This window comes from Elgaria multicarinata, chromosome 9 (assembly GCF_023053635.1).
Source record: "Elgaria multicarinata webbii isolate HBS135686 ecotype San Diego chromosome 9, rElgMul1.1.pri, whole genome shotgun sequence".
Taxonomy (NCBI): Eukaryota; Metazoa; Chordata; class Lepidosauria; order Squamata; family Anguidae; genus Elgaria; species Elgaria multicarinata.
Genome location: NC_086179.1, coordinates 67,131,774 through 67,275,952, shown reverse-complemented (window position 1 = coordinate 67,275,952; position 144,179 = coordinate 67,131,774). Strand labels below are relative to the sequence as shown.

Here is a 144,179-nt window from a genome sequence, read left to right as displayed (position 1 = left end):
TGAAAGTGGTTCCCATGTTGTAGGTTCGGAGCCCAAGGAGGGGTCTCAAATCTGGACCAGTTGAAAAGGTCCACAAGTCTGCTGAATCTGTGCAACCTGGGAAAAACTGCACCGCTGTGAAATCAGTGGGTCGGATTCATAGAAATCCAAACTCATTCGATTCCATTGCAGATTTCTCCAACAACCCGAGTCTCAATTCAGATCCTTAGGAGACCCCACCATTTATATCCCTCCATTGTAAGAACTGACCACTTATTCCTATCCTCTGCTTTTTGTTCTTAAACCAGTTACAATCCATAAGAGGACCTCGCCTCTTATCCCACAACTGCTAAGTTTGCTCTGGATTCTGCCCTTCTATATGCTTGATATTTTATTTTTGTTAATGGTTTCACCAATTTATGTAGAACAGACATTAAACTATCCACCCTGAAATTTCCTGAATCCCCATCCCTGGACCGCTTTTTAAAAAATAACATTAGTACAATGATAAAGAAACTTAAAATTAATGAAACATCTATTTGCATGGCTACTGACAAAAAGGCGACAGGAGAACAGACAAGGTACAAAGCTACCGAACAAATCATATAATACATTAATGTTGATTGAAATCAATTAACAGAACCATAGAAGTATCAATATACTGAAATTGTTTGGGGTGTTTTCTTTTGACATCTCAGTGTATCCCAGGTGTTGCCAGGAGAGCAAAAGTCTATTGTCATTATGTGTGTTCCTTAACTGAGGTTTCCTGGCTGAGGCTTCTTGGCTGCACAGGGCAAACCAAGGTGGATTCAAAATACACCAGAAATGTTCTATTGACCTGGGCAAGAGAGTTGACAAGGCTTCCCATCTGAGGGCCACTCAACTCCCTCCCCCAAGAGAATAAGAGCATCATCAGATGGGGGGAGTCACATTTCCTTATCATCACTTTCCCCCTGCTTCTGTTGCACAATACTTCCTCTTCCTTTACATGGGGGAAGAAAGAGGAAGTAAACAATGACCACATGGCTCATTCAGTGGACATTTTTATCCCATCTGCTTCTCCTGCACACAGCCGGAAATAGCAGAACATTTCGCTACAGCTAAAAAAGTCAGATTTACCGGGCGAAAGGAAAATGAGCAGAAGGGGTGGGAGACATGCGGGAGGCAGACAGTGTTGTCAAAAGGACCCGCAGAAAACCGTGAGTGGCCAGGAACAAGCATACAATTAAATGCTCATCTGATGATGCACTAAAGATGCAATTACTGTCATCTGAAGAAGATTGAGGGGAGAATGTGAGGTGGGGGGAAAAAGGTTTAAATATGCCTTCCCCTCCCTTTGCACTTTTCTGCCAGTTAAGTAGCTACTTTAGTTGGTTTTTGTTTTTGAAAAGCTTTGGGAAAAGAAGACAAAATGTTCTATGTATTTATACGCAAAGAGGCTGGAAAACTGCAGTGTACAGATGAGAAACAAACAACTAGATTTCTTCTCTCATCTTTGCAATTCTGGTAGGTTTGAGAGAAAAACAGAAGTAAACATTTACCTAAACGTTTAAGCAATAACTATTTGGTTTCAGGTTTGTACCAAATAAGCCAGTTATTGGCTTCTTCTTTATTTTATGATAGCCTTAAAAATTTCAATAGTTTCTCATTACACAAATGGACGTAAGATGGTGCACAGCGAGAGGCATAATGAAAATGGTTACTATCCAAAACACATTTAAACAATTAATAATTGAAGTGAATTATACAAAAGTGAACACTTAGCATTAACTTTCTTCCAGCTAGCAAATCACATATTGCAATTCTTTAGCTGTTTACACATCCACATATTGCAAATATTGTTGCTACTGGACTATCTGCCAAAGGGTGTTATCTGCTGGCAGATCATGTTCTACTCCACATGAATTAATAATGTTTAATTAATAATGTTTAATTAGCTAAGAATCCAATCCTATACGTGTCTATGCAGAAGTAAGTCCCATTGAGTAGGGCTTACTCCCAAGTAAATGTGTATAGGATTGCAGCCTAAAAGTCCTACATCAACCTTTGAGTCATTTGATTGCTTGTGAATATTCAGTTTTGACATGAGCATGCTAAGCATGGCATTAAAAAAAATTAAGAACCAACCACAGATTGCATGCTTCGGCGCAATAGGCTCTCAATCTTGACCTACAAAGCTTTTCACTGTCTAGCTCCTTCCTATCTCTCCTCTCTCATCTCACACTATTGCCCCGCTCGTGCTCTTCGCTCCTCTGATGCCATGTTTCTCGCCTGCCCAAGGGTCTCTACTTCCCTTGCTCGGCTTCATCCATTTTCTTCTGCTGCCCCTTATGCCTGGAACGCTCTTCCAGAACATTTGAGAACTACAAGTTCAACCGCAGCTTTTAAAGCTCAGCTAAAAACTTTTCTTTTTCCTAAAGCTTTTAAAACTTGATTTTGTTCTGACTTTATACTGTTAGTTTTACCCTACCCAGTGCCTGTTTACCCTACCCTGTGCCTATTTGCATTCTCTTCCCCTCCTTATTGTTTTATTATGATTTTATTAGAATGTAAGCCTATGCGGCAGGGTCTTGCTATTTATAGTTTTACTCTGTACAGCACCATGTACATTGATGGTGCTATATAAATAATAATAATAATAATAATAATAATAATAATAATAATAATAATTTTGCCTGACCTTATCTTCTTTGAAACAAGACTTTGCAAATTTGAAATCTATAAGTCTATGTTAGATTATTTAAAATAAATACAGGTGTAAAATGACCAAGTAAGTATTTCTTTTTATATGACAGGGTTATTGCAGCTGCTATACAGGCAGCTTCAAACTTCAGGCTTTGAAAGAGTCAGGATGGAGGCCTCCTTGGAATAAAATAGGGTGACCGTATGAAAAGGAGGACAGGGCTCCTGTATCTTTAACAGTTGTATTGAAAGGAAATTTCAGCAAGTGTCATTTGTATATATGGGGAACCTGGTGAAATTCCCTCTTCATCACAACAGTTAAAGATGCAGGAGCTATACTAGAGTGACCAGATTTAAAAGAGGGCAGGGCACCTGCAGCTTTAACGGTTGTGATGAAGAGGAAATTTCACCAGGTTCCCCATATATACAAATGACACCTTCTGAAATTCCCTTTTCTATGCAACTGTTAAAGATACAGGAGTTCTGTCCTCCTTTTCATATGGTCACCCTAAATAAAAGAGCTGGGGGAAAGGTAATAATGGCCAGGAAAGGCAACGGCAAACCACCCCGCTATAAGGCCTGCCAAGAAAATGTCAGCGAAAGCTGGTGTCCCTCCAAGAGTCAGTAATGACTCAGTGCTTGCACGAAAGGTTCCTTTCCTTCCAGGCTGTAATCCTATGCCAGTTTAGACAGAGAAATTCCTTCAACTCTCAGCATCCCCCAGCTAGCGTGGCTCGCTGGGGCATGCTGGGAATTGTAGGACTTTTTCCCCTTCAGAACATACATGGGATCGCTCCCTTACTAGCTCCTTGACTTACTTCATCTAGTAGAAAGCTGTGGCCCATTCAATGCATTACAGTTCCCACAATGTTTTTTTCCAGACAATGCCATGATTGATTGCCATCATTCACTGATGCATGTGTAGTCATTTGTAGATGCCCATACATGTTACATGGTAAAAAGAAAAATAACCATTGTATGTGACATCCCAGTAATTAGAGTTTTTATTTGAGAGAGAGAATTAAGGTAATTAGCATTTACATTACAGTGTGTGTGTGTGTGTGTGTGTGTGTGTGTGTTCTAAATTCTGATAAAAAAAAGAAGAAGGCACAAGCAAGCAATTTAAATGCCTCAATCTAGAGAAAGTGATTCATATATCACTTACTGGAAAAAGAAGCATAGACTGAAAATGGATGCACGTTGGATGTACATCGGAATGCACACCAGAGTGCAGAAGTTGTCTGTTTACAGTGGATGAATCTGTATCCCCAACCACATTCTTCCACAACGAGGCATATGTAAATATCATTTTTACATGTGACTAGAGCTGGACTAGGACATAAATGGCTGTGTAGTCTAAAAAGTATATTCCTCTCATTCACGGAGCAGAAGAGCAATTGACATTGTCAGTGGTTGGGGGAGAGGGGGTGTTCCCAGAGGACCAGAATGGGACTTCTTGCAAGCCGTATTTGGCCTCTGGACCTGAGGTTCTTAACCTATAGACTACAGTCACTGAAACACTGCACTATCCACACCAGCTGCTCTTGAGGGCACATGATATGGCCAGAGCTATGTCCAGATGACTTTAAGGTTCTTGCTCTCCCCCAACTTCCATAATCAGGGTTACATCTGTTCATAAGCCATGAAGCCGTTTCCTTTCTATTCTGAAAGAGTGCAGTTAAAGACCTCCAAACTTTCTAATTTTGCAGAGCTATGAGGAATTTTCTACTGACAAGGAGACATTTCTCTTCTGCAGTAGCTGACCCAGCTAACATAAAATAAGGTTTCACTTTTTTAGGTTGCTCACCTGGGTTCCTAGTTATTGCATGTTTTTAATGGACCTTATGGTATTAACATGAATGTCAGAATTTCAGGACATTTCTTAAAGCCTAATAATATGACAATACTACCAGTCTTTCCTAGCTGTATATGTTAAGAACTTATACAATCAGTTCCATTGGGAAAGTATCAATGTGAGGGGACAATTTTCTGTCCTCTTCACAGTACCCAGTGTGGTGTAGTGGCTAAGGTGTTGGACTGGGAGTCAGGAGATCTGGGTTCTAGTCCCCACTCAGCCATGGAAACCCAATGGGTAACCTTGGACCAGTCACATACTCTCAGCCCAACCCACCTCACAGGGTTGTTGTTGTGAGGATAACATGGAGAGGAGGAGGATTATGTATGCCACCTTGGGTTGCTTGGAGGGAAAAAGGAGGGATATAAATGTAATAAATAAATAAATAAATATTTGTTCTTATGAAGATGCCATGGGTTTATCCATATATCCCATGGATAGGGTCATTTTGACATATAACTTATGAATCCCCCAGACAGCATTGACTATTGGGTGATATAGAAATGTAATAAATAAATAAGCAAATGCGATATTATTATATTATATTATATTATAATTTATGTGGCTGCAAATGCATGCCATCAGCTCATTTACAATCTTTAGTATCTATGGAAGAATAAATGTCATTATTATTATTATTATTATTATTATTATTATTATTTATTGCATTTTTATACCGCCCAACAGCTGAAGCTCCCTGGGCGGTTCACATTTTAGTGGCATTCCTCAATCAAAGCCTGGCTGTTTAAAATCCCACCTTTTCCTCAAAATATACCTTATATTTGTGCTTTCCTGGTGTTGAACAATCTGAGAGTTCCATAATGAGAATTCTCCATGAATGACTCAAGCCATTGCAGTTTTATCATGCTTTAATATCATTTTGAAGGACTGATCCCTGGCATGAGAGCCTTTGTTCTAATCTGGATGCTATACTTCTTATATCTAATACGAACAAGCCTGTGTGATGCAGTTCCAGCAGAATTCAATATATGTGGATTCTACTTTGTCAAAGTGAAGTGCTCATTACTATAGTGAAGTTAGTGATTCGTATTCTCAACAAAGACATTATAAATCCTCAGATAATGCCAAATCTTAAAGGTTACCCAGGGTCCCTGTGAGGAAACAATTCATATCCTCACAGCCAACATCAGAGTTTAATTTCTAAGAATAATCCTTTAGGCACCAGAGCCTATGATGAAAAAACAACCCAATAAACAGATTCCAAGTGACATGCAGAAAAAAGCACTCAGAAAAGCATATGAAACATTGCAATCATCCACTTTTGTATGGCAGGAACCCCATAGAGCTATTATGTGTAATAGCATTTATTTTAAAGATGCAGCAAAGTTTCCCCCAAGAGAGAAAATATCCATCATATCTATAGTCACCATATTCAAAAAGTTCTTAAAGGGAGAGAGTGAAAAGACAGCCTTATGCCCCAGCCAGTGGAGGCTGGTGGCTCTGATTTTGTTGGGAATCCATTCTGGGTTTTAGTCAGAACCAGCCAGAAATCTAAAGATGCTAGCAAGGTTCTGAGCCATATCCCCAAAATGGGTTTAGCACATCCCCACCAAAATTGGAGCTACCAGCCTTCACAGTTCCCAGCAGTGAGATTGTTGTGTTGGTTCCAAGGAGAAGCCCACAGAGTTCAGTGCAGTCCTCTCTCAGACCTCTCCCGCTTCCTTCCAAAGTGGACAACCTGAAAAGGGAGGTCTCTGGCCTAGAGCCTAACACTCCTTTGTCTCTCCAAGAGTTCATGCCAGGCGGGCTGCTTAGGTCAGCACACAGATTCCTCGGGTTGTGGAGCTCTTGGAGGTGTGCGGGGGGCATTGCCAGAACTGGGCTTGGGAAATGCAGTTTTTGGTCTAAGTTCAAGGGTCTCTGGCTCAGGGGTCTCCAGCATCCCAGGCTTGGAGGTTCTGTGATGGTGCTCAGGCCTTGTGCCTCTGCCATTGGCACACAAGTTTTCTCAAACTGTGTCCATGTCCGGGTCACTGCTGGGCTCTGGAGTCTTGACAGAGAGTTATGCTGAGCAAGATCTAAATGGAATAACGGGCTGTCTCATTTATTTCAAAAGAGCGGCCAGTGGGTGGGTGGGGGAACCAAATTGTTCAACAAAATACAGGAAAGTATGAAAACATAAAAGCTCTCCTGAAAATAGGAACATCTGTGTAGTACTGAGTTTGGGAAATGTTATGCCTCCACTGAGGCCACATATTGAACACTTATAGCTTCCAGAACTAATTGAAAGGTTTATCTTCACACAAAGAACTTAGGCAGTCTTCACTGTGTGACACAGTAGTAGACTTCTAGCCATTTTCTCCTCTATTTATTTAACCCAGGAATTGCCTGGGGTGAGTGGAAAGTGTGAGCCATTTTTTATTTCAAATAACACTGGGTTCCTGGGTTACTTCGTGATCTCCCAACCCAGGAACTCTGAGTTGTTTATGGATTAAATAACAACAAGCCATGGACAACAAGCCAGGTATTGCCACTGTGATGTGAGAACTATATCAGTGAATGAGGGTTCCTGAAGGGCAGGGTCAAAGTGACAAAAAAAGAGCCTATGTAAAATGTTAGTGGTTACTATGAGGAACAAATCTAGTTTTCAAAAAACAACTTATCCAAGAGTTCAGCACTGGAAGTTACAGAAATGGTTAAATAATTATCCATACATTCCTTTCAGAGATGGCATTGTCTTCACACAGAGAATATAACCACCATAATTTTGCAGGGAGAGGCATATGTCCAAAGCTATACCCCATGTGAAGACAAAAGTTTAGTTTTTTCAAGATTGGAAGACTATGAGGGCTGACAGAAGACATTTTGCTGCCTGATGGCACTCACACAAACTCAGTGATCAGAGTATCCAAGGCTGACCAAGCTTTCTTTTGCACCTAAGGCAGAAAATTATTTTATTTATTTATTTATTTATTTATTTATTACATTTTTATACCGCCCAATAGCTGAAGCTCTCTGGGCAGTTCACAAAAATTAAAACCATAATAAAACAACCAACAGGTTAAAAGCACAAATACAAAATACAGTATAAAAAGCACAACCAGGATAAAACCACACAGCAAAATTGATATAAGATTAAAATACAGAGTTGGAATAGTAAATTTAAATTAAGTTAAAATTAAGTGTTAAAATACTGAGAGAATAAAAAGGTCTTCAGCTGGCGACGAAAGGAGTACAGTGTAGGCGCCAGGCGGACCTCTCTGGGGAGCTCACTCCACGACCAGGGTGCCACAGCGGAGAAAGCCAACAAGCACCTTTACCTGGGAGTAAAAATAAAACAATAATACATTAAATGGCTAACAATTACCTGCCCTTTCCTGACACGCAAAATTAGCTGCCAAAAGCTAACCACAGTCTGCCTAATGGTAGGACCAGCTCTGCTCACAAAGGAATATGAATCAACTCCAAAGTAATGTTTTCAAAGCATTGAAAACATTGTCTGAAACTGGCTACCTTGCCTACTGCCTGAATATAATCCAAGAAACCTTTCAGGCCTCAGCTGAAGCACAGTGTATCTAAGCATATCTCCATTTGCTGAACGAGATACGGTTGCCTAAATTTCCAGAAGTAGTAGTAGGGAAAGAGACATGAATATAGAAGACAGACAAGAATGTGACCCTTCCAGACCACAAACTGCACTCAGGCCAAACAATGGAGTGCCAAGATGATTCCTCCATGTCCTTATCAAACTCTGCCTATGAAGCCACCATCATATATATATATATATATCCTGACAGGTTCAGTTATGATGCAGTGTACCTGAACATGAAACAGAGCGTGCTTAAAGTACAGCCTATGACAGGCAATAACCTTCCCTCTGGTTATCAAGAAAGGAAGGTAATCTGAGAAAATCTGAAACATCATAGGAGGTGGATCAACGAAACCCACAAATCTTACCAAGATATCCGCATTAGATATCCCTTTTATATGAGCGACAAGGCAAGCTAGAGCCAGAAGTTGTCATATATTTAATTTCTGGCAGTTTTCCTGTTAGAGTATATCAAGTGGGAGATAGTAGCTACTAAGCCCTCAGTTTCGTAAAGTAATAAAAGTGTCTAAGAATGGATGTTCAGGATAAAAATAGAAGCATCAGAGCTGGACATAACACAAAAAACAAAACCTCTCAGAATCACTTGGAAGTGTATGGCTGTCTAATATAATCAAATATGTTTTTATGGTGCCTTACCTATAAAATAAAGTGATCGTGTGCACTCTAGGATAGTGCTACATGGCTCAAAGTAGCATAGAAATATTTGGCTGCCCTTCCAATGAACCTTTCATCCTGGAATCAACAAGTATTGTGCTTTAACAGCAACCTTCAATACTTAACCTTGGATAGTTGAGAGGCAACTTGTATTTCGTCCTTCCTCCTTGTTCTGCATTATTAAGGAAGGCATAGCCAGTGCCTCTTATCACTCAGGGCTTTGGGAAGCCTTCCGGCTCCCCAACTTCATACGCAAAGAAGCCAGGATTAGGGATCCTGGGTTCTATCAAAAGGCCCTACTTGAGATTCCCTGAATCAGAGTAACATATTTACGTGAGTTTTATAGTACTTTAACTTATCATAGTTTCCCCTAAACCAGGGGTGGACAACTTCTGGCCCATGAGCCACATGGAGTCCTTGTTTGCCTTTTTTGTGGCCCCACCCCAATCTGCCTAACTGCTGCATAATTGCCACCTAAACTGTTGCAAAATCATGTTTGCCCACTCTCTTCCCTACCCCCAAGCTCATTTTTTTTACTACTGCTGGGGCCACTGTTCTCTCCATCAACCCCACCATCCCACCCCCACACACAAAAAGTTCCCTGTGAGATACACTCTGGTCTGTGCTCTCACAGGGCAATGTGGTGCAGGAGAATGCTCTCTTTTACTCTCTCTTTCTCTCTGTATGTTTTTGTGTGTGCACATACATGCATATCCCCCAGCCAGCCACCTAACACCACATGTGGCCTTTGGGACCATTGGAGTTGTCAACCAGTGCTCTAAACCTAAAAACACCTGTAGGAAATTGTAATTTGGGGAAAGTGCTAAGAATTCTCTCCCACAAAACTACAATTCCTACAGCTCCCTGGGAGCAGGGGATTACTGTTACAGCAGTGAAGGACTTTAGTATGGACACACCAACTGCCTGCTCTCAAACCTGTCAGGAGACAACTTCTAGGGAACAGGAGGATTTATTACAAGAGATAGGAAGGGTGTGTGTGTACATGTTCATCAACTGGGAAACATAGAACGTAGCTTAATATTAGGAAACAACCATTCTTTCAAAGAATCACAGCCTAGTAGAGTTGGAAGGGGCCATAGGTGTGTGCAAAGGGTGTGCAGGGTGTGCCCAGGCACACCCTAATGTCTCAAACAATAAGCGCCAAATTGAGGGGCCAATGAGCAGGGATCCAGATGCAGTGGGAAGGTCCTCCAGCTGCCCTCCGGCAGCTCTGCCACCACACCAAAGAACCGCTGCCTCCAATTGAGCAGTGTTGCTCCAGGCGACAGGAGCAAAAAGGAATTGCTCTGCTGGGAGCCTCTCTGCACCACACTTCAAAGAGGCCAGGAACAGTGGCCCAGAAGCCTTAGTTTGGAGATAGAAAACCACATTATAGTAGTGCTTAAATAAAAGGCAAAGAAAAGAAAAGAAAAGAAAAGAAAAGAAAAGAAAAGAAAAGAAAAGAAAGAGATCTTACTTGGAAAAACTCAATAACAAAGTATCTTTCTCCAAGCTGGCATGCAGCCATCCAATCAGAAGTACTGATTACTTAAACACCTCTTCTTCATATTGATCTATTCAACACAGCATCCTTCAAGTCAGCACAAATATTTGCATCAACTATGATAATATGACATTATTGCTACAAACAGAACGAACATAGATAGATAAACTTTAAATTTACATTTCTGCTGCTTCAGCAGATTCAACCAATATTTTGTTCACTCCATCTTAGTGTTAATATGAATCATAAAAAAAATTTCAATTCTTCAAACGTTTAGTCTCTTTAGAAAACTAGAATGGTGGATGTAAGATGAGAATGACTATGCACCATTTTATATATTCAACAAGAGGTGGTGCAGTAAAAGCATGGCAAAAAAGCAGCAGCAGTACACACCCACACACACACACACGCACACACACCACCATCGCTCCTGGACACCCTACCAAGAGCTGGCAATGTGAATTGGGCCGTTCAGTTGAACACTGACTTGAATGATCTTCCCTTGCTTTTTGAAGGGGAAGAATGACACGAACCAGGCCTTGCAATTAGGCCGTCATGTGGCCCAGTTCAATGCAGGCCTGTCTGCCTGGTGGATGACAGCAGCTCACATAGGGTGCCACTAATGCATCGCCAAAAACAAGGACAAAAGCCAATGAAGATTTGCATGAAATCTGCATATGCTAATTAATATATACAGCCACAAATCTAGTAAAAAATACTATAATTGGAAATACACTACATCTCACCATAGTGAAGAAGCCTGTAACCAGGGCTAAATCTGCACTGCTGCTTTATAGTGGTATTGAAGTGCACTGATAACTGTTGGGGCACAGGACACATTCTATATACCACTTTCATAGTGTTATTTCCTGCTTGTTATTCCACATTATCCAAAATGCCACAAGAAATGTCATTGTGTGTCCTACATGGTATAAATGCGCGAGAGAGATATAGGCCATAGCTAGACCTAAGGTTTATCCCTGGATCGTCCAGGTGTCAAACCTGTTCATCTAGGTGACACACAGGGGATCCAGTGCTCAGGCAGGGGAGAACCCTGGATGATCCCAGGATAAACCTTAGGCGAAGCTGTGGCCATAGTATCACCATGATAGGATTGTGATGATTTAACATAAGGTGGTGACCTGGGTGCCTGCTCAGTCTCCTGTCCTCATGTTAAACTTTGTCAGACCAGTTCAAGATCCCCATCTCCCTTCTTAGGAACTTTAAATTGGACTTGGATTGGACAACCCTTCTAGTAGAAGACAACTTGAAATGTCTTCTTATAGCCCAGCAAATGTCCTCTTATAGCCCAACAAATAGAGAACTATCCTTCATAAAGTAAGACACATGGCCACCTTACATTTCTCTAGAACAGCCTTCCTCAACCTTGTGCCCTTCAGATAATTTGGGCTACATTTGAAATGCAAATGGAAGAATTCCCAAAGGAAAGCATAGGTCCCAATCTTTCTGAAGCCAAAAGCATGCTTTCTTTGTGGTTTGACTATACGCATGTGGATCAGCAGGCATCATCTTAGATTAGACATTCCCTTGTGCAGATGGCAAGCAAATGCAGAGTTTAAGCAAGAATACGCTTCCCTCTGCAGTTTTTATAAACACTTGTCTTAAATTGGTGCCTGATCCACTCAGGGCCTCACCAACCAGATTTGAAGATACCAATATGACTCATGTTCACTTGTGCAAAAGAATGATAGAATTTATTAATGGAAAATGGATGTACATAATAAATGGCAGAAAGAAAGCGTACACTCAACCCTTAACTCTTCCTTCAATCACTCTGGTTCCCAAAGAAGTGGTGGGCGCCATCCCACAAGGCTGGTTATCTAAGCAGGTAGTGGTCCCCCTCTCAGGTGAAAACAGTTAACAGGCCAATCAGATCAGGATTTTATAGGGCTGGCCTCAGTGAGTTAGAAACTGTCAAAAAGTACACGCACGCACGCACGCACGCACACACACACACACACACACACACACACAGCCCCCTCCCCCTTTACCAAGCTCTCTTGGCCGTAAAGAGAGTTTCCCATAACAGAGAAAAGGAGTGTCCTTGTCAGCTGAGAAAGTACAGACAGTGACCACTACCATGCGTTGTCTAATTCTTGTTAGTAGCAAAAAGTTGACCTTCACTAAACAACTATGTGAACCAATTCTAACTTAATGATTGCCAACTACTCTGCTAAATAAAAATGCAGTGAACAGTATATGGAAGTGTGAAAAGTTCACAACTGACTCCTTCCCATGCTCTTTTGCACATATCCACGACAGCACTCCTATTAAAAATATTTTTCTAAAGCTGCCCAATGAATTGGAGATGCCATTTTGAGCTGATTTACGCAAATTTAAACTATCAAACAATTAACCGATTAACTGTTGCAGCACTGCTTTTCCCCAGTTTGATGTTTCTGCTCAAAGAGAGAGTGAGCATCGAAGGTAGCATGAGGCACTGCATCATGCCATAACATGACTTTTTAGTGCTTGTATCTGCTTTCGACGGCTCTTTCTTGTAGCTGAACAATTTATTGCATCATTCAGCACAATCATATTTATTTATTTATTTATTTATTTATTACATTTATATACCGCCCCACAGCCGAAGCTCTCTGGGCGGTTCACAAAAGTTAAAACAGTAAACATTAAAAAATGCACATCTAGCCTGAAGTAAATCCCATGGAGTTCATTAAGGCTTATTCCCAGGGGAGCTTTTATTTTATTTTGTTTTGGCATCCCTATGATGGCACAAACTGAAATTCCTTGCACTGCTTTTGAAAAGTTTCCAGTAGCCCAGCTCCATATCGTTAGACCTGATCTATGATAGGGTTTGACCCAGATAATTCATGTTGTTCCAACCTTGACTCTGTGTGGTCGAGATACCATTGTTGGTAGTTTATACCTCCTGGCAAATTTTACACATTGGTAAGAATGGATGATTATTAAATTTTTATATTTGTAGTAACTGGATTGAGATTGACTATATCAGATCTCCATTTATCAAAAGCAGATGTATTCTTGAGTGTGCATAGACAAAATCTATAGTGGCAGCTAAGTACCCCTGTAAGAGCTATATTCTGTCCTTGCTAACGTACGAAATGACAAAGTGCTATTGAGCTTTTGTTATTGAGGAGGTGCACTCTGTCATAATTATTGAGGTGTGTTTGTTTGGAGTTAGGCAGCTCAGACTTATTAGCCATTCCCAACGTTGTGTATTGCTTGTTGTGAGTTTCTGTCTGAGGTTCCGGCATAATTACACCAAGCTAAGCAACATAATTAATCTTGCTTTACGACTGGTTAGTTTGGTTTACTGCAATTCTTTACATATTCTTGACAGCATGACTGGTAAATATAAGCTCAATACATGAAAAATAGCCATTAGACTGCCCCTTGATTAATTTGTGATTCTGGTTTTAATGACACATAGTCCTTCGTTCCAAGCAATCCTTTAGCTCGTCCACCAGATACTGAGAACTCCTGTGCTGTTTTGAGTTAAGACTCCTGCAGAGGTACAAATGAGGTATGGGAGAAAATGGCAGAAAGCCACAAACAGGGCTGTTGAGCATGCATGGTATACTGCCACCTAATCATGTAAATCAAGCTAATAGAAATTTCAATAGTGGGATGTTACCTATCCAGTACATAAGCCAAGACACTGGATAGTAAGCAGCAAGAGCAGCTGCTAAAAGTAGTAGTTTGATGGCCAACTGTAGTGACATTCTCACCTTCCTCATTCTAGTGAATGGAGATATCAGCAAGGCATACAAGAGTGTGAATGTTGATCACTTCCCATTGATTTAAATGCACAGGACTGATGCCTTGCTTATTCTTGTTTACTTACTTATGGTTCAGGTGGCAAGCAGACATACTAGCCCTGCTACCTCTGGAGGAATCCTCTTCAGAGCTCCATGAGCCAAACATTGCAGAGTAGTAGCCTGTATCAAGGGACATGGGGTAGATCAGGGGGATTCAGAGCCCTTGGGGGGAGATAGGAGTTAGCCCCCTCTCTGAATCAGATGTAGATGGCTCAATGGCCACCTAGCCTTGGATGTGCAGATGTCTAAAGGTGCAGTCTCAGTCGGCTACTAGATGAAGAAGTGCCCACCTAAGGAATAAGGACTTACATGAATCAAAGAATACTTATGAGCAGGACTATCCTTATGAGTACACCATAAGGTGTATACCATTCCTCAGGTGATGAGCTGCAGCTGAGCTCTGGGTGGGGCTCTGAAGGCTCAGGCTTAAAAGTCTTCAGTTTTAGGCACAGGGTGCCAACAAAAAAATACCTGGATTGCATCTAATGCCACCCATGCACCACTTCTGCTTTTACTGCACAACCCATGATTGGTTCCTTTGTAGGTTGTGGAGTGTGACATTCAAAGCCAGACCAATGGGTTGATTGAGAGCTAACCCAAGGAAGAGGTGTGTGCACTGCAGGCGATGCGCTCACTCATGCACAACAGCGCAGCTGTTGTAAACTGATGGGTTGCTGGTACATGCAAAAAGGCCCAATGTTTGTGTACCAGCTCCCAGACCCCTGTTTCCCCTGACTACCTACCTTAGCTCTTCTTTAGACTCTCTCTATATCCCCATACTATGTTTGGATGTTGGGCTGCCTTCAAGAACTTGTCTTTGGTAGTGACCAATGCTAATTTCTAGCTGCTCTGCCTTTGCACCACTGGAAACAAGAAATTACTTGTAACTTCTAATTGTCAGGAACATGGCCAACCCTCAAAGACTAATTTAAAACAACAGATATTATTAACGATAACAAGAGTTCTATTATATTCTATATGGGGCTACCTTTGAAGATGATGTGGGAATTTCAGCTGGTGGCGTATGCAGCCACTTGAGTCTGTGATGGGGATAGATGTTTTGATCACATTACACCCATTCTGTACCAGCTGCACTGGTTTCTGGTGTGTTTCTAGTCCCAATTCAAAGTGCTGGTTATGACCTTTCTGGTGTTGGATTTATTTATTTGAAGATTTCTATATTGCCTTTCATATAACGTCCAAAGTAGTAGAACATCTGAACAAGTAAAGAATCTAAAACATACACTATTAAAATAATAAAAAAACTAAAGAATAAAATACAACAACAGCAAGGTAAAATCCAACACCAACTATGGGAATTAAACACCACCAAAGTCCTAGGGACCATAACTGTGTTTTCAAGAGATGCGGAAAGATGAACAATTATGGTTCCTGACAGAACTCAAGAGGAAAGACCATTCCACAGGGAGAGTGAGAAAGCCCGTTTCCTGGTTGATGCCAAACACACCTCTCCAAACTGTGGCATAACCAGGAGACCCTCCCCTGCCAATCATTAATTTCAAACTGCTTCAGCCTGTAGTGAGTTGATTGGAAGTTGCAGATATCGATCGCGGGATTTGTTTGCAGGATTTCACTTTTGGCATGCCACAGTAAACTCTGGAAAAGAAAAGTCAGGAAGGCAACATTTTTAACATTGCATCCCTGCATGATCATTAACTGATTTGATTCACTGCTGTCTGCCTAATGTCTTACTGTTTGCTGTCTACTGAAGTCATAACTTAGTAATCAACATTTTAAAAAATATACCCACTCTAGAAGGACTCCCTCTTTGAAGGAACTCTCCCTTAATCCATTTCCTGTACTCATAATTTGATTAATGATGTCAGCGTTTTAACATCCCATTTTGTTAATCGGCAAAAATACTGCTGAGTCCAGGAATTGTTACTAATTTTGATCATCTGTTCTGTTACCATCATCAGCATATTTAAATATCTTACTCTTCATTCCCTCATTTTCTGTCACTTATGATAGATAAGGCACTCTAATAGCCTTAAAGCTGTTCCCTATGGTTTTTTCACTTAATGACCGTCTACCAGCATGAATATCTACCATTAATAATACTCTTCTATACTCTCACGCTAATTTTAATTTACTGTTTCTTTTCATGCAGTTCCAGCAACTGCATTTTACAAGCAAATTGTTTATGTAACATTTTAGGAAATAGCTTTCATTTGTCTCTTATATGCCCCAGCAGAAAAAGTATTTTTGCAAATCTGTATAGCCAAACCAAGTTAACAGTGTAGCTTCTGATCTTGCAGTTGGCTATGTGTAGATAATGCTCTTAGTATATCTGAAGTCATCATGAGACTGGGGAAACATAGGTTATTGTCCTATGGAGAATCTGGAAATGGATCAGCATAGAAATTGACCTGGGATGTGAGACTGAGGCCTTAGCTAGACCTAAGGATGATCCCAGGATCGTCCCAGGGTCATCTTTGTTCATGTAAATGACACACAGGGGATCCCGGGAGCAGGCAGGGATGACCCCGGGATGATCCAGGGATAAACCTTAGGTCTAGCTAAAGCCTGAAAGTATCTATATATTAAGGAAAACCCCACATCTTTACCATTGTTTCTTCCTCTTCTTCTTCTTCTTCTTCTTCTTCTTCTTCTTCTTCTTCTTCTTCTTCTTCTTCTTCTTGGATCTTTCTACAGCTCCATTCCCCCCTTTCACCATTGTTCAGAATATAATTCCCCCCTTCCCAAGATAGTCTAACTCAAAAGCTACATTCCAAATAATATGTATATAATATTGAAAATCTTTTATTTTTTCTGTATTAGTACATATACATTTATTTGGATTATTTTTATAGTAGAGTTTTACTATAAAATTATTTATAGTAAATAAATTTACTATTTAGCTCCCATGCTTTGTGTTGCCCCTTTAAATGGGAAGCTTGAAACTTCTAGGATTGCGAGGGAGGGAGGGAAAAGAGAGCAAAGGCCTGGCTTTTGCAGACAACATGACTCTTTTCTGGGACGTTTTTAATAACATGTGTAGGAAGACATAATCTATAGGACATAATACTTTGCTGAATAGTGGTCCCAATCCCCCCCTAGAACCCTAAAATCCCCCCCGGGAGGAATTCCCCCCTTGTTGAGAACCCATTATCTAGTGGCTGTATTGTATTCTGCAATAATTTTAAATAGTGCATTATCACTGATCTTTTTAAAAGCAAGATTACTGGGGAGAAGTCATAGGAGATGTCCTGGAGGTTGATGGCATCATGTAAAGGACCTGCAAACTTCCATGAGTGGCCCATCATGAGTGTGCAATAAATTGCTCATGTAAAGAAGCTCTGAGTGTACCTGTCGTGTGTCCTTATTCAGAAATCCTATCTCTTTCTCTGCCCTCTGTTGCTTCTGAAGGCCAAAGACCCATGAGATTTTGCACTATGAAAGAACAACGGGGCCCTGTCTTCTACTTCATTTCTATAGTGGCAAAAAAGGCCACAGCACATATTGAACAGACTGACCAACACAACATTATTCGCTTGGCACCTATGTTGAACTCCTTTTCGTGCCAGGTTGACCTTATTTTCCCAGTACTTTAACGTTCTAGTCATTTACAACTCAACTGTTTTAAATCTGTATTTTAAATATCTGCATTGCTGCTAGGTTTTATCCTTGTACTTTTATGTTGCAGATTTAAGCTTGTATATTTTATATTGTTTCATGCTGTAACTTCAGATTTTAATTGCTGTGAATGGCCCAGAGAACTTTGGCAAAGGGTTGGTATAGAAATATAATAAATAAATACATCTTAGGTAACATAAAGTGCAAAGTACTCCCTGGTCCTCATTCCTATAATCAAACTGGGGGCTGCATTTGAACTAACTGCAGTGTGCTGTCTTTAAAGTCAGCCTTTCAGTACTCCAGAAGCTAAGCAAGACATGTTTCACCAGCTGGTGATTCAGCCTTATCTCACAGCTGCTACCTGAGAAGTCAAAAACAATCCTTAATCAAATAGCACTCTCCAAACTGACCCATCAGGAGAACTGTGACCCCCATCTAGATTAAGAGAATGACAGTAGGAAGTAACACCTTCAGCTATACTTTCCTCGATTTCTTTAATCCACACCTCCCATTTTTTCCCTCAGACATAAGAAGAGCCATGATGGATCAGACCAAGGTCTATTTAGCCCATAGTGGCCAAACACTAGCCCAAGGGACACCACAAGCAGGACATGAGTGTAACAGCACACTGCTGCCCATGTTCCCCAGCCTCTGGTGTACATAGGCATACTGCCTTGGATACTGGGCGTAGCATATAGCCATCGGGATTAGGGGCCACTGACAGCCTTCTCGTCCAGGAATTCATCGTCCCCTTTTACAGCCATCCAAATTGGTGGCCATCACTACAACTTGTGGTAGTGAATTTCATAGTTTAACTATGCACTATGTGATGAAGCACTTCCTTTTATCTGTCCTGAATCTCCCACCAATCAGCTTCATGAGATGACACCATTCAGTCCAAATATGAGAGACCAAAAAATACCTCCCTATCCACTTTCTCCACAACATGCATAATTTTGTACACCTCTATCATGTCCTCCCTGACTCACCTCTTTTCTAAGCTAAACAGACCCATACACTGTAAACTTTCAGTATAGGGGAGTTGCTCTATCCCCTTGATCATTTTAGTTACCCTTTTCTGCATTTTTATCAAGTCTACAATATCTGTATTTTAGGTGTGGTGACCAGAACTGTATATGGTATTCCAAGTATGGTCACTCCATAAATTTGTATAAGGGTAGTATGATATTGGCAGTTCTATTTTCAATTTCTTTTCTAACCATGGAATTTGCCATTTTCACAAGAGCCATACTTGTGTTGACATTTTCTTCAAACTGTCCAGCACAAATCCGAGATCTCTTTCTCGGTCAGTCATCAGTAGCTCAGATCCCATCAGCATATACGAGACATTTGGGATTTTTGCCCCAAGATTTATCACTTTACACTTGCTTATGTTGGGCCTGATTTTCCATTTTGATGCCCATTCTCTCAGTTAGGAGAGATCCTTTTAGTGCGTTTTGCAATCACTTTTTGTTTTAAAAACCCTAAATAATTTGGTGTCAACAGCAAATATGGCCACCTCACTGCTCACTTCTAATTCCAGATCATTTATGAACAAGTTGACAAGCATTCCTGCTTTCCAAGCCACTGCCTAGGCGGTATTACTTTACTCCATTTTCTTGAACCTATCACTAGCAAGCCTTCCTAGATGTATATCTCCCACCACAAACCCATAGTATGCAACCCCTTCTGGTCTTATGTATTGTGAAGTTTTTGAGGGTTATTATTGCATTATCTGTTCTTTTTTCAAGCACTGAGAAAAAGGCTCATCCCAAGCACAGCAAGAATTGGGCAAAAGTTTAGGAAAGTGGCGGCAGCAATGCGTAGGCGACGCCTTTCTCCCGCCACCACGGCTCACCTCCAGTTCAAGGCTGAACTCCAGAACGCCCCCACAGAGCTTGTAGCACTTGAAGAAGCAGTCCAGCGGCTGTCACCTGCCAAACTCTTCACTTCCAAAGGCGCTCCGGGGGGGGGGGCAACACAACAGAATAACTGCACCTTCCCCCTCGGCCTGCTCCCCTGCCCAGATAAAAGTGCTGGCCCATTCTTCCCCCCGTCCGGGTAGATGGCAACCCATCAGGGATCGTCATCTGCCCAGCCACACCTCCGGAGCAGTGACAGACAGCGTCAACTTGCTCCAGAGAAAAACGTTGGGGTAAGTCCCCGACTTTTTTATTTCGGAGTTTCAGGGGAAAGCCCTGGATGGCTCCGCAGTGGCTTCTGAATCATATAAACAACACAGCACCACTGTGGAGCCGCCCCAGGGCTTTCCTGACATATAGACATTCCCCGGGACGCTCTCCAATCTCCACATGTGTAAATGAAAATCTACATAGGTCTTTTGCACATTTACATGTATACAAGTATAGGGGTTTTCTGCAGGGGTGTGCACGGACCCCCCGCTCCGCTTCTCTTCCAGATCCGCGATTTGCGGATCGGGCTGCTCCGCTCCACCCTCGCTCCGCCTATGTCCACTCCGCTCCGCTGCGGAGCTCCGGATCCGGATCAGAGCTCCGTTTCCCCCCCCCATAGGCTTGCATTGAAAGCTAAAAAAGTATACAACTTTTTTTCTGTTAAAGTTAGAAACCTCAAGTTTGGTACCATGACACCTCATTGACGTATACACACGCATGCCAAGTTTCAAGCCAATCCCATCATCCCCTGATTTTTGGGGAATGTTTGAAAATCGGGCACCCCATTCAAACCCCTTTTGATAGCTCCGTCAATTTGCATGTTAGAAACCTCAAACTCGGCACCATGATAGCTTATCCAGGGATACACATGCACGCCCAGACTCAAGGCAATCCCATCATCCCCTGATTTTTGGCAGGGCTCTAACCTCTAACGCACAACCCATAACCCCAATTCACACCCCTTTCGATAGCTCCGCTAATTTGCATGTTAGAAACCTCAAAATCACTACCATAATAGCTTATCCATGTGTCCACATGGACGCTGAGTTTCAAGCCAATCCCATCATCCCCTGATTTTTGGGGAATTTTTGAAAATCGGGCACCCCATTCACACCCTTTTCGATAGCTCCGTCAATTTGCACGTTTGAAACCTCAAACTTGGCACCATGATAGCTTATCCAGGGATACACATGCACGCCAAGACTCAAGGCAATCTCATCATCCCCTGATTTTTGGCGGGGCTCTAACCTTTTAACTCGCCCCAAATCAAATCCTATTTTACAACTACGTCAATTTGCATGTCAGAAACCTCACCTTCGGTCCCATGACAGCTTACCCATGTGTCCACATGGGTGCCAAGTTTCAAGCCAATCCCATCATCCCCGGATTTTGGGGGAATTTATGAAAGTCGGACACCCCAGTATCTGCAGACAGCTCAATGGGCCCATTTCAAAGGAAATCCCAACATGCCATGAATTGGGGAGTAGAGATAAACCTAAATATGAATCTTCTTCCACACTTGAAAAATTGATTTGGAACTTGAGCACAGGAAGGACTTCTCCCCTGAGTCAAAGCAAGACACACACAAAACATCCATGCGAGGTGGGCAGGGGAGGAGGGAGGGAAGGCAGGCAGGCAGCAGACATTTCTGGGGGCACAAGGAAGTGAGCCAAGGATAGTTTCAAAGCCAGTAATGCATATAAAATGGAATAAATATATAAATAAATAAATAAACAAAGGAGGGGTGGAATTAAAAGCAGCAGTGTTGCTGAATAAACAACAAGAAGAATTTTTTTTAAAAGGCTATATCTGTCTTTTACCAGTAAGAGGGGAGTGGACGTGCCCAAGAGGAGGGGGAATCATCTGCCAATTTGACTGGTCCTGTCTAGGTACCAGTCTTTAAGAAGCAAACGATCACTTCAACTCATGATAGGCATTCACTCCAGTGATTTACCGCATCTATTCAGTTGTTCCCCAAAGTTAGGGTGGGTAGCAGTGCTGTGTTTTCTATCTCTTATTATTGGCTTAGTATATGATTTCAGGTTTTGTTTGTGCATTTGGTGGGGCTACTGTTTTAAAAAACACTGGGAAAAGTCCGTTCAGACTAAGAAAGAGAAATTCCCAGAACCCCAAGTTACCCGTTTTGCCTATCTCCTCCTCCAACTTTGGGATCATGTGATCATGACCGGGAGTTGACTCTGCCCCTCAGCCCTTCGAAAAAGGTACATTTTCCCGCTGTTTTACCCGATTTTTTCAAAAATTCTAGCAAGCTAACCGCAGCACGCAGAGAGCTGAGAGTAGGCTCAAAATGACCCCCAGCCACGACTCTCTAAGCACAAGAAGTTTCAGAAAGATAGCTTAAAAAACAACACAGTTATCCCCTATTCTTTTCCACAATGCAATCCTATGGGCGAAATTTTTCAAAATGGAGATTGGATCGGTCTGCGAAAAGAGAAGCGCTCCGCGTATGGGCACTTCTCTTCACCGTGCTTCTACGGGTCCCCAGTCCGCTTCTACTCCGCCTCTGGACAAGGCGGAGCAGGCCAATTCGCTTCTGATTCTCCGCTTCTAATCGGAGCGGAGCACATCCCTAGTTTTTTGCACAGTAAGGAACCCAAGAAAACAGGGGACTCAATTGCACCAATACTCTATGCAAACATACAGCTGAATAAGAAGAGCTGGGAGCAGGGAGAGGGCATGTGACCCCATTTTGCCCACCCTCCTTCAATCCTACCCATTCTCACACCTTACAATAGTGTTAGTCAAAGATGAGATTATGAATGACAGCCCACCAGGTTATCTTTTGCAGGTGTAACCCTAGACATAGTGGCCACAGCCTAATATGGAGCTAAGATGAAACAGATTCCAAAGGCCCCTACTTTATTTATTTGTTTATTACATTTAAATTTTAGAATGTTTTAGGATATTTTAAGGATGTTTTAATCACGTATGCTATGTTTTAATCAGTTTTTAATGTGTTTTATATTCATTGTTGTTCCCCACCTCCATCCAAGTGGAGAGGTGGGTAAGAAATTTATTATTATTATTATTATTATTATTATTATTATTATTATTATTATTATTTCCTGCCTTTTTTTCCTCCAAGGAACCCAAGGTGGCATACATAATCCTCCTCCTCTCCATTTTATCCTCACAACAACAACCCTGTGAAGTAGGTTGGGCTGAGAGTCTGTGACTGGCCCAAAGTCTCCCAGTGAGCTTCCGTGGCCGAGTGAGGACTAGAACCTGGATCTCCTGACTCCTACTCCAATACTCTAGCCACTACACCACACTGGCTTCTTTATATGCTTTGGTTGACTGTCCTATTTGCCTGAAGATGGGAGGTTAGAGCAACACAACAGAGCAAGGGAAGGCAATCCTTGCTTGGCAGACAGCTATGGTTCCATCTTCCTCCTCCTCCTCCTCCTCCTCCCAGCATCCCAATCTTGAACATTCACTGCCCTTATCAAGAGCAGAGCCCAGAACATAATATAAAAGCTTTAAAGTCTGAAACAGAATAAAACTAAAATCAAACCCAGAGAAAAAGCCGGCAGCAGTGTAAAGATCACAAAACACAACAACACAATAAAACAAAACTGAAGGACTAAACAACCTGGGAGAATAAAAAGGCCTTTACCAGGTGCTGAAAAGACCATAGTGTAGGCGCCATGGCAAGCCTCTCTGGTGATGGCATTCCGCAACCACATCAAAGTTCATATATAACTTGTCTTACTTTAAGGCAGAAGGAGTAAAATATAAGACTCCTGCCCTATCAAGGGATAGTAGTTGGTAATCGCCTTCTGCAGATAATTATCTATAGAGCTTTCCCCCTCATACATTTGTTTACCATGCATAATAATGCAGAGATTGTTAACATGGTTTCCTTGGCGGCATCTCTCAATAAATTATGACAATCCCGTGGAAACAGCTCATGATGATTTATGTTTCTCTTCTGTTCAAGCTTACTGGCTATTGCTCTCTTCTCACATTGTTGAATACCTCCATGTATTTTCTTTCCTCTCACCAGCTGCTCTGAGTGTAGTTTCTTACATTTCTGTGTTGTCTTCTACTTTCCTTACTCTGGTGGTCTTTCAGCCTTGCTCCTAGTATATCACACCTGTCAAGTGCTAGCAAAAATCTCCCTCTGAAACTGCCATGTTCATACTGTCACGGGAATGAATTACATCTTACACTCATTCTTTTCCCCACATTCTCATTTATAGCTTCAACAAATGAGTCATTTGCATAATTTCTGTTCACATCATGGTAATATTAGCTTGCCTCTTTTGTTCTGCTTGCAATTACTAATCATGAAGATTTGAATTCTGAATTGCCTTCTGACCTCATCAAAACTTTAGTAGATGAAAGGATTAATCGTATACCTATGTCTTCTGCTGTTAAAACCCTTGCTGGGAAATCAACTCACATCCTGACATTTCTTTAAACCTTAAAAAACAATAATCAAGGGTTTTAGAGTAATGAGTCTCCCATGTGAGGTATACTCTGTGGGCACATTATAGCTGGCAGTCTCAGTCAACATGTGGTATGCCACAATAATGAGAACTGACATAACTAAGCGGTCCAACTAATAAATGTTATAAATATTACCCAGTAATCTTTGCAGAACACAGTACCCATTTGTGCCACAAATGAAAGCTGAAAGTATTCACACGCACACACACACACACACACACCACACACACCACTTGATCATGTTTATTCTTAATAACAGCACACACAAATATGGATGGTGATGGTGGGGAAAACAGCAGCACTCAGAACGTGATGCCTGAAGCTTTGTGTTGCTGTATGGTTAGGCTGGTCCTGCCAAAAGATAGAGAAAGGAGCACAGTCTCACATTAGGTCTAGCATAGCTTAATGCAAGGGTCCCCAACACTTTGCCCACGGGCGCCATGGCACCTGCAAAGTGGTCCCTAGCATGGTGCCTGCAAGCTCCAGAAAAATTATTATTATTATTATTATTATTATTATTATTATTATTATTATTATTATTATTATACACAGATTTGAATATATCCATAGCAATGAATACATATGAAATGCATGCAACTTTCTAGAGGTTATACATAGGCTTCAACAATAGTGGACCAAATATCCAAATAAGTCTCCATTTAAAGGTGTTGTCTAATATGCCACTGGTTCACATATTGAAAGTATTGCAAGGTCTTCAATCCACTGCATTATAGAAGGTGAGAGTCGTAACACCAGTTTTTAGATGTCAAAACAGCATAGAGAATCCATTTATGCTGACCGTTCCTGCTTCCTCCCAGTGAGAATTTCCCTTCTCTAAGGCCTTTCTAATCTTATTAGGAACCACCTTCTCAAACACACAGTAATAAATTGTTGAATAATAAACAAATAACTATCAATGGCTCTATCAGTGTATGTTCTTTCATACACAGTACTCTAGATCACACCTTCAAACAATCACTTTGCAAATCATCACAAACCTCCCCCCTCTCAGTTCTCAATTCTAAAATCGTATCTATATCTCCATCCCTGTCCGACTCTCACACCACAGTACACAGCTTATATAGCACCCTTCACTCACTCGGCCAATCATCACATATATGCAATTCCACCATTCCTCCTGTCACTCATCTCTCTCACCACAGAAATACTCACCATAAAATACAGCGATATAACAGAAACACATAACCATAGCCAGAGTGGTGCACCCAAGAAGGAACATTTCCATTCCAACCCATTTCTATAGCTTAACACTATGCATATTGTAAAACTATACAGCAATGGAACTGAACCAACAATTCCTCCACTAGACTCTTATTAAACACACTAAGGGGATTCCACCCAGGTCAACTTCTTGCAAGTACCCCCCCCCCTTTATTTTCAGCATTAATCTGAAAGGTCTTCTATCTGCCCTTCCACCCATCTAGGAACAAGAAGTCCCCCCCCCAAAACTTCTTGGATGCCACATCATCTCTACAGGTCCCCATGTGAATTATGAGATAAAGGGTGGGTGTGTGGGTATCAAGGTTCAACTGTAGGCAGCTTTCAGAGTTGATCCAAGTGCCTGTATCAAGCACCACACAGAATCATACCATGACCAGGAAGACTTCGTTCCTCAGGCAAAGTCCCAGCCCAAGCAGGAAGCCTTTATAGCCCTTCCTGTTCAGGAGTGGCACCAGACCAAAGTGCAAGAATACTTCATGGCCGAGATGTTCCAAGCTGCAATTCTCATCCACACTACATGGGGCAGCTGTATTTAAGAACCAAAGGTTCTGGCTGCTCCTAACAATAATTAAGGGTGCTTTCAGAGAAGTCTTTTATTGAGAAATCACATAGCCTCATACATGCAATTTTATGAAGAGGTCCAGATGACGTTGTCTTCCATTTGTAGCCCTCCTATGTTTTCCCACTTCTTCTTTGGTCTTTTTTCTTACCAGAGAAATATTAAGAAAAGACGGAATAGCTGCACAATGTCTTTTGAATGTTAGTGCTGGGAACCCTCCATCTGGAGGCATCCTTGAACAATCAACCAGGATGTGCCACAGGCATATGAATGCAGGTCTTCACAGCATAGGTTCAGGGCCAAATAATTAATGCTGCTCATGCTTGTGGTGCCCGTGCTTCCAATTAAAACACTTTTTCACACAATCTAAAATACTATTTGCATGAACAAGCATTTCTCAAGGTAAAAAGGTGCATAAAGCTTCCCTATAATAACCAGCATATCTTCAAAAGCAAGGACCATTTTCCCCCTCAGTGGTTTGAAATAAACAAAAATTAAATGCAAGAAACTTTGCTCATGTAAAAGCCTGAGAGTATAAGCCCTGACTTTAATAGGCATTACAGCATTACAAAATAAAAACAAACTTTTTTTTTTAAGGAAATTGCCTTTTTAAGCATCTGCTTAACCAGGCAGAAATAATCTTAGCAGAACACTGTTGTGGCAGAGATAAGAGGTATGTTATGGAGGGGGAAATAAGATGCAAATACTTCAGAAAGTAAAAGTAGTCTGATTTTGTACAGTGCTTCACTCCCTGACTTTGAACTTAAACTGACTTGTGAAAAAACAAAAAACAAATGACTTGTTTAGGTAATGTTACTTGTGCTTTACAACTACACCTTGTGTCAAATCATTATGAATGTGGAATAATAAGCAGGAAATAACACTATGAAAGCAGTATATGGGATGTGGGTTGTGCCCCAACAGTTATCAGTGCACTTCTACCTCTGAAAAGCAGTAGCGTAGATTGAGCCTTAAAATCCATCAATACCCGACATAACGTATGTCCATGTTTTAGTTCACTAATTTTAAGTAAAATAAGATGGTTGTTCTTTACAACTCAACTAAGCTGGGATTTCAAATACATAACATTCATGCAAACAATGATCTGAACATAAATTCCTTGAACGAAAGGAATAGTCTGAACTGCCAATATTGGCAACCCTTGATTTGTTTAGTCCCCCCACACACACAATTTTACTTTTAATTGTGCTCATGTTTCTGCTATCAATAAATTCATAACCTCCTGGGGGAAGATCAACATCTTTCAAATAGTTATTTCTCTTTATAAAATGCTTCTAGGCACATCTCCCTAACATCCAACCAAAGCCATTGCCTATCTCTGATTTTTGCCAGTTCTCCTTAGGTTAGGTTTTCAGTTTCAAACACTTCAGTAAGTATGCTGATTTCTCTCCTGTGGTGACCACAGCAGTGCTACACAATAATGAGGATATCTACAGCTTCCATGCACAGGATATTAGCTTTGATAATGTTAGTTTTATGATTGCTTTTATTACTACTAGTAGTGTGTGAGAGAGAGACTTTACATATTTCTATCAGGGCTAGCATCAAGGATCAGCATGGTTGGGCAATTCCCTAGGTGCAGGATTGATAAAAGCACCCTGGACTTGCTTCTCCTCTTCACCAGGACAACCTGCTCATTCACCTGCCTCTCACTCTGGCCCAGGCAACAGTGATGGTTAGAAGAGGAGTTCACTGGCTCTCTACCTGTCAAGCAAGGAAGTGGTAGCAATGAGGAAGAACAGGATGAATAGCAATAGCAGCACGTGACAAAAGCAATGAGAAGATAGATTCACTGAGTGAGGGAGCCCATTGAGGGTGTCTTGCCCAAGGGGCCTTCAAAAGATGGATCCAATACAGAACTACAGTGTGCATATGCATAGACATGACTGAATATGTTGTGGATTATAGTAGAAACTTTGTTAGGCTACTGAAGAATGAAATATGGGCTACTATATTATTATTATTATTATTATTATTATTATTATTATTATTATTATTATTTATTTATTTATTTATATAGCACCATCAATGTACATGGTGCTGTACAGAGTAAAACAGTATGGGCTTTAATAAGTGTGGCACAGTGAACAGTGTCACAGAGATTGTGGCAAGGAGGAGATCTAATATGTCTCCTATACCCTGTTGTGTTTGTGTGGGCAGTGGTTAAATGAGTCCAGTTGGTGAAGGGACAAGAACAAATAGACATACAAGCATAGCTGGGATAATAAATTGGCCACAACTTTATTGACTCACTTGAATAGGCTTGGCGGCAGCATAGGGTGTGGATCCTGTTATTGACAAGCCCGCCAGCTAACCCATTCCTCTGGCCTGCATGCCAGGAGCACTGGTGGTGGATGGCAGAGCCAGGGACACACCACGGCACAGATCGCTAATGTGAACCCCATGGTCACAGTGCAGGTGCCTGATGCTAGCCACAGCTCAGTGGTCCTGCTGGCTTCACAGGATAACTTGGACCATAATAATGTGTTACCACTGTCCTCTGCCCAGCCATGGCTATGTAATTATGACAATAAAATGGAAAAGAAGGCAGTGGCTATTTTATTTATTTATTTATTTATTACATTTTTATACCGCCCAATAGCCGAAGCTCTCTGGGCGGTTCACAAAAATTAAAATCATCATAAAACAACCAACAAGTTAAAAATACAAATACAAAATACAATATAAAAAGCACAACCAGGATAAAACCACGCAGCAAAATTGATATAAGGTTAAAATACAGAGTTAAAACAGTATAATTTAAATTTAAGTTAAAATTAAGTGTTAAAATACTGAGTGAATAAAAAGGTCTTCAGCTATGCTATTTTAAGACCTAGCCACCCCCAGCACTCTATCAATGGGCTCAACTATGTTTACCAATATATCGTGGTCATTTAAAACATATTGCACTTTTGGGGGAGCATGTCTTAAAATGGTGGAATGGTTGGGGGGCAGTGGAAATGGTGACACAAAGAGGCAGGCATATGAAGCACTATTTATTTATTCATCACATTTAACTTGAACTTGCTCTCAGTCAATAACCATAGCAATGTCCTTGTGCAGTTTGTCTCATGTTTGCTATAAATACAAATGCAACATCTAGAATATATATAGGATTAACCTTCCATTTGCCCTAGCTAAATGTTTAGCCATTCCAATATTCTGAGGTGATCTTTAATACAGTTCTCTCTTTCACAACAGCTGTCGGCCCCTAAGCACCATTTCTCATTATTTGTTTAATCCAGATACTGAACTGGTTCTGCTTTGTACTGCAAACAGAGCAAAACAAAATACCCACTGTTCTGTATAGTTTGGAAGAAATGTGGATACAATGCCATTGTGAAAAAAATCAGGAAGATTTTGATTAATTATGCAAAATTGAAAGTTATTTTATAGCTTTTGTAGCTGACCATTTCATGCATACATTGATGGTCTGTTACTACAGATATGGCTTATGCTGTAATATCCTCTACATTTTCCCATTATGGTTATCTATAATGTATAATTTTAGATAACTGTACATTCAACAACAAAATAATATGTCCAATGGCTCCAGCATCAACATTTTAGTTCTTCCAGTGATAAGTCTAGACTTTATTGGTGTTAATTTTAGACAGAACAAAAGACAGAAAAACTCCAAAGTCACTAAAATGAACAGAACAGCATGGTTCAAAGCCCACTCTGTCCTTAGAGATATGAAATGCAGTAATTAAAGTGGACTCTTGAAATGGTATTAAAGTGAATGGCCTATCCTGTCGTTTGTTAGACTATTTTTGAACAAAATAACCAGCTTTCTTCTAAGGCAATTCAGTTAAAATTATATTTTACCAACTCTTTTTCCTTTTGTTCCTATCCTTTGGTTTACATCTCTTTCAACTGTTGTATCTTAATAAAAAAGTTCTTGGTTTGTCAAGGAAAGGAAGCTTTTAAGCAATGTTATTGATACTGGTGATAGAATATCTGATGTGTGCCTGCAAAACGGGGGTGGGAATCATAACTTGAGCTTTGGCTATGCAAATGAAAAAGTACAGAGGGAATTTCAAGAAAATGTCAGGCAGTCATATGATTAAATAATGCCTGATAATAGATAACATAGGCAGGGCCAGCATCTAGGGTATGAAGCTGGCCCTAAATACAGGACTGAAGATTCAGACTCAGGACTTAAGGTAAGAAAGGGTTTTGCTGCTCTTTATTCTTAAACACTGGTCCATGGCCACAGTGCAGGTGCCTGATGCTAGCCACAGCTCAGTGGTCCTGCTGGCTTCACAGGATGACTTGGACCACAATAATGTGTTACCACTGCCCTCTGCCCAGCCATGGCTATGTAATGATGAGAATAGAATGGAAAAGAAGGCAGTGGCTATGCTATTTTAAGACCTAGCCACCCCCAGCACTCTACCAATGGACTCAACTATGTTTACCAATATATAGTGGTCATTTTAAAACATATTGCACTTTCGGGGGAGCATGTTTTTAAATGGTGGATTGTTTTGGGGGCAGTGGAAATGGTGACACAAAGAGGCAGGCATATGAAGCACAAAAGGTAGCAGGAACAGTGACTAGCGGTATCTAAGGGTATCCATAGCTTCCAGTATATTCATGAACAAATTTGAATGGTGAATTTGGACTTGTCCAAGTCATAGCCCCCGTCTATATGACAATGAGATTGCTCCACATTAAATATAAACCCGAATTTTCGTTGATCTGAATCTAGGTAAAGAGCGTCACACTGCAGCAGCAACAGCGATTTATTTCCTGAATTTTTTTATAGTGCAGTTGTTAATGTGCACATGCGCACATACGATGCTACAGAGTAGAGACGATGCAAACTATCAATTTTATATGCGGAGCTCCACAGATTAATATAATAGAGAAACCGGGAGCGGGGTGGGGGGAAGAATGAGGCAGCAGAGAAGGATGCCCATTCCCCCTCTTTGTTTTAATAAGCTCTCTCTGCAGAGCTCCACAGAATCAGAGAATTCAAACTAAAAATGGTGCAAAGGAACGAAGCAGCCAATTGGTGGGAAATCAGCCAATCACATTGTCCTACCCTCAAAGCTCCATCCACATATCAAAATGTGATTTAACTCCCCCAAAGATACATAACTATAATGCGGTGCAAACTCGGATGTGATCAAAAAGTCACGGTAAATCGCGAATGTGAATATGCGCATTATCGCTTTAAAAACCCAGCACTACAGCAAATGGACGGCTGCGTCATGTGTCCTGAAATGCAAATATGCGCATTTAAGTTGGGGAAAACAAGCCGTATAGTCAAGCCCATAGGCAAAGTCGCATAAACTTGCTCCACAAACTGAAGGTGACCATACTCTAAGAGCTTTTCTACTTGAGGCATTTATTTTGTGCTCTTCATTTCCTGCTCACAGGTTCTTTAGATGACATCATGGCCCTCTAGTTTTGCTTCTATTTTTAAACACCACTTTCGGCAAGTTCTTTTAGAGCGTGGAAATGTGGTATTTTTAAAAAATAAAGCAAAAGAAAACACTATTTCTGCTTGTGTATTTGCACTATTCTGCTAGACCACTGTGCCATCTAGAACTTATGTAGCAGAAAAGCAGGAAAGGAAATACTCTTTGTGTAGTGCTCAGATCTCAATTCTGGGACAAAATGAGAAGAAGAAACAGTGTCAGGTTTGCCAGAACGTGTGCTTGCCTGAGGGATCGAGAAATCCGACAAACAGCAGATTAACAGTGTTGTGTAGAAAAGCTCAGAATTTTCCCCAAAATATCCTCCTGTGAAGCACTTCTTAGGCCTTAGCTAGACCTAAGGTTTATCCTGGGATCGTCCCGGGGTCATCTCTGTTCATGTAAATGACACACAGCGGATCCCAGGAGCAGGCAGGGACGACCCCGGGATAAACTTTAGGTCTAGCTAAGGCCTCAGACTGCCATCACTATCAAAAACTAAGTAGGTGGCAACAAGGGAAACCGAGAGCTTCAGCTATGGGGCGGTATATAAATGTAATAAATAAATAAATATAAATAAATAAGGGAGAGGGCCCTTTCAGCAGTTGTGGAACTTTCTCCCCATGGAACATAAGAAGAGGCCTGCTGGATCAGACCGAGGGTCCATCTAGTCCAGCACTCGGTTCACACAGTGGCCAACCAGCTGTCACCAGAGACCAACAAAGCAGGACATGGTGCAACAGCACCCTCCCACCCATGTTCCCCAGCAACTGGTGCACACAGACTTACTGCTTCAAATACTGGAGATAGCACATAGCCATCAGGGCTAGTAGCCATAGATAGACTTCTCCTCCAGGAATTTCTCCAACTCCCTTTTAAAGCCATCCAAATTGGTGCCCAATGGCCATCATTACATCTTGTGGTAGTGAATTCCATAGATTATCTACATACTGTGTGAAGAAGTATTTCCTTTTATTTGTCCTGAATCTCCTACGAATCAGTTTCATGGGATGACCCTGGGTTCTAGTATTACGGGAGAGGGAGAAAAATGTCTTCCTATCCACATTCTCCACACCAGCATAATTTTGTACACCTCTCTCAGGTCTCCTTAGCCTTCTTTTTTCCAAGCTAAACAATCCCAGCTGTTTTAATCTTCCCTCACAGGGGAGATGCTCCAGCCCCTTAATCGTTTTAGTTGCTCTTTTCTGCACTTTTTCCAGCTCTATTATATCCTTTTTTAGGTGTGGTGACCAGAACTGTACACAGTACTCTAAGTGTGGTCACACCATAAATTTGTATAAAGGCAGTATGGTACTGGCAGTTTTATTCTCAATTCCTTTTCTTAAAATGCTTAATATGGAGTTTGCCTTCTTTATAGCTTCTCATCTAGTACTCACTTTGCTAGGTTAAAAAGTTTTGTGCTAAGTTAAAAAGTTTTATTCTCATAAACATGTTTGTTAGTAGTTTTTCAAAGAAGGAGGGAAATTTGTACTGTAGACCCTGAAAAAGAGTGTTTTTATTTTACTTTGTGTTTAGATTATGTTTAAATTTAATGGATTGTTTTAAATTGAGTGTGAAATGTGTATTTATTGATTCAATAATTTTATGGCATATTTTACTGCAGTCGCTGATTTAACTATTTAATTATTTTTCTAACTCTGAGCTACATTTTATGAAGAGTCATCATTTCCAGACTATTTCTATGTTCTCAGTGAAAACCCACAGAATCCTTTTCAGAAACTGAAAGACGTAGGTATGCTCCACTGTGTGACTACTAAGTAGGGTGCTTTGTAAAAACAAAAAACAAAAAAGTCACCATTTTTACCAGGGATGGCAAAATTGCAGTCCTCCAGATGTTTTAGCCTGTAGGCTATATACATGATGATTTCTATTCTCAATAAGTTTTCATATTCCATTTTGTATTCCTATCAAAGGCCACAACATCAATAATTTGTGATAAGCAGCTTAAGGCACAAATTATACCCTCTTTTAATTTCCTTGTTTATAGTGAGAAATGGATTCAAACATAAGACCATTTGCTCAAACACTATTCACAACATGAACAACCCACAGAAACAAATGCACAGTAAAAGAGTGGTACCCACCGACAAAATGAAGTAATGCAACTAGTTTTCTCAATGCTGAACCAAGAAAAAGAACATCTTCTCTTTTGCAGTTTATATTTTTGCTATTTTGTTTTTGAATATTTTTGTTCATATATTTATGTATTTAGATATTTTTATATCACTTTTCAGGGTCCAAGCAAGCTCCCAAAGCACTTCACAATACAAAATAATGAAACAGGTTAAAAGTCAAATTCAACATGCACAATAATCATCACCTTAAACAGTGCATTTCAAAATCAGCAGTGAAATAGCAACAAAAGTTAAAACTACAACTTAAGAGCATTAACCAGCATCAATATCAATTAAAAGCATATACAAACAACCAGGACTTTACAGCTCATTTAAATAGGGTGACCATATTTTGGAAACCAAAAAGGAGGACAACATGGCCATCCCCAAACGGGCGTGCCCACCAACATCCCCAAGGGGGCATGCCCACCCAAACATACCCTTGGTCACATGTCTGATTTCACAGCACGCAATTAAGACAAACCTGTTCTACATAACATCTTAATTAACACAATTATCAGCCATTGTTACAAAATATACATCCTGCCAATTATAGCAAACAAATTGGAGAGGAAGGTCTATGGGTCAAAATGCATTATTTGATAGGAATATCACCTCCAAATCATCCCCCCAACTCACACAGAAAACTACAGCTCTCCTGCCCCACACACTGCAAACATGCACATGCATTCATTCATTCATAGTCAAACACCCCATGCACCCCATGCAGACATCAATACATACACTGCCAGCATGAGTGCACGCGCGCGCACACACACACACACACTCAGGATTATCCACTCCAAAACACACACATGCACACATCCATTCACTCAAACACCCCATGCAGACATCAATACACACACTGCCAGCACACACACACCTTAGACTTACCTGCTACTTGCTTCTTCTCTTGGTGCTTGCTTCTTCTCTTGCTTCTTCTTCTCCTTCTCCTTCTCCTTCTCCTCCTCCTCCTCCACCTCCTCCTCAAGATCTGTGCCAGTACTGCCAGCGCAGATCGAGAGGCAATGGGAAGGGCTCCATTTTCGCTCCCCATCCCAGGCGGCTGGGGCTGCGCCAGCAGCCTGAGGCGGGCAGCAAACTGAGCCCTGCCCCTTACCTCTCGTCGCAGGCAACAGGCTCCATTTTCGCTCCCTTTCCTGGGCAGCAAAAATGGAAGTGCAGAGATCGGTGCAAGGGGGTGGAGGCTGGGAGACATGTTCCAGACTTCCGGTAATGTGTGTCCCAAACCCTGCCCCTTGTGCAGATCTAGGGCGGCTCTGGGAGGGCTGCCGCATGCGTTCCCGTAAGTCCAGGAACACATACAGCAGTCCTCACCCCCGGACATAATGGAGAAAATGGGGATTTTCCCCCAGATCATGTTTCCCCCCCCCCCCCGATTTCAGACATGTCCAGGCAAAACCAGACGTATGGTCACCCTACATTTAAACAAGTCAACAAGAGAGCCAAATAGATCTTTGCTTTAATGGCAGAATGCTATAATGAAGCAATCAAGCATAAGGATGCATTAGGAAATATTTGAGCATGAAAGGAGTATGATATGTCTGAGATAAAGAAACACTTAGCAGGACAATGCTATGAGATCATATCAATTGTCAAATAACTATAGTAAATTCCCTATGTATAAGTATTTCAAGGTTCGTCATGCCATATGGTGCTTTGGGAGTTTTCAATAGAAACATGGGATAAGTAATAATGATAGTGAGTTATTGTTATTATTTAAACATGCACGATCCATTGAGAGATGGGATAGGCTTTGAAATATTACCCTGAAGTAGCAATTCAGGCAATTTCTTATGCAAGTGGGATAAAATGATCATGGAATTGGATAGTTCCTATTAGGGAAAATGGAATGGGACTCACAGAGCAATCCTATACTTGTTTGCTAATCAAGTTCAAGGGGGCTTGCTTCTGGGTAAATGAGTATAGGATTACAGCCCTAGATTCCATTATTTCTAATGGAACTTGGCAATAGATATCTACTAGTGGAGTGGAAAATTTTGAACTGCAGGCACACATCATGATAGTCTCCATAGCCACACCCCCAAGAAGAGGGTGGGAAAGAGGCAAGAAAAGGCAACTAAAATGATCTAGGTGCCAAAGCAATTCCAGTATGAGGAAAGGTTACTACAGTTGGGATTGTTTAGCTTAGAAAAAAAATGTGAGTAAGGGGGGACATGACAGAGGAGTACAAAATTATGCATATTGTGGAGAAAGTGGATAGGAAGACATTTTTCTCCCCCTCTCATAATACTAGAACCCAGGGTCAGTCCATGAAGTTAATTGGTGAGAGCATGAGGATATATAAAAGGAAGTATTTTTTCACACAGTGCATAGTTGAACTATGGAATTCACTTCCACAAGATGTAGTAATGGCAAGCAATTTTGATAGCTTTTAAAGGGGGTTGGACAAATTCATGGAGGATACAGCTATCAATACCTACTAGTTACCAGTATCATATGGAGTATGCCTATGTGCACCAGTTGCTGGGGAACATGAGTGAGAGGGTGTGTTATACTCAAGTCCTGCTTGTGAGTTTTCCAATAAGAAGCTGGTTGACCACTATATGAACAGAATGCTGATTAGATGGACCCTTATTTGATCCTGCAAGGCTGTTATTATGTTCATATTAACAGACCAGTTTTAGCAGATTTCATCTCCATCAGGAACAGGTCTTTTGTAGAGCTAATGGGTCTTAACAACCCATTCAAATTTATCCTCATTGTCAACATTTACCAACAGAGGATGTCATTTACCGAGTCACATTGATAAGGTCCAAAACAATCCTTGTCCATGATAATTTGCAATCTGTTCTAGCCATTCCCCAGATCAACCAAGGGGCTGCCTTGACAGCGCCATGTTGGTGCTACGTCCCCCATAAACCCTGCAGTTTTGCTCCTGAGGGGTGGTGCTGGGTAATCCCCATGCCAGGGGGGAGCGTGTGGTTGCCGGAAGTCATCTGGGCACTGGAGCCCCCCACCCCCACCCTCATCCTGGTTTCAAGTGACCAATTGGAGGCTGCCTTCAGCCAAGGAACGCCTCCGCAGCAAAACTGGAGCAAGCTTAGATGGCAAAAGGGCTGAATTTGCTTCATTCCAGCCACTGAGAGCCAGTGTGGTGTAGGGGCTAGAGTGTCGGACTGGGAGTCGGGAGATCCGGGTTCTAGTCCCCACTCAGCCATAGAAACCCACTGGGTGACTTTGGGCCAGTCACAGACTCTCAACCCAACCCACCTCACAGGGTAATTGTTGTGAGGACAAAGTGGAGAGGAGGATTAAGTACGCCACCTTGGGTTCCTTGCAGGAAAAAAGGTGGGGTATAAATATAATAATAAATAAATAAATAAATAAATAAAAAAGTTGGGGCAAGTTCTGACTTTTTTTATTCACAGCTTTGCAGGAATCCCTGTGGTGGCTGTGAGGTGGCTGCTCCATCGTATAACCGACACAGCAGCACCATGGGGCTTTTAAAGCGTATAGACAGACCCCAGGTGCCTGCTGATGATGACCACGTTTCATTCTGATTTTCAAAATGCTCTTACAACATAGTGTCAAAGTTCAGTTCATTCAGAGAGAGAGGGGGGGGTAAAGTGCATTACAGCACAGTAATTTCTATGGGCAAAAGCATATAGAACAGCTCAATCCTATGCATATTTACTTAAAAGTAAGTCCCTAAATGGCCTGATATATTGACCTCAATGTCTTGGTTTAATTTAATGCAACTTCCTACGCTGCCCTAGATTAGGGCTGCCATCCTCAGTACATTTACTAGAGTATAAGAACCATTGAACTCACAGGTACATACTTTTGAGTAAACACGCTTAGGATTGTGCTGTCAATTTCTATTGCATTGTAGCTGGGGTAAGCTTTTCAAGGGAAATTAATGTTTTATCTAGAAGGAAATGCCAAAGCAGTTCCATGGTAACTAATCTGAGCTGATTTTGCGATGTTTCAGGACACCAAAAGTTCCACATAATGGTCTTGCAGGCTTCGATGCTGTGGAAATATAACACTGTTTATTATCAGATGATAGGCCTAACATCTAAGCGAGCAAAGAAATTAAAGCTACAGGCTCATCATCTGTGCTTTTATGAGATATAATGGCTTTTATGTCACTGTAGCCAAGCATAATATTTGATCATATTAATGGTTTGCAGCTAATTTGGAGATTCAGCCAGGAAGACTAGTAGGCCAGCCGTTGTGTTATCTAAATTTATGAACTAATCAGTAAATAGCTCCATTTACATCCGAATTAACCATTATCACTGCAGGGGAAACATTACCTCTAGACATCAGCCCAGTGAAATCTACAGTGTAAAATGCATACAATTTCATCAGCTCAGAGTTTTGCTACATTGCTGCTTAAAATATAAATTGGTTTGGTTGCTCTGCTTTGACGCAAACCTCTTTATGAAAGTAATGTTTGTCAGTGCCACGGAAAAATCACCACACATAATCTTTCAAGGGAGGGAAATAATGCGTTCATGCCAGCAGATGGCAAGAAGTATGCACACCACGTATAATAGCATTTCAGATTCTCAGCTGAATGAAACATATGAAGGCATTGTTCACTTGACAAGTAAAATCCACATTTCAATCCTTTTTAGAAATGCACACATCAGTTTCACACACTTCCCTTGCCCCTGTCTCATTCAACTTCTTCAAACTTCTCCCCCGCCCCCCATTTTCTGAGATTCATTTTTCAAACGTTGTGACCATATAATTGTGTCTTGATACATTCGTTTAAAAATAAAGAACAAAAAGATCCGCTCAATATGAGCCACAGCAAATTACACCTCTTTTGAAGAATACATCAAAAGATTCATCAAATGGACAGGACTGGCTTCATCACTATTTATTTTACTTATTTAAATAGACAGGTTTTTACCCAGAAGCAGGATAGTGTGAGGAAAGCAAGACACCACTATCTTAATGTAAGATAAATACATTTTGAGTTCAACTAGCCTTTAAGTCACATATTCATTTTCCTTAAGGTCAAAATTATTTATTTGTTTTTTTATTTCATTTTTATACCGCCCAATAGTTGAAGCTCTCTGGGCATTTTTTGATAGGCAGATGATCTGGCAGAGTTCTAAGGATATTACCACCTGTGTGTTCTAAAGTTCAGTTTCTTATAATTGAGAACACTGACAGCTTTTGATTAACTCTACAGATAGTTCTCAAAGGTTGTGGATATATCACTGAATGAGTACACAGTAAGGTTTTATCGCACACTCGCTACTGCCTAATGATGGATGTGTGCACATCCTTTAGACGATGACATCTGCCTCCCGCACACTTCCCATTCCTTCTGCTTGTTTTTCCATAGCAAAATGGACCCCTTTTTGTGAAACTTTTTTTTAAAAAATGGAATGTGCAGGAAAAGTGGTGAGATAAAAATGGCCCCTGAATGGGTCATGTGGTCTTTGTTTACTTTCTCTTTCCCCTCTGGGAAGAGGAAGTAATGAGGGACAAAAGAGAAGGGACAGTAAGGAAAAACGATTCCGCCACGTGATGATGCTCAGTAAATTCAGGATGCACATTATCCATTTTAGAATAGCACAAAAATGCATAAATGTAGGTAGATCCAGTGCTGAAACTGTACATGATATCCTATCACTGGAATAGTGCAAAATAAACATACTACAAATAATGGTATCTCTCTACAGTAAACTCCAAAGCCTATTAGTTTGGAGTTTTTTAAAAAAAAACATATAAGCAATGTATTCAGTCGATGATATTACAGCAAGTAGAAATGTTTGAAAACATGCAATACCATTTCCTCCACCAGATGTCAGAGTCATGTAGCAATGTCCTTTTAGAGACTAAAAACGGTTGTTCATGGGAAACACCAAGAGCAGAACGGATGCAATTGCATAGAATAACCCCTCTGCTTTATTTCCCCACCACCACTTTGGGTGTTCAGACTGGTGTCTGATGAGTCAGTGGCTGAAGATGGAACAGAAGGGTAAGCAGAGCCAGAGTCCACAAACTGTCCTAGTCAGATCCAAAGTAGCAAATAGCAAAGTCAGGCAGTACAGATGCAGGGAGTTATGCAGAGAGAGAAGTCCAATCCAGGCCAAGATCCCTTACACAGGAAAGTCCAAGCAGAAGGCAGGGTCTTCCCCAGGGGACTTTGGCAGGTTCCCCCACAGACTCAGATCCCTCTCACAGTGGGGCCTGTGCATCCTTCTCTGTAGGGGCCTCTTCCTCCTAGGGAGAGTCTTCTGATGAGGGCGTGACACTCCTCTAATGGTTGCTTCATCTAGGCAAAGCAAACCTCCTTCCCACCCACCCACCCCCTTTCCCACTGTGGCATGTGTGTTTACCTGTTGTACATTGTGTCATAAAAAACAGACACAAATGATTCTGGGGAAGATTTTGTACCCCAAGTTAAATTACAATATATCTTGGAGTAGTAAAATGTACCAAAACCGAACTAAAGGCTATGGGGGGGTAAGAAGACTGCTTCCCTGGTTCAGTTTTTGTTTGATAAACACCATGGGACAATATTATCCCATAAGTTAACACTGGTTGGAACAAACAGACAAACAAAAAGCACACCAGTGGCAAATAGATTTCTTGGAAGATTTTTTTATTAGAATTTGTGCCAGGATCTTTTTCATTTTCAGAAATGGTAGTTCTATATGGGGCACTTAAATCTGGATCAGAGTTTTGGTTAGAAAGATTTTACCACAATACATTACTTTGGCTGGCACAAAAAAAGTCCCCATGTACAAAATTCAGTTGGTTTTCTCGGGATTATTGCTGTTGTTTTTGTTGTCCCAAGTGCTTTTTATACACAGAAAGAAGATTGTAAATGGCAAGTGGCTGAAATCTGGGGACATCATTTACTATCGTGCAGGAGTGAGTGTCCAAGGAAGACTACATTCTGGGGTTACTTCTGTATAAATTCTGCAATGAAAAGTGCACCAGAGCTATAATTTTAACTTCTATTGTCTGTCTGAGGGAGGGTAGTCATACGTTAAGAAGAAAAATCAAATCTATATTCCAGCCAATGCAGGACTGACATTTACATTGGGAGCAGATTAAATCAGCAACAGTGTAGTAAATGCACTGTATATGGGAAATGCAGTAAGAAGTGGAAAAGATGACAAAAGATTTATTCAGTTAAATTTCCCTTGGGATGATTTGGTGAAATGTTTGTGCTCAGGATACAGCTGATTATCAAGGTGGTGTAGTGGCTAAGGTGTTGGACTAGGAGTCGGAAGATCCCAGTTCTAGTCCCCACTCAGCCATGGAAACCCACTGCGTGATTGGGCCAGTCACAGACTCTCAACCCAGCCTACCTCACAGGGTTGTTGTTGTGAGGATAACATGGAGAGGAGGGAGATTGTGTACACCGCCTAGGGTTCCTTGGAGGAAAAAAGGCAGGATAGAAATGTAATAAATAAATAAATAAATAAATATCATATCTGAGATCAGAAATTGATTCAAGGCCTAGGAAGGGTGATGCCTTCCCCTACAAACATATGTCCTGGCTTGATTGACTGAATCACCTTGGGTTTTTTTTTTTACTCTGTGTGTATCTCTAAGGGATTTTCATCTCTGTTTGTAACATGATTAGCTCCATCACACCTAAACGTTTGCCCTTGTTTGCCTTGTTTTATCCCCCTTCCTTGCTGGAGCGCATGAAAGCCTTATGTTTCATTCATCTTTACACCTCTCCTCTCCTGAGCACCAGTGAATCACTGTCCCCTCCCCATGCAGATCTCCTTTGTACCTCCCCTTACAGTCTATTGGTTGGTCGCAGTTGGACACCTCGCCCTCCCCAGTGATTGGCCCCTTTAGCTTAACCCTTTGGCTTCCAGAAAAGACAAAGCAAGCTAGGACAGCTCGTGCAGTGCAACGAGAGAGGCACCTTGAGAGTCGTCTTCATCCCCCCCACCTTCTCCTGCTGCTTGTCAGAGTGTGAATCCTGAAAGGTGATGGACAAGCGCACCCCAACCCCTTGCTGTTCAAATGGCTGTGGTATGCGGATGGTATGCCGACAGCAGTTGCATTTCAGAGAAGGCAGCAGCGGTTGACACAGCTAGGGGAAGAAGGATAAGCTCTTTCACAGTTGGACACCTTGCCCTCCCCAGTGATCGACATAGCACGCTGGAGAAAAGGCACGCCCCCTCCCTTTCATCAGCAATACTGCCCCTTTAATACATGCCCTCAGAACATCGGATTGAGTTCGATTGCTGGAAAAACTGTTCTTTCCCCCCACCAAAAAACACACACAAAGGCGAGATGATGGCAGGACATGGACGACATCATGTGAGCCCTCTGCAAACAATGCACGGTGACAGTGGGCTATAACACTGGCGTGATGGAGCCTGTTATGGTCTAGAAGATGCATACAATGATCATGGGGCAGTTCTGGTGAATGGAGGGGCCTGCAGGTAATTGGACTTGATGGCCTTTTAATGTATTGCAATTCTGAGTCAATTAAGTTTGTTCATTTAGCACTTGAACAACTGAGAACACTTGCCTCATGCCCTCTGAGTAAAGTAACCTGATTTCAGTTTGTAGGTGAACTCTTCACTTGTTGGGCCTTCTCTAGAATAACATCAAGGCAGCTTTTCAGCTGCAAGTTAGTAAGTATAGTGAAAGGCTAAAATGTAAGGACCAACGCCTGCGGAGGATAAAGCTATTTTATGGAGATTACCATTATTAATGGGTACTAATTATGGTAGCATGTCCAGTCCAGTATCAAAGGCAGTATGTCTCCGAATACCAGTTGCTTGGAATCATGAGCAGGAGGGTGTTCCTTCGCTCATGTGCTGCTTGTGGCCTTCTCATAGGCAGCTGCTTGGCCAGGGTGTGAAAAGAAAGCTGGACTAGATAGGCCCTCTTCTTCTTTTTTTGGTCTGATTCAGCAGGGCTGTTTTTATGGTGCAGCCTGAGATTAATAATTTGGTACTAATACTGTATTTCTTCAATTCTAAGACACACTTTTTTCCCATATAAACATCTCTAAAAACGGGGTGCGTCTTAGAATCGCGGGTGCGTTTATTATTTCTTAGAATCAAAGCTTTTTTTCTGTTGGTGGTACTGAAATTAGTGTGCGTCTTACAATCGATGGCGTCTTAGAATCAAAGAAATATGGTACATGCTGCAGAGTGATCAGAACTCTGGTTCTTCCTGGTTCTCAGAGAGGGTTAGGAAGTGTCAGGAAGAAAAAAAATAAAGAATGGGCTTCAGTAAAGAGGCATTTCATGATTATAATCTAAAATAGTTCCTCGACTGTCTTTCCTGCATGCTATACAGCGTACTACACACATGCAGGGCTAGCTCTACCATTAGGCAGATTGAGGTGGCTGCCTCAGGCAGCTGAATTTGAGTCCCATGAAATAGCAGCAGGTTGTTATTTATTATTGTCTTCTTAATGCCAGGGAGGGAGAAAGGTACTTGTAGGATTTTCCATCTCAGGTGCCAAAGTACCTGACTGGCTTTGGTTATTGTATACCTTGGGCTCATCTACACCAAGCAGGATATTCCACTATGAAAGTGGTATGAAAGTGGTATATAAAAGGCAGGAGCCACACTACCGCTTTATAGTGGTATTGAAGTGCACTGACAACTGTTGGGCCCCATTGACCCATACCATATACTGCTTTCACACCACTTTCATAGTGTTATATCCTGCTTAGTGTAGATGTGTCATGGGCCCCACCAGTTGTCAGTGCACTTCAGTACCACTATAAAGCAGTAGTATAGATCCTGCAGTGCACTTCAATACCGCTATAAAGCAGTAGTGTGGCTAATGCCTTTTATATACCGCTTTCATACCACTTTCATAGTGGAATATCCTGCTTAGTGTAGATGAGCCCTTGACTTTGAAGGGAAGGGTGGGGGATACCATGTGCTGCTAGGTAGCCAAATGACTTGGTCCAGTCTTGTGCATCACTTTCAGATATCTGGCTGAACATCAATATGTTCTCAACATGCCTCTGATATAAATAAGACAATCCATTACTGAAAGGTATGCAGAATGCAAAGCAGCATAGTGGGGAAAAGGGCAGTCAGGATGAAAGCTTGTACGAATAACTATAATGTGATTCCTGCTGGCTAACAGAGAGTTGATTCACAGTACAAATGGACAGCTTTGTGCAGACACTCTATTTATGCTACCTGCACATGTAACCCCAACAGGATCTTAAGTCACGAGGCAGCCCTGTACTCTCCTTCACCTCAAGGTACAGATTTGTGTAAAAGTCCTCCATCATTTAAGCTCCATTTAAGCTCCACATTAAGATCTTAAGTGGAGATTAGGTGATATATAAATCACTTTAGGCTGGGGTGAATTTCACCATTTCATTAATGTTCTCACCCTAAATTTACACTCTTTCTCTATATAGCACACACACACTTAATAATTTCAGTGCAATCCATCATATATTTCCACAAAAGTGAGCAGTATTGAACTCACAAGTAACTATGCATAGGATTGCAACCCAAATGCTGAAATATAAGGTCAGCTATTAATGAAACCTATAACGATTCTAGGGAAATGAATATTAAATAGGGCTCAATGTCTGGTATTTACAATTTCCTTGGCTAGTTACCAGTTTTCCCTATTTTTTGTTTTATTTTACTAGAACAAAAAAGCTTTCATAAAAACAGACAAATTATTACAGTATTGTTGCGTACTTCCTATTTCCCTGAGTGTTGAGAAGTTTCGGGGGCAGCATTACCCAGATTTGATTTCCTTTGAATGAGGCAGCACTGATAGCAATTTCTTAATATTTGCTTCATCTATAAATATATAATTTGAGCATAGCTAGAGCAAAGGTGTACTTCTACAGAGAAGCAGATCCCCTACTGCACACCAGATCCCCAGATAGAAGTCCTGTACCTCCAAGATACCAATTCATAACTCTCTGCCTCTTCAATTTGCATTCTCTCTTTCTTTCTCTCTCTCTCTCTTTCTCTTTCTCTCTCTCTCTCTCTCTCTCTCTCTCTCACACACACACACACACACACACACACAAACATGGGGTGGGGTGAGAGAGGGGACTTTATATCTGTCCCCTACCCAACTAAGAGTAGAGGAAATTTTTCTATGCAAAATTCCTGGATTCAATTCCATCTCCAGGTAAGGCTGGAAAAAAAATCCATATCTGAAACCCTGGAGAAACGCTGTCAGGAAGCATAGACAGCACTGTGCTAGATGGGTCAATGGTCTGACTCAATAGTCTCAAGTGGCAGGAGAGCTTGTGCTGGGGCTGGAAGTGAGGAACCAAACTGGCAGTTGTTCCTGGCCAGGGCAATGGAAAGGTCTTGCTATTTCACCTTTCTGCTACAGCCAAATGGAATGGCTGTGCTGGAAGTAGTTTTGTTAGGTAAGAGCTAAATGATTGAGCTGATTTCCCTTCAAAATATATGGAAGCCAAGGATCCTCTCCTGTTTTCAGCTTCTGGGTATTTAACGTACTCTGGCATTAAATTTACACAACTGTGCATTGTTCACAACTGATGTGCTACGTGACATATGTGTGCATTTCCCCTCTCAGGCACCAATGCCTGAGAACAAAATATAACATGAAAAGCTGCCCTAAGAAAGATAAGAGCTGTCATTGTAAGGGTGCTTCTAAACTGAGAGCTCCCAGAGGTACCAATTAGAAAGCATTGTGCAGTTATTCTGTCTTTTGCTCCTTAACAGATTTTCTGCGGTGACCCAAAAGAAAAATACTGAAGAAATGGTGGGAAAACATGGGAGGGTTACAAGTCTGAACTCCCTGTAAAATTCCATTAATGAGGCTGGGCAGTGGCATTAGAAATGGTCTGGAAGTACCCTGGAACCCAGCTCTGCACTTTGATAATCCCAAAGTGTAACTCAGTACATGTTATTACACTGCATAGAATCATCATTTCTGTCCAATTTTGAGTTGCTTGCAGAAGATGCTGAGGCTTAGTCTTAGACCTCTGCAAGAAGAGAGTTTCAGAAAGGGTCCAGTCAATTGCTGCCTAACTACCATCTCAGTTCATTTTTAAATTGTAACTGAGGCCACAGCTAGACCTGAGGTTTATCCTGGGATCATCCAGGGTTCACCCCTGCCTGAGCACTGGATCCCCTGTGTGTCACCTAGATGAACAGGTTTGAACCCTGGACGATCCAGGGATAAGCCTTAGGTCTAGCTATGGCCTAAGATGCTGCTTTCAATTGATCATAGAGATTTCACTGGGATACAAGTATAGCTGCAATGTCTAATGTGTAGAGATCCAAGTTACTTGTTCCTTTTTTCCTCCCCACCCCCAACAATAATAAAGAAAAAAAATTCCACACATATCTCGATCAACGTATTCTGCTGCTTGCTAACCTTTGGAGCATCCTTCCACTATGCTGGCAAGTGGCCCAGAAACAGCAGCTGGTGGGCCTGATTGCAATCTGGAGTCCATACGTAGTAAAGCCTAAACTCTATGAGATGAACACATCAAATTGTATAGTACAAGCTACATGTAATAATACCCTTCAAGTAGCAAATCACACAACATGTAGAGAAAAATCCCCCGCTAGATGCAATTTTTGTCAATGTTCAATGCAGCACTCATCTGAATCCTATTTTCTGTACTATTAAAGATTATCCTCAGTCACAAAAATCTTTGGTTCAAAAACATTTTAAACCAATCTCATCATGCAGAGCAAACTTAGGGTAGAATTTTCAAATACACTCAGTGCCAGATTGTTTTACCAGTTTTAGGGAAAGAATTGGAACTAATACTGAGAACTTCCTTTCCTGAGCACTCTTTGAGCGTCATCACATGAGGAAAAATAACAATTGCTTACTTCTCTGCCCATGCATTTGTCCGTCATTACTTCCTCTTTTGAAAGATGAAGTAAACAACATGACCCATTCAGTGGGCCGTTTTGATCACGCTGCTTCTCCTGCATGCAGGAGGAGATAGTGGCAACTTCCATCTTTAAAAATAAGTCAGACTTATTGGGGTGGTTTTTTGCCACGTGAAGAAGGCTAGAAGGGTCGAGAGGCACGCGGGAAGCAGACGTCATGAGAGGGACTGGTGAAAATCCGTGAGTGCCCAGTAATGAGTGTGCAATAAAACACTCATCTGATGGAGCGCCATCTCTTCCAAATGGATCTGTGTTGCCTTTTTTAAAAATCAAACTTTACAGAATAAAACAATTCAGGGATGACTTTAACACTGACCAACTCTAGTCTTCATGTAGAGATAAAGGAGTGTCATCCTCCTATGCTTTTGAGCTCTGCCTGGAAGTACATGCTTCCATAAGTGTAAAATAAGAGGTTGACATCAACAAGGGGAAATAGACAAGGATCCCAGAATAGTGAGACAAGATCAATAATGCAGTGACATGCAGCAAGTGTAAGCAAGTATTACCAACAGCAGTTGGTTAGGACTTGTTGGTGGAGTGGCGTTTGCTGCAATTTGAAGATGCTACCAGACTAGCCTAGCAGTGGAGGTGGTGCTTGTGCATTGTGTGAATGAATGTCTGAAGGAAGTCCCATTGAGGTTTATCTTATGTAACCCCTATCTTCGGTATACAATGAGCTCCTCCTTGCTTGAACCTGGGCTAGATCCACACTGCTGCTTTATAGCAGTATTGAAGTGCTCTGATAACTGTTGGGGCACAGTACACATTCTATAAACTGCTATCATAGAGTTATTATTTCCTGCTTTTTATTCCACATTATCCAAAATGCTGCAACAAATGTCATTATGTGTCTTACAAGATATAAATGCGCAAGAGGCGTATAATATGTTCAGCGCTCTAGATTGCTCTTTTAGAGGTTTCACTGGTTGTGATTGAATCCCAGAATGGACTCACGGCTCCACCAAAATCCGAGCCACCAGCCTCCACTGATTGGGTTGTAGCTAAGGTTAGAGTAGACCCATTGAAAACAATAGGACTTCAAGCAATCTAACTTAAGTCCCATTAGTCAAGGGGTCTACTCTAAGGACTAACATTGGACTATAACCACTGCTGTTGCTGGAAATCACAAACGGCTGCTTCTTAAAACCCTTCGTTTCGAAGCGTACGAGAAGCGAGGGGGTGAAAAAGCGGTGAAGATCGCGCATGCGCCTTCAGAAGTGGCTTGAGTGCGCATGCGTAGCAGCCCCTCAGGGGGAGCCGTTGCCTTGGCTGCCGTGTTCTAGCGTAGACTCTCTTTCTCCCTCACGTTCTCCGCCTCCCCGCCCCGCCGCGCTTCCCTCTCTCTCCCCTCACCCCCGCCCCAGTTCTGACGAGACGAGTGGGAGCTGCCCGGTTCCTCCTCTTCTGACGGGACACTCCGTTTCAACGGCCTCCGCCGGGCCAGTATCTGGGCAGCGCTAGACCACCACCCCCCCTCTTCAGGCGCCAATGCTGTTCCCTGGCGAGACCATGGTGGGCACCGGAGTGACTTCGTGGCGGCGGCCGACGCCGTGACTCAAGCGCCTCCTCTCCTTCCCCGGCCTTTCTGAGGAGGAGGAGGATGAAGAAGATGAAGAAGATCTTGGGGCTGGGGAGGAAAAGGAAGGAGCAGCCGTCCCCGGCCCGGCTCGGGCCCTCCGCCTCCTTTGGCAGTGCCTGTGCGGCGAGCGGCGGCTATAAGGTGCGGAGCAAGGACCTGGGCAAGCTGCACCGGGCGGCGGCCGAAGGAGACGTGGGCGAACTCCGGCAGCTCCTGCAGAAGCACGACCTCAACGAGCAGGATAAATGCGACAGGTGGGCTCGAGTCCCTGTTGGTGTCCACACGAGCCGTGCCCTCCCGGCCCCTTCTCATTGGGCTGTGGCTTTGGAAATTTAGGCTGCCATCCTATAGTCGCTTCCCTGGGGCTAAGCCTCATTGAACGCAGTGGGACTTACGTCCGAAGAGACACGTATAGGATTGGGCTGTTAGGCTGCAATCACATCAATGGGCCGGAAACGTGGAATGGCGTTTCACACGAGCTCCATCATAAGTTGAAACAAAGTGTGTGTGTGAGAGAGAAGGCGAGGGCTGTAGGGTCACACTGGCCAGCCGCACTCCCTTGGTGTATGTATCACCCATGCATTCAACAACCATGCAAAGGGGCTGTAGGCACCTACTGAATGATGTACCCATGTCACGCGCCTTCTTTTCAGACAGGCTTTCCCTGGACTATAACTTATTTTGGTTTTATATGGTATTTTTTTAACTTTTAAGGTTTTAAATTTTGACTTTTTGTATGCTATGGTTTTAATTGTAAACTGCCCAGAGAGCCTTGGCTATTTGGGCAATATAAAAAATTAATAAATAAAATAAAACAAATGCGAGGGGAAATCCTGGTTTCCCGATGTAAGTGCATAGGCCACTTCACACAGCTACTGAATATGGGGTTGGGGGTGGTAGCTGATGCAACTAACCCCCTTACATGTGCTTTCAACATGAGAGGGGTTTGTGTGAACAGCTCTATTAACCATTAATGTGTGATTTAAGAGTAACTTCTCTATACTTATGCTACCTACCTACCTACCTACCTATTTGGCATCCCACCCTTTCTTCAAAAAGCTCAACACACGATTATCCAATTTTATCTCACAGCAGCCCTGTGAGGTAGGTTACTTAGTGAGCTTCGTGAATAAGCAAGAGAGTTGTGCCTGGGTCTCCTAGTCAAAGTTTGATAATAAACCCCACTATGCCACAGTTGTAAATATCAGCTGGATGTCTATCGATGGGGGGAGGTGGCACGATAGACATAAGCTGTTCCTTAGGCCACAGAAGTTCTCCAAGCCAGTATTGTGCATATTTCCCCCTTAAAGTGAAACCGGAGACCAAAACTAGCCTGCTTTATTTTATCATTTTCTCTCCCCAAGCTGAGGAGCTGACAGGCCAGATTCAGGAGAAGGGATGGGGAGAGCCTCCCAGAAACAGGGGTACTGAGAGAGAGAAGAACAGCCTTATCTCTTTCACTTCATGAGATCATAAGACTGGGCAAAACAGCTTCAATGTGAAAGCCTGTTTAATTAACTATGGAGCTGCCTGTTAAGCCAAATTACACAGGTCTACCAATAGTGTTTAGGAACTCTGAAGTTCACAATTTTTTCTCACTAACCAGCTCACTATAGGATACACTAAGATACTCTCTGCAGTGTTGGACTTTACTGAAACTTGACATTTTCCTTGCAAAACACTGTTTACTTTCCAAAGTGGGGAAAATTTGGTGGGACTTATTTCTAAGTAAACAAATAGACATAACATAGACATATACTTCTTTAGGGTTTTGTTGTGAGAACTGATTTTGGAATGTCTGTTTATTCTTTGGGGTTTCCTCCTGTGTTGTAAGAATCAAAGGAATGCAACTAAAGTCAAAAACTTTAAGTTATTACTGATTGCCAGAAATAGTCAATTTAGAGAGTCAATAGGGTGTAGTGAATGAAGGATTGGACATAAACTATGAACTCTCTGGGTGAGAGCAGGGGTTGGATTTGATGTCCTAAATGGCCTCTTCCAATTCTATGACATTACCTTTGGCCACCCTACTTGTATGTCATTGTGAGGATAAAATGGGACAAACCCAAGTTTAAGCCATTAAATGATGTGTAGGGAAAAACCAAATGTTTTTCTAAATTATGTATTGATTGAATATAATGGTATACCTTTCAGAACTGCTTTGCACCTAGCCTGTGCCAACGGATATACGGATATTGTTACTTTCTTGGTAGACAGCAAATGCCAAGTAAATATCTGTGATAATGACAAGAGATCTCCACTGATGAAGGTATGTATGAAACATTATACTGAAATTTTATAAATAGCATATCTACATGAAAATACCAATTGACTACAACGTCTGTATTAGTACCAACTATCAATATAATAAATTACTATTGTTGAATATAACTAAAGATTGCAAGAAAAAGGTCTTATATTGCAGGCTGGGGAATTATTTATGGTTGGAAGGCTGGATGGCCCCACAACCAGTCTTCCATTAATGGAACAAAGTTACAGGGTGGGATCACACCCCATGACATTATACAGTTCCTGGCTGAAGCGGCAGCTGGAGCACCTCCATACAGCAGTGCCTCAATCGGGGTGGCTTTGCCTGTCTTGCTGCTTCCCCCAATGTGGAGGAAATCGGGGTGGACAAAGGTAGTAGGGAGATGGATGCCCTCTGTTATTTCTGTCCAATGATTGGAATTTACAGAGGGAACCTGCCTCTCCAATAGCCTTTAGGGGATTGGGCTTCAGGGAGGAGCCTTGTCTAATGCACTGCAGTCAAGATGGGTTGAGCTGGCTGGCCAAGTTGACCCACAGGTTGGAGGTTCCCCGTTCCTATTATATTATGATGCATTTAATTTTGACAGCTTTAATTATTTGGATGCACTAACAATCTCTGGACCTAACTTACTCTTCTTAATTGTTACAGGCTGTGCAATGCCAGCAGGAATTCTGTGCAATTTACTTGCTTGAGCATGGAGCAGACCCTACTCTTGAGGACACAGACAATAACACTGCCCTCCACTTCGCTGCCTGTAATTCTAGCATTTCTATAGCAAAACATCTGCTTGAACATAAAGCTCATATTGAAGCACAGAATACGGTAAACTACAATAATTTCAATGTCTTAAAATAGGTCAAGATATTTTTGCTTCTGTATGCTCTTGAATGTTGAAATAAGTTTATGGAAGGGAAATAATACTCTATGCGCTGGCCAGATTTGCACATAAAGATAAGCCAAAAAATCTGTCTTAATAAACTACAGTGAACAAGCTGCATGCTGGTGCACACCAGTTATTGGCTCCTGCTTCACACCTCCCTTTGTGTGAGTGAAGAAACAAACCAGGTAGAAAGAGCTTTACTTGACATCTGAACTTGGAATTGTGGTGCACACAAAGAAGCTAGAATTTGTAAGTTTGTTGTTGGCTTAAAAATCCTGGCTTGTTTGGGCACATTAATCATAATCACGGGTTCATATGTCACATGAAACTATTCCTTCCTGGCTTGTTTATCTGCTTGCATGATGGGAGGAGTGAAGTGAGAGCGTACAGGCTGCATGCACAAACATGTTGCTCATTCTCTCAACAACCTTGTTGCCTGATCTGAGCAAAGCAATTCTCTCTTTGGTCCATACCTATTATGTTCTGCCACATTTTGCCTGCCATTATGCATTCTAGCCTGGGGTAACAGCCCTGTTGAGCCTCATAGTGCTTTCAATCAGCATCTCTCCTTGTTGCCCTTTCTCCCTGCTCTACCCTTATGAAAAAAAATATTATGCTAGCTAACATGTTTAAAAAGTTGATGTTTCTTCTGACCATATATTTGAGGCCCAGTATTGGGCAAAAGGCAGGATACTACTACTACTACTACTACTAATAATAATAATAGCTACATTGCTATGATATATATCGATATTTTATCTGTAATAAACTGTATGAGTATTAGGCAAGCTGTTGGTTTCTGTCCTAAAATAATTTGTGAGAAGTGGGCTTGGCATCAATCATACCACTGATTATTGATTTCTCGGTTGTAAGGTTCTCTATATTTTCTTTTGGTTTTGCAAAATTGAAGTGCATTTAATTACTTTGAAATACAGCTGGAATTCTATTGTTAGTATTTAAACAGCTTCCTTAAAGATCAATAATTTGATCTTTTTTATTAAGGAAAAATGGGATCTATTAGAGCTTATAACTGTTTCTTTTCTAGATATATCAAATTGATTGTTGAATTGTCCCTTGTTTTTCTTAGCGTCTTTCTGTAAATGAAGTGGCACATCAACAAAGCCTTGCATATTAAATCAGATTTTATTTTATTTGTGAAAAATATGTGTATGAAGTACATGTCTTCTAATTTATTTTTCTGCTTGTAGGATGGGAGTACACCGTTAATTGTTGCTGTTGCTGAAAATAATCGAGAAATGGTAGAGTTTCTTCTTAAAAAAGGAGCATCTGTACATGCCACAGATAAGTCAGGAAGGTATAGTCTGAATCATTTACCTGAGCTCTCTCTAAAGATAACAGAATTATTTCTAAAGTAATCGGTTGCAGTTCCATCCCCGATAAAAATGACAGGTGAATAGGCTGTGAGAATGTCTATTCCCTGGATGTAAGAGCTCCTTATCAACTGGTTGCAGTTATCCATCCTGTGTCTGTGATACTAAGAATGTGTCAGCAAGCTGTGGCACCAGCTTTGACAGTGCAATCCTATGCATGTCTACTCAGAAGCAAGTACTATTCGCTTGAGTGGGACTTACTTCCAAGTAAATGTGTATAAAATTGCAGCTTCATACCCTGTATATCTCTTTTTGCTCTGATAGAGATTAGTATGTGGAGTAACTGCTATGATCATATGGAGATACCTCTATTGTATCTGGGGATGCATTTGTGCAATTTATACTCATGGTGATCAAACTGCATGTAACCCTCATTTAATAGTATCTCATGTGTTGTGATACTAGTCAAGGGTTGACTCCAGTGTTACCGTATTTCTTCGATTCTAAGACGCACTTTTTTCCCCATGTAAACATCTCTAAAAACGGGGTGCGTCTTAGAATCGCAGGTGCGATTATTATTCTTAGAATCAAAGCTTTTTTTCTGTTGGTACTGAAATTAATGTGCGTCTTACAATCGATGGCGTCTTACAATCGAAGAAATACAGTAGTCCTAGTTAGAGTAAAGCTATTGAAATGAATGGGAGTTAATGATCCAGTATCAGAGGCAGTATGCCTGTGTACACCAGTTGCTGGGGAACATAAGCGAGAAGGTGCTGTTGCTGTCATATCCTGCTTGGGGGTTCCTGGTTGACAGATGGTAGGCTACAGTGTGAACAAAATGCTTAACTGTATGGACCCTTGGTCTAAACCATCAAGGCTCATCTTATGTTCTTATGACATGCTTGTCCATTTCAATGGGTCTACTGTAACTGGATTAATATTGAGATTAACCTGAAGTACTGACTTTGTGTTTTTACTTGCAATGTAGGCAAGATTCTCCTTTAAAAAATTACCTAAGGCACTTGCCAGTTTATATGTCCAAGTAAAATGTAGCTATGAAAAGAAACGTTCTTACATCTAAATTGTGTAGAAATGCACCACCCTGCTGCCAGGAGTAGCTTGCACTGATGTACCTACTGTGGCATCCTGTTTAAAGTGAATGGGGCAAGTCTGTATTACCTATCTTAGTCTTCTTATGAACATTTACCACAACATATCAGGCCCAGAGGTATGTGCTGGAGAGCTTGTTTATTAGTAGCCAAGATACCTAATGGTTGTCTATAAGGCAGGGACGAGAAACCTCAAACCTGCAGGGTTTCCCCATTTAGCATGTAAGCTTCTTCTACAGGTCCCAACCCTTCTCCTTCCTGTCCTGTGCAGGAAACCCTGCTTCTTATCTTTCATATATCATCAGGAACAACAGAACAGATTCCTCTTAGTGTGCCACTAGTTGTCCCAATTCGATGGGCTAGTGGCGCACTAAGTGCTTTGCCTCGCCTGCATTTTCTGCAGTGGGAAGTCACGGGGTAAGTGAAACCAGGTCTCCAACTGAGGTGCCACCTGGAGGAGTGCTTCTCCAGCTGGAGCCATGGTGCTCATTGGCTTTCCCTGGCCAGGTTCTTGATGAGTCACTTTGAGACTGATTTTTGAGGTGGAAGCAATGCACAAATTTTGAGGTGGAAGCAATGCATCATCATCATCAACATCATCAACATCACAACAACAGCCAGTGCCACAGTTGGGGTGGCTGTGCTGCGTGCAGGCTTTCCGTAACTGAAGTGTTGACTGGAGGAACTCCAACCAACACTTCGGCTTGGGACCAGGACATCATGGGTGTGGCCTTTGCCTTGCAGAGGGCTTGGGTTTCCCCCCACTCATGATTTAAGACTTAGATTTCTTTCTGTTCTGTTGAATTATTATAAAATTGTTAAGCTACTGTGACTCAGAAGTGCAGTTACATAGTAGTTTGTTAGAATTGGGAGTTAGATTTAAGTTTTTATTAAAAGCAGTCTTCTGTGAGCTTCTCCCTTTTGCCTTTTTTGTTATTGCCGTCCTTAACTTAAGTGATTCATCTAGTAAGTTAGAGATGGAAGTGCTACCTAGTCTAAACTTCTGTAATAGCAGGTTCCCACAGATAATTGAACTCAGATGTAGATGTTCATACAGCTGAAAAAGTTTATTAAAAGGTATTGATCTTCCAATTCAGAGTGGCTCAGTTCAGATGACACATTAGTCAACGGTGGACTGTTTAATCAACCATTGCTTAAATAATCCACCATTGACTAACATGTTGTCTGTTGGGCAAAAACCACTCCACGGTTGGTTATTTTGAAAAAATAACCAACGGAGATAACCAATGGTTTGCAGAGCTGTTTTGATGCACAACCGTTGCTTATCGTGTCGTGTGGTGGGCTCCGTTGATTATTTCCCCTGCCGACAGAGTCGCAAGGCAAGAGCAGCAGAACCCCCTGCAGCCATAGCCCAGTGGGGCTCTATCAACAGGGAGAAATAATCCCGTGCCAGCAAACGCTTGGGGAGCTGTCGATCATGCCGTCTCTTGGTGGGGCACCATGACCGTCAGCTCCCCAAGCGCTTCCTGGCATGGGCACATGCTGTCCCTTGGTGGGCCACCACTGATCGTGGCGTCCCATGTGTTCCCAGGGACATGCTCGAGATAGAAGGAGCCCCTTCCTTCCCCTTGAGCCGATCCCCAATTGGATTGCAGGGTTGGGGGCCAAGGATGTCTCCAGCAGCTGGATATGCAATGTCCAACCATGGGAGAAATCCATCTTCTGATATCCAGGGGGGTGGGGGGGGCACAAGGATCCGTCCTTCAACTGTGACAAAGAGGATGAATCCTTCCTCATCCTGTGCCCATTTGGCAGAAGAGAAGGGTAATCGGGCACCCAAGGATCTCTCCTGCCACCACAAAGAGATGCTTCGATGTCCGATTCCCCTTCTCTTCTGCCAAATGGGCGCAGGATGCAGAAGGATCCGTCCGCCTTGTCACAGCTGAAGGACGGATCCTTGTGCACCCCTCTGTAGCCATCATTTCCATAACAACGGGGCAATGGGGTGTGTGTCCCTGATGCTATGGAGACAAGGGCAAAGGATGCATTGACGCCTAGAGAACTGCTCCACTGAGAGGGCATCAGTTGTCTTGGCGCTGCCTCTTCCGTCCCCATTTAGTTTCAGTCCCAAGAGTGGGGAGAGCTGTGACTTGATTTATACAAGTTTTGTTCTGTCTTGTTACTCCTAGTCCCATTTTTTACTTCTTAAATTTAAAGTATTGCAAATGGGTGGTTTTGTAAGAAATGGAAACTCATAAAACCAGTTCTTAAAGCAAAGCTAACAATCAGGTTTTGATAAATATATTAGAATATTATGAAAGGATATTCTGTTCCATTTTTTGCAACAAAGAATTATGTAATTAAACTCCAATATATGAAAACCGCAGTGATGAAAGATCAAGTTAAATGAACAGGTTAACTGCAGTCATTCCTGTTTCGTTTTGTTTCAGAACTCCACTGTTGGTTGCAGCCTGTAATAAAAGACGTGATATAACAAATGTTCTCCTCCTACATGGATCAGATGTTCTCCATAAAGATGAAAGTGGATGGTCAGCCAAGGATTATGCTATGATTAGTGATGATCCTATGTAAGTTTTTCTTTCTAAAGCTTCCCAAATTGTATTAGTAAGATTATCCATTAATCGAAGAGCTGGGAACTGTGCAACGTATTCTCAACATTGTTTTTTTGCCTGCCCCAAGCCAAGAAACCAATAGTTTGAGTTTCATTAGTCATGGCTAGATTTTGTTTTGTTTTGTTGTTTTAAAAAGTGGTTGGGTTGGCAAGTGAGAGTTGATTTGTAGGAAGCCCCCCCCCCTAAAAAAAACCCTGTAAAAAGTTAGGACATCTCTCCTAGAACTGGGTTTAACTTGTTCTTCTGGTTTGGGGTGTATTTTTATTATCTTTAAAGAGTGCTATATATTTAAAAATCTGAAATTGTCTCAGTGTTAAAGTATTGTTTTTCCCCATTAGCCTTATTCAATATATTGCTGAATATTCCAAAATGAAAAATAGAGAAGAGGATTCGACTGATGATCAAAAAGTCCTGTCTGTATTGAGCAGTCCAGAAAAAGCTGGAATTACTGGTATTATGTTTGGTGCACCTGCCACAAATAAAGAAGGTATGATTTTATATAGTAAGAACATAAGGAATGCCCTAGTCTGGATTAGGTCGAAGACCTAACTATTCCAGCATCCTGTTTCTCACAGTGGCCAGAGAGATGTTTATGGAAAGCCCACCCTTGAGACATGAGGGCAATAGACTCTCCTGCTGTTGTTCCCAGCAACTGATATTCAGTGGAATAGTGTCACTGAAACTGGAGGTTTCATATAGCTGTTATGACAAGATTTAGTACTGATGCAAGTGCTATGCAGTGGTTTGCCTGCAGCACGAGTAGGGCAAAAGTGGGGAGGAGATTTGAGTATTCATACAATCACATTCAGAATATCTCCGCACTCCCAGCTTCATGTGGTATGTTCAAAGTTCTGAGAAGGGTTTTGTAAGCGTGTTTAGATAAACCTGTTTACAAAGCCCTGGAGTCACTCTACAATGAGAGATGGCAATTAAACTTGAAGGTCTGGTGGCATATTGATCTTGGTGACAGCTTTTGGTGTTGAGCAAAAGCCCTTGTTTCTTGGCAGTATTTGCAAGTGTCTGAGAAGATAAAGAGTAGTGCTCAAAGAAAGTAACTTCAGGCTGGAGGAGTCTAGGTTGGATCTTTCTTTCATCAAAATTTTCATTGGATATTGTTTTCTGCTCATCTCAGTTCTGCTTGGACTGAGATTTGGTGTTTTTCACCTGGTATCATTGTGGTTCCTTTCTTATGAAGTGTGATAGTATGTATATCCTTTTTGGGGGGTTTAACCTTTCTCCCATACATTTACCATTCAAAGGAGTGAACAGGATTGTTACTGTCTATCAAAATGAATAAAAGTTGCTCTCTTCTTGACTGGGACTTATTAATTGCTTTGGGGAAAGTCTGCAGCATGTCAGAATTTATTATAACACTAGAAGTGCCAAGGAAGTAATCTAGGCTTGTTCTCTTTTCCACTCTGAGGGTGCAGTCCTTACACCCACATAAGTGGCTTACTTCTGAGTAGATATAGAATCATAGAATAGTAGAGTGGGAAGGCCCCTATAAGGCCCCTATAAAACTTTACTGTAAGGCAGGAATATCTTACTTTACTTAGCATATGTCTGAACCACGCTTAAGCCAATGTTCAGCAAACATACAAAACGACCAGGTTCGCACATAACTTCAAATCATGGATTATTTCATCCATGAATTGGCAGGGCTGAGGTGGGCGTGAGCAAGTGCACTGTCCAGGTTAACTGGGTTATCTGGCATTACATGCAAACCTGGTCATTATGTAAAAAAGATAAGTACAATAAAACAGTGTCCTTCATAACAATTGCAGGCTAAGACAGCAAAACACTAAAAACTACAAGCAAAGTGAGACAACATCCCAGGGCAAATAAAAAAAAGTCCTAACCTGGCATCAAAAGCAGTAATGTTGATGCTAGTCATACTTCGTTTGGAAAGGTATTTCAGAGTCAGGGCACTACTACAAGAAAATGCCCTCTTAGTAATCTTAAAGCATGACCAGGCTGGTATATAGGGAGATGCTTGTTCAGGCATTTGGGTACTTGACCCCCAAGCCTTTTACGGCTTTAAAGATGTAGAAGCACATTGAATTGGTCTCAGAAGCAAATAAGCAGCCAATGTAGCTCTTTCAAAATTGGAGTAACGTTCCTCCACTTGGCTGAACCAGTTAAATTTTTGTTAGCCAAGTTCTGCAGTAATTGAAGCTTTTGGGTCCTCTTCAAATGTGACATGTAGAATACATTATAGTAATCCAACACAGTTACAGTAATATCAACATATATTACAAGCAAAATGGTGCATTGCTCTTATATTTAGAAGTGATAGCTCTAGATAATTCACGGGAAAGTTACATCCTACATGGAATGGCCATAGCCAATCTACCTGGAGGAAAATTCTTCCATTTTTATAAATATGGTGATCAGTAATAATAAGTCTCTCCAAACTCATTTTTATGTGTACCTGTGGGAGGCTTTAATATTCCAAGAGGAGGAAGAAAATTCCAATATCTTAGTGTGGAAGTCAGCTGGATGACTTGCCTTTCTTGAACTTGTGTTTTGCTTTTCAGTATGATATCTACATTGATTAAATTGTTACTTGCTCTCATGTGACTTTGCGTTCCTATGTATGTAATAATTTTATGAATTCACTATTTGTGTCTGTTCCTTCCATGCCTTGTCCTGAATAGATAGAGAAATGCAGCAGTCGCTCAACCAGACAGCAGGAGATTCAGGGAAAGGTATAATTGTCTCCAAGGGTCAAATCTGTAATCCTTTGTTTAGATGTTTCTGTTTTAATTCAGACATCCTACTTTAGTTTATGCTTACTGCTTTTAGAACTGTCCATAGTTTAGTTGTAACCCTGAAAGGCAATCTGTAGTAAGCTGATATGGGAATTAGGCCCAAACGTGATGATTGTGGGGGAGGTCACAATTGAGACTGCTGCATGCAGGGACAGCATTAACCTTTCCCCCATTGCTCTACTCCTGATAAAACTTTATCCCCCACCCTGGTTCCTATTCCTCCTTAGGAGAGAAACTGGTACTGGCACCAATTTTTGTTGGGACCACGGCATGGGAGAAAACATTCTCTCTCATACACAGTCTCACACATACACATGTGCGCCATAGTACTAGTCCTGATTGGACTCCTCCATAGCTGCAATTTCTTTTAATTATGGATAAGTGAAATGCCAGCATTTCACCTATTATATTTTTTATCCCTTGGTGTCTTAGTCTTCACCAAAGTTGGTTAATTAGATGGATAATTCTGTATTACATGGATCTAACCTGAGACAAAGGCTCCAGATCCCACCCAGGCCCATCTGTAACTAGTTAGTCCAGCCATTAAGGCTCCCCCCCCCCATTTCCAGAGAGCCTAGTTCCTTTGAGCCTTAAAGTGCATGATGTAGCTGAATAGTCAGTCACCTGCACCTTTTCTAGTTGGCATCTGGGGGCCTGGGAAGTTCAATCTCCCATCTGAGGCATCAGTTGCAGGTGTGTTGGGAAGCCCTTCCACAGGTAGATGTGCCTGGTGTATTGTCTGGGGTCTCATTGGAATCAGGCCCCCTCCCATCTGCCCTATGGAGTCCAACTCTGCACCAGCTGGCTCCTTGTCCAAGGAGAAGTCATCCTGGGTTGGACTTAGGCTGGGCATGACACTAACACACCCATAGTGGTATCACCTTGCACAATAGGAAATATACAAGGGAAACCATGTTTATTTGGACTAGGGAGAGATAAGAATTTCAGAAAGAAAAGGTGCTTCCAAAGGGCTTCTATGACTACTAATCAAAAAGTATTGTGCGGTTATTCCGTCTCGTCCTCTTTAAAAAAAAATCTTGGTAACAAGGTTGACAGAAGTAATGCTGGGGAAACTTGGGAGGGATAAGAGTGGAAGATGCCATTGTCTGGACCTCCCACAAAAATCTGTGCTAAGGGCAGGACAACTGCAGGATAAAAGCTTTGTCTGGAGGTATTCTAATTCCTCATTTGATCCTAACATCCTTGCTGTGAATTTTGGTACAAGCCCTTTAATTTCTCACATTTTCACAATTTTATCAGTGTATGTGAGAGAGAGACAGAGGGAGAGGGAGGTTATAACCAAGTCTACAACTGAAGAGTCTTCTAATCTACCCACTGATCAAGAGAAATAAAACTATACTGTCCGGAGTGAGCATCTAAGCATCTTCTAATTCATTTTGAGGGTGCTTAGAATCTCCTCTGGAAAGTGTAGTGTTGTTCTTTAATCTTCCTGACTTTTCCAGGAAGGGGGGGCACTATTTCCAGAATTCCTGTGGACCAGGGTTCAAACATACTTAGAAGTTTCCAGTGCAGAGAGCAGGAAATTGACTAAGAGCACTCAACTTTTGCAAGCCTTCTTTGATGCCATTTCCCTCCACCCCCGGTAACGAGTAATGTTGGGGTGGATGTGGGAGTGGCAGACAAGAGGGCTGGCACTGCAGGAGAAGCACTTCCCCAGGTTGGAACTTTCCGAGCTTTGGAAAATTCTCAAACCCTGAACATTTTCTGAGAATTCTCCAAAAAGTCTTGAAGCTCTAGCCATTTCAAATTGTGATAGTGTGAGTGCTCAAAACTGCACCCATCACAAGAAATTCAGCATGGTTCCTGAGACAGCTTGCAACAATTAAAAAGGATATACATGGTAAAATCATGGCAGAAAGACATAATTAATTACGGAGAGCTAAAAGAAACTAACAATAACAAAAACACATTAGCAGGATAATATTTTTTTCCAATTAATACTTTTATTTATTTTCTAAAAAACAGACACGTAAGGAAGGTACAAAAAAGAAACACTACAAACTACTACACCACACATACATCTAGTAAAATAAACACAATACATAAGGCTATATTTCATTTAAAGCGATCTTCATGTCAGACGGCAAACACCCGTTGTTTCGATATTACCAGGTACGAATTTCATAACAACAAGCTAATGTATATATATCAAAGGCAAAGGTACAGATTATATATAAAACCCACAAACAAATAAATCATCCTTTTGCTGTTCTTGTATATACTCAATAAAAAGTTTCCAGTCCAATATAAGGTTATTGTTCTTTCATGTACTAGCGCTGTTAATTTTGCCATCTCCGCCAATTCCATTACCTTGAGGAGCCATTCTTCCATTGTTGGTACTTGTGTTTTTTTCCAATATTGCACTGTCTTGCCGCTGTCACCAAATAACAATATCTTTTCTTTAAATTGATCATCCCCGAGTCCAAGCAAAAACAATTCTGGTTTCATTTCTATGTTTATCTTTAAACATTTTTGCATTAATACATGTATTTTAACCCAGTATGCTTTTGCTCTTTTACAAGATCACCACCTATGATAAAGGTTCCTTCTTGTTCTTCACATTTCCAACAGTCCCCCAAACAACCACTATATAGTTTCGCTAACTTTGATGGAGACATAGACCGTCTATACGTCATCTTATAAAAAATTTCCTTTAGTCTGGTACTTAATGTGTACTTTAAACCTTTTGTCCACATATTTTTCCATAATTCAATTGGAATCTTATGCCCCACATTGTTTTCCCATCTCACCATACAGTCCTTCATTTGTTCTTTCTCCCTGTCCAGCTGTAAGAACAGTTTATATACTTTACCAATAAGATGTTCATCATTAGTACATAATACTTCTTCAAACAAAATGATTTTGACCCCTCAAATCCCCCCTCTTTTAAATCTCTCTTAAACTTCTCCTGGAAGCAGGATAATTAAAGCAAGACCACACCTCTGACTTGCCTGTATCAGATTTCAGTTTATTTGCCCACATCCTTTCCATAACTGTCTTCAGACATTGGTTCAGGATCTCCAATATCTTCCTGACATCCGGTGAAAAGGAAAAATAGAACTGTGGGTCATCTGTATATTGATGGCGTCCAGTCTCAAATCCACAGATGCCTTTTTCCACCGGTTTTACGTAGTTATTAAACACCACGAAGTGGACACAGAGGGCCCCCATAGGCCAATGACCAAGGGGCCAAACAGGAGTCACTCAATGTATTACTACTGGGCAACAAGCAAACAGGACATGCAGAAGTAAACCCTACTGCCAGCTTGGCAAAGACTTGAAAACCTCTCTCCTCTTCTCATTCCATGTGATCCTCTGTTCAGAGGAAAGGGGCATGTATATTTTTGCTTTGTTCTGGACACGCTTGTCTTTTATGGTCATGCCTGTTGATATTGTACTTCTCACCTTGTAGATACCAGGAACCACACTTTTAAAATCACACCCTTTGCTGTGATTAAAAAACAAAAAAGCTTTGTAGGATTACATACACATCTGTTAAAGTCTGAGTACAGGGATAAGGAGAACTAAGCTAGGGGCTGGGTACAATTTTTTTGTACCAGGCCCACATAATCTTTTTGGTTTTCCTGTGAAAGCATTCCAACTTGTTAATATAGAAGTGCTCTGATCATACGCTTGGGTAGCTGCTTACTGTGAAGATTGCGCAAAAATTCTCCATGGTGGCTCTCACATAGCTGTGAATGCAAAGCTTGTATTTCAGTCTTAAAGACTGAATATTTCTACATAGAAATATGTATGTAGAACTTGACATTGATGTAACGGAAAAATCTTGAATGGCAGTTTCATGTTTACATAGGAGCTTCTACTCAGGTATAGCTGTGAGTACTATTGACTATAGATTTCTATGCCAATTTCTAAATGGTGGTACATTCACACCATTCCCAATACCATAAGCAGTAATATGCTTTACAATGTGTGCAAAAACCTGCTTTCTTTTCAGTGCTTGCTAAATTTTATTTAGTTTCTAAATGTGACCAAAAGTGCATGAGGCAGTTGTTTTAATTTGTTTTAGAAAGTTTGACTTCATATTTTTAGACTTTTTATAAAATAATGCTTCAGCCTTAATTGTCCTGTAGTTTAAAAACCTTTAAACATAGAAATTCCTTATAAAAACTGCTTATTAGTATCTTTATTGATTTTTTAAAAACTGTGTTTTTTTAAACAGTTATTGATGACCATTCTTCTGGAGATTCAGTAAAGTAAGACTCTAAATTTATTTTTAATTCAATAAGTTCCATTAAATGGAATGAGGTTTTATTTTTATTTTTTATGTTTTTTAAGAGATTCTGGAAAAACAGATGATGACAGCTGGCTTTCTTCGGAAGAGGAAGAATTAGACTTCAGTCCTAAGGTAAAGTTTTGAGCTCTGTAGATACTGTTGAACTTGCAAGGGTGAGGAGACAGTTATGATGGTAGACGCTGGAGGCAGATGGATCCAGACGATTCCTGATCATCCAAGTGGAGTTTCCTGTTGACAGGGCTGGTGCTAATGTCAAATCGCTAGAGAATTTCTGAAATATGGGAATGCCCCCAAATGGTTGATAAAATTGCCCTGATCTGTTTAGATTGGCTCCTTAGTTTTCCAAGGAGCTAGGGGCAATGAAATGGATGGATAAAGGCTATAGCTCAGATAGAAAGAAAACTCAGAGCTTACATCACTGAAAGCAAACTAGAGCGCACTTTAGACTAAGCACTTTGAAGGAAGAGCAGGATAAAAATGTAATGTGTACGTTGTTGATAGAGCTAAATCTTAATGCTTAAACGTTTATTTCCAGAAACCACAAAAACCAAGTTTGGCTCAGCTAATGAATGTTTCTCAGCAATTGAAGAAAAACAGTAAGTTTCTTGAAAACAGGTTTAGTATTATATTGCTTGCTGATGTAAAATGTGAATTTTAATTATTATTTTCTTCTGTGTTTAATGTTTTGTGTATGTTTTGTATTTTGATGTAGTAGATGAGAAAAGTAGCATTGCAAGAAAAGAACCTATAGACAGTTCACAGCAAAATAAATCAAATTTTGAAGCTGAGGACCTCAATCAGTCCCTTCCTAAGCCTTTGTTCCAAGTTAAATCCTTCCCTCATCCCGTCCATTCCTCACCTGGCTCCTTTTCCAAACATTCCCTGATGACTTCTGACTTGGGCTTTAAGCAGGTAATAATCTTTAATACAACATTTCAATCAGTTATTTGTTTTATCATGTGTATCTTTATACCCACATATGGTTTTGTGAAGACAATGACAGTGAAAATAATAAATCATCGAAAGAAAAAGTTAAACCAGGACTTCAAAGAAACGTTAATTCAAATAAGCAGGAATTGAATGATCCAAAAGATTCTTCTGCAAGCAATGAGGAGGAGGAATTTGATGAAGAGGAAGATGAGGAGGAGGAGGTGGAAGAAGAGGAAGAAGAAGAAGAGGAGGAGGAGGCGGAAGAAGAAGAAGATGAAGAAGAAGAGGGAGAGGAGGAAATGGAAGATGATTTCAGTGAAGAAAAGGAGGATGAAAACATAGAAGTAGAAAGTCAGGACAAGATAGAAAATGAGGAAGAGGAATATTTTAAAAAATCAGAAGGGACAGAAGCTTTTGCCAATAATGAATGTGAGGGGAAAGGAAATAATAGTAATAATAAAATATATGATGCACATAATGAAGAAATGCAAGAATCTGGTGATATTCCTGTGTCTTTTATTGCTGGGCATTATGAATGTGCAGATGAAAATACAGCTAATAGCAGGTTAAATAATGAACTACCCAATAATTCATTTGAAAAGGAAAATAGTTATAAATATGAAGATCAGTTTCAGAATCCAGATGAATTCCAGGGCAGTGAGACAAATAACGAAATTGTATATGAGAACCAAAAAGGATTTCACAAAAATGTTATTTCTTCATTGGAGACTTCTGAAGCAACAACATTAGCAGGAGCTGCATTTTCATCTCTCCTAAGTAGCAACCATAACAAGGGTATGAATTCAAATCTGGGTGATTCCATTGAAAAGGATGATGATGCTGGGTCAGAGTCAGAACTTGAAAAACGCAACACTAAAGAACAGAATTCTAAGAATCCTGAAGTTGTGGATTATCAAAATATTAAAGAGAAACAACGCCTGGAGTCAAAAGAACCAGAAGAAGCAATATATGAAACACAAGTTTACCAAAATGAGAATAGTGAGGAAGAAAATGTGAAAACTTTTCAACCTGATATCAAAGTAAGTGAATCTAATGTGATGGGAAAATAAATTCAGTAAAGCAAAATAAAAGTTAAGGGTGGACTTCAGCTAAATAATTAAAATAATTTTAAAATCCATGAACGTTACAGTTATATCTTAGTTACATAATTATGTATTATTACAGGTTGCATTACTATAATTCATTATACATGATGCTATACTTAAAAACTGTTCAGAAACTTTAGTTGGTTCAGAAGAGAGCAGCAAAACTGGTAACTGATAAGGTGATTAAATTTTGTCAGTGCTTTAAAAAATCTGCATTGTCTATAAGCTTGTTTCAAGGCATAATTCAAGGGGCTGGTTTGGGACTGGAATTCTTTCTATAATATTTTATTTGTGTAAGCAGTTCTGAGCCTTTTTGGCTGAAGGGGCAGGGAGAATAAAAATCCTTTAAATAAATAATAAACAACTACTTGAAGGTTCACCTCTTCCTTTTGAGCATACCCAGTCTTTAAGATTTGCTTCTAAAGTCATTCTCAGGGTGGCTTTACCATTTTGATAGTTGTGGATGATAATCTTTGCCTTTTAATCGTGAACCACTTTGAAAACTCAGTAGTGGAAAAGGGCATATTAACAACAACAACAACTTATTGTTGGTTAATAAAATAATGGAAGTAATCAGAACTGTAGAAATTATTCATAATCCACAATGGACATTTGCTGTTAAAAGGACATTTATTCTATACTGCACTGACAGTAGAAAGGCATTCTTAGTTTCACCTGTGAAAATGTAGTTAATAGCACAGTCCTATATACTTTCAATAGGGTTAGCTTCAAGGGAAGTAGGTATAAGATTGCAGCCGTAATCCTACAAAATTTATCTGAAGGTAGATGATCCTTCTTATTTTAAAAAAATAATCAGGAGGTTACATTAAACAATTACCATATAAAGAATTAATGTAGATCCTTATGTTAGGAAGTATCTTCAGAAGACGAGGAGGAGGAGGAGGAGGAAGAAGAGGAAGAGGAAGATGAGGAAGAAGATGGCGAAAAGGAAAATCAAAACATTTCAATTGCTGTGGACAAACGTTTGATTTGCAATGGGAACTCTCATAATCAGAATCCCTCACAAGGCGGCATTGTTGGAAAGGGTACAAGTGTCTACTTTACTAAATCCATAGTACAAATTAGATAATTTGAAATTATTGTCTGCTTGCTTTCTCCCTTCTTTAGCTCATGTATTTGTAACATTGAATTGCAGTAATTTTGTAGTTGCAAGTATCAGAAAGTCAAGAGACAATCTTTTGTGTTTGTGGGTCAATGCTATTCTAACATAGGGATGTCCATTGCTGGGAAATCTGACCCTTTTGGGGCTTACTGGACATCTGTGGTGCCCCCAGCTAGGCTTGCTTATGCGAGCCAAGCTGTATGGTTTTCCTGAAGTCCAGGGAGTTTTAATGCATTTTTTCTCTTGACTGTAAAATGCATAAATGGAGATTTGTGCGAATTGCGCAAATTTACATAATTTGTGCAAATTTCAATTGTAATTTTCACAATTTTTCATTATTTTTGAAAAATTTTTCATTATTACTGTAATTGTATTACTGTAATTGTACAAATTTGTGCAATCTTCACCCAAAATCTACACAAATTATTTGAATTTGTGCAATTTGCAGTTGAAATTTGTACAAATGTACTATTAGGCAAAAAATAAGATTTTACAGACATTTTGGCAGCTGGCCCGACTCATTGCATGCTGAGTTGGACCAGCTGGCAGAAGATGGAACAGACAAAAGCTTGTTGAGTTCTACCCCCCAATCAGATACCTCCAACTCTTACAGAGCAATCCCTTGCATGTTTTCTCAGAAGTTCCACTATGTTCACTGGGCTTTCTACAGTGTGTTTAGGATTACAATCTTAATGTATCATACTTTATGAAAAGCCTATTGATAATTTGGTAATTGCTGTAAAGTGTGCTCAGAGCTGCAAGGGGGACATTTTGAGGAACGCCAAAATAGCAGAGGTATGCAAACAACCATGGGGGATGGAATGACACAGCAGCCTCTAAATAGCTGTTTTCAAAGCTCACCTATGGCATTTTTTGCAATGAAACTATCATCTGGCAGTTTTTCAAAAATCAACATTGAATATTTTGTAAAGAAAATTTAGTTGGTCTTTTATTTTGTAGCTGCATCAACATTAGGAATGGATGAACAAGAGGAGCAGAAGGGTACAGAATCTCCTTGGGATTCAGAGGTAGATTACTTTACGATAACTACACATAGTAGCTTAAAAAAAACCTTTTACTTTAAGACTTATTTATTTATTCATTCATTTATTTACATTATCACCAGCTGGGTATGAAGATTTGGCTGTCTTTTAAGATTTGGCTGTCTCCTGTCTTCAGAAGACATACTTCTTCCACTTCAAGATACAATTCGTTAGAGTTGTTAATCCAGATTTAATTGTTGTTAGGTCCTGTAAAATTACCAAAATACCTAACTTAAAATTCAACGTAGTGGGTTGGGTCCAGAGTTAGTAGTAGTAGAATAGATCCGTGGAGATCACTGGGATTTCTACACTTTCCCTTTATTGCTTATTACATTTAATAGGGAGAGGATGTTCAGCTGGGTCCAGGAAGTTGTAAATTCCTCCCTAAGAGATGAGGTAGCAATCACCTTTTAAAAGGAGGTGATAATTAGGCCACTCCTGAAAAAGGGCTTGGAAGATGGTGGCAGTTGTGCTCCTAGTTGGATGGCCAATTCTTGAAGTTGGTATTGGTGGATTGTTGCTCTGCCTCCTGGCAGGTATAAGGTTCCACAGGGCTCTATTTTAGTTCCATGTTGTTCATAATCTACATGAAACTGCTGAGGGACGTTATCCAGAAATGTGGACTGAGGTGTCACTGACATGCAGATGACGACTAGCTCCGTCTCTCCTTTTCATCACATCCATGGATGGGGCAATGGGTGTTCTGAATCTGCGCCTGGGTGCAGTAATGGATTGGATGAAGGGCAATAAACTGAGACTCGATCCAGTTTTTCCAGAATCCCGGAAATCTCAGTTTGAAATTGCACGAAGAGCTTTCATGGATAGAGGATATCTCCTTCAGAAAGTCACTCTCTGCATATAGAGGGTGACGGAAATGAGAGTGGTGGGGCAGGTACATTCCTCCTGCTTGCATGTTGACTGATCACTTGATTAGAACACCTGTAAAGGGCTAAAGTCTTAAGTATCTGAATACATTTGTATTCTCTGTAGTAAAAGATAATTCCTGTTGCATAGAAGTAAATTCACTTTCTTTCTGTTGAAAAGTTAAACTTGAGCAAGATTTGTATCTGTCTTGGTTTTGCTTCAATAGTGTACTTCAGAAAGCCCCAGAAAGCCAACTATTGGTTCCTTGCCTACATCTCCTGCCAAAATTAGAACACAAATGCACAGTATTACAGAAGAACCATGTGGTGGTAAGCCCATAATAAATGTCTTTCTGCACAATTCTGTTTTCTTTTTTATTTCTGACATACATACCTACATAAAATATTTTACAAATGCTTTAGAAACGGGAGACTATCGTGTATAAAATATGTAGGATAATCATTGCAGAAATATTATCTTTATTCCACTACATTCTTTTATTTTGTCATTTTTTACTTGGAAACTGAACTGTCTTATCAGGGAGGCCAAAATTACTAAAATCTTTCAGTTAGAACAATTGTATGCAAAGTTACTCCCAAGTGTTATTGTGTTCTATGGTGCTTACTCCCAAGTATGTTTGCATAGGAATGAACACACATGCAGATTTCAAAATTATGAAACCAGTTCCAAAATGTTTAATACATTAATAGTAACTGCAAATTGCAGCATTCTTATTATGTAGGCAATTAATTTTCCTCTTTTCATTTCCTAGGGAAATCAGATGATTTACAGGTAAATACTATTCTATATTTACATTGCAGAAAATGTATTGTCTTGTTAATTTAAATATTGTGATGTCTTAACATTCCTCTTTGTTGGATTATCTTTGTTGTAGCCAAGGATTGCTAAAACAAATTGGGAAAATAATGCTACTCCTAATCCTATAAAGGGGACAGAAGCCAGAGAAAAGCAAAAATCAGGTAATGCTTTCTAGGATAAATTATTTGCAGAGCGGTGGGAGAGGAAATCTTTTATAACATTTTCAGCTGACATATATCTATATCTATATTTCTTTCAGATTTAATGGAAGAACTTGGTTTAGATGACGCAGACGATATTGAAGGTTTTAAATTATATTTTTGTCTCATGCATAGAAAGTTAAGCATAACATTACTATATCTGATATTTCTGAAGCAAGTACAAATGACAGCCTATTTTATTCTGAACCTTAAGCATCATTTTTGGTGGAAAGATGGGATATAAATTTAATAAATTAAAAAAAAAATTGCAAAATTAAGAAAAAATCAACTTTCCATCATGAAGCTTAAATATACCATCTCCTCTCAAAAATAGCATGGCCTCTATACATCCTCTGCTCCAGCCTACGGAAGACTCCTCTGCTCCAGCCTACGGAAGACTGGATTTCTCTTAGCCTGGGAGATAACCTGCCTATACGTTTATTTATTTATTTATTACATTTCTATACCGCCCAATAGCCGGAGCTCTCTAGGCGGTTCACAAAAATTAAAACCATTCAAAGTATAAAATAACAGTATAAAACCATAATATAAAATACAATATAAAAGCTCAACCAGATAAAAACAGCAGCAATGCAAAATTACAAATTTAAAACACCATGTTAAAATGTATTTATAGATGGTTAAAATGTTGGGAGAATAAAAAGGTCTTCACCTGGCGTCTAAAAGCATATAATGTAGGTGCCAAGCGAACCTCCTTAGGGAGCTCATTCCACAGCCGGGGTGCCACAGCAGAGAAGGCCCTCCTCCTGGTAGCCACCTGCCTCACTTCCTTTGGCAGGGGCTTTGGCAAACGTTTTAATGATAACCTCCAAATTAGATTACTGCAATGCCCTCTACATGGGGCAGCCTTTGAAGACGGTTCGGAAGCTGCATGTTGTGCAAAATGCGGCGGCCAGATTGATAGCAGGTGCAAGGAGGTCTGAGCATATAACACCGATTCTGGCCCACTTGCTTTGGCTTCCTATACGTTTCCGAGCCCAATTCAGGGTCCTGGTTTTAACCTATAAAGCCCTACATGGCTTGGGACTGCAATACCTGATGGAATGCTTCTCCCGACATGAACCTACCCGTACACTGTGCTCAACATCTAAGGTCCTCCTCCGAGTGCCTACTCCGAGGGAAGCTCGGAGGATGGCAACAAGGGAGAGGGCCTTCTCAGTGGTGGCCCCCCGACTATTTATTTTATTTATTTATTTATTTATTACATTTTTATACCGCCCAATAGCCGAAGCTCTCTGGGCGGTTCACAAAAATTAAAACCATCATAAAACAACCAACAAGTTAAAAATACAAATACAAAAATGTATGACTATGGAATGATCTCCCTGATGAGGCTCGCCTGGCGCCAACGTTGTTATCTTTCAGGCGACAGGTCAAGACTTTCCTCTTCCCCCAGGCATTTAATGGCATTGAACGCTAAGTTTGTTTTTTAATGGCCCCCAGAATTGTTGTTTTAAATGGATGCTGCTGTTTTTATACTGTTTTTATGTCTCTGGTGGTTTTTAAATTTTGTATACTTTTAATGTTTACTGGTTTTAACTTTTGTGAACCGCCCAGAGAGCTTCGACTGTGGGGCAGAATATAAATGTAATAAAATAAATAAATAATATTTGAGCAAACATTATTGTAACAGCAAAACGCTTCCACGCAGTTACTCATTGACTTCCCTTAAGTATCTATTCATATTTTTAATAGTCTAGTGCTAATCCACATTGCCGGGATGAGTATTTCAGCCACAGAAAGCTTCCTTAGGTTACTAGGGATGGATGAATGTGATGTTTAAGGTTGTTGAGGATCTCTAAATTTCTCCTTGAAGCTTGGTTTGCCCCAGTTTGCAAGCATCCCTTTTTTCTTTTTCTTTTTTTAAAATTGGGAAAATGTGCATTTTCGATTGGAGAAAATACTGAATTTTAAAAAGTGCAAATTTTTCCCTGTTGAATTTTTTTTGTATATTTCCCCCCATTGGTTAAACCATGAAAATGCAGCCTGGGGGGTAGGGTTGAAAAATTTCCATGTTCCTATGTGTAGAAGTGTGCATGTGTGGAAGTATGCATGTATACACTTTCCAAAGTGTGCACATCTGAACATGAAAACAAAGTTTGCATCCTGTTTGTATTCAGGGTTGCGAATGGGCAGGGCCGGTGCTACCATAGAGGCCACTCAGGCGGCCGCCTAGAGCGCCAAGCTAAGAGGGGCGCCAGGCACAGCGCAGCACTCACACGTGTTGGTTGTGAGCCAGCCCGGCCCAAGGATTCAGCTGGGCCTGGGTGGGCGAGATGGCGCCCCATGCCTGCCCAGCTGAAGCGAAGCCAGGGACGCTGAGGTGGGGGTGGGGCGGCTCCACGTTCGGACTTCCGGAACGCGCCTGGAAGAGAGAGAGAGAATGTATGGGTGAATGGGAAGCATGGGGTCTTTGAGTGAATGCATGTGTTCATGCGTATGTTTGTTTGGAGTGAGTGATACTGAGTGTGTGTGTGCACACGTGTGAGTTGGGGGGGATGATTTGGAGGTGATATTCCTATTAAATAATGCATTTTAGACCCATAGACGTTCCTTTCCAATTTGTTTGCTATAATTGGCATGCCGTATTTCTTGCACTTTAAAATAAATTTAACAGTTTCAAGTTTTGTGCTTATTTTTTTCCAGGAAACATCTGTTCTTAAAAATCAAAGTTAGCATTTTGTGGGGTGGGTGGAGGTGAAAGTAGCTCACCTTGCCTAGGGCGCAAAATAGCCTGGCACCGGCCCTGAGAATGGGACATATTCTCATAATTTGCCATCAGGAATGAAATTATCATACCTATAGTCTTGTTAGTAGTAACAGGCTATAGGTGTTGATGTTGAGTTATTTTAAAATACTTCAAATCATTATAGTCGGTTTTCCAGAGAATGTAAATGTGTCATTGCATTTACTGTTGATTGGGGGTTTTTTTTAAAAAAAAATCCTGACTTTTTCAGATGCATCTGACTGGGATTCTACTAGCATTTCACTTAAGAGTGTTCCCTGTACTAAATCCTTCAACAGTTTGATGCTGGGAAAACATGCATCTCCATTACAATTAGCAAAAGGTGATGCTGCAATCAAAACTCCTGTTCCTGTGACAGCAGAAGAATTGGCTGATGTTCAGACAGTAATTGCTTCAAAAGGTAGCAGATTTTATTTTTCACAAAATCAAGCTCTGCATTTGACTCCTGCTTAAACCCAATCAGTTTTAGTGAGGCCACTTTGCAAAGTTGTGGATTGCAAGGGTTGCAATTTGGTGTGTGCTGGTTAGTCTTGAAGTGTTTATTAAGTTGAAGGATGAGATTTGCCATAGTTATTTAAAGTCCCAGAGTCCTTTGTTCAAGAGATTTTCAAGATTTGGGTGGGTGCAGAAAACCTTTAAAACATGGAACTTGGAAATGGTCTATACATGTAGCAGAATGTGATAGAAGCAAGGTGGTAGAGTTACTAGAATTAACAGAAAAACTTCAGGTTACAGCTGGGGGTAATATTTTTTAATGTTCTGTAATTAGAAAGTCAGCAAAGCAGACACAGGGCTGGGCTAGAATCTTTATCCCTTATATACTAGATTTATGCGGGGTGGGGGTGGGGAGACTTTTTGAATAGAGAAGTTTTCAAAAACAGCACCCCTGTGTTCCTTGTGAAGTGGTGCAATCCGCTGTACAACCTCATTCTGTGTAGACCACGTCTTGGAGAGATACAGTTTATTCTTCCTGTCTTAATACCACTTTTGAATCCATTTGTGTTTGTCTTAGAACAGTTATTGAGAGAGAAAAGTTAGTACAGTCCCCTAGGAAAAAAGTTTCTAAAACATTTCAAAGTGCCAAAAGTTTTTTTTTTTCTTTTTCTTTTTTTACCATCCTTTAATGGCAATTTCTGGGTGATTTAATTACGTAGCACATCTGTCATGTTCTGACAAATTCAGCAGGCTTTTCACAAAGCCTAGAAAACACTCATTAAACACACAAAGCAGTTAATGGGTATTTTTATGTTCTAGAGCCGAAGAACTATCCATCTATTCTTCTTTACTATATATTTATATCTACATATCTAAAATAGATTCTGGAGGGGTGGAGATAGAAATGAAACAGTAAAAAGATAAAAACATTAAAACAAGAAATTAAAATTGTTCAATTTAAAACAAAATACCAAATATTCCCTTTGTCTTCACATGTAAAGAAATTGCATAGCCATGTACAATATTTTTTCTTCTGTACTTTCTGCAAATTGTCTTTTCATAAATTAATTTTAATTAATAAATAGGTATTAACTTACTTGCTAGATATTCCAGCAGAAGCATTTTGATTTTATACTTTCTGCTATTAATGTGTGTCTATTTGCAAAGTATAGTGCAATATACAAATTATAAGAGTTACAAGTAACTTTATCCAATATTTTTACAGATGAGCAGTGTAATGAACTAAAAAGTATCAAAGAATTTGAAAGTGATGAGAACAAGGTAAGTTAATTGAAAAGTTAATTTCAATATTGATATTGAATATTATTGTGTTATGTGGTTGAATCAAATCTTAGTGTTTTCTTTAGTTATGCAGTGATTTTGTTTTGAAGTTAAAGGTACAAGTTTGATGCCTTTGGCCACACTGCTTCCAGTTTCTATATTTTTACTTTTTATCCTATCCATTTACTCCTAGCTAGGTTTCTCATCATTGCTGATGTTCTCCAACATTTCTACACACTTCTAACTTCAACATTTAGTTACAAATATGAGTTGTATGATAGTTATTAATTGCTTGCTAATTAATATACTTCTAAAAGACAGAAACAATTTTAATTGTATGGGAACTTCTTTGAGGTATTTGTTTTCTGTTCTCTTAACGCATGTATAGAAGCTTTTCTCTCTGAAGGAATAAAAGAAGAATGGAGGAAATTCCAATTATTTTTTAAAATATGGTAAACATATTCATACAGGAACATTAATCATTCATTCATTCACCATTTTCTGTTGTATCTTATCATACAACCTGTAATTCAATAGAACATAAGCTGTTGATCACGGAATGCTCTACAGCATATGAGCAAAGGAAAGGAGTATAAAAAAAAAATGCTATCAGTACAAAAGTGTCATTACACAAACTTGCCTGCTTCTGTAATATGGATGTTACTGAATAATTCAGAATATTGATAGTATATGCTCATATGATTCCTGCACATTAAATCATCCAGGCACAATGCTTCCTGAAACTGATGCCCACAGTCCTTCGAAGAAAGGTTCCTCAGCATACATTTTGTCACAGAAATATTGAAAAATGTGTATTTCTTCTGAAATATTTAATAATCTAATAATTTATCTCATTCTTGATGTAAAAGCAAACTAATATATTTAAAATTATTTGTCTCCCCTCTCTACATTATATAAGAGTACAGTAGTATAAGGCTTATTACTCAAGATCTACCTGGCCGATTTTGCTCATTTTTATTTTAAATTGAAGCTTGAACAATGAAAAGTGCAAAAGTGCAAAAAAAAAATCAAAGCTCGAGCTGTAATAACAGTTAATTGGCAGGGCAGTCCCTCCACCAGTGGCATGAAGAATAGTGCTGTTCTGCTAATCAGTGTGGTGAGAAGGTGGGCCCTGTGCTGTTGCTGCCAGCCAAGTAAGGGAAGGGACAGGGGCAGCCAGTTGGGGTGAATGAGGGGAGGGGACTGGGCCATGCTACATGCAAATTTTATTGGAGGGATTCACTGTGCATCAGCCACATTTGTATCATTCATAAGCCCCTCTGGTGAGGGAACTGAGGGGCAAAAACCCTGGAAGCAGCAGGACTAATAGTGCCCAAGGCGACATGGGCTTTATACTAGTTCAACTAAGATTCCTTTTAGCTAGTTGAAGCTTTTGCTCCCATTGAAATTACAGAAAATGTGAGGACTCATGAACCACTGGGAGCTCTTTTTATGGAGATGGCTGCTGGAAGGAATGTGGCAGCCACAGCAGCTGAAACTATCAAGCAAGGTAGCCCCCAGCTTGCACAGAGTGACCTGTTGGGAGGTGTTTCCAGAAAATTGGCTTCCTCTGGGCCTAACTGAGAGAGAGAGCAACTCAACTCAAACTGGGTTTTCAGCAGTGGTATGGGACCAGTGATAATGATAATTCATGAGTAAAAAGGCGTGGTGAAAGTAGGGAGGAAACTTTCCTCCCTTCTTTTCCACATATCTCCAAAGGTGTTTTGCTAGGTGTAGCTTACATTGGGTCCCAGCGATTACCACTTCCAGTCCATTTGCATGGGAACAAACACACACACACACACGGCTTAGAGGACTAAAAGTGATGTGTGAGCCCTTCCCTTCAGTTGGGAGGACATTATGACCTATTGGATGCTCCTACCCAGCCCAACACATCAGATTTCAGTGATAGAGCACTAATGGGTGATTTGAGATCATGACCTCCCAAAACATTGAAGGGGAGAAGATGGCTCCCCTTTCTCTTTCTCTAACCTACTAGGTCCTTCTGTGTACACAAGAAAGGGAAATCTATGTAGGGCACACAATATTAGTGAGACACTATCCAGTTTTCTTTTTTATTGACACCTTGTAATCTCTTCCAAGTATTGGGATTTGACATATTATAAATATATCTATATTTTGTATCTGAGAAAAGAAGAAATGTATTTCAATACTGCAGTGAAATTAAACCATCAAGTGTGTTAAAATTTAATAGTTGAGGAAACAAATATTGTGAAAAAAATTGTTACTTTAAAAGTATACTCAAAATCAAATATATTTTATGACATTTATAGCTTATTTTTAATACATTGGTTATTCTTTGTTAATTTTTCTCTGTCCATACTTGCTTGCATAAGGATAAAAGTGTAATAGACACCCCCAACTCTATAGAAAAAACACCTGAAAAGCAGATTGACAAGACAGAGATTTCGTATACTCAAGATGAAAGGAAAACTGGAGCACTAATTCACAATGAGGAATCAAACAGTGAATGCAGACATTTTGTTTCAACTCTCTGGGAAGAAAGATATGAAAAAATGTGGGTTGCAAATGAAAAAAGGGAAGTTAAAACAAATTTTAAGAGCATTACAGCAGAGTTAAAACAAATGTTCGGTGAAATTAATGTAAGTAGGAAAATAAGTAATACTTCTACAGAAGGAAGATCACGAGATGGCTTCGGTGATGTATTAGACGGCATAGAAGAATCACCATCACCTCATCTGTCTAAAGCTATGGTTGATATACAAGGAAAGGGTGATACTGCAGAGTTAAAATCTGTCATTGCAGAAAAGGAATTCAACACTGAAAACTCAATTCTTTATCCTCACATTTCTATTTCTCAGAATCTTTTTAAAATGTGTGAAAATGGGAAACAAAACACTGAACAAAACTTGAACACAAATGATGAGGTGTTATCTAATAACGCAGAACATACAAAAGTAAATATAAGTGGAGGAAAGTGTGACAATATATTTGTACAACTGGAAACAAATGTGGGTGAAAATACAACATGTCCTGATTATTCACCAATGCATAGTTGTAAAGACATTGTTTCAGATACAAATTTTACAACTACATATATCAAGCAACCAGTTATGACTGTCAATACAAACACATGTTGTGATATAGTCAAAGGTGCAAGTCAAGAAACTCCACACCATTTTAATAATGGTGTCAGCAGTTGTAAATATTTTGATACTGAGATTGGAAATAAAGTGAAAAATTCTGAACAAAGCTGCCATCAAACCTGCCAGCAGACATCAAAAAAAGAACTGGATGACGAATTAGAACGTGATGTTGCAAGATTTAAGAACGAGGTAGGAATGCTACAGATAGTGTTCCTGGCTTTGGAGAAAGAAAAAGCCCAACTACAAAAAGAGGTAGAGAAGTACCTGCTACTTTTCATTCTTTGGTCTTTCCTTGCACCTCAGCCATCCTGTTCATTTCAGCTCTTCAACATTTTTTGAAAAGCCTTCTTTCTGTATTGGCTTGATGTAATTCTTCGAAAGTGAATCAGGGAGGAAGAAATTATATATTTTTTCCTTCCATTCTGTTTTAGAAGGTGATTTTAAGAACACTGAATTCAAAATTTTAATAGACTATTCTAACATAAAAGGACTCCAAATAGCTTAAGTTTTAATAGGTGCAACTTCATAACAAATGAATGGCACCCATTTATATACTGGTTATAAATTTGGTGCAAAATGTGAAAGTGGCTTCTGAACAGGGTATATTGATTGATCTTTCCATTTGCTCTCATTCTTGCTAAGCACTCTTTACTTTGTTGTGTGTAGCATTTCTCTTTCGTTAGATTTATTTTCTTTGTTACAATATTGTTGGTCATTTTCTTAATACCTCCTCTGTTTAAAATTTTAAATTGTGTTTTGGATTCATTTTTTCTGTCACTAATAGTTATGTTTTTCCATTCCCTCTTTTTATATAATACTGATTCTTATTAACCTACAGCTTTATTTGTGAGTGAATATTCTCTTTTCATGTGTGAAATTGTTTGTTTTGTGTTTTGTGGTGTTAAACAAAAATAAATAACAGAACTAACAACTGCTTATGATTGTTCATATTTTTATTTGTATTCTAACAAACATACTGAATAATATCATTGTTTCAGGTTGAAGAAGAAAAAAGAAAGCAGGAATTGGAAGCTGAAGGAAAAGAAGCTGTGAATATTGAAAATAAGGTGGCTGTGGTTATTGAACAGAAAATGGAGCAAAAGCCTACATTAAATGAAAACCAACATATTAAAATAGAAGGTGAAATTGAAGAAGAAAGCAAAGTAATTAACAGAATTTCCTCACCGGATAGAACGGGATTAATTCCAGTAACTTTTAAGGGGTGAGTATGAATACTAATATTAATCTACATCTGCTCTTATGTGAACCAATTCGTTTAAATTTTTTTTGTACAGTAATACAACATTTATTTAGACTTTGCTTTAATGGTTGTTCATAATTTACCTGAGGAATACTTATTTATATGACTCTAGCACAAATATAGGAAAGAACGTAGAAAGTGCCTTATGCATGCTATCTAGTTCAGTATTGTCAATAATACCAAATGATGGTGTCTAGGGTTTCAGACAGGAGTTTCCACAGATTGAATCTATTCCAGGGACTGAATCTAGGATCTTTTGCATACACTATCATTGAGCTACTGCTCTTCCCCAAATGTGTGAATAGCAAACAATTAGGCATGATAAATACTACCATCTTTTTATAATTTTGTAGTTTATAAATAAATTTGGAATAAGTTAGCTAAAGCATGTTCTGTCAACTTTAGATTTCACATCTGACTGAGAAACATCTCAGTGGTATAACACATGTGGATATCTAAGAATACATGATGATGATGATGATGATGATGATGATGATGATGATGATATATTATCTGCCTCTCCACTTGGATCAAGGCGGGGAACAACAGTGAATATAAAACACATTAAAAACTGATTAAAAACATAGCATACATGATTAAAACATCCTAAAAACATTCTAAAATTCCACTGGCTAGGCCTGCCAGAATAGATTAGTCTACCTAGCAAGCCTTTGTCTATCCTATCTCCCTATATTTTCAGTACAGCCAAAGGTATGTTCAGAAAGTGAAAGAGGATGAGAGGAGAAATTGTGTTTAGAAGCTTTTTAAATAGCCACCTGTATTCTATTCATAATGTTAAAAAAATCATTAACTAAATAACAAGGACAGAATGCAGTAGTTCTCAATACAATGAAATCTAAGAATTAGCTGGGTAACAGAGTAATATGAATATAAACACTCCTGGTGTGAGAGACCCACAGGACAACACTGGGCTAAGTGTTATTTTTGAGCAGCATATTAACTTCACCAGGGAAATACTCCAGTCTCCTTTCACTTGGGCATCAAAACATAGAGACTGCTAGTTAAAACATAAGGTAGTATGAGGTGCAATGTGACCTAGCCATTGCACCATAAAATCTTTAATCTATGTGTTTACCTCCCCTTGAAGTTCTCATTAAAACGGTTTTTAAAGGAAAAGACACAGTATTGAATGAAGATGAGAACCACTTTTCTCCTCACATCATTCCAATCAGAACTCTATGCCATCCCTATTCAAGACTCTTTTCCAGGTTCTTATGTAAGATGCATCTTACTGTATCAGTCCTATTATTGAGATACTTGCTCTTGTACTCTGTGGGATCTAAGTCTATATTTCCAAAATATCTTAAGTCCAGCAAGCCATCATGCATAATCTCCTGTCAAGAATTTTGCCATCCTTGACTTTAGTGAGAGTCCAGATGCCACTTTTGCCTTAGACACCTTCCCATGGATCACACATAAACTTCCGCTGCCAAAAAAGTACATTTAAAAATAAAATAAAATGGTGTCCATAGTGGCTACAGAGCACTAAAAGAGTCAAAACTAGCTTGCAAACAAGCTAGTTTTGATGATATTGTTGCTTGGTAGCTATGATGTTCACCATTTTTGAAAACTGCTTTTACCTACCCCTGGTGTAACTTAATTTGTCCTTGATATGAGGCGTTCTATCTTGTTACAATTTTTTTCTTCTGATGCAGGCATTTCTCTTCCCCCGCTCCAGTTTAGCATTCTTTGATGTATTCTTCCACTAAAAGATTTTTCTGGTGCTTTCTCAAATGGTGTATTTTTCTTTATTTGAGGAAAAGTCCTACTGCCAGTATGAAGGATGTAAAGAAAAGTGAAATTAAAAGACGGATTTCAAAGCAAAGAGTGAGTCAGCAGATTGCTGAAAATCTACATCAACTAGAGGATGATAGCAGTTTGAGTGAAGCCTCTCCAGAAGAAGAGAGGTACTGATAGTCATGTTACTGTTTGTTTTTGAATGATTACTTATGGTTGTAAAGAGTTGCCTCACTTGGAATGAGGCCAGTGATGCATTTAGCTTACTACTTTGACTCCTGATTGGCTAATGGCCTCCAGGAACTTGGGCAGAAGCCTTTCCCATCTTTGTTAACACTACCAATTTACCTGATTTATCTCATTCCACAATACCTGGCTATAAGTAATACCATGCCAAAACGTTGTAAGCAACTGTAATAGCTATTAACAATCTGTTTTACACCATTGTGAACTAGTAGTGTATATTTTAAAGGATTTAATTACCTTTCTAATGTAGTTCATTACTTGTTACGCTGCTCTTTGTATAAAGATATTAGGAATCGTTTTCTGGGAGATCTCCTGAGAGCAAGAGCGGGTTGGGCCACTGCTAATATTATCTGTGATCTGTTAGCAGATTACAGTAAAGTGATTACATTCAAGGTTGCAATGTTTGCTGCAGCAGCTCAAAAAATCCTCCACAATTTTCTAAAGAAATCAGGTGTAGATTGCAGAGGGAACCATCTGCTATAATTTTCTGTTATTATTGCTACTAAGGTCTGTATCATTTTTTTCAACAGTATAAATCTCAGCCTTTTCTCTCAGTTCTGTTCTTCTAATGAATTTTCTCCCTATGGGTTTGTAAGAATTTTGGCTGTCATAGAGGAATCTTGTTTTATTGTTGTGGTTGTAATGGCCTTTGTGCCATAGACAAATAAAACGTATCTAATAGCAGAAAATACGGTGTGCCAGAAAGTGTAAGTTATTGCTAGAGATTTCTGGCTATATGCTACAATCTTATAAATGTACTTTGCCAATTATAAATAGCTACAACATAGCTGAAAAATGGGTTCTCAATTCCTGGCTTTGATTTCAACCTCTGTATGTACTCTGGTATCCATGCTGAGCTTGGAAGCAAGCAGGGTGTGCCATTGCAATTCATGTTGGAAGCAGTTCTATGCACAAATGGAAATATCAATGAAGACTGAAATATCAATGAAGACTGGAGAAGTATGTACGGGAGTTCCACTCATGCCCTGGAAATTTCATACACAAGAAGTTCTAGATCAGGTAGTAGGATTGTTAGGTGACAAAAGATGTGAAAGGAGTACTGAAGGAAAACAGGAATACCACAGAGAAGCTAAGTTAATTATTTTCTTTAATCTTCACTACAGAAGTTGCTGGGGAAAATCTGTTGTGCCAGCAAATGCTATTGGCATTGTGCTAGAGGTTGCTTATGCTAGCCTTACGTAATTTACATTAGTGGGAGAGTCGAACAGGACACTGCCCATCTGAGAGAGAATCAGTCTTGTCTCATCAATCTTCTAGAAGTATTTCTGGATATCAACAAAATGTAGTTATATGTGTCTTGTAGACCAGGATTTCCAAAAAGTTGTTTACCAGACGTCCTACAAGAAGGAGATAAATATCATTGACCCCATTTCAGATCCTTAGGATCTTCCTACCATTGTGAAAATTGCTACTCACTCTTGTCCCAAGCAGTCTTGAGATGAATAGCAGTTTTCACAATAGTACAATCTCCAAGGATGTATCCTGGGGACAATGCTATCTATCTCAAGTGGAGTGAATAGTGAAATTTCTACATTTGTAAATGACATCTATTTAGGGCGGTACAATCCCAAGAAGAGAGTAAAGAGCACCAAATTGGGGAAATGGGTAAAAAAAGGTCTTTAAAGAAAAGCTAATTGGAAAAGTCAACCTTGCCCTCCAGGTGTGTTAGACTATAGCCCCCATCATCCCCAGCTAGCATGACCATCAGCAGCTTTGATGCAGTGTGTGTGATGACTACTCTTTCCAGAACACTGTTTCTCCAATCATCAAAGGAGACACGTTGTAACAATATTGAGAAAACCCCTCGGAGATGCCTTCAATATCCTGCCACATGTCTCTCTTTTACCACATTTCTCAGGCACATGGCAGATCTTGTATCGAAGCCATAAAATTAGCTATTCAGAATTTGTGTACATTTTTAGAGTTAAAATACTTTTACTTGTAGCTCTATAATACTGAAAAGTTTCTTTGTTTATATTGTAGACATCCACCCAAAACTGTGAATGGAAAGAATAAGGTAGGCTACTGTAGGGTAGGCTGCCATATTTTTTTGCCTAAACTTCTAAACATTTATACAGAACTGAAAGTGATGGTATTTTCACCTAACTTTGATGCAATAAGACACAATGACTCAGTTAAGGCATCATGTCAGTGGCTACGTTTCTTAACCATAGTTTTGCATGATGTCCAGATTGATAAATCATGGCTTGCAATCAGAAAGCAAAATGGAATCAGAAACCATGTTTGTGAAATCATTGATTACCTGTTACATCCGCATCGACAACCTCAGCTACTGATGGTACTACAGTCTGCTGTCGAGCTGCTTTTTATGCATGAAAAAGCTGGAGCATAGAAAGGGGTATTTACCATCTGGTGGAAGAGTGCTCAATCCAGAAATGGAATGCAGAACAGTCCACAGTTTTCAGAGCCAAAGGCGGGTAAGCTGCTGAGTCCATCATTTTTTGAGGCCATTGCAGCAAAATTTGCAGGTCAACATGTTTGTAATCTTTGAGCCATTGCAACCCTTTTTGCCGTTACAGTTAGGCATGAAAATCTTTCGATGGATGACTGGATGTATGTGGACAAAAGGGAACATAGGGCCACAAACAGTACAAAAATATAGTGGGTGTTTTTGGAAAAGCAACATCAGTTTTGCCTCTAAATCATGGTTTGTGGGTATGTTTGAAACCAGATCATGGTTTATGTCTTAACTATAGCCTTTTTTTAGACATGGTGAGGAGAGTGAGGCCATGCCTGCTGATCATGAACAGTATACAATGCTATCATAGTGCAATACTAGCGCAATATCAGTAGCACTTGTTAGGCAAACAGAAAAAGTGGTGATTTGCCACCAAATTTCTTTGCCTAGCAAGCATGGATGTTGTTATGTTGGTGCTGGTAGCACAACGTAAGAACATAAGAGCCCTGCTGGATCAGACCAAGGTCCATCTAGTCCAGCACTCTGTTCACACAGTGGCCAACCAGCTGTCGACCAGGGACCCACTAGCAGGACACGGTGCAACAGCACTCTCCAATCCATGTTCCCCAGCAACTGATGTGTCATGCCACTGCTGCCACACCGTTGGATACTACCCCATGCCTCTAAAGTCATGACATCAAAGGCAGGAGCTGTTATTCTTTCCCCACACATTTAGTGAATGCAAGCCATGATTTTGTGTGACATTTGCATTGAGCCAGTCCCACATTATTGAAGTCCTACTTATGGGTTAATTTTATTTATGTATGTATTTATTTCATATTTGTTGAACACCTCACAGGAAAAGGTTTTTTCTAGGCAATCAAAAGATTAAAACTTTTTTAAAAAAAGAAAGAAATGAGAGACTGACTTGTTATGATATACAACAATACCTTACTCTGTTTGATTATGGGCTTGTTATTCATAGATCTACAGAGCAATGGGTGTTGCTAATGATTTTGATGACTTAACTCAGTCTTCAGATACAGCTACAGAGGATATTGAGTTGCCTACTTTAGTCTACAGAGAAGCTATGATATTAATAGAACAACTTAGCTTGGATAGTAAAGGTGAGTGCATTACTTATCGTTATTAATAGTTCTGAATATATTATGAATTAAAATATATGAATGCTTCCTTGAGATTTGCTGATAAGATAATTGATTCATGGTAGTAATAATAAAATCCTATTTCTATAAATGGGAATCCTCTTAATGCTTCTAATTATAGAGCAATAAGTAAACAATAAAATAGCAGTTGGAGACTCTGACCAGGTTCTAAAGAACCGTAAAAGTAGTTCAGATTCTATGGGGATTATAGTTTAGGAGACTAAGTTGCAGCAAGTACTATTTTGCTTTCTGAAGCAAAAAGCAAAACAAAAATGCTTTATTGCTGCTGTCAGAAAGTGTATAGAGGAGAAGAGTAGTTTTTTGAATAGTTAGCATGGAACCATAAAAATGGAGAGGAGATTGTTAGGCACCCTTCATAATAGCAATCTCATTTTATAGTATATTGTACGGTTAATATATGAAGAGTTAATACCTTTTCATGTATTTTATTTGGTTGTCTTTTTTATGATATAATACTTTGGACAAATACGTTATCACCTATAAAGCCCTCTACGGCTCGGGTCCAGGTTATCTGAAAGACCGTATTCTCCCATATGAGCCTGCCCGTGCTCTGAGATGTTCTGGGGAGGCCGTTCTCTCAGTCCCACCAACATCCCAGGCATGCCTTCTCAGTGGCTGTTCCAAGGCTCTGCAACTCCCTTCCCAGGGAGTCTAGGCTGGCTCCCTCTGTGCTACAGTTTTGGAGGCAGGCAAAAACTGTTTTGTTTCAGCAGGCTTTTGGAACTATACTGGATCTGTGTTAATGTATTGGATCCCACCCCCATTTTAACCTGTTACAGTTTTTAAATTTTTTAACATGTTTTTAATTTTACAGTAGGTTTAATTCTATTTTAACTTTTGTAATTTATATTTAAATGTTTTAATTATACATGTTTTAATCTTGTAAACCACCTTGAGTCCCAGTACTGGGGAAAAGGCAGGATATAAATAAATAAATTATTATTAATGATGATGATGATGATGATAATAATAATAATACAGTATTCTTCCAAAGCAGATTCTGTAAGTCTCCTGAAAATTCAAAATATATTTCATGGATATGAACGTTTAATTGAACATGAAAAGGGACGTTATACTCAGCTCCTAGGAAAAGTAAAAAAACTTGAGAATGAGAAAAAAGAGCAACAGAGAATACTTGAAGAAATGAGAGAAATGAAATCTATGTTGGATCATCAAAAAGTAGACCGAGAAAGTGATATCAGTAGTCTCAAGTAAGAACTCTTCAGTAAATCTTTGATTCTTTGTGAAACTGATATGTGAAACTAAATTTCGTTAGGCACTTTGTTAAAAAAAAAAATTCTGAACACTTTGTAGGACTACAAACAAAATTGTTAAGCAGAAATGTTTTGCTTAGAATTGTGTAGTTCCTTCAGATTAATTGTTTAATTTAAAGTGGACAAGGCTGTATAGAATTGGCATAGCTTTGTTTTTGTCTATTTGCCTAGGCCCATGAAGCTTCACAGTTCATTCAAATAAAATGCAAGTTTGAAATTGTGATAGTGAATATTTTGTATGGATTGGAAATTAGACAGATAAAACAGAGCTTAGTTTTACTATATTTTATCTTCTGTTATGTCAGTGTTCATATACCCAAGATTTTTCAAGGCTTTCTATTAAGTAGTTTTTACATAAAACTGGTAAGTTAAAATAAATATATGCCAACTAACTGTGTTGCAGGGATTAAAATTCTGTAAAACAGGACTGGGGAACATGTGACCCTCCACATGATGTTGGACTACAACTCCCATTGTCCCCAACTGTTGGCCATGCTGGCTGCATTTGATGGGAGATTTAGTCCAACGACATCTGGAAGGCCACAGGTTCCCCAGCCCAGCTGTAGTCAAACATGCCAAATCCATCCAAATAAATTAGTTTTAGATCAGCTGCCAACCATAGCTGTAAAGGAAGGCAGTAGTTGAACGATATTGCCCAAAGCACACAACTACAAGATATACATTCAAGGATGGACAAGTGATAATTAGGAGTAATTTTCATGTACAGTTTTGTTAGGCAACCAGCAGTTTGCCATTGATGACTGTGTCATTTCGCATTGCAGGGGATACATCAGTTATAACCATCATATCTGTGAATAAACAAGTTTAATTATCACTGTCCATCCTTGAATGTATATCTTGTAGTTGTGTACTTTGGGCACTCTGTATATATCAGATGGAGAGGTGGGTAAGAAATTATTATTATTATTATTATTGTTATTATTATTATTGGTCTGACTCAGTATAAGGTATCTATCTCCCTGTGTTCTTAATGTAGTAAAATCCCTCAGTGGTTCATAATATTAAAATTCAATAAACAAAAAACCTATGGTTTACAAAACAACATTAAAGGCTCTACAGTTTTCAACGAAACTCCAAAAAGCAGGGAAATTGGGAGTTAAGGCTCACAAGCCTTTAACACCACATCCTCCCTAAGGAGGCAGAAAGTGCCAGTGAAATTCTCATTCTCCCAAAGCAGATATAAACCATGAGGACAGGATGGAGAACAGGATATGCAGAGGTGACTGTGGGGTTGTGGAAAACTGATGACGAACAACTTAGGGCCTGTGTTTCCCTGTAATACATTTAGATACAATATTAAAGCACAACATTAAAAGCCCATCATTAAAGCAATGACTGTAAAAAGTATTAAGGAGCAGCAAAATGGAGTGGCATGGTTAGTTTACTTATAGCCCAGGGAGAGCCTGGGTGAAAAGGGGCTTTTTTAGGAGGCGTTTGAATGATGCCACATTTTCTGCCTGCCGAACTGCACGGGGGAGGGTTTTCCAGAGGGTGGGTTACATACATGTGGCTTGCATGCTTACATATTCCTTACATATTACCCTATGAACCTCCTTCAGCTTGAGGGCCAAATTCCAGTGGTGGGCATAACCAAAAGGAAAATGGCCAGGGCCAAAAATATTAGCATATTTTAGTTTAAAGCCCTAACTACCAATAGGTAAGCCTTAGGAGAGAAATTCCAACTTTATAGAATTCCAACTTTATAGAAAAGCCTGCATACATGACAGAAATTACCAGAAAATCCATGACCAGGGAAAGGGACTGGGGGAGCGGCAATTTGGGAAAACCCATAGGGCTAGATTTGGCTCTCAGGTGGACCAAATTTGGAGGCTCTGCACCCCTCCCCTGTGCAAATATGATAGTCCTGTACACAGATAACAGGAGCGGGGCAAGCAAGCACAGCCCCAATTCCCTCACTACACACAGCCTCAAACATCTCTTACATCTCCCTTAATGTTCTAACCAAATGTTAAATGTTTACTTGTATATTCATAAACATCTTTTCAAAATGGTTAAATCCCAGATTTTCTTTGAAACAAGAGGAAGAAAAGAGGATGAGTGCTGAAATGCTGTATGAGAAAAATCAAGAGCAGTTAAGGAAGAAAGAGGAACAGTATTGTAAACAGATGGAAGAAAAGCAACAGGTTGAGTTAATACTGAGAGGTCTGGAAATAGAGTTGAGAACACTGAAAAACCACCTGAAGCAGGTAAGATTAAATTAAAAGTACTCTTGGTTTTGAAAATATCTTAACATTTAAGACATTACATTAGTCAGTTTTGCTGAAGGGTGTATAGAAATCTCTTAGATAAAATAAAGTTATAAATAAATAAAATACTCTCCATGGAGTTGCTTGGATAGTATGCTGCATCCCTAGAAACATCTCACTGTCCAACACAGGAAATTGTCCCTGTCTTAGAGCAGTGTGGGTGGCAGAAAGGTGATGCAGATGGAATTAAAGCATGTTGGAACTACCCTTAGAGACTGATCAGCCTCTCTAGGGACATCAGCACCATTTTGGATATGCTTGGATAACTGAAGGGGAGTGAGTAGGAAGCAGCAAAGAAGGACACAGAGTGGAATTAAGGTAAAAGGATTGGCTCCAACGTCATGTGAGTGAAAGTCAACTCATGCAAGAGGACATCCCTGCCCTGTCTACTTCTCTCCCGTTCTCCCAAATTTGCTTCAGAGGGTCCCTTGACCTTCTGTAACAGATTTGGAAGGTGCACAAGGAGCTGTAGTGGGGAGGAAAATTCCATCCATCATTCACTTACCCCTTTTACTGACTGAAGGGCACTATTGAATCCTACCCAAAATTTGTATGCAAGTACTGAAAACATTAGATTTATGGATTTTTGTGGCAAGAAGCTTTATTCTTTCTCTACCTCTGATTCCAATGTAAATTGCCTTACAATCCAAGAACACAGTTTGCGGAGATAAATCCAATCTAATGAAATCGTTACCTATACTTTGATTGGGTTACTTTTAACTGTAGGTGTCTCTTAATCTCTTCATGATGTGTTAACAGACATATGTTACTGGCATATTATTGTACTTTGGCCTGCATCTGTGTTTATAAAGATGTACAGAGACTTTTTTGTGTGTTCATATTTCATTTTGATCCAATTTATAATTAATTATGTTCGTTTAATTATACTTGACATTTTTGATATTAAAAATAAAACTTTATGGTACATTGTTATAGAAGATAGCCTAATTCTTTTTTTTAAAAAAAAAAGCATTAATGACATAAATAAACTCATGACTTTGAATTATAATGAAAACTATTATTCGTGGAATCTGCATGTCATGAGCTTTCTAATGAAGTGTGTTTCATGAGAATCAGTCAATGGGAAGGCAGTCAAAAAGAGATGATGCAATTAACTCTTGACTTTGATTGATATATATATCAATCAATGTGATTTTAACTATTTACTCTGAAATTAGTCCCATTTATTTCAGTTGGCCTTACTCCTGGGTAAATGATTAGGATTGAAGTTTTACGAACACAGATTATCTGTAAACAACATAAGAGATCCTCTTGAGTTATGGTCCAAACAGGATCTTTTTCTAAAGAGTAGGCTGCCTGTCTGCTCTCCATGTACTTGATTCCCTCCTATGAATCCAAGTTTCTACCCACAACCTAAACTGCTTAGATTTATTATTTATTTATTTAGTAATTACATTTTATACTGCCCAATAGCCTAAGCTCTCTGGGCAGTTCACATGGAGAGCAGACAGGCAGCCTACTATCCAGTGTCTGAAGAAATTTTCCAGCCAAGTGGAAGAGCCTTGCTAACTGCTTTAAAATTGACTATGTGGGACAATGTCAGGATCCAAAAGAACCCTGCTCAGACTTGAGCACATTCTTGGACTCTCTCCAGTCTTCTCCTGCTTTTAATTCCTGCTACAATTCCATTCAAAAGTGACTTACACATACAGTCTTTATCTTGTCTCTTTGGGATGGAGGATCTGCTGAGGCAGACACCTTTATGAAGGTCCAGAATGGGGTCATAAAAACTGTGAAGAAATATCTGGAAATTGTTTTCAGGAACTAAGGGCTTGGCTGAGAACAAGATGAGACCTCTGTGAATGTTGCTTTGTTACAATGGGGAAACAGACTGGTACAGAGATTTCACTGGTCAAGGGAGTTTGATTGGTGAAAGAAATATACTGTTCATCACTGCCATTCTCTGACAGTTACTATGTATCTCAGATGATAGCCCTATTTTGGATGATTTTCTGTTCTCCAATATCTTCTGAACAGCATTCTAGCACCTTTGGTTTGACTTCTCCGCCTTGTCAGTTGACAGAGTACAGTGACATTGATCTTCTCCAGGAGAAGAAGTTTCCGTGCATCCTCAGATGTGTGGTGTTGGTACAATCTGGGTTTTCTCAAGCTCTGTCAGGGTCAAGTAGTATTTTTTTTTAAAGGAAGAAAAGTTTTAGTATGTTCTTCAACTCCTCTTTTTCTCTACCCACCACATCAAATTAGGGATGGGATTGGGATACATGAGAAGGATTATTATGTCCACTTCATGGGGGGAGAGAAGTGATTTCCTCCCCACCTAACAAGTTGATGAGCTGTATTATTTTTGGTGAGACGTCAGCTACAAGGAAACACCTCTCTAATCGGATTTGAGCAGATCCTGTACAGCTGGGAAAGATGGAGATCAGTTCTCCTCCCACCTGGATAGGACTGTTTGAGGGGTGAAAAACACCTCAGAGTCGTCATGCCTTTCTCCTCCTTCCCCTCCCTTGCCAGCCCTGTGAAAGCAATTAGGCTGTGCATATTGGCATTACAGACTCTCTCTGCTTTACTCTCCTTACGTCATAAGAGGTAGAGCTCAATTCTTTTCCTGACCAGAGTACATAAACAGCTAGGTCTAGGTAGTGGCCTCCATCTTCCCTTTCTCAGGTTAAAAATAGGCAGGACACTGCCCAAAGTGTTGCAGGCCTGATGGAGACCATGTCAGAGACAGCTTCAGTGCTGGGGACAAATGAATGAATATATTTTATTACGGTCATTGACCAATACCAACAGTACATTTAACAAACACTATATACAAAATATGTTAACACATTAAAACTACCAACATCTAGAAAGTCAGAGTTCAAAACAATTATATCAACAAATCCATCTAAAATTACAGAGTACACTCAGGGGCTAAAAAGGTACGGCATGTTATTGCAATTGCACAAAATTTAGCTACTTTATTGGTAATATAGGGAATCTTATCAGAGAGTAATAAGGAAATATAAAATTTTGCAGTTCTACCCGGGTATTTATATAAAATAGGTAGAATAAGGTCATTCCTAAGATCCCGATAAAAAGAACAGTATAAAAGTACATGCCTCACCATTTCAACATCCCCGTTATTACAGGGGCATAGGCGGTCTTGGAATGGTATTCCCTGGAATCTCCCCTCCAAAAACTTGGAGGGCAGAACATCAAATCTGGCCAGAGTAAAAGCTTTTCTATAATTTGGGTAAGTCAGATTAGTCAGATAAGCACTTGACTTAAAGGTCTTATTTCTTAAGGGACTGTCATAAGACAATGAGCTGACATGCTCTTGCAGTACAATATCCCAGATTCTCTGTTTGACAGCTGCTTTGGCATTTGAATAGCCTAAAGCTATTAAAGCGTTGGGAGAAAATCCCAATAGAGATAACTCCTTACCCAAATACTTTTTCCATTTTGATTGAAAGGAGTCCAACAATATCAAGGGAGCCAACCCAACTGGTAAGAATATAAGTTTCAACCAATAATTTATCATATGCAATTTAGTACGGGCTTCAATGGGAATTAGACCAGCCTCTAGCCTCAAAGCAGCATTGGACACACAATGAGGTATTGAAAATATAGTTCTTAGAAACTTGGTCTGAATGATTTCTAAAGGGCGGAGGTTATAATAGGCGTACAACTGAGATCCATATAGCATTTGGGCAATAGTTTTAGCCACAAACACTTGGATCGCGGAAGGGATATGTTGCCCACCTTTAGTATAAAAAAATCTTATCAGTGCTGCAGTGCTCCTTCGTGCATTCGTCACCACATGATTTATATGAGTGAGCCATGATCCTGACGCATGGAACATCATTCCCAAATATTTATAGCTAGCAACCTGCTCAATGGGATTTTCATTAATCATCCATTTATGTTTTATTTTCCTCCTGCCAAAGACCACCACCTTGGTCTTTGAATAATTAATTGTTAGTAGCTCTTCATTACAATATAAATGCAAAGCCCTCATTAAGCGTCTTAACCCAATACTGGTTAGAGATAACAGCACAGCGTCATCAGCATATAAAAGAATTGATAAAGAGCGATTGTTCAGCTTAGGTGGATGGAAGTCAGGGTTTGATAGTCTCTTCACTATTGAGTTAATATAAAAATTAAACAAGGTTGGGGCCAAAATACACCCCTGTTTAACTCCATTAGATGTTGGGACAGGTCTTGACAAAACCCCTTCCTTGTTACAATTTACTCGAAGCCTGGTGTTTTCATGCAGACGCCGCATAAGCAGCAATAATCTTCTGTCAATATTAGTGTTCTCAAATTTGGCCCATAATTTATCTCTAGGAATAGAGTCAAATGCTGACTTAAAGTCGATAAATACAGAGAAAAGGGCACCAGCTTTAGGAGAGGCATATTTATCAACTAAATGTTGAAGAACAAAACCTTGATCTGTTGTTGATCTCCCTGTTCTAAATCCTGCTTGTTCTTCTTCAATAATATTTTCTGCATATAGCCAATCCTCTAATTTATCAAGCAGATGGCGAGCATATAGTTTGCTAATAATACTCAGCAAACTAATAGGTCTGTAATTGGCTGGGTCAGATCTATTCCCTTTTTTATAAACTGGAATGATAATAGCTAATCCCCAATCATCTGGGATACATGCTGTATGATCTATCCATGTGAATAAGGAAGCTAAAACAGGTGCCCACCAGTCAAGGTTGGCCTTTAATAGTTCTGCAGGAATATTATCAGGACCTGGCGCTTTACCTAATTTTAGTTGATGTACCAAATTGGTAATTTCAGAGATAGATACGGGTGCCCAATCCATCATACCTTCTAGACTCCCCTGAGGTCCCTGGAGATTTCCATTATTCGCTGCATAGATACTCATGAAATGTGACTCCCATACAGTGGGAAGAATACAAGAGTCAAGTTTGACTGTGTTGCTATGCATGCCACCAGCAATTATTCTCCAGAAAGCAACTGAATCATTCTTTTTAGATGCCATTATTAAACTCTGCCACATATCTTTCTGTGCCTGGTACTTTTTCTTTTTAATTAGAGCTTTATATTTCCTTTTCATCCCAAACCATTCATCAGGGATCCTTGTCAAATTCTGATCTCTGTATGATCTATATTTAGCCACTAGACAATTTTTCGCCTCTCTGCATTCCCTGTCGAACCAAGATTTCGAAGCAAAGGTTGGATTTCTCCTTACATGTTTATATGTCAGAGAAATCTGTAAGGAGTGAATTAACTCCTCATAAGTCTTTAGAATGGTTTCAATGGAATCAGCTGTTCTGATAGAAGAGCCAAGATGTAAATAGGGCTCAGACTTAAGTAGTTGTCTCAAGGAGTTATCATATTTGCCAGACCACTTAATACGGGAGGCTCTGAAATCAACATCATTTAGTGGTGTTGATTCTGTATCTGCATACCTTTTTAGATCTCTAATTTCCAAGTTTAGGGCCAAGGGCAAATGGTCACTCTCTGAACGACAGTCAACCTTAAAGCCAGCCACGGCTGATAACAGATTGTAAGATATCAAAACATAATCAATTGTGGATGCTCCAAAGTTGGATAAAAAAGTAAATTCTCCCGGTCTGTCGCCCTCCGTATTCCCATTAACAAGGATCAGATCTAAATTATTAATCATGTTCAAAAGGCAAAAGCCAGCATAATTACAGCCATGATCCTTGGAGTATCTGTTTAAAAATAGGTGACCAGGATCAGGTTCAGGGGGCATCATATGAAAACGTGAAAAAAGAGCTTCATCATTTTCACCTGTCCTGGCATTAAAATCACCAGCAACAATAATCGAGGCTTCAGGATAAAGCAGTAGCAAACTATTAATATAATCCTCCAATTTATGCCACATCATTCTAATTTGTGATTGTAATCGATAAGGGGGTAGGTAGACATTAATAATCAGGAGAACATTTAAACCAAATTTAATTATCAAAGCAGTGGCAAATTGAGAAAGAGGCTTTACATTAGTAATAGAGGCGTATAACTTGGTTGAAACAAAGATACCCAGTCCACCTTTGTAACGACCGCCTCGTTCACTCGAGGTTGATTTAAGAATAAAGGATCTAAAACCATCCAAAGACAACTCCTCCTGAGACCATGTCTCTTGGAATAGGAGTATATCAAATTTAGTAACATACTCTACAAATGTCAAATCTCTGACTTTGGTAGCCCAGCCTGCTATGTTCCAAGATAGCAACTGGATAACGTTGACAGATCCAGTTGTAAAATTATCAGCCCTGTCATCTTTCATAATAGCCACTTCTAAATAAGTTTGGGAATATTCCTTGGTCCCAAGTCAGTATTTATTTTGCCTAACTGATCTACCACACCAAGATTCACCCCACTGATCATAATTAGCTTCCTTAGCATATGCCTGGGTGGGGTCACCATTAAACCATGCACTTGTAAGGGCCAGCCTCCTCTTTTGTCTATCGTTCACAGTGTCCACCCCATTTCTATACCCTCTTCGCTTCCTCCCATTAAACCTATGTGACCTGTTTCTATCTCTAATCAACACTGGAATTTGATTACCTTGATCATTTCTCATGCTGTCTGAGTCAAATTTAATATTGGATACAACAGGTATTCTGCCTTCCAGAGAACCTGTTCCTTGTGCTGCAGAGTATAACTCCTGTCTGTTGAAGTCTGGTCCCTCTAAGTTTGGCTTACTTGTTACATTTGAAGGGGCAGTCACTTGTGTCATCCCTATCACTGTTTTGCTATATGATTTATCTTTCTCTAATATCAAATCCCTAGTTATTCCTTCTCTTGATTTTGGTTTATTTTGGTCACCTTTTTTTCTTTTATTAGCATCCTCTATATCTAGCAACTTAAAAAGGGGCTTAAAATTCAAGCTGCTTCCTTTTTTCCCCATTTTATTTGTGCCACCCTTATTCCCAGTTTTACTATTATTAGTTTGTTTATTCAATGTGATATTAATAGGATTAGGTTTCTTATTATACGCTTTGCCTTTTTTGCTAACTTTGGATTTTGCCTTATCTACTCTGACAGTCTCTTGAGGTGATTTGGCTTCAACTTCATCAATGGGAGGGTACTGGTCACTGGCCAAATCTTGTTTATCTTGATTGGTTGAAATTAATTTTAAAGGATCCCAGGTGTTTTGTCCTAGACATAGCAATAATTCCTCATGTGATAAACTAGCAATTCTTTTAGCTGTATTAGGTGATAAATTATAATAATCGTCTTTATCTGAGCAAAATAAGGGATTTTCTTTCGTTCTTTGGATCTGTCGTTCCACTTGTTGAAGATGGTCTCTCTCCTTCAGTAGTCCCATCGTTACAGTCAATAATTCTTTTATTTCCTTCACTAAATCCCTAATTTCCAATAGAACATCAGAGGGTGAGAGTTTGGTCTCATCCATTGTAGGCACAGCTATATCGGGGAAGGGATACATTTCAGGCTGTGAACTCTTAATGGTATTTGTGTCCCTGGGTTGGTGTTCGTTCTGAGTCTTCCAAAACCCTTTACTTATATTAATCCCTTCAGATATCTCAAATGGGATAGCAGGAGATGGCAAAAAATCCTCCTTTCTTAATTTACCAAAATCCACATTCAAGGAACTATTTAGTTGGCTACTGTCCAAAATCTGTTCCTCACTCAATAATGTATCTGATAGGTCAATAAGGAAGTCTGGTTGCATCTCTATAGAAACCTCCTGCTTGTACTTCGACTTAAGGGAGAGAATTTTTTGCTTCTTAGTAAAATCAGTTATCTTTGTTTGCTTTGTTCCTATACTGGCTTTTCCATATCTTCTGAGCATATCGTCTCCACAATTACAATTTCTGCTGACATCCATAGGAAGTGATAGAGACGACAGAGCACTAATATTCATTTCTAAAGGTAGACGTTCCTCCAGTAGCCCTGGGCACTGATTGTTCCTTTTAAATTCAGTCATAGGAGTTATAGACAACGGTGTGGTCCTCTGTATCTGCTGTAAAACCGGCGGAGATAATGTTATGTCCAGAATTTCCCCGTCATTAGAGAAAGGCAATTCCATTATGCTCCTAATTTAAATTAGCTCTGCCCGCTCTTCCTGCTGTATCAGGGCTGCAGCTTCTCCTTACCGCCGTGTGTCTTCACAGTCAGCAGCTTCGCTAGATAACACCATCAGATCAAGCACTGTTTGTAGAATGTTTCCCAACAGTGGGGGAGAGGAATGCAGAGGAGTCTGACAACTCCGAGCTGAGCAATTAAACAAATTCCATAGGCTAGCTTTCCTCATGTAAAAAGCACTAATAATAATGCCAAGATAAAATCGAACTTCAAACAATAGGGTAAAAAAATAAATAAATGAATTAAGATAAAAAGAGTAAAATTAGGCGGGCTAACAGGCTGTGTGTGTGCTGCCTCGCCCAACCGGAACCGGAAATCACTCTTCAGTGCTGGGGGAATCTCCCCACCAGACATGTCCACTGGTATCTGCAGTGAGGGGGTAGAATCCATGGCAAGATCAGTAGCATTGTCAGATCTTAGTGGGGTCCATGCCTAGCCTGAGTTCCTGTCCTGGGTTTGGCAAATTCTTACCCAAGAGATCAGGGTATCATTAGTTGGAGTGGGGAGGTGACCAGCAGACTTGCTGAAGCTCCAGATCCTGAGAAGGCCATAATGGAAAAAGAAAGAGGAAACAACTTCACTCCAGGGACAGGTCCTCTCATAAGAGGAACAGGAGAGGGCAGAGGCCCTCTTCTTCCTCTTCTCTTAGTAGTTTCTCTAGGGACTCTCCTCAATATCCTTGGTTCCTGAGGAGGAGGAGAGCAAGTGGTCAGGCACTAGGGCCTCTTCTACCAAGTCTCAGATAATCAGTCTTCCACTCTCTCTGCAGTAGCCAGTTTCAGCAAGGGCTCAAAAACCACTCATCTTCTGGACGCCTGTCTTTAACATTCAGCTATAATAGGCTATGTTCTTCACTTCTCCTCCATTTGGTTCCACCTTGCACACCTGGATTGAGGAGAGGTATGAGTTTTCTAGGTATCCTAGAAGCAGTTTTCTTCGTTTCCTCACATCCCAGAACATGGGGCAGTTTTGGGATCAATACAGTACTTGCTGAACATCAGAACCATAGAACCTGTGCCACTGGACCGAAGGTTCTCGGGGCCTATTCAATTGTTTTATTTTTAGTGCCCCAAAACAATGGAGATGTGAAGACCGTTTTGTATCTGAAATTGCTCAACAGTTCTTTAGCAGAAGCAATCCAGAATGTCTATGAAAAGTGTTGACCTACCTCTTTAAAACTGCATGATGGAGTAGTGAGGACCCCGTACCTCGTTCCCTTCAGTAATCAAGAGTCATTTGTGCAGGAGCCTGTAGCACCTGTAGGTCTCTCCAGAAAGCCTTATGGCTGGGGTTCTTTCAAGCTTCTGAGAACTTCTCTACGGAAGACAGTAGTTTTTGATAAAAAGACAAGACAAAACAAAAGCCTCCTACAGACTAATGAGTTCGTTATTACCATTCTAATAAATTAGTACTTTTAAATTCTTGACGATTATATGACATAGTTCGAACAGTCAGTTGACCAAGTTATTTTGATCAATCTAATACAAACCTGATTGAAAATCAAGAATGCACTTTTATATTTTTCTACTTTTATGTCGAATTAGTAAATAACTAAGTCATTAAGCATGTTTTGCTTGTTCAGACATTCTGACACTTTCTGATTCATTCAACATAAAAGCAAAATAAAACATTTTGAATAGAAAAAAGAAAATAGGCTTGAAAGAATTTTAGTGACCTCATAATTAACCAGGCACATTATGTGGTTTGTGATGTCAGCTGAAGCAAAGAGGAAAGGAAATGTGGATATGGCAGTTCTGTAATGGAGAACTCTATACATATTTTCATGTTTACGCTGTTGAGAACAACAGCAGTGGCATACTTAGCGTTTGACATCAAACTTAAGAATTTTTTTCCTGTCTGTTTCTTCTTTTCTTTTGGTACTGAAAAAGGAACAAATTTAAGGGCCTTTGCATACTCTGTATTTGCTTTAATAACTTGAACCTGAATTTTCTTCTACAGTTAGTTTCAATGTTTCGTGCTTTTTTGATGGTTTGTAAAGTAAACAAAATGTTTTAGTAGGGTGGGCAATGCAGAATATTCAGAAAACTTAAAAATGTTTGGGCAATGTCAAATCACATGACTGAAAATTGGAAATTACCAGGATCCAGAGTAATTAGAAGTATTTTAATCTAGGAGCTATGGAGTCTGGTACAAGCTACAAACTCTATCCTGAACTTGATAGAATGAAGGAAATTGGCCAGCTTGATCCAGAGTTGATCTCTTCATTCTCTAGCCCTCCTTTGGGTAGCTGTAATATTTATAATCCTTTGGGCAGAAACGTGAGATCTACAAGTTTTCAAGGAAGTTTGCTTCCTAGTCTTTCATTTTCTGTTCCACCTGTGAGAGAAAACAATTTTACGAGTAATTTCCCACCAAATATAGTAGACCTGGGTTCCAAAAGAACACCTCAGGAGTTACAAAGCCTTGTGAATGCTGTTCGACAAATGGTAAGCTTGTTCTGACATTTGGCAAATAAAAAAATAACATGCAAGCGTTGGTGTTTTTTCTTCTTTCATAACTAACTTATTGGAGGGTGGGGAGATCATCTGATATTCTCTACTTTCCAGTCAGAGTAGTATCAGTAGTATCCCCCCCTCCCTGATAAAAGTAGATGCTACAAAGGATTATTATTATTATTTATTTATATAGCACCATCTATGTACATGGTGTTGTACAGAGATCTTCATCCTAATATCTTTATCTCATAAACAGAATAAATATCTGAAAAAGCTATTTAGTATTATGTATGACCTTTCACTCCCAGTCCAGTGACTACAGTTTGTACTCAAATTCATATGAATAAGATTCATATGAATAAGATGACAAAGGTGAAAGAAGAAAGTGCAAAAGCCGGGTTGCAGTTAAACCTCAAAAAAACCAAGATTATGGCAACCAGCTTGATTGATAACTGGCAAATAGAGGGAGAAAACGTGGAGGCAGTGACAGACTTTGTATTTCTGGGCGCAAAGATGACTGCAGAAACTGACTGCAGCCAGGAAATCAGAAGACGTTTACTTCTTGGGAGGAGAGCAATGACAAATCTTGATAAAATAGTTAAGAGCAGAGACACCACATTGACAACAAAGGTCCGCATAGTTAAAGCAATGGTATTCCCCGTAGTAACCTATGGCTGCGAGAGCTGGACCATAAGGAAGGCTGAGCGAAGGAAGATAGATGCTTTTGAACTGTGGTGTTGGAGGAAAATTCTAAGAGGTCCTTGGACTGCAAGAAGATCAAACCAGTCCATACTCCAGGAAATAAAGCCAGACTGCTCACTTGAGGGAATAGTATTAAAGGCAAAACTGAAGTACTTTGGCCACATAATGAGAAGACAGGATACCCTGGAGAAGAGGCTGATGCTAGGGAAAGTGGGAGGCAAAAGGAAGAGGGGGCGACCAAGGGCAAGATGGATGGATGATATTCTGGAGGTGACAGACTTGACCTTGGGGAAGCTGGGGGTGGCGACAGCCGACAGAAAGCTCTGGTCCATGAAGTCACAAAGAGTCGGAAACGACTGAACGAATAAATGAATAAACAACAACAAAGATGTCCCCATTGGTTTCTTTGTTAGGGATAGCTCTCTATTATTTTCACAGAACTGCCCCTGACATTGAAGATAATGGGGAAGCTCTAACCTACATTTTTTTTATCACGTTCATGTGATAAATTTATCTTATTTATCACATTTTAATCAACTCTACTTTGTGAATGGTCTCTGCAATTATTGTGCATACATCTAAGCTTTAATGTAATTATCACTATCTGTATTTCTTGCCTGTTATTCTCCTCTGACTTTGCACTTTTTCTCTCTTCTCCCTCCGCTTAACTGTGTATGTATGTATCTGTTAATTCAGGATGACATTCCATGCATCGAGTCCACAAAAAACTATGCTATAATAGATTGATTAATCTTTAAGGTACCACAAGACTTTGTTGTTGTTTTTCCACATTTGCATTTTAAATGCATTTTCTAGGTTGAAGAAGAACGCAATGAAACACAGCGACAACTTGCTCAAGAACAGAATGCCAGAGTTCTACAAGAGAGTATTTTGAATACCCACCTGTGGAAGCAAAAGGAGTTGGAAGAAGAATCAAAAAAGACAGCAGCTAAACACTCAGAGGTATTCATTTTGTCACTTACTGAAAGAGTGTAAGTGTTTCCCCCAAAATGTACTAACGCCGAACAGCTCCATAACTTTTGGAGCAGTCATGTTTGCTGTGGATTTAGTGGTGTTACACCAGACTTTCCTGCACCAAATTTGTAAGTAGTAAATGTGCATTCTTAAACTTTTATGAACACATGCCAAGGAACTGTGGTGTAGTTAGGGATCTTTGATGCATTTAAAGACGTGCATCTAACATGTTTCTTTCCTGAATATGAGGGGTAAGAATGTGCGTACATCCTTTTAAACATTGTGGCTACATATGAATGCAAGATAGGTCAAGGTGTAGGATAGAAGCAGTTATGTTCTCCCACTACACATCAGCTCTGCACATGATTACAGTTAGAGACTGGGTGGATTGATTTTAAATGAGGATAATTTTTATGAATGATTTCAATCATGGTCTAAACCAGCAAGAAAGGCCTCTTTAAATCATTGGTTTAAATCTAGTTTCCCATTGATATGTATTTATTTAATTAAAATTACTTTGATGCCTTAAGAGCCATGACCTATGATTAATAATGACGTAAGCAATTGTGCTCCCATACAAGCAACAAATAGGCATGGGTTAACTTACAGGGGGTCCTCTAGCAAAACAGTAAGTTTCATATGCTTCGTAAGGCAACACAAAACCAGGACAACTTGGAGCATCTTTGGTAGTCCCAGGTAGTTTGGTACTCCATCCTCTCCATCTAGATTTGGGCTTGAAAGAGCAAGAAGGAGTGTGGGTACGCAAAAGGTAAGTTGTAAGCAAGTACAATTTGTGACATTGCACAACACCATTACTGATCACAGGACATGTTGTTAAGGCATCATTTGTAGCTTCCAATTTCCTGACTTTCTGGAGTTTGAGCCAACATGAGATAGCTACATGGTAAAGTACTTTTGGAAACTAGGGGACTTTCAAAAATAGTTTTTATGTAAAGAATAAGCTAATATTTCACTTTGTTCTGTTTTACTCTATTGTGTTTTGATTTTAAATAGGGTCTGACTTTTTAATCATTATAGCTTCTTTATACATAATAAAATCTCGCTGGACTATTGTCATAATGTCGCAATTTTGAATCTTGGATGCGTTGAAACTAGCACTTTGAATTTTTTCTGTGCCACAAACTCCCGGGGGGGGGGGGGGCATTAGGAAAGTCCCTCTTTCTTAGCCTCAGCCCCTGCCCCTCATCTGCAAAGTGAAAGTTAATACAGATCTATCTTATAGGGTAGGTCAAAGCATTACATGTACATGAAGCACTTAAAACACAGTAGTAATATTTATTGTTGTTATCGTAGTTTCTATGTAGAAGATAAACACTTTTAGGAATGCTTTATGCATTTTGAGTTGGATCCAAAGAACCATGAATGGAAGGAAAATAGGCACTAGCACTGTTCTGCAAGAGCTTACTCCCTAGTAAAAGCAGTGCTATATTAAGTTGTATGCTTCCATTTGCACACATTGAAGATCATCTTTTGGAATTAGTTTTGTTTTATCTCAGCAGTGCTCCAACATGAGATTGAAATACATTTTCCATGAGTGAAAAACACCTTTGGATCCAACCACACTGGAAAAGCTTGTGCTTTCCCATATGGTGTACATGCCACAGGAAGTTTTGTCCACTTGGTGAGATATTACTTGTTTTGCAGACATACTTTAAAGCACGTTTCGGAGCACAACTTTTACTTTGTAGAATATAGGTACATGGTAAAAATGTAGCACATAAGATATCCTTTGTGGAATATAGAACTTATCATCTTTCTCCTTTAACTTAAATGAGTTTAGTAGTATAATAATTGATTTAAAATATGGAAAAGAGACATGGAGTGAAATATCTTGGAAAGAAAATATACATTGCGCATATCTGTTCTCCCATCTAAAATACAATTTAGTTCTGTGAGTATGATGGAGAAAAAAAAATCAAAGAATTCTGGGTGGCTCTTAATAATTTTGTCTTTTGCTTATGAATCATTCAGATGACTGATAGTCATGACCAAGAAAAGGAACTTCTCCACAAAAATCAAAAACTCCAAGATGAACTTGCTGTATTAAAATTAGAGCTTGACCACATAAGGATTCGGCATCAGGAAGAAGAAAGCAAATATTTAGAAGAAAATGAAACTTTGAAAGAAAAAACAGAAGAACTTAAAAAAGAACTGAAACTAAATGAAGAGGCTTTGACTCAAACAGTTTTCCAATACAATGGACAAATAAATGTATCAAAAACAGAAGTTGCAATGCTAACATCCAAATTAGAGCATATTAAAGAAAATAAAGAAAGATTGGAGGTGGAACTAGACTCATTTCGTTCTCGTCTGAGTTCTGCTGTTCAGGAACTTGAAAGGAGCCAGTTATCAAAAAGTGATCTTGAACGAATGCTGCAACGAGAGCGTGATGAATGGCTTCGCTTAAAAGACAAACTGGATCATGAACTATGTACTCTACGAGAAACCAACAATAGCATGTCTCAACATTTAAGTAAAGCTGAAAGTAAAGCTAATAGCCTAGAAAATGAACTTCACCACGTAACACACAGTCTCAGAGAAAAGAGCTTGCAATTGGAGAGTAGTCAAAGGGATTTAAGTCAGGCACAGGGGCAAAGGAAGGAACTTGAAAATGCACGACAAGTTGAAAAGGATCAAATGAACAAATACGCTGTAAAACAGGAATCTATGCAAGAACGATTGGCACAACTTCAAAGTGAAAATCTTTTACTCCGGCAGCAATTTGAAGATTTTCAAAACAAGGGTATTATCAAAGAAAAAGTAGTGACTGATGTCCAAGATAGATTTAATGATATATTTAGCAAACTCAGAGCCGATACTGAAAAGCAAGTGCAGATGATGGAAGAGAGAAATAAAGAATTAATTGCAAAATGTAATAATTTAAGGGAGCAAGTCTTTAAATATGAAACAGAAAAAGTAGATAGAGAGGTAAGTGTGATGCGTTCCCCCAATGCCATTGAAGTACTAGTGATGCATTATTTTTTCCAGTAGCAAAACTTATTGAATAAGCAAGAGGGTTCCATAGAGAGATACTATACTGATTGGACGTAGATATGATGGTCTCTTCTAAATGAGTCTTCACACACACCTTACCATCAGAGTTAAAAAAATAATAATTATGATGTGCCATTTAATGCTGTGCCATGCACTACAGAGAAGACGTGTTTGATAATCAGGTTAACTGTATACGTAAAATTAAGCACTTTCAAACTCTCTTTTTTTAAAAGATCTATACATTCTGAGTAAATGGGAAGGAGTACTTGCAGTCTTTTACTAGTAGCAAGTGGCATGTACTGTCCACAGTTTCGTTTGACTTGGTATTGGTAAGGAAGGAAATCTAACCATTTGTGTTTATAATAATAACTGTCCTGCTTCAAGCTAAGCCACACCCAGTCTTGGCTGCTGATTGTAGGCTGGGCGGTGAAACAGCACACCAAGGCTGTGGAGCTATCAGTGAGGTCAGTCCTGGCTTGGGTATTTCTCAAAGGCCTGAAGAAGATCCAGGGGGTTAGAGCACATGAAGTCCAACGGGGAACTAGGTTTTATTTATTTATTTGCATTTTTATACCACCCAATAGCTGAAGCTCCCTGGGTGGTTCACAAAAATTAAAACCATTCAAAGTATAAAATAAACAGTATAAAAACATGATATAAAATATAATATAAAAGCACAAACAGGATAAAAACAGCAGAAATACATATTTAAAATACAAGCAAGGACTTGCTCGACAGAAGTCGGGGAACTGCAAAACAGACATTCCAGCAATCATCAGCCCAGAACTGAGGGCTTTTAAGCTTGAGCTCTTAGAATCCCACCTAAGGCAGATACCTTGGAAAGTTCTTACTCGTATGGAGAGCCTTACCCACAAGCAGCCCTTTACTCACAAGGAGTTCTATTTCCTAGGCAGGCACGTCTTCAAATGGCAGCCAGCTGAGCCTGCGCTCTCAGGTGCTTGCATTCCCTAGGACTAGTTGATGGCTTTGAACCAGAAGGGGGCTCTTGGCATCCTGAAGAGAGAGGTCTAACTGATGTAATTACCAAGGGCGTAGGATCTCCCTGATCGCCCTGAAGTTTCTAGAAATAGTCTTCTCCTCCATGATGTTCAGCTCGGGTCGCTCAACATCATTTTCTGATGAAGACCCCTTCAAAGGAGGCATAACACTAACACAATGTGTGATTTAACACTCTCATATCTAAATTTATTTATTTGGGTTTAATTTGTACAGCTTGTACTTTTATGAAAATTCTTCTGTTAGGGTACATTAAGGCAACTGCAGCAAGAACTTGCAGATTCTCTCAAAAAGCAATCCATGTCAGAAGCTTCATTAGAGGTTTCAACGCGTTATCGTATTGACCTAGAAGAGGATAAACAGCAACTTCAAAAAGAAATAGACAGGATAAAATCCAAGGTACGGTTAAAATAGTTTATTAAATACTAATATATCTCTAGTCTGCTGCTTTATACCTTTTTAGAAATACTGCTCATTGAGGGGCAGAATAATGGGCAACATCCAATGTTGTGTGGCCTAAAATCTGTTGCCCTCCCTGCCAAATCTGAGTCAGACAGCAGAGGCTCTGCTAGCAAACAGATGATTTGATTTCACCTAGTGTCATATGTAAATAGAACTGAATTTAAATAGTATTTGTACCTGTAATCTTTGGCCTAGTTCTGTAGGCAACTGGAAAAATTCAGATGAGCATCCCTGTTACTAAGCCCTTTTTGCCAGTAGTGTTTTATTTGTGCTGCTTTGTTTTTATAGCTGCAAGAGTCAGAAGAACAATATCTTCAATCTGAAAGACGTACTCATGACTTAAGAAATTCTTTGGATGCTAAGGAACGTGAAGCAAGTCTGGCATCTCAGAAATTACAAGATCTTCTAGTAGCATCATCAGGAGCAAATAATGCTATAAAACAATTAGAAGAGCATATACAAAGGTAAAAAAAATGACAGTATGTTGAAGTTGGAACATTGGTCACTTACAATGAAGGGTCCTTGCAGTTCAGTATGAAAGGATGCATTCAATGATGGGTTAAGTCTCCCCACCACCTAGGAAAGGCAGGAGTCAAGTGACTAAAGTTTGTCTTACTACTGGTGAATGTGGGCTTCTCCTCCAATTTTGTCCTTTGGCTAAGCTATGACAGGGTAGATACGAAGGAGCACATTATACCAAGAGGAAAGAAAGGATCCCTCTCACAGATAGGGCATGGCAGAGCTGGATAATACATGTTGGGATGCCTCTGTCCTAAGATGAATCAACCACCGGATACTAGGATGTGGTTTGGATGTCTCCATCACACCAAGCCCAAAGTAAGTGACCAGTATTCTCTTCGCAGTGTGGCGTGAGGCGGCATGCAACAATGGGACATCCCTCAGGTAGCTCAATTAGTAGTGTGGGTAACTGTAGGTGGCTGAAGTTATGATGAAGCTATGATGTGCTATAGCACCCTCCTCCTAAAGGCCGCCTCCACAGAGGCGAAGATGTCTAATCTATAGTGCCTGGTAAATGTATTGGGATTGGACCACGTAGCTGCTTTACAAATCTCCAGTAGTGGGGCATTAGTTAATAATACTGCTGAAATAGCTACGTCCTGTGTAGAATGTGCAGGGCTGTGCAGTGATGTTCAGAAGCCCTGTGACTCATAGACTGCGGTGATAAATGCCTTGATCCATCTTACTAATGAGATGCTGGAGGCCCAAGAAAGTGGATTGAAGGACACAAATGAATTCGTATGTCTAAAATTATGTGTACATCTAATATAGATTTTGAGGGCCCTCCGTATGTCCAGCTTGTGCCACACCCTCTCAGATGGGTGTGAGGCTTGGGGCAGAAGGAGGGAAGGCTTCTGTAACACAGGGAAATTATTTTATTCATTTTATTTTCTTCATTTATTACATTTATTTACCGCCCCATAGACGAAGCTCTTTGGGTGGTTCTGGATCAGGAAACAGCTGCAATTTGAGTTATTCCCATATCACCACCCCTTCTCTCCAAACCCCTGAAGCTCTGTTGGCACTCCTTGAGTGTGGCCCACAGTGGAGCGGTACCTTTTTGAAGGGGTGTGTGTAGCAGCTGGTGCAGGCTGACTGAGCTCTGAGAAAGACTCTGGGGACAATTCCACACTGCTGAGCTGTGAGCCTAAATGGCATCTGAAGCCATTTCAGTTAAACGGGCTCCACACAATTCCAGTGGTGGCTATGGCTGGCAGTAACAGGTTTGGCACAATGGCATTGCGGTAGCAGGCCCTTGATGTCAGCTAAGGGTGGGATGTACATGCTGAGTGCTGTCTCCAGAGAAGTCTGCCTCTTAGCAGCTGCCAATGGAAGGGGATTCTCTCTTGCTGTTTTGGTGCCTCATTTTCTTCACACTACTCTAATGTGCTGAAGAGCTGTTCTTTCTATAGGTTTAGCCAACTTCTAGGACAATTTCTTTTCCATCAGGGCTATGACAGAGCTGGGAAGGAGAAGGAAGGAAGAAGAGTAAGGAGCAGTGGAACAGAATTTTATTTCTTTGAGTCAAGTAGTGAGGTGTAAGAGATTAGCGTGCTGAGCTGGAAAAAATAGAGAGGGGTTGATACTAAGAACTAAACAGAATGAGAATTTTTAACATCTGAAGATTCAGAGTTCAGAAAAGGTTCTGTGTTGGGCAAAAGGAAGCGACAAACTAGAGGAGGAGCTGATGTTCAACAGCACTAAAACAAACATTTGTCACGTGATCCCTGCATTTCTTTGGCAATTGGGAACCATGGGAATGTACTTTTAAGCATGGGATAAAAATAAGGGATTGATTTAAAACAGTTATAAGCAGTTTAGTGCCAAAATTTTATGCCATGGAGACTCTCTGAAATCTATAAAAATGGATGCAATATAATTTTATTTATCTGATGTGCTCTTTTGAGATGTTGATATGTGTGTGTGTGTTTTAAGAGTTGAAATAGAAAATGCCAGATTGGAAGCAACGACCAACCAACAGACAAGTAGAATTGAGATACTTCAGAAAGACCTGCAGGATAGTGCCTCTGTAAGTCAGACATTGTACTGTTGAGATTGGAGACGGTGGTGGGTAGGAAAATTTCACCTATTTGAGTCCTGTACTATGTCTTAATCTTTACGATTGTCATATTGTCTGTTCTAAAGAATATTGGACCATAATTATGTTGTAAGAACATTTGGAGGACAATTAATAATAATAATTAACATAGCTTCTAATTTAAAGGGTTTATTTCACCCTGTAAAGTGATGGAATAATTTGCTTCAACTTCAGAAATTGTAAACAAATTCATTAAAGTTTACTGAAATCATGAATTTCCAAGAGAGCCCTTTAGGGAATTTCCTTAAGTCTGAGGACCTCCATAACTTGTATAACTGACTATTTTAATTGTTTTGGGGGGCAGGTTCACAATCGTCTTGAGGAATTGATAACTGGCTTGCAAACCACAAAAATCAACTTAGAGGAGCAACTAAATCACCAGGTATAATAAAGATGTCTAATTTCACCAATAGTTTGTCTGTGATTATATATGCCTGCAGGATAAAGTGAAGGGAGGATATGTTATGATGAGGAAAATTGGCACACTGTGCGTTGGAGATCATTTCCTCAAGTTCAGGAATGAGTATCAATCCTTATGTAGACAAAAATGAGTGCCTACACATAAGAGGGAGGTATCAGCAAGCTCAGGTTATCCCTTAGATTTGCAGAAGTACATAAAACTAAAACTAAATAAAACTTAAAGGAGAAACCCAATGTGCATGCATGAAATTGCACAGAAGAAAGAGGATGGGGAAGAAGCAGTGAGAGGACATGGGAACAACTGTCAGTCCTCAGGCAGGCAGGCTTTCCTACCATTTTCCTATCGCCTGGAAAGGATGAACTTTGAAGGTATGGTTCAGGACAGATGACTCAAACTGCATCTTCAAAGGAACCCAGGCATTCTCCCTCAGACAGGGAGGCTGCCTAGAGCAGAAAAGTGATTTAAATATGCTTGTAGGATACAAGTGAAGGGCAAGGTATTTTTTTTAAGATGGGCAAAATAGCTGTTATAATTCTAGTCTGTTATAGTAATGCTTTTATTCAACTTTCCTTGGAGCTATATTTTGAGCTCCCTAGAAGAATTTTCTTAAAATCGTTTTCAACATCAGGTATTTTATACATACCACAGGCAACAAAAACGGAATTGAGAAAGGAGAATGTGGGTTCTATTCCTGACCATATCCCAGAATTGCTTCTCATATTCTGAGAGATGCAGGGTTTTTCCTTTCCCTCACAGGGGCATTTTGAACAAGATTATGAGTGGTAGGATATGCAAGTACAAAAGCAGTATACAAGTTGATAAATAACTGAAGTATAAACATTTGACAACCTGAACAATAAAGAACAACAGGTTAAATCATCCTTCTTCACCCTAGTGCCCTCCATAAGTTTTGAACTACATCCCCCATCATTCCTAACTATTGGCCATGTTAGTTGAGGCCAATGGGAGTTGAAGTCTAAAATACGTGGCTGGCACCATGTTGGAAAAGGCTGAGTTAGTTCATAAGCTTTTAAGAAAGCACCGTGCTTTCAGCATACCTGTATTATAGCTTAGTCAGATGAAAGATTTTAATCAGGCAGCTTTTGAGCCTTAATCATCCCAGAGCATAGATTTCTTATTCTGAAGTTCCTAAAATGAGCTGTTGCTTTCTATGTATTTGTTTGTCTATTTATCATTTGTATTTATAAGATGCCTATAAAGTAAGTTCACTAGGCATCATGCGATATGTAACAAAATCTAAGAATAAAATAATACAAAAGCCAACTTGATAAATATACTATACACATCAAGAGCTAAAACCCATCAATAGATACAGAAGCAGAAACTTCCAAAATATGATAGGTATTAAAATAGATATTAAAAGACATGGGAGAACAGTGACATTTTAACCCAGCACAGAAAAGAAAGCAATGTTGACAATCAGGTGAGCTTCCTTGAGGAAAGGATACCACAATTGCTTGGCCATCACCAAAAAGGCACTTTCCTTTTAGTTGTGGAGTTAAATATGTTTAAAAGGAACAAAAAAAAATATTCTGTCCTCTGTTGATTTGTACTAAAAGCTCAGCTGTTAAGTGCAAAACCTGAATGGCAATAAATATAATAAATGTTTCAAAATGGAATTCAAATAGGGAAAGTTTAAATATGACAGAAAAAAATCACCAATGAATGATAAAACTAGCTTGCAACTTGTAGATTGAAAGCCAAGTCTATAAATGTTTATTCTGAAGGAGAAGCAGAATGTGGGCCATAAGTCTGGAAATAAACTTGGGATAAGCTTTATATTTTATTTCGTAATTTTACCATTTCTATGTCTTTTCACTTAGCTATTGGTACATCTTTCTCACAGTATGTTTAATTGTATTCTTGTACACCGGAGTGACTCACAAAAAGGCACCAGTGTCTTTAAAATGGAAGCAAATTAGGGAGAACGCAGGAGCCTTGCCAATCACCAACCCATGGTGATAGGCGCAATTCAGATGTCATAGCTATTTCAAATGTTCTATCTGTAATACAGTTTTTCATTAAAAGGCACCTTAATTGCTCCATAGGTCCAGAAGCAAACTATGCTCTCAGTAACTGCACAGGATACTCACACTTTGTGGGAAGAAGAGCTGAAGTCAAGATCAAAACTTGGTGTTCGCCTTTCTGAACTTGATAGGGAAAAGGCAGAGCTACTGACTCAGGTAGGTCCAATGAAAACACAACTGATTAATCAGTGTCTCTCTATTATTTGTTGCTAGGGTTTAAATAGATTTCTTCCTACTCAGAATAAATATTTTACACATCCCATCACAAGTAAGCTCTAACCCTTGAAATAATTGATCCACTCTAGAAAAAATAGAGCTCATGCTTTATCAGCCTTGCAGATGTATTCATAAAAATTACTAGCCTATAAACAGCAACAGTAACTTGCCTCCTAATATACACACACATATTTAAAATTCTTAGCCGAAGGCAATACCTTTTAATTGCAGATCTTAGAAAACATGGATTGAAAACTCCAGCTGTTCTAGCATTGCAAGACATTAAAAGTGGGTGGGGGGAGAAAATCCAAAGGGGTAAATATATATACATTGGGGTTGCTTTTTTAATTTTTACCTTGATGTAATTTCAAAGGAGCACAGAGCAACATAAAGAAAGATTATAGCCATGGTACATGGTAGTTTTTCTTTACTTCTCTCTCTTCAAAGATTCTAACTATGAAGTTACAATACATTATTCCCCACCCATCCCACTTTGGTGCTTATCTGTAACAAAATTGTGCCGTTACTTGCATTGCTTTGCATTTCTTGTTCCCATACAGTGATCAAGGGCTCATCTACACCAAGCAGGATATTCCACTATAAAAGTAGTATATAAAAGACAGGAGCCACACTTCTGCTTTATAGTGGTACTGAAGTACACTGACAACTCTTGGGGCCCATGACACATCTACACAAAGAAAGTTATAACACTATGAAAGTGGTATATGGTATGTGTCAATGGGCCCCAACAGTTGTCAGTGCACTTCAATACCGCTATAAAGCAGTAGTGTGGCTCCTGCTTTTTATATACCACTTTCATAGTGGAATATCCTGCTTGGTGTAGATGAGTCCCAAGACACTGAGGTACTTACTCTCCATCCTGTCCACTACAAAACAGATGCTGCTTTTGGTCTCTTCACTGTCAAACACATGGTTCCTTTGCCTGCACAGACATAATCTAGGAACTTTCTGAAGCTAGTCTTTTGGTGGGCTGCACATTCCCATTCTTCGTGCCCCATCTAGGGTGGAAACACTTCTGAGTGGTACGAGAGAGGGACTTAGCTGCACCCAGAGTATAGAATGCTCTAACCCCTGAAATGCAACTGTCCCTCGCCATTTTTAGCCAATTGTTGAAGATGTTTAATTTCAGCATGCTTTTGTTATATGTGTCAGATAATGTTTCGATGTTTTGGTTTTAACTGCTGCCCCTGTGTCATTGGTTGGTTGTTGTTTTTATATTGTGGCTATTACGAAAATAGCATTTTAAATAGTGCAAGTCAATAGGCCTCTGGTTTGCCATTGTGGGAACAGAATGCTGGGTAGAGAGGCCATTGGTCTGATCCAGCACAGCTCTTCCTGTGTTCCTAAGAAGTCCTGACTGGTGCTTTTGGAACACAAGAGCAGTACATCAATGTCCAGATTAAATAAATAGTCTTGCATAGGCTGCAGATAAACATCATACAAAAGCTGTTTCCAGGCAATTTTATCTTATGGCAGCTGCAGCTTCTGCAGCAAATGATAGAAGCTGATGAGCGTTTATACTTCACACCTTTTCTTCTGATTTCTTCAGGACAAAGAAAAGGGTTCCCAATTGCAGGAGCTTTGGAAGCATGTTCAGCTGAATGCACATACAAGCAAGCCCCTTTTCAGAACTTGCAAAGATCTATTATTGTAGCCAGGGATGATTGCGGTGGAGATGTTTGCCTATATCCTGTCCCCATTTTAGCCCTTGCAGGCAAACATGACAAGGGCTTTGTTTGGGACATTGGACTTCTGAATCACTTCAGATTTTATATTCAATATATCCTAGCATTTATTTAGCACTGTTGAATGTTCAAAGTCCTATTTTCGCTTTATGGTAGGGTGACCATATGAAAAGGAGGACAGGGCTCCTCTATCTTTAACAGTTGTATTGAAAAGGAAATTTCAGCAGGTGTCCTTTGTATATATGGAGAACCTGGTGAAATTTCCTCTTCATCACAACAGTTAAAGCTGCAGGTGCCCTGCCCTCTTTTAAATCTGGTCACTCTAGTATAGCTCCTGCAGCTTTAACTGTTGTGATGAAGAGGGAATTTCACCAGGTTCTCCATATATACAAATGACACCTGCTGAAATGCCCTTTTCTATGCAACTGTTAAAGATAAAGGAGCCCTGTCCTCCTTTTCATATGGTCACTCTACATTATGGCAACAAATTACCCATCATATTAGGTACTGTAAGGACAGTATTATACTTGTGAATAAGAGAGGTTATAATTCTGCTAACCTCTGATACACTACATGGGTATTTTACTGTAATAGTTGCCAGATATGATGAAAAAATACATCTAAATTGGTTTAGCATTTAACATTTTCTGTTATGTCCTTTCTTTGATGTATCAGACCTAACTTTTTTATACTGAAACAAACCTTTCCAGGCAGTCTCAATAGCAGCACAGCCTTCTTAGAAAAGTGTAGCTGTGCAATATACTTTTGATCAGGGTACACTTTTAAAATCTCAATGGATTTCAGTATGATTCTTTGCATTTGTGCCATGCCTGTAATTTGTAAAACATTGGGAACAAATATGAATTTCCACAAGTAGGAAATCCTTGGATTCGGTTCCCCTTTTCTCACATAACATTCAAGTGCAATTTATAAAAAAAAAATCCTTTCCGTGTTTAGATCACCTGTGCATCCGACTTGACATTTTTTAAAAAATATTAATGATAAATGTGCATTTTTGTATAAAAATTATGTACTTATTTTTAACAAGCTTGAGAATGAAAGGAAAAAAGTGAAGAAGTTAGTTGAGTTAAAGCGATCAGTGGAAATACGACTAGATCAAGAAATGAAGAGAAACTGTGAATTACAAAAAGAATGTAATGGGTAAGGAAGTGAAGTTTTCATTGTTTGGAAAATAATAAAATGCTGTTACAGTTTATAGGATGCCTGTTTAAAATATGTTTAACACTACTGTGTGGGAAATAATCTTGATATAAAAGCCAGTTTCCTAGCTTCTGTTGTTTGGCTCTCCTGGCTTTCAGTGCACTACAGCCTCAGCATCGTAGTGGATGGGTGTGTAGCCCAAAGGCTCTGTGTAGTCAAGAGATAAAACGGGCATTGTATCTTTGGATAAGCATTGACTCCTGGTTCCCTGTCAGTAGTAGCAGTGCTGCTGCAAGGTGAGTAAAAGTAAAGGAGGCAATACCACAAATTACGAGTATCTGGAGGAGCAGAGGCAATTATTCTGTCATTTGTAACATTGCTTCTATCATTGATAAAGGAGTGCCCAAGTTGCGACTTCATCAGTGCAGCCCATCAAACTAGTGTGCATTTTACTAGTTAATTAGTGCATTTACCTGTATTGTGAAAAAAAAGCAAGTCAGTTTGCATTTGTGATAATTTTGAAATTGGATATTCATAGTTTAGTAAACAAGCTATGAAAGGAACAATCCACTCTATTTGCATTCTCTCATATTTTCAGCCAAAGCCTCCCTGGGCGAAGTAAAAAATATTCTTCATAGAATATTTTAAGCAATTGAAGTAAACCCTTAATCCGATTTTCAGTGTATAATTTGATTTCTGTAATATGTACTCTACAGAATTAAAAAGCTTATGAAAACAACTAAAAAGAAACTGAAAGAATATGAGAGTGGAGAGAGTTCGTCTCAAGTAAGCTTTCATGGAGAAATCAAGAATAGATACTCAGAAATTGACATGGAAGTTGGAAAGCTAAGAACAAAGGTACATTCTAGCTTTTGCTTTAATACATTCATTATTTCCTTGTATAAATGTAAAGGTCGTACTGGTTCTTAAATATTCTAAAGCAAAGTTAACAGCTTGTAACTTATTTGCTGACATTTTTTTGTGAATCGCTAGTCTATAGCAGCCATTAGTAACTCTATATTCATGGTCTAAGGGGCTATAGTTCCTTTGGCTGTTATCCATGTTTGTTATATGAGGAAAGATGGGTAGGCTGGGAAAAGGTATTTTGTCTCCAGTGTAGGACAAACATAAACAATAGCAGACAGTAATGAGTGTGGTTAGGTACTCACCGGTACAGAGTACTCAGAAAACATTATGAAGTTCCAGAAATTCATTTTGTTTGATGTTCTAGAGATACACTTTGGCTGCGATTAAATGATCCTCCAAACCATGGTTTGGAAGTTTAAGAACAAATTCTGGGCTCCAGTGTTCCCTAACTCTTCTCCTTGCTTCAGGCATGTCACTGATTCCCCCCCCCCAGTTTGATTAAACAATTGTTTTCTGCAAACCAAGATGTTTCTGTAAAACCTAATCTACTCTCGTCACTGAGGGGTATGTGCTTTCAGCTGTTTAAACAATGAGAAAGTGGTCCAAAGGGCTTGTGAAAATCTCCTTTTCCAGGGGCATCAAGCAGCATGCCATCTGTGTACACATATTGGAACAAATAATAGTATCCAAAATGAGGCTGCATGACAGACAAAAACGTTTGGGCTTTTCCTTGTGATTTGTCACCAAGGTTTTGTATAATATTCAGTATATGAGTAGGATCTCTCTCTCTCTCTGACTCTGTCTCTCTCTCTATATAAAGCAGTAGTGTGGCTTCTGCCTTTTATATACCGCTTTCATAGTGGAATATCCTGCTTGGTGTAGATGAGCCCTCTCTCTCTCTCTCTCTCTCTCTCTCTCTCTCTCTCTCTCTCTCTTTCTCCGCCACTGCTAATTTGCAGTGTAGAAAATTTGCAACCAGTAGAAAATTTGATCCAAAGGGAAACCAGACTCTGACCCCCCCAAAAAAGTTGCTCTTTGATAATTCAGTATTTTGAAAGGGATGGTTTTATTGTTTTCTCTTGATTTTCACGAGTACTTTCATAATGGGATCTCTTTACAATTTCCTATGAGTATTGCTCATTCAGAATTTATGGAGTGATGTTTTGTGAGAAGTTTAATGTATGTTTGTTTTACGGGAGAAATTAATGATAGACATTAGTAATTATCAACAGTTTACCAGCAAAACTATAAAACAATAAATTAGCGACATTCCTAAAAGAAAATGGTGTATGTCAGCAGTTTCTGGAAAATAATCAGGTGTTTATTGTTGATTGAATGAATATATTTTATTACGGTCATTGACCAATACCAACAGTACATTTAACAAACACTCTATACAAAATATGTTAACACATTAAAACTACCAACATCTAGATAGTCAAAGTTCAAAACAATTATATCAACAAATCCATCTAAAATCACAGAGTACACTCAGGGGCTAAAAAGGTACGGCATGTTATTGCAATCTCACACTATTGCCCCGCTCGTGCTCTTCGCTCCTCTGATGCCATGTTTCTCGCCTGCCCAAGGGTCTCTACTTCCCTTGCTCAGCTTCGTCCATTTTCTTCTGCTGCCCCTTATGCCTGGAACGCTCTTCCAGAACATTTGAGAACTACAAGTTCAACCACAGCTTTTAAAGCTCAGCTAAAAACTTTTCTTTTTCCTAAAGCTTTTAAAACTTGATTTTGTTCTGACTTTATACTGTTAGTTTTACCCTACCCAGTGCCTGTTTACCCTACCCTGTGCCTGTTTGCATTCTCTTCCCCTCCTTATTGTTTTATTATGATTTTATTAGAATGTAAGCCTATGCGGCAGGGTCTTGCTATTTACTGTTTTAGTCTGTACAGCACCATGTACATTGATGGTGCTATATAAAATAATAATAATAATAATAATAATAATAATAATAATAATAATAATAATTGCACAAAATTTAGCTACTTTATTGGTAATATAGGGAATCTTATCAGAGAGTAATAAGGAAATATAAAATTTTGCAGTTCTACCCAGGTATTTATATAAAATAGGTAGAATAAGATCATTTCTAAGATCTCGATAAAAAGAACAGTATAAAAGTACATGCCTCACCATTTCAACATCCCCGTTATTACAGGGGCATAGGCGGTCTTGAAATGGTATTCTCTGGAATCTCCCCTCCAAAAACTTGGAGGGCAAAACATCAAATCTGGCCAAAGTAAAAGCTTTTCTATAATTTGCGTAAATCAGATTAGTCAGATAAGCACTTGACTCAAAGGTCTTATTTCTTAAGGGACTGGCATAAGACAATGAGCTGACATACTCTTGCAGTACAATATCCCAGATTCTCTGACAGCTGCCTTGGCATTTAAGTAGCCTAAAGCTATTAAAGCGTTGGGAGAAAATCCCAATAGAGATAACTCCTTACCCAAATGCTTTTTCCATTTCGATTGAAAGGAGTCCAACAATATCAAAGGAGCCAACCCAACTGGTAAGAATGTAAGTTTCAACCAATAATTTATCATATGCAATTTGGTACGGGCTTCAATGGGAATTAGACCAGCCTCTAGCCTCAAAGCAGCATTGGACACACAATGAGGTATTGAAAATATAGTTCTTAGAAACTTGGTCTGAATGATTTCTAAAGGGCGGAGGTTATAATAGGCGTACAGCTGAGATCCATATAGCATTTGGGCAATAGTTTTAGCTACAAACACTTGGATCGCGGAAGGGATATGTTGCCCGCCTTTAGTATAAAAAAATCTTATCAGTGCTCCTTCGTACGTTTGTCACCACATGATTTATATGAGTGAGCCATGATTGTTGATTGTATTTACTACTTTTTTCTTTTTCTTTTTGCAAAACCAATAACCTATTCATTTAATCTATTCAGTGGCACAGAAAAGATAATGGATTTTTAAATAGTTAAATGCAAGCAGTGGTATTGTACATAAGAATTGTATCTAAAATACTGCAAGTATTTATTTATTTATTTTATTTATTTATTTAATTACATTTATATACCGCCCCACAGCCCGAAGCTCTCTGGGCGGTTTACAACATTTAAAAATAGTAAACATTAAAAGTATACAATTTAAAAACACACACACACACACACACAAAAACAGTATAAAAACAACAGTATCCATTTAAAAACAACAATTGTGGGGTCCATTAAAAACAAACTTAACGTTGTTAAATGCTGTTAAAATGCTGTTAAAAATGCCTGGGAGAAGAGAAAAGTCTTGACCTGGCGCCGAAAAGATAACAATGTTGGCGCCAGGCGAGCCTCATCAGGGAGATCATTCCACAGTCGGGGGGCCACCACTGAAAAGGCCCTCTCCCTTGTTGCCATCCTCCGAGCTTCCCTTGGAGTAGGCACTCGGAGGAGGACCTTAGATGTTGAGCGCAGTGTACGGGTAGGTTCATGTCGGGAGAGGCGTTCCATCAGGTATTGTGGTCCCAAGCCATGTAGGGCTTTATAGGTTAAGACCAGCACCTTGAATTGGGCTCGGAAACATATAGGCAGCCAATGCAAGCGGGCCAGAATCGGTGTTACATACTCAAACCTCCCTGTTCCAGCTATCAATCTGGCCGCCGCATTTTGCACAAGCTGCAGCTTCCGGACCGTCTTCAAAGGCAGCCCCATGTAGAGGGCATTGCAGTAATCTAATTTGGAAGTTACCAGAGTATGGACAACTGAAGCTAGGTTATCCCTGTCCAGATAGGGGCGTAGCTGGGCCACCAACCGAAGTTGGTAGAAAGCACTCCGTGCCACCGAGGCCACCTGAGCCTCAAGTGACAAAGATGGTTCAAGGAGAACCTCCAAGCTACGAACCTGATCCTTCAGGGGGAGTGCAACCCCATCCAGAACCGGTTGAACGCCCCCCCATCCGATCAGAGGAACCACCCACCAGCAGCATCTCAGTCCTGTCTGGATTGAGTCTCAGTTTATTAGCCCTCATCCAGTCCATTGTCACAGCCAGGCACCGGTTCAGCACATCCACAGCCACACCTGATGAGGATGAAAAGGAGCAGTAGAGCTGCGTGTCGTCAGCGTACTGATGACAGTGCACTCCAAAACTCCGGATGACCGCACCCAACGGTTTCATGTACATGTTAAACAGCATGGGGGACAAGACCGATCCCTGCGGAACTCCATACTGAAGAGTCCACGGGGCCGAGCAATGTCCCCCAAGCACCACCTTCTGGAGCCGTCCTGCTAAGTAGGAGCGGAACCACTGCAATGCAGTGCCCCCACTCCCAACTCAGCCAGACGTTCCAGAAGGATACCATGGTCGATGGTATCGAAAGCCGCTGAGAGATCAAGGAGAATCAACAAAGTCACACTCCCCCTGTCCTTCTCCCGACATAGGTCATCATACAGGGCGACCAAGGCTGTTTCCGTGCCAAAGCCGGGCCTGAAACCCGACTGAAATGGATCCAGATAATCAGTCTCATCCAAGAGGGTGTATTTATCCTTTTTTAGTAACGTTTTAATGTTTTATAGCCAATTCAAATCAAATTCTAAACAGATTGGAATGATTGAAGATGCTGCGGTCTAGCAGGGATTTCTGTAAAAAGAAGAGTGGGGATCCAATTTCCACCAATTCTCCCTGTGGTCCCATTCCCCCTCCCCCAACTACACTTGGGTTGTGGGAAAATTGAAAGGTAGCAGGAGAAAGAGAAAATGGACTTAAATCACCCCTCTTGCCCTCCTGCACCACTTTGATTTCCAGAAGTCTCCAGTGGATTGATTACCTTTCTATGAATGATATGTTTTGTATCAGTTAAACTTAGGGCTTTCTCATTAAAGAAATCTTGGTTAATTTTATGAGTTTGATTTTAATTACGTAGTCTATTAAATCTGTATGAACATGCCAATGATGAGGGGGAAACCACTGGTTCTAAAGAAAAAGCTGCACTTTTTTCATTTTAGATGTTGCAGCATGTATCCTATTAGAAGAGGCATTCCCCTTTCTCTCTTGTAGTAGTGAGTGCCTCTATTGTGATGGTGTTTGTTTTCTGCACTTTTGATAAGTATATATATATTTAAATATTTAAATAAATTTATCTAGCTGATTAAATTATTAAATGTTGCAGTCCTAGTAAAATCATATTTTCTATAGCCCCCAGCCCCTAAATCTGCCACCAAATCTGTCACATACAGCTAAGTGTTACAGGTGGCCTAGTCAATAATATTTTTGTGTAGATATGTAACATTTTTTTGTTCATTACTTCTTGTTTGTTCAGGTTGATGAACTTTCCCACCATTTGGAAGTTGAATCAGCAAGATGTACTCAGTTGGAATCTACAAATCGCGATCTACATGAACAATTATCTTCTATGAAGATACTACATAAAAATCATGAAAAACTGGAGAAAAGCAAATTGCACCTGGAAGAAGAGGTAGCAAACCTCAAACAACATGTACAGGGTAGTGTGATAGACCTCAAGCATGTGGAACAATACAAGAGAGACATTGAAGAGCGAGCTAGACAAGAAATAAGACAAAAACTGGAAGAAGTCAATTTGTTTTTACAGGTAAATATATTCATCATTTCTTGACACTCCATAGTCATGAAAACTTGCTACATTTATTCATCAGAATATTGATGCAAGGTGATAAGGTCAAAAATTAACACTTGTATTAATCCTTGTTGCCCTTTGTGTTCTAGACACAGGCGGCTTCACAAGAAACCTTGGAACAGATAAGAGCTACTAGTAATGCTTCCCTGAGAAATCAGTTGGAGAACAGAATTAGAGATCTGGAATCTGAGTTGGCCAAACTGAAAAGTAGTCAACAAGACAACATCTTACAAAAAGAGTCTACGCATACAGAATTGGAAAGATATAAGGGACTGTATTCAGAAGAAATAAAAATGAGAAAGTCTTTGGGAAGCAAATTGGATCGGTAAGCCAAAAGGGACTTCTAAAAGTAGAGTTTTATTGTGGTCCTTTCCTGCAGTTTTTACAGATGAATCACTTTTAGATCAGTAATGTCCAGCGTTAAAAGAAAACACTACAGCAGGGGGAGTGGTAAATATATCTACCTCCCCTGCACAGTACTGCTCAGGTTCGAGGTTAGATGAATGTGAAGCTACTCATCTATCCCTAGAATCTGCAGTCTCCCATTACTGCACTACAGAGGAAGTGTTTAATAATTCAGCACCCTTTCCACCATCCCCTAACTTGTTTTTTCTAATACCAAACTTGGTAGTCCTAGGCCTATCAGCTGGGAAGCAAAACAGGCCCACCTACTATATGCAAGTTAGTGATTTCTGCATACCTGGAGGCTAACCCAGATATACAGAAGAAACACATTTGCTCATAAAATGAAAAATAAAACAAAAATTGGCCTGAGAACTGAGCATGCTCAGTGACCTTCAAAAGCTATAGATTGTTCAGGGAAGTGGAACATTAACATGTAGGGGAGGAAAATGGGAGGAAAGGAAATGAGCTTGTTCAAGACTCTTAACAGCTTCTAGGAGTCTGGGTGGGTACATGCCATCAGGATTAAAAATGTCCCTCCCTATGCTATAGGAGATTTCATATGAGGAAAAGGGGCATCTTTTTCATTTTCCCACTCTTCAGACGCCTCCTTTCCTCACTAAATCGCAAAAACAGGAATTAAGTTTGAGATGAATCTGAGCCCTTAGCCTTGTATAGCACAGTGGGGAAATTTTCAGGAATATGGGGAAGTAAAAAGACATCCCTTTTTCATGATTCTCTGCCCTGTCCCATGAACCTGGAGTACGACTACAAGGCCCCTGTTCCAGGCTAGCTAGACCCCTAAACAGGAACAATCTTGTTAAGGGCTGGAGCTACAACACAATGTTTTGCTGTGGGTTCTCCTTGTTATAAACTCAAATGTATCTATTCTTTTAAGATGATCTAGAAGTTAATTGCTCACTTGCTGCAACCCCTTTTACAGAGCTAATGAGAAATTAGCAGAAGCCAACGCCAGGCTCTTCCACGAGCGCCACAAGAGCAAGACTTTACTTGCCAACAGCTTTATAAGTGGAAGCCTTTCTTCAGGTCCCGTCTTGGAAACAGTTCAGCTTGGAAATATTGGCAGCAATTTAGCATTAAATAGACCCCTTAGCCTTGGAGGAGGATTCATGACCCCAACTGGAAACCCGTTAGCTTCAAAAAACAGAGTGGAGGCTTACCTGGCAAAGGTTAGTAATCGTGAATATCATTCTGATTTGTCCTTACTATTATGCTATAAACTTAAGTCATGTTCTCATGAACAGTTATTACAGTTTAACAATCATACTAGAAGTCCTTAATGTACTTTAGCTTCTGTGTTTTCCCTTTAATAGACGAAATGAAATGAGTAATGGACAATAATACCAGCTTCTCTCTTCAGAAATAAGTAATAACATCTTAATGTCCACTTTTGTTGTTACAGCACTTGGCCCACTACAACCTAATGTTGTTTACTTATGTTAATGTGAACACAACCCACTGCTGAATAGCTGTGTTAACACAGAATTCTGTGTTTTAATGTTTTGTGATCAGTTTACCGCTGACACCAAAATTGTCAGAGGTTTATAGTTGTTGTTGTCAACAACAACAAAAATAATAGTAGTAGTATAGCATGCCCAATTTGAAAAAAAATATTTTTCATTATAAAAATGTATCTGCATCCTACTCTTTTTTCCAAAGGTTTGTTTGAGCATCGTAAATCCCCACTTATGTCTGGGAACAGTTATTGGATATGGGAGAAATGTGTTTGGGCTTCACTGGGCTTCTGAGAAGACCCTTAGAACAATTGTTTTGGGACTGAGTCTTTGCAAACCTCTGAAAGATCTGATATTGGGTACTGCTTGAGGGATGTGTTAAAGGGAGAGAAACAAATTTTGAAAAAGAAAACAAGACAAGAGCAACTTGTGTAGCTCAAGTGACAGTAAGATCTAGTACAAGATAAACAGTATGCATCATTTAGAAATACTTTACTATAGTGTGCATTCATGTCATTGTTAACTAAAACTAGATTTTTCTTAATTGAGATTTGGTTATTGAACATTATCAGAGCAAATCATAGTGTTTGGAAAACCTAAAAAAAAAAAAAGGCAAATGAAGCAATTCCTTGTCTTTAAGTAGCCAGCCTGGTAGCCTGATAGACTTGTTTCAATATGATGCTCTGTTTTGGTTTTTTCAAAGGCTTTGTTTTCCAGTTTTGCTAGTTCCTTTAGTCTTGCTTGCTTTCTCCTTCTATCCAGCAATAGTTTGCTCTTCTCTGTTTAATCCAACCCTCAGAAAGGAAACATTCATTATGTGAAAAAGGAAATATGAAAAAGCTAGGAATATCTAAGTATAAAAAGGTTTATATTTTTAAACTATGACTTAGAAAAAATTGGTGAATGTTTGGTGTTCAATTAATTAATTGTGGGACTGGTTACAGAGTTCTGTTTCTTTCACTACCTCATGTCACAGTGCAGTTAATTTTATGTATCCTTGCTATTGGTGTTTAAATTGTGCCATAATCTTATGCTTTGGAAATAACCCTTTTACTGCTGAGTATAATTTAAGTTAGGGTGACCATATGAAAAGGAGGACAGGGCTCCTGTATCTGTAACAGTTGCACAGAAAAAGGAATTTCAGCAGGTGCCATTTGTATGCATGTCACACCTGGTGAAATTTCCTCTTCATCACAACAGTTAAAGCTACAGGAGCTATACTGTGACCAGATTTAAAAGAGGGCAGGGCACCTGCAGCTTTGACTGTTGTGATGAAGAGGGAATTTTCACCAGGTTCTCCATATATACAAACGACACCTGCAGAAATTCTCTTTTCAATACAACTGTTAAAGATACAGGAGCCCTGTCCTCCTTTTCATATGGTCACCCTAATTTAAGTTCAAGAAGAACATCAGTCATAATGGAGCCATAAAAAGGAAATGAAACTGTTTTGATACCTTCTATAAAGCAAGAATGAAATCCATTCCATAGTATAAGAAACTCATGACATTTATGAATCTTATACACTCAACCTTGCCTGTATGGACCATTAGAACTGAGTGTAGCATTTCTCTTAGGGCCTAGGATATTTCACTGATCTTTGGGCCCAGGTGGAGGGGCATTTCCAGCTTTGCAAGTTTTGTTTTTCCTGAGGCAATGTGTTCCTAAGAACTTAATAAGATTTAAGAAAATGTATTTATTGTGACATAATGCCTCCATTTGTTAGGTCCCCCTCTCAATTCTCAGTTTTGTTTTGTCTTTTGTCTCTCCCCCCCCCCACTGGAGTCTTTCTTAATCTACTGGATTCCATCTACACCTACTTTTCTATGTGGAATTATGCTATGTGGTATTGCAGCAATATGAAAATACCTTACAATATATGTTCTTGGTTCAAAGCTTTTACTTCCTTTTCATTATTAGTTTCTTATTAATAGAATTTAAGAAGTTCATTCTTGCCTCATTTGCTTTACATTGGTTACTTGTATCATTATTGCTTATTACTTATACAATATCAAGGGAGGGTAATCCTACCTAAAGCGCCAGAATGCTACGATGTCCGAGCCCCGCAACATAGCAGAAGTGAGGGAGGAGTGGATTTCCCCTCCCTTCCTTCCAGTTCCAGGTGAGGGGAATTGACTTGTTTCCTTTCCATCATTGTAAGAAATGGGAGAGGGGTATTTTTTACACCAGCTCCAGGGCCAGCGCAAATTTTCCCTTCTGTTGGGGGCATGGATCCCCTGATCTGCCACCCACTTTTTTCCTCTCCTGATATCTGAGCTCTGTCAGGGAGGGCAGGGAAGGGCTACATACGTTTCTGCAGGGATTAGAAGTGAAGAGCCAAGGTTGGATCTCCCCCTCCAAGGGCAGAACTCTCTTTCCGCCCTCTGAGTATTTGTGTGTCTGGTGATGATGGTGGGGATCTGCTATATCTTATGGCCCCTGAGGCACCCTCCCAGGGAGATAGGATTGCACCCTTAGTGTACATGTTGTATTTCACAGAGAAGAGTTCCTACTCTCAGGAGCAAGTGAGAGATGATAAAGGGATGGGGAAACAGAAAGGAGACAGTAGCTGGATATCCAAACTGTGAACAAATTTAACACCATGTCAATTTGTCATTTATATTTTATCACCTCAGCAATGACATTTGCTGTACTCTAGTTAGTTCGCATAGTCAGATATATGTGAAGTATATATACAAATATATTTGATAATATAGGCCAATCAGTATTAATAATGAATAGCAAGATGGAGCAACACTGTACAGTTTGCTGATTTTCAGATACAATAAGGGGAAAGTCATATGAAGTCTCAGTGTAGATACTATTCTCTAGATGAAATAAAATGTAAGACATCCAGTAGAGCTAGAAGGAGCTTTATAAAGTAACATTTTTCTTCAAATTCTTTCAACTCACACTTATGGGTTCTATGCCTACACAGAGCAGCTTCTTGGAAAGCTCCAGAATTTTAGAAACTAGGATCTGGCACTTGATCCTTCCCCAAGAGGTACAGAAGGTATTTACATGAGAGGCTTTTTTCTTACATGCTTCCTTAGTAAACTGAAGGGCCAGTGGAGCATAAATCTACTTTGTGCACCTCTCCCAAACACATAGCACACGTTTTGTGTCCATCAGTGTTGAGGATCTTCCCTTCACAATTGTTGCACTGTTTCAAAGAACTGCGTAGTGCAAAATGAGGCCAAACAGTTTAAGTCCATGAGGAGAAAACTTAGCGGTCACCAAATGGGCAGCAAAACAATTAACAATGAAATAACCGGATGCTACCTTAATTTGATAAAGTGTGGATAGTGACAGGTTCAAATGGACAGTGTTTATTCCTCATAGCACTGCCAAATGAAGCTCATAGTGTACTAACTTGCACTTCTGTCCCTAATGCCGTGTTATTTACTTCATGCTAGTGCTTGTTGCTCCAGGATGAGCCTGGAGTGGTTCTAAAAATATAAAAGGTTTAGCCTAACATAAGTAATAATTCTTGTTGGTCTCCTGAGTCCAACTGAGTAGAAAGACACTTGCTGCCTCTCTAGGCCTATGTGCAGTGCACACTTCACCAACCCACTCAAACGAAGGAGATGAGTGCCAGCTCTTTCTAAAGTTCTAGAACTTTCCCTGATGTTGGTCTGTGCAGGTGTGGAACCCATATGTGTGACTTCACAGAAAGCCATTTGAAGAATGTTTATTATGGGTAAGCAATCTGTTTTGAAAGTGGTGTGATTCAAAGGAGTTAAATATGAGGATAAAATAGAAATAATAAGAGAATGTAAAGGAAGGAAATTATTTCAGAAAGATTATGAGAGCAATACAGGGTTTTTGGTAGGGGAAATAGATAAGCCTCTTACTTTGTCTTAAAGAAACCAATAAAGAGAGACAGAGAAGGGAAAGAAAAGCTAGAGAGGAGCAAGGAAGAAAATGAAAATGGAAGGAGGCAGAATGAGAATAAAGGGATGTAAGCAGGGAGAGAGAATGTAAGTAGGTTAATAATTCTTTACTTTCATTATATATTGTTCCTCTGGCATACATTTTCAAAACATGTATTAATTTCAATTAACGGCTGCTAGATTCATCTCATTCCCTGACCTTGTAAATGATTTTGAATAGGAATTCAAAAATACTGTGACAGCTTGTTCTGAAAGTTGCTATCTGATACATGCCAGGCTGTGTGGCAGATTGAGGATGCAGTGTATTCAGGTTCATCTATAAACTAGCACAATAATAATTGCTAAATTATAAACCTATCTGTTCATAAAGACGTTTTGTATTAAGTAGTTGAAAATGTGATTATAGTCTTCCTCCTCCTAACAGCTACATTCAGATGAATATAATATTAAGCTGAAATATGCACAAACCTTTTGCCCATGCCAGCACAAGATAATCAAACTAGGAGGTCTCTAATAAACCATAGTTTAGTGTTTCATCTAAACCAAAAAAAATAATAATTACCAGATTTGGAAAAAGCCAGGATATTAAACCAGTTTCAAATAATGATAACTTTAAAAGCACACTTGTTCCAAAACTCGTAACCATGGTTTCCTGGTTCAGATGAGATGGGAACCTGGTTCATTAGAGACTTCCTAGCTTAATCACTGCTCATACGAAAGGACTGCTTGCAGAAGGAAAAGACTAATGCATTGGACACTTTCCTTTCTGTAGTCTTTGTTTGTTAGTTTGTTTAAAGTATTTATACCCACTCTACAGTCAGAAAGGTTCCCAAATAAATGAAAAAAGGCAATCTTTGTCCTTGGTTTGCACTCTAAAAAGTTACAACACAAAAAGGGAAAGCGAAACAGATGCAGATGTAAGACTACTAGTTGTAATGGAAATAGTTCAGAGAGGAGCAAACATTGATCATCTCTCAACAGAGGTGATGGTGGCATTTCTTTTCTTCTCTGCCCCTGTTACAGCCTAATGGAATGGCTGCTGGATGATCGTTTGGACAGAAGCAAAGCTTCAAAGACCTAGCTTCTCAGCTGAACTGATGGTGGCTCTGTTTTCCTTCTCTCCCTTTGCTATCATATCTGCTGAATCAACATGGCTTTGTTGTATTTTTAAAACGTCGAGGCTTGAATCTATGGAACTCCCTGACACAGTGTTTAATAAAATGTTTAATAAAATTCTCAGACCTTTATTAACTATAAAAATGTTATCCACTGTCACCAAAATAAACTGTCACCATTTATAAAATTCAAGATATAAAAACTTAGCTATATAAAGACATAAGCAAAAGTTATTGGAGAGAAGCTACTACATGATAAATGTCTGTTACTACCTGCTTCAAGTTTAGCAGGTAAAGTGGCCCTAAGCAACTGTCTAGTCTAAGTGATGTCTGCTCCAGATTAGCTGTACCTTAATTAATTAAAGGGTAGTATAATAGGAGATTATCACAATAACATTAGATATGTCTAGAATAGTCTGATAATCAGAGTTTGGATGTGTTTCTGTAGAGAGAAATGGGCTTCAAACCTTTCCAACATGAGGCCATCTGCTAAGAGTAGAAGTATTACTTTACTGGAATCATGCTGAGTTTATCAGCTTTATCCCTTTCTGCTGAAGTTGTCTGTGTATCTGCCATACTAGACTAAGTGTGGTGGGAAAAGAGCAAGTACTAAGTGCCTTTTAGCTGACTTGGAAATAATCCAGGTGAGCCATGTATGGTAAGAATAATAAAATAAGGTGTCATTGGGTATAAGTGCCCCTCAATATATAAATGTAAAAGTGTTTTCATTTATTGCTATAGATTAATTTATATTAAGAGTTTACTTAAAATAGTCCTATCATGGCACATAGAATTTTGAGTAATTAAAATTAAATATATTTCTAGATTGACCCCTGTCTTAGATAGGAATGACGGATGTGTGCATTTAAATATTGTTACTCAGCATATTTTATGCAACATTTGAAAAGTGTTTCAGACACTGAAACATTCTATATTTTAGACACCAATATTCTATAGAAAGGATTACAGGCTGTATTAACCTCAAATGCTTTAGAAGGAAGTGGCTGAAGTTGGTTTCTGTCTCATTTTTTAAATGTGTAATATCTAAATATATAGATATTACACAATATGACTTCTGAACTTACATGTTTTGCAATATCAAGCAGAAATCTATACTTTGCATAAAAATGGATTAGATTTATTTATTTATTACTTACTTACTTACTTACTTACTTATCTATAACACCCAATAGCCAGAGCTCACCCCCTCTCCTCAAATCATAAACGTTTGGAACCAGATGTGCAGTTGTCTGTGCCCCTTCCTCCCTATGATAGACCTCTGTAAATACTAAATATTAAACAAAGGGTTGGGGGAATGGGCAGAAAAGCACTTATGGAAGGTTCCTCTGCCGGACTTTTGAGGATATTCCCCATCCCACAGCTACCATGGGGAGCAGTGAGTTGGGAAAATCCACTTCTCCCAGCCCAGTTGCATGTAACAAAATCTGGATAGAACCCAAAGTCTAAAAAATAATAAAATAATATCCACCACATTTAACATTTGGTTGTGGGGGGAGGGGGTAATCCCCTGTAGTAAGTGATACTGAACCTGTACACATTTTTAACTAGATTTTAACTGGATTTTAACTGGATCTTAAAACTAAATATACCTCATATATGCAAGGATTTTAACAGACCAATCCACAGACACAGCTATGACTTTGAGGTTGGTAATCCAAGTGTCTGTTTTTCTGCCCCACACTGCTCACAGCTGGTGTGGAAAGAACCAGAATTTCTTTTCTTCCAAGGATGCAACACCATCCTTTGGAGAAGAGGCCAGGGAGCATGAAAAGGAAGAGTTCTGAGGGGCAGGGAGGAGGAGAGGCCAAGATCTGCTCGATCCAAGAGCCTCCCATCCACAGCTTGGTAAGTTAGATGGACTGAGAGGAGGCTGTAAGCAGAGGAATGAGGGGCTGTAAAAGCTTCCATCCTCATCCCTCCCCGTTGCTCTTGCTAGCATAGCTTTAGGTAAATAGTGCTCTGAGATAATCTGTCCATCAAGCATCAATCCCTTAGGTTTGTGCTCCAAGTGTATTAACAAAGGTCACCTTTACAACTTTATACTAGAAGATACTGCACGTAGGTAGTATAAGTTATAGTTAAATCTTTCAATTGCACTTGTCAGTTTGGCAATGTACACTAGCTTATATATCTCATCATTCCTTTTTCTAGTTTCATTCTTTTTATCCTAAGCATAACACATTTTTTCAGAGCACTAACCAAAGAATGACACAACAGCATTGTTCAAATCTTTGCTTCTCCTCCCCACTTCTACGATTGAACAGCATCTGTTAATTTTGCCATCTCTGCAGTTTCCCAGATTTTAGCTAACTATTTGCCATTTGGAAGTAACAAAGATTCCAGATTTTATTAACTCCATGTTTTCTGACTACAAATTATAAGCTGGATCTTAGTTGTGCTTTAGTCCCATTAACTAAATTCAGTGGGACTTCAGTTACTCATGACTAGCACATCTTATTAATTTTAATAAGACCATAGCATGACTAATCCTATTTTCACAGTCTTATAATCAGAGGTTGTGCATGTTTACCAAGAAATAAGTTACACTGAGTTCAGTGGGATTTACTCCTTAAGTCTACATGATTGTATCCCTATAGTAGATCTTTATTTTCTCATACTGTAGGTAAGTTCCCCTTTTCTGACGGTCTTATAAATTGGTCATTTTCATTTCTGTCTGTAAGAACTATACACTTATGGCTTGTTCTTTACTTCTTCAGCTCCTTGATCAAAAGTCTATTTCTTCCTTCTCTTCTCTGCAACCAGATACTTAACAAGGTGTGTAGTCAGCATTGCTTAATGCCATGTGTTGTACTGGACAAATATGACTATATGTTTATCTCTAGGTTTGTTTTGTTTTTTAAAAAGGAAAAAGGAGAAAAAGCTAGTCGTAGGTTTTCAGTTGCTTCTTCAGTTGACTCAGTTTGCATGAAAAATAATTCCATTTTCTTTACTACTCTCACCCAAGGATTTCTAAGTAATTAAAATGACCTGCTTCTCAAAACATCATTACGAACTACTTACGCAGGAAGCAACTGAAAGAATTCTAGTTGTTATTTCGACAATTAAAGCAATAACTGTTGTTACCTTTTTCTACTTGGCATCTGTGACAGAAATGTTTATGATCCATTATTCAAAACTTGATTTTGTATATTAAATTACCTTCCAATGGTAGTGTGCAGTCACGTTTTGTTCATAAAAAGTTGATTGTCAGTAAAGATTTGCTCAAGTCTGGCTAAAAACGGGAAGATGGCAAATATCAAAATAAGAGATGAAATATGTAATGTAACATGAAATTGCTAACATTTTGTAAGTTTACAGCTTTTGTTTTATAGCTAATATAATGTCAGCCATAATCTAAATATAATTTCAGATGCAGCTGGAACTAGAAAAAAATATCACCAAGGAACTAGACCAAGGTATGTTAGTCAAATGCACGCTAACAATTTTAAAATTCAAATCTGTTAGAAAAATGATAGCAGTAGTGGTATTCAGGTGTCTTGTGGCAAAACTACTCCTATAATTCTGTAGCTTACAAACTATGTGAAAAAATAATAATACGATTACCAAAGGACTATTTTCATAAACTTTTTATTAGTATAATTTCATATGATAGTTCATTACTGATCAGCCTATTTGATGTCACTAACAAAGACTTGTAGATTTCTACAGATGGTTTATCATTAAAAACTGTTTTGGAAAACTGGCTTAAATCAAAATATCCATTTATAGCCAAATGGCTGGCTAATACTAGGATTTATTATGAAGCATTTTTACAGATTGATTTTTAAGCAGTTGCTCAAGAAAATGTATCCATTTTCAAATAGCCTTACAATATCTAAAGACATAATAAAAATACTGATAATTATACTGATTTACCCCACAGAATTTTTGTGTGGATGAACAACATACAGTTTTAAAAGACTATACAAATAACCAGCAAATATGCTGTGGGTAAAGGATATTATGCTTTTAGATACAGCAAGAGTATAATGGATCTTTCAAAATGATTCCTAATGAAATACGTTTAGTTCAAACCAGCCATTAGTCTACAAAAATGAATATTAGTCATGCTTTAGTCCCATTGAAATCAATTGTATTTAAGTTATTTATAACTAACTTGTCTCACTAATTTCAAAGGAACAAAAGTATGATTAACTTAGTATGAATCCTGCTTCAATGACTTGCCCAAGGCCACATATTCTGAGGTGAATGTCAAGTTGGATATCTACTTATCCACTGCAACTTTTGGTGGATGGTGAAATGGAAAATTAAATGTTTCTTGTATTATTACTAGCTACCATCCTGCATCAGAATTTGTATCAACCATTCTTGTTTGTTGCATGTTAAAGAGTTGACTAATAGCTAGTTGACTTTTATTTTTAGATACTTATGCAAACTGGTATATTTGACTTTATTTACATAATTGTATATTTTCTTATTGGATTGATCAAATGTAAAACTGGTATACATTGCATTCACATTTCCTTTTTTAGAAATGCATTGTTTCATAAAATTCTTAACGTGTAATGAATGAATACAAGACATATTGGGCAACTGGAATTGATGGAGTACTCCCAAATTTAAAATCAAAATGGGATTAACTTTGTTTTAGGTGACTGTCCCTAGGAAGCACTTCTTCAGACATGCTAAAATTTAATATAATAATGAATTTCAGTGGCTTCATTTTTTAAAGATATAAATAATGGGTTGGATCCACAAGCTCCCTTGATTTCAGTGGATCTGCTGTAAGCATAACTAAGTCTAGATCCAACCCAATGTAATAGAAGTGTGTGCTATTGTCTTTAAAATATTTCCAGGTAATTTTTTGAATTTGTTGGAATATAACATTTAAATCATACCAGCTGTAATTTTCATTTTTCCCTAAGCCCATACTTTGGCTATTAAAAGAATGTTTGAGATGTTTACATACCATACTTGTAAAATGAAGATACTATACCTTTTGTTTATTAAATATAAATAAATTCTAAGTCAATTTGTAAACTGCCCAGAGAGCTTCAGCTATGAGGTGGTATATAAATGTAATAAATAATAATAAATAATAATAATTTTAGGACAGTGGGAAATTTTTGATTAAAAGTTTTCTGGAAAATTACTGGGTTTACTGTGATTTGCAATCCTGCTCCCCTCTGCTATATACAGTTACAAAGCAATCCTTTTGACCTGTCTCATATAACATATTCAATGTAGTTAATATATTTTTTCTTTTTCTTCTTTTTTCTTTTTCTTTTTTACAGAAGTTAGACAATTTGTCCTTATTCCGGTAATAAATGCAACTTTTGCAAACATAAGATTACTAGAAAATCGCTATGTCTGCCTTTTATTCTGAATTTTAAAAGCACATCTTTTAATAACTTTTATATTTAACTTGACAAAATAGTTACCCTGTTGTTTTATCACCTCCTTGATGTCAGAATGTGTTTTCTGTGAAACCATAAGCTTTTCTTATTTTTACAGCTAAAGCTGAACTTGATGCAGGATCTGTTAGAGTCTCCCCTATAGGATCAGTTGATGGATCTTCAAAAAACCTAAATGTGGAGCAAGACCAAATATCCAAGGCTACACAGCAGTATCTTGATGTTTTAAAGAAAAACTATATGATTTGAATAAACTCTGATGAAAGCTTGTAGATGTGACTGTTACACAACTCTATAATGGACTGAATATATCAAATGTGAAAACTTTTTATACTTTGAATTCTATTATAAACATATCAGGCACATTGCACTTGTATCTGGAGAAATACTGCATAGCCATATAGTCTCTTACATTTGTTACGAAAGCCATATTTTTTTCTTTAGCAAATTCACACTAGGCTATATGTTTTTCAGAACTGCCCATGTTATCTGCTACAGATGACTCAAGTCTTGTCTTGTTATATGTAGGTTTAAAACCAAAGCATTTCGTTTAGCATACATTTGCTGCTTGTACTTTTAAATGGATTTGTATACTGTCAGGTAGCAGTTAAAATGCTTTTCAGATACTTTTGCTTTATACCCTCTTCTGTACTCCATGCACATGCAACATTTTTACAGGTTAGGAGTGTGACATTGAGCGGTCAACATCGGTGACTTTACTGCAGTATTTAGATATGCTATACCGGCAATAGTGCCAAGAGACGTTATTTGTATTTTTGAATGGTACATAAAATGCACTGAAGTTCAAATTGAATAAAACTGGGTTTTTTGGAGCTGTTGGTACAATTAATATTGACTCATCTGCTACCTCCAATTTTCTTAATATTTTCCAAAGGTAATGCTATAGGTCTGATTCAGTGATACAGCCAGTAGTTAATTGATAACTTGCATACCCATTCTAGATTATTTTGAACAACCCACAAAGTTGACAATAGCTAAATGTAAGAAAAATCCCAATTGATTAGCTTGCATATTAGTCAAGATATACTTCACAGGCTGTCTTCAACAGTATCCATCCTCCAGAATGGATTCCACCTTCTATCTGTAGCCCCCTGCTACGCCTAAAATCTTTAAGGGGTTGAGGGACTCCCTGGAACAGATGGAAGGGGTTGCAGGGGCAAGGAGGGGAAGGGAAACCTTCCCTCTCACAACACTGGATAATGGTCCCATAATTTTACCCCAAACTGCTAGTGCATTTGCAGTTACTTAAAAACTGGGTGATAAATGAAAGTGGCTTCAAGATCCCTCACCCATTTTTAAGGATATATGACAATTTTGCTTTATCTATGTACTGTATTTAAATGCTACTTTATATTTAATAAATTTTTCAAAACATCTTAATTACTTGACCATTATAGGTATTACTTCTAGTAAAAATATTCCTTTTCTCTGAACTCAGAACTTCAGAATTTTTCTCACCAAATTTTTATCCTGTTCTTATGGCCTAGACATAGCTGAACTGACATTCCATTCAGTAGCATGGTTTTGTGTCCAAGTTGTAGTGTTTTCAACTCCATTGAAAGCAACAAAAAACAGCAAGGGCTGAAGCCCAGCAGTAGAGCACATGCAAAAGGTTCTAGGTTCAGTTCTCCAAAGACCCAGGTAGGGCTGCTAAAGACTAGAGAGCTGCTGCCAATACTCAGTATTGAGCTATATAGAGCAGTGGTCTGACTATAAGGCAGTTCCTTGTGTTCCTAATTGTATGCAATTCTATTGCTTAGTAACAACTATAGAACAAGAACACCACATGGCATGGGCTTAAGGACTACCTTGCTCTTGGCATGGCAGCTGAATCACATGTGACGATCTTGCCTAAACCTGGTGAATTATTTTATTTATTTATTTATTACATTTCTATACCGCCCAATAGCCGGAGCTCTCTGGGCGGTTCACAAAACACAGTATAAAGAGCAGGGATCAGTACTTCAATCATGTAGGTTCTAGCAGGTTGGTGGTGTGGTTCAGTACCCTAAACGCTACATTTAGAAGCTTCATTTTTCTTATACGATAGAGTACTGGGTATCTTAAAAGAATAGTTTCTTGGTTCGCCACCCTTTTATAACTCAGGTTTTCCTTAATTTCAAGATTGTAAACACTCCCAAGGCTGAGGTAGGAAATGATGGGATCCATTACAGTGCTAAGATTATTCTAGAAACGTTCCTGTCATCAGGAAGACTTCTAGAATATACATGGGGAAAAGGTACCCAACCAGAGGAAATCTGAAGCATGGATGGTGTTCTTGTGTCTGTATTCAAAAATACAAGTAAGGATTTAGGTGCATTGATTCAGAGCAATCATGGTGGAAGCCACATGCCAGAAGTGGGTGGGGGTGCATCCCAAAGCGGGCAGGCCCACCCCCCTACTGTCATGTAGCTTATACACACACATTACCCCTCCCCCACTGCAATGAGGCTTTTAAAAAAGATCATATTGGTGCTATTGGAGGCTTTTAAAAAACCTCCAATAGCACCAATATGATCTTTTTTAAAAGCCTCATTGCTTTACAGTGCTTGCATTGGAGGGCAATGCCCCCTTTTGCTACAATATGACTTTTTTAAAGCCTTATTGCTGCATTGAGATGAGGGAAAAGCCCTTCAATCACTTTATCAGATATAAAGCACCAGGAAAGCATTTGCGCTAAGGATTCCCCATATGTTCAGCGTTTCCCACTTCAGCCTGCGTGAATACTAAGGCAAGATGTAGGATAGGGAGGCCTCAAACCAGGTACTTTAGAAACAAATTCAGGGAAAATATCCTTCAGGAGTAACAGCAAAAGGAGACAAGCTAGGAATACATCTCTGCCGCTCTAATGGTTTTAGAAGTTATAGGAGCCAAGTGCTAGTGATAGCTTATACTGAGGGAAAGGGGACTATTTTCTCCTTTAAATGGCAGCATATTTCTATAAAGTGTGTCTACTTGGACAAATACAGCTACAATCCCATATAAATATACTTTACAGTAATCATAAGGTACGGATGCACAGATTTTATTTAATCCTTTCAATCAGGCATCCTGTGCCTGCTTACCCTACCCTGTGCCTGTTGGCATTCTCTTCCCCTCCTTATTGTTTACTATGATTTTATTAGATTGTAAGCCTATGCGGCAGGGCCTTGCTATTTACTGTTTTACTCTGTACAGCACCATGTACATTGATGGTGCTATATAAATTAATAATAATAATAATAATAATAATAATAATAATTATTCAATCACTCATTGACAGAATCTGATTTTCTCCTTCAAAATCATAAGCAAATATTTGTGGCTTTTTAAATGGCTTATATATTAGCATATTTTCATACTAGTAAATGTGTGTACAATTCTGGAAAGTAAAAAATGGTCCACAAGATTGACTTGACTTGGAAGATCACAGTCCACTGTGCAATCCTTTAGTTGTATTCCTAGAAATCTAGTCATGCATTTTGGATTTCTCCTCCCTAATGTAAGGTGGACTTACTTCCAAGTAACATACTTATACCACATGTGGCCTAATTTTCTATAGAAATTTCTAAGGAGAAATATTAGGCATGTTTACATTATGAACTCAAATGTGAGTGTTAGACTGCGTAAAGGATGCCTATTCTTTGCATATGTAGTTGCTTTGTAAAAAATCTCTCATGAGCCTTCAATAAAATGTAGACTTTAATATACATATCAAACTATAACATTCAAAATAAAGAGTATAAACTATCCAGGGTATTACACGTAACTTGTAAAAAAAGTAGCCATGCTATCCTATAAATAGTTCTGTACAGCCAGATATGAAGTCCTTCTATATCCTTGTTTTTTCAATGTACAACTGAGTTCAAAGGTTCTGCTCGAATATTCCCCAGGTCAAGTGCCGAATCTGTCTCTTCATCAATTTCTCCAATTACAGCACTATAAAAGAAATAATTGCGATAGATGAAGTGTTAAATTCTGAAACAAAATTCATACAATGGCACAAGATTTCCACCATTCTAAAATTTACCAATTCTACTTAACAATTAATATTAACTTATAGCAAAGAAAACATACTGTGATTATGTCACCAAAATACAGATATTTAAATGAAACAAGTACATCATATATACAGCATGAAAATGTGGACTGCACCTTCATTAAACATTAATAGTACATAATTTGACTCCTGCTTATCATGTACTAGCTTTCAAAATATTATGCAAAGAAAAATATTTTTGTTGATACAGACTCTGCTATATATCAAAGGGGACAGGGTTTATGTACAATATGACTTTTTTTTTAAAGTAACCTTTTGGGTACCTTATCCCATAGCTAAGGCAGATACAAAGTGGGTAAAATGTTTCCTATCTTTTACAACTAACAAAGCAATCACAATCTACAGTATTTTTCTCAGGCTATATCGCAATCCTATGTATATCCACTTGGGACTAAGTATCATTCAATTCAGTGAGACTTTGAGAAAACATTCAAAAGACTGAGCTTTTAACAGCACTACCCTATATATGTCTACTCAGAAGCCATACTGCATTCACTGGGGGTTACTTCCAGGTAAACATGTATAAAATTGCAGCCTAATTCAGAAGTGGGCACCTTATGGCTCTCCAAATGTTTTGATCTACAGCTCCCATTATCCCTCATCATTGCCTATGCTACTAGGATTGATGGGAGTTACAGGCCAAAACATCAGGACAGCCACAAGTTTCCCACTCCTATTTTAAATAGTTTTAGAGCAAATATTGAACTCTAGGTGAAAAGCCATTTGCTGGTTGCCGAGTTACTGGCTGTCATGAGCCTGAAGCCTAGCTTTTAGTGTTACAGAAGGGATAGTGTTACTATTTCAGGAGCACAAAGCACATGGGAGGGATAGCAATGGCAGTACCATGTAAATATCAGGGGCCAAACGGAGGGGGAGAAGAAATTGTACAGTTCTGTATACTTGTGACATTTCAAAATTAATAAGAGCAGCCAACACGTGCACAACAATAAAAGAACTGAGCCTGAGATTGTGCATCAATGGAGAGCTCTAGCAAAGGCATCAAGAACATATAAAGTATCTAGCTTTCAAACAGACCATACAAGTCCTGAGAGGTAGATTTGTGATCTTCTATTGCAGCTCAGACTGTACAAACATATAATCAAAAGGAGGAAAGCCAAACTTACACGTTATCTCCTCTTACGATGTACAATCCTAATACTACTTGTTCCACTCCTTGTGAAGAACTGAACACTCTTTCATGGCTTTCATCCAAAATCAAGTTGATGGTCTGATCAAAGCCCTTGAGAGTTCCCTAAAAACATTTTTAAAAATTAGATGTTTCAAATTTTCATTTATCCTAGTTCCTAAACACATCTTAAATACAATATTACATCACTTAACAATGATACAGCTTTAAAGATTAAGCAGATTATTTTTAAGTAACTCTTCAGAAGAACTTCTTACACTAAATTATTCAACATAATTTCTCCACTAAGGTTTGGCAGCTTTCTGCCAATAACAGTGTTAAAGGAAAGAAAATGTGGAGCTGCGATCATTGCATTTGGGTATCAAGTGTTATATATATATATTAAACTTTTCATTCCTTCATGCTTGAACAGTCCAGCTCCTCCTACAAGGTAGGCATATTTTGTAGATTTTTTGTAAGTTATTTCCTGTGAGAAATGTGAAAATCTCACTTTAGATAATCACCACTAACCACACAATAGTAATTCCAGTTCAAGTAGACTTCCATTTCACACTAGCGGCATTCAAGAGGCAGCTGGACAACCATCTGTCAGGAATGCTTAAGGTGGATTCCTGCACTGAGCAGGGGGTTAGACTCGATGGCCTTATAGGCCTCTTCCAACTCTACTTTTCTTTGTAAGTTAAGAACTTAAGAGCCATGCTGCATCAGAACAAGGGTACATTCTGTTCTCGTGGTGGCTGACCAGCTACTGATGGGAAACTCACAGGCAGGACACAAACACAACAGCACCCACCTTCCCCAGCAACTGATGTACATAAGCTTACTGCCTCTGATACCGGAGGTAGCATAGCGGCATCAGGACTAGTAGCCATTGATAGCTTCTTACAGAAATCTGTCTAACCCCCTTTTAAAGCCATCCAAATTGGTGGCCATCACTACAACTTGTGGTAGAAAATTCCATAGTCTGCACTGTGTGAAGACGTACTTCCTTTTATCTGTCCGGAATCTCCCACCAATCAGCATGTGGGATGACCCCAGGTTCTAGTATTATGAGAAAGGGAGAAAAATTCCTCCCCATCCATTCTCCACACCAGTCAAGACATCTGGTTTCCACTGCATGAAACGGGATGCTAAACTAAATAAACTTTTGGTCTGATTCAGCAGGGCTACTCTTACATTAATGTACTCAGAAATAAGCACAGCACCACTGTTTAATACGCCATACTCTTGTGTAAGGATACTTCAAGCCTCTGACACCAGAGGCTTTTGTCTAGTGGGTGTGAACCTGACAGGGTTGTGCTTTTCAAAACACAAGTAAGCACATCAATCCTAAGCATGTTTACAGACTTATTTCAAAGTGTGAATAGAATTACAGCTTCAATAAGAAATACTTTGTTTAAAACAGCAAGGCTCACAAATATGTCTTTGGCCATTACAGTATATCCAAGTCTGTTACAGGACAAACAACTTTTAGAAAGGATAGAATCTATACTTAAGGGAACTTCTTACCACAATCATACGACCATCCGAAGTAATTACAGCAACAGTACCTGAGGCTCAAGTTAAAGAACAGCCTTAAAATAAGATACGTTATCAAGATTAAGATGAGTTTACTCAGGGGTAGTCTTATGCCGCTATGTATTTTATGAAGCTGAGCTTAACCCTCATAACCAACCACACCACTTGATGCAGTTTCGACAGGAGATCATGCTCACTCATGCGCTTCATGGTTAGATGGGATTTGGAGCTGGCATTCCCACATTCGAGACCAACACTTTAGCAACTTTAGCCCAGTGGTTTTACCAGTCTAATTTATCGAGGTTGCCTTATCCAGCTTGTCTGGATATATTTTACAGTAGAGTGAAGCTATGCTGCCTAGGAGTGATGTAAAGGTAGGGGACGGTTCCTTCTGACCAGAGCCTCCTTGAACACTTGTAACTAGGGTTCGGGTATAACGAGGACGTTTTCCTTCGGTGGCCAGTTGCTCCACAACGAAATCCTTTGTCCTCACAGTCGCCTTGCATCGAGTTCAACCCACCCCCACGTTTTCAAGGGTTGCGGCTGCTGCGAATCAAACGAACAGGCTCCGCCCACAAAAGGCCCTGATTCGCTGGGCTGGCGCGACGCCCCCACCCGGTACGACCGTGCCTAACGCAGAGGCCGCTCCGACCGCGTACGGAGATAGAACGTAACCCAAGACGGAAGTCCCGGCTGGCTTCGTTGCCGTTACCCGCCCCGCCCGCAAAAAAGGCTCTAGCGGAGCGCGCGCAGCCAACCGAAGGCGGACTTTGACGTTCGCTTGAGCGGGGCACAAAAGGCAGCCTGAGGGAATGAGGAGCAATCACCACAGCGTTCCCTCCGTGCCTCACCGCCTTCCCCGACCCACTCCCGCCTCGCCCTGAGCGGCTTCGCCCAGCCCCCGTGCCAGCGGAAGGATACGGTTAATGTAGCTTTCCAGCGCGGAGGTCATGGCGGCGGCCCTTGCTTTCGGCCCCGGCCAAATAAGCTGCCGCGAGACTTTCCGACACAAGGCACAAAACCCACGTCGGTAGCGGAACACTACATCCGGGCGCAAGCCCTGTCACTGCGCACGCATCCGCCTCAGGGCGCATGCGTAGAGCATATTTTGGAGCTGTTGAGGGTTAAATGTAGATTGACAATGCCTTCGTCGGGAGGCAAAACTTCCTGGTTCCTTCGAAACGTTTTCCTTCGCTCCCCCCCCTCCTCCACCATGGTGGAAGTACACAAGCAGCCCATAAAAAACAATAGAACCAACATTTTCGCCTATGTTTAGGCAGCGATATGTTCCGCCCTTCCAGCCCCAAGCGAAGACAGTATTCATTCCCCCTCTCCCATAATTCCGCTATTATTTCTTATAGTAAACGGAAGGCGGTATGTTTAGTAATTGTCCTTTAGTGCCAATACATTATCCCACATATCACACTAAGAGGAAGCGGTGGCTAACATCATGTTTATTTCGTCGCGGAAATAAACGCTGTCCTCCAATCCCAATTACGTTTTCTATACGCAGCTCTTAACCCCGCCCAACGATAGGTTTAAAAAAAACAACGATCAAAGAACCCCGGAAGTCAATAGTCTTTTAAACTAGTGCGTACGTCTATATTCGAGATTTAACGCGAGGGGATTGGTCTCTACGCGCGCCTTTGAAGCCCGGATGTCATTGGCGTTCCCGCGAGAGCGCTACACTGGTGGAACAGGAGCGAGCGTGTGCGAGACTTGCCGTTACCGACTGCGCATGCGTGCGCGGTTGCTATTTAGCCATCGCTGTGGGCGAGTCTTCTCTTCCTCCCAGTTCTAATGGCTAATGGTTGTGCGGGTTGGATTGGGGAATATTTAATGTGGAGATTATTCTTTCTGAGTTATTGAGATTTGCTTCCAAGTAAACGCTTTGGAAATACAGATATATCATTTGCATTACCTTCATCCTTCTACATTATTATTATTATTATTATTATTATTATTATTATTATTATTATATTTGTATCCCGCCTTTTGCACAATACTGGGCCTCAAGGCGGCCTTACAGAGTTTAAAACATACATTTTAAAAGGAAAAAAGGGGGAAACATGTTTAAAATACACAACAAAATTATAAGTCAATTAACAAAGATGGAGGGACAGATTATTCTCCAAAGGCCTGCTGGAACAAAAAAGTTTTAGCCTGCTTCCAAAAGCCCATCAAGGAGGGAGCCAGTCTAGCTTCCCTGGGAAGAGAGTTCCAAAGCACTGGAGCAGCCACCGAGAAGGCCCTCCCCCATGTTCCCACCAAGCCTGCCTGTAAAGATGGTGGGACTGAAAGAAGGGCTTCTCCAGAAGAACTCAAAGCATGGGCAGGCTCATAAGGGAGAATACGGTCTTTCAAATAACCTGGACCTGAGCCATATAGGGCTTTATAGGTCATAACCAGCACTTATATGTTCATATTCTGAACTATTGTATTAGTTTTAAGCATAACGTTAACATTCAAGAGCTCTTCCCACACCTTCTAACACAGCTTCAGAATTTTGTTGCCCCAGCCTGAAAATACAGGGTATATGGTCTGCTTATATGAAAAGGCCAAAACACTTGAAAGATTGGATGCAGACAGGAGCCGAGCAGTTTCCCATCACATGTACAGTGCAGTCCTATACATGTTTATTTAGAATTAAGTCCCATTGAGTTCAATGGAGTCGGCTCCCAGATAATTTATAGGATTGCAGCTTTATTCAACTATATTTTAATGTAAGTTTAAGCTAGCCCTCAGAACTATAGGATGCCATTTTTATTGTGTCTGAGCAATACATAATGCTAGTCCTTCCAGGCTTCAATTTTAGTTCTAGTGCAGGGTGCTACATCACAGCGTAAGTAGGAGTGGAGTGAGAAGAGCAGCCTCCTGCCATGTTACCGCTTGGCTCAGATTTGTTTATTATTTGAGGAGAGGAATCATACTGTGCCGTGTATTCTTACGCAGGATGTGTTGGTTCAAATCTGCCAACTTTAAGTATCCCCCTAGGGCAGCGGTTCTCAACCTGTGGGTCGGGACCCCTTTGGGGGTTGAACGACCCTTTCACAGGGGTCGCCTAAGACCATCGGAAAACACATATTTCCGATGGTCTTAGGAAACTGTATTGATTGAACTATGTCATGTATCATCTTTTGTACTATTAAAGCTATTGTTATGTATTATTTTCATTAGCAAACCATCCCATGACAATGGATCGTGTAGAAAAGAACGAAAATAATTTTATGGTTGGGGGTCACCACAACATGAGGAACTGTATTAAAGGGTCGTGGCATTAGGAAGGTTGAGAACCACTGCCCTAGGGTATTTGCTGTTTACATGAAAAGTTATTATAGATGGAATGCATTACAGTTATATAATCCCTCCTATATTGGTGTAGTCCAAGGATGGTATGTAGTCCATCAGGCTCAGGGACCAAATCTGGCCCTCCGGGGATCCACAAAAGGCTGCCCTCTTTCCCTCAACCTTCAATCGTCTGTTTCTGGCTTTTGTGCAGGGTTTTTTCCCCCCATTCTAAAAGGTTTAGTTACTGGCACTAAGAGCTTGAAGCTAAAATATGCTGGTATTTTGGCCCTGCCCTGGAGCATACCCCTGAAAGCTTATCTGAAATGAAATTTGGCCCTCAGGCTGAAAGACATTTCGGGGGCCCTGGTGTAGTCGGTGACTGAGATGATTTTGTATTGTTTGAAAACCTATTATGGCCCTAGAATTGCAGAATGGGGTGGCTCCTTAGTTGATGGCTGACCATGACATCAGTTAATGCCCTAGCTGGCATTAATATACTCAGGGGTATATTAAAACACTTCTGGTACGTAGTTGATGCAACCCTGGCATGTCAGAGAGAAGACGAAGGGACAGCCCTTCTCAAAGTTGTGCTAGGATTTAACGTGCAGGGATTGTTTGATCTGGGTGGGAAAGGCAGGCTGTAGGATGCCCATAAGCTATGCATAAAATAACTATATTCTTTCAATTTTCACTGCTTTCTTAATTTGAAAGGCATATGATGTTTTATGTACTTGTTTATGAGGTGTTATTTATAATATTACTTTTGCACTGATCTTATACTTACTGTACTAATTAAAACACAGTATCATGTAAGTTGTAGCTGCAACTTACTTGTGATATAAGCCTTTGGCTTTTCTTAAGTTACAGTAAGAATAGGACCCAATGAATGATTTGGGTCCATTTGAGGTTGCAGCATTGATGAAGCTGGTCAAGTGTGGATATCATTCCTCTCTCCAACAGTGCGGCAACACTGGGGAGCACATCTAAGGATGGGATATAAAAATATTAAGTCATGTTTGAATGATTCATGGGACAGGGAGAGTGTGTAATATCTTCGTACACCCTTGGTTCAACAATTTAGTTTTACACTGGACACATTGTCTGGCAGAAATGATGGGGTGCCCCTGTTTTGACATACAGAAGCCAAGTTGACTGCATTTACACGGGTTGTCCTGTCTCTAATATAGCTAGATGGGGCACCCACATGGGTTGAAACCTCTCTATGTCAATTACCTATCCAAGCTGCCATAACCATCATGTTGAACTGAATAGGCTGCTCAGCCCTAAAGCATTCTAAACTCAATAGCTGAGGCAACAGTACTAACTGGAAGCCACCTAAAGTGGAGTATTTGTATTAAAACTGTTGTGGTCCCATTTCCATTAGCTGGTTTGTGAATTACATTGTAAAGTACTTGAAGCTTTCATTTGAGTTAACAATTGTTTTTGGCAAGAGACATGATGTTAGTACGAAGCTGTACTTAGTAATTATTAACCTTATGGTATCAGAGGAATTTAGATAGCAGCTCTGAGTTTTAATTCTTAATCTAATGATCTCCACTGTGCAACACTTAATTTCTAAATGCACATCTTAACTGAAATGTACCCTATTTTTAAAGTGAATTTGAAAGGAATTATTGGCCTTCTTCCATCGGTTTCTACTCTTGAGTTGGAATAAAGCATCCAGTGAATGATGCCAATCAAAATCCATCAATCTTTTTCTTCCCTTTGAATGAGAGATAATGGAATATCGTTTGCTTAAATGGTTTATTTATCTTGTTCAGTTCTGTAATGAAGAAATATGCTTTACTACCAACCAAAGATCCAATACAACATACTGCTTTTTCCAGTTTACAGAACACTAGGGAAGTCTGTTTTGTTCCCAGGAATGAAATACATCTGAGTATTGTTTACATTTTCTTTAAACAATTACCGTTTTTCACAAGAATTACTATGATTTAACTCTACAGATATGGGGGGCACTCTGGGAGAGGTAACGGGTGAAGTCTATGGCATAAAATCCAACAATACTATCTAAAATTATTTCTAGGCCACCTTTTAGTGTTGAACCTGATAAAATCAATGATTTAGCCATGTATAATCCTGTCAATAGATAATGATAAACATTATTATCAATAAGTCAATTATTCACTGAAAACAATATCAATAAGTAATTAAAAACAGTACGAGAATTCAAGGTGACTCCTCCACAGTATATACACAGTTCCATACCATTTAGCCCACTCCTGAATGCCTTCTTGAACAAAACAAAACAAATTCTTTGTGCAATGTCAGAAGGCAAGGAGCTAAACAGGCTTCTATAGGAAGTGAATTCCAAAGCCTGGGTCCAATGACCAAACACACACACAAGACCACACACACAGGTAGATGAATATGTTATTCTGGTACTAAGCCATTAAAGGCTTTAAAGACTAATACCAGCACTTTGAATTGATGCTGAGAACACATTGAAAAAGCACAAAAATTAACACAGTGGCCCTCATTCTGCCCACCCCACCTGAAAGCTGTCTTGGTGAGTTATTCTTAGCACATGGATAAGTAAGATTTAGCCAGCCAGTTTTGATGTTTCGTTTTATTTTTAAAAGCAGCTGACTCTTGTCTCTGCTTGGTTCTTTAATAAATATACTGAATTGGAAATCGATACAACTCTTTCTCTGGCCTAGAGCTGGACTTATCCAAACATTGGCAAACACAATAACCTGGGTGGTAAGATGTTTAAAGAAGCTCTGGAAAAGGGACTTGTCATTCTCCATATCTAAAAGCAGTAAGCCTGGATTCCCACATATCCAGGTTTAGTTATTAAATATTAATATCCAGTAAGAGATTATGACATAGATTAAAATATTAAATAAGAGTTATTAGTACATGGTTGATGGCAGCCTACCTCTGAGGAAAATAGACAAAGGGTGTCTTGCAGCCAGTCCTACCTCGCAGGGTGGAGGTACAGGCATACTGGTTAGTCGTACCATACATTAAAAAAAACCCAATAACAATTATCAATATATAACAAGTTATCAGCATTCTTCCCATAGGTCAGTTAGTAGTAGATCTTTCCCCCTATTTTTTCAGTTGTAAGGTTTAGCGAATGCATCTCAGATTGGTTCAAACAATTTCCAAACAGTGTAGTCCTATGCATGTCTACTCAGAAGTAAGCCCCATTAAGTTCATTGATGCTCTCTCCCAGGTTAGCCTAAATCAGCCTTCCTTTGTGTCCACCACATTGCCGTGGT

The 144,179-nt window shown here is 39.5% G+C and overlaps 2 protein-coding genes across 2 annotated transcripts; one reads left to right on the top strand and one right to left on the bottom strand.

The window, feature by feature from the left end:
• The first annotated feature begins 47,911 nt into the window (after positions 1-47,911).
• LOC134403678 (ankyrin repeat domain-containing protein 26-like) lies at positions 47,912-132,153 on the top strand. Its single transcript, XM_063134055.1, has 40 exons — positions 47,912-48,144; positions 50,045-50,159; positions 50,808-50,981; positions 52,248-52,354; positions 55,891-56,028; positions 56,412-56,560; positions 58,731-58,781; positions 63,049-63,082; positions 63,165-63,234; positions 63,659-63,719; positions 64,117-65,093; positions 66,052-66,205; positions 67,243-67,310; positions 68,416-68,518; positions 68,962-68,981; positions 69,085-69,169; positions 69,268-69,312; positions 72,187-72,375; positions 73,636-73,691; positions 76,049-77,071; positions 77,818-78,041; positions 79,859-80,008; positions 82,089-82,122; positions 83,510-83,651; positions 84,709-84,922; positions 87,030-87,213; positions 99,324-99,470; positions 101,475-102,431; positions 103,761-103,913; positions 104,265-104,440; positions 106,431-106,524; positions 106,898-106,975; positions 109,084-109,218; positions 112,033-112,145; positions 112,862-113,003; positions 118,302-118,592; positions 118,727-118,962; positions 119,983-120,229; positions 128,914-128,959; positions 131,019-132,153. The coding sequence occupies exons 1-40, from the start codon at positions 47,912-47,914 to the stop codon at positions 131,165-131,167; spliced, it is 7,764 nt and encodes a 2,587-aa protein (XP_062990125.1). The 3' UTR covers positions 131,168-132,153.
• A 2,454-nt stretch (positions 132,154-134,607) lies between these two features.
• Positions 134,608-138,692, bottom strand: LSM8 (LSM8 homolog, U6 small nuclear RNA associated). Its single transcript, XM_063134052.1, has 4 exons — positions 138,565-138,692; positions 137,635-137,675; positions 136,103-136,230; positions 134,608-134,857 (listed from the first exon to the last, which is right to left on the bottom strand). Exons 1-4 carry the CDS (start codon positions 138,593-138,595, stop codon positions 134,767-134,769), a joined length of 291 nt encoding a protein of 96 aa, XP_062990122.1. The 5' UTR covers positions 138,596-138,692; the 3' UTR covers positions 134,608-134,766.
• Positions 138,693-144,179: the final 5,487 nt, after the last annotated feature.

Bases quoted from the DNA above. Each gene is read 5' to 3' on its own strand.
- LSM8 (XM_063134052.1), bottom strand. From the start codon at position 138,595: ATGACCTCCGCGCTGGAAAGCTACATTAACC. The intron at 137,676-138,564 runs GTATCCTTCCGC...CTTGAGCCTCAG, and splicing joins GCTGGAAAGCTACATTAACC to GTACTGTTGCTGTAATTACT. The intron at 136,231-137,634 runs GTAAGAAGTTCC...AAATGTTTTTAG, and splicing joins CGGATGGTCGTATGATTGTG to GGAACTCTCAAGGGCTTTGA.
- LOC134403678 (XM_063134055.1), top strand. From the start codon at position 47,912: ATGAAGAAGATGAAGAAGATCTTGGGGCTGGGGAGGAAAAGGAAGGAG. The intron at 67,311-68,415 runs GTAGATTACTTT...TTGCTTCAATAG, and splicing joins AATCTCCTTGGGATTCAGAG to TGTACTTCAGAAAGCCCCAG. The intron at 99,471-101,474 runs GTATTCATTTTG...TGAATCATTCAG, and splicing joins CAGCAGCTAAACACTCAGAG to ATGACTGATAGTCATGACCA.